Here is a 108,747-nt window from a genome sequence, read left to right as displayed (position 1 = left end):
TACCTAGGGGGTCCCAGTCACGGACCAGGATCCCATTGTGCTAGGTGTTGTACCAGCACAGAACAAAATGACAGTCCTTGCCCCAAAGAGCTCACAAATGTGGGTTACAATTATTTTATTTACAGAATTGATGGCTCAAATTGGGAACATGCCTTTCATATGTAATTATTGTAACTGTGCATGCAGCCAGAGTCAGTGCTCAGGTAAATGGCTGGCTAGACATCTAAGGGCCTTCTGTAGGTGCAACTATTTTGACTCTGATTACATTCACAGGATGTGGAGGTACAGACTGGTTGTGCATATTCACACATATTTTTGGCCACATGATAACGAACACAGAGGTCTGGAAATCAGGGCCTCGCTGCCTCACCATTTGGCTTCATATCTGGCAACGTTTTCTGACAGTGTGCTCTGTCATCTGTACCACTGAAACAGTCGCCCAAGAAAAGTGCTAGAAGCACCACTTAAGATTAGACTGATTCAAGTCTGGGAAAATAAAATAAATCCTGTATGGGCTGGGAGGATGAGCTCAGTCACTGAGGGGAACTAAATTTGTGCCCACGCAAGATGCACGTGCAAAATGTGCTGGTGCACGTTTGCACCTGTGAAAACTTTGTGACAAATCGTGTCTAGCTGCTGGTTTGTGTGTGCAAGGGCTGGGCTTGGAGTGCACGAAAGGACAGACATGCACATTTTGCTGGGGCATTTTCAGAGACTGGTCCCCACGGGTCTTTCCCATCTCCAGCTTCTTCTGATCCCCTGACTTTGCCCCTCATGCTACAGACGTAGAACTAACCCTGTGGGGTGAGGGGGGCTGGAGGGGGACTGAGACATTTGGTGAAATGTGCCCCTGTTTTAGACCATTTAACAGGAGCTCCCCACCTCATTCATTCCCCACAGGCATTGTCTATGGGGTGACGTGCAAGGCAGGTCTTAGGAAGGGCTATTGCTGCCCTTACTCCTTTCTCCTCTTCAGTCTCATGAAACAACCATGGAAGAGATTCACTGTCTATAGCGAGGGCTTGCAAAGTGCAGCCGGAGGCCTCAATGCAGCCTGTGAAGACTTAACAGAAACAGCTGTTCATCTCTAGCGTTTATGACAGGGGAACTCAAGCAGCAGGCAATTGCTACTCAACTGCCAAGAGAGATCCAGCTCGCAGCCTTGAGGCTGTGCACGCTGTATTACAGGTATATAAGTGCAAACGTGGGCCTGCCTTTAGGGGGCTGGCAAGTTGCTGATGTGGCCCTCTTTGTCACAAACTTTGTGCGCTCCTGATCTGCAGCTTACACAGAAGCACAGTATGAAGTGCAAAGAAAGGCAATGCCACCTTCCTCAGCTCATCCTAGTCTTGAATTTAGCATTTTCTATTCTCCAGGCACAATAATAAGAGGTGTTTTCATTGTCTATAAAGCATCTTTCCAGATCCCTTTATATTAATAACTCTCACTGACAATGTACATAATCAAATGGTGCCGCTATTTTGGGCTTAGAACAAGAGGAGAGCCACTCAGTATTAACCTATCAGACCAGATCATTGTCCACCAAGCACCATCTAGTGGACTATTTGATTTTATACTATATATTGTGCAGTCAGGAATAGAAATGACAGTCTCAGTATCTTTCTGAATCCTGCAGATATTCACATCCTTTGGGAGTGTGTACTTGGCTGGCAGTCAGACAGGGTGTGACCTAATAAACCAAGCAAAGGATTGAGAGGCAGGATTGCTAGGTTCTATTCCTGGCTCCGACGCTAACATTGTGTGACCTTGTGAAAGTTCTTTTCCCTCCCTCTCCTGTCATCAGTTTCCCCATCTGTAAAAACGGGGGTGAGACTGATCTCCCCTACCAGCTATTGTGAAGTGAATTTGTTAGTGTTTAAAAGTTGCTGACTAGAGATATGGAAAGCATCAAACTGAAGGCATGCTAAGGGTTAAAGTACTGTGGGCTTGCTAGCTAGGAGATTAGGAGTGAGATTGAAAAGTGGCTGAAAGGCTGAATCCAGGACTTCAGAAACACAGAAACGTGGCCCAACTTAAAAAGAATTGGTGAGTATCTGCTGCTTTGGTTTTTCCAGCTGGCCTGAAGCCAGGGAGTGCCAACATGTATCCTATAGAGTCATAAACATAGGGCTCAGGAGGTTGTCCAGTGAAGTCCAAGACCCCCAGGCCAGGACAGGATTAACTATACCTGCCAGATGTTATCTAACCTATTCTGAGAGTGGAATTCGTCCATGCCCCTTTGAGGAGAAAAATAATTCAGTAAACCTAGCTTCCCCACACTCAAACGGAGCCATTTCTGAGGCTGGCAAGAGTTAACTTATTTGATGTCTTTGTCTCGCAGCGCTCTAAGTTCTGTGAAAGTAACATGAAACAAATGAACATGGTGAAGAATTGGCCCAGCTTTGTTAACTCCTTGTTTTGTAATGATTTTGAGCTGTGGCTAGAGGAAGAGTGAGGAGCAGCAGGAATGGAGGAGCTCATGAGAATAAGGGAGCACAAAAGAGACAGAAGGGGAAGAGGGGCCGTCAGAACTCCTCACTTGCCTTGCCTAGCCACAACCAACCAACATGGTTTTGTAGGCACTACGGTTGAGGTGAGGCTTATTAATTTTACCCAAGAGTTTCCCCCCGGTAGCATGGAAGAAAGCAGGATGGTGTTTAATGAAAAAGTTGAATGTTGGGTAAGGAAGCCAGATCGAAGTCAGCGGTTGACACCACCATGAGTTATTATTTAGGCTGAAATGAAGAGGGAGCCAATGAAGGGACTGATGTGATCAGAGAGGCAAGCTATGACGATGATCTTAGCAGTAGTATTCTGGATGGACTTGAGGTGAGCCAGGCTGAAATAGTCAAGCTGTGAACACTTCCATCTAACTCAGGGCACACTGGAAACTTCATTGGAGAACCTGCTTTCGTGCTATTTCCACCTGTTTTGCAGAGCTAAGTTCCATAGTTCAAATGAGATTCCAAGAAGGTCCTAGTACTTTAGGGTGTTTCTTGGAATGGTTTGAGTTCCACTCTTTCCTACATTTCTCCCCCAGCCCGGATCAAATAGCACGAGGACTTGATCCATGCTCTGTGCTGAGAAATCTGCTACATGATTGGTGCCATCTGATGCATTTACAACATTTGAGCTTGATGCCAAATGATCATAATATCAGCCTGTTGGCCCAGGCTCCCCCCATTTCCTGTACATCTTTCACAGCAGCAAGGTCATTGCTCAATTGTAGTTGGTAAGATACAAGCACCACTGCAGTGCTTAGCAAGAGCCACTGCCCCACCGTGACCTGGGAGTCCCTTTCACCAAACACAGTAACAATGGAGATCTCATTTTCAGAGAATGTGGAATGGCTGGTCCAGTTTTCAGTGCTCCTGCCGGTACATGGAGAGTTGGGTTTTGTTTTATGTTTGCTGTGGGTCACAGACAATGAATACCAGTTTCAAATGGAATACAGGCATAGCCTAGAAGCAAAAACACATCACACAGATGCTTTATAATATGGATTTGTTAACATCTTGGGCACCCCTCTCAATAGCAGGCAGTCACCATTTTGTAAGAGGGTATCTTTGCTAAGGGCAGCGCTGTAGTCTTACTCCCCTTGAGAATAGGAAATGGCAGAGGGCATTTCTTCATGGAATTCTCTGCAGATGAACATTATCCATTGACCCCCTGCTGAGAAGAAATGTTCTTTTTTGAAGAATGGGTTAAAAATCATTAATCCTAAAAATCTGTTTTAAAAAACTACCACTTGTGACAGATTTACTCAAAAGGAAGAAAACAAAGGACAGATTGGGGAGGGTATGAGGGGGCAGGAACTGTGTGTGTGTGGTTAGGAGAAAGCCACAGGAAGGGGAAATTGAGTAGTTTGGCTTATAGGGGGATGTGGGAGGGAGAGAGTGAGAAAATGGGCGAGAATATGCGCAGAGAAATACACGGGACATGAGGGAAACTTGGGTGAGTGTACAGGGGAACATGGAGGCCAGGAGCTGGGTGAAAGTGCCTAGTACGCTCTGGCTGGTTTGTGCTGCTCCAGAGAAGGGTAAAAACAGAGACAGCCTACTGCTGGACTCTGGACCTAAACGTTAAATCTTTTTTTCTTTTAATGCTGATATTAGATATCTTCAGACCATTAGAAATATTACATGGTATCATTCTCTTTGCATTTCTTGAGTGTTCCTGTATGAAACTTCCTTTGTATTGCTATTTATTAATAATTCCCACATAAAAACATTGAGCTAGACTTAAAAGGTAACAACATTATAGGGATTTTGTAATTATCAGAAACAAGCATTACAAGCCCAAGCGATTCAGAGTTAAGGCTAAACTTAAAAGAAATCCAAACTGTGTTAAGGTATGGAATGCACAGGAAAGGTACCCAAATAACCTTAACTGTGCCTTCTAGCGGCATGATGAGGGAGAAAAGACAACAAAATTAAAGTGTCTAAAAATCAGTTTAATCTAATCTGCGACTACAAACACTATTACACATTAATAATAGTCATATAGTTATTACATGGCATCATTAGAGGTAGAACCTGTCGGTTCCAGCTGACGCTTGGAGCTGCGGCACAACACAGATGTGAGCAACACAGACGACAATGCACATTGTTGATGAATGCCTGCTAACTAGGTTCAGCGGTGGCCTAGAAGAACTGCATCATGCTACTGAAGATGCCATCGCTTGGCTAGACGACTATACACACGCTAAATAAAATAAAGTACTACAGGGAAAGTTATGGTTCTTTAGGTGCCTTAGCTGTGTTTCCAGACTTCAGCATGTTTGGATTTCTTTTAAAAGCTTAACTCTGAACTTCCTGGATTTGTAATGCTTGTTTTGGGGATAATTACAATATCCCTGTAATATATTTATCCATAAATTACTGATCTATACTCAACCTGAACTCCAGATGTGAAAAAAAGTAAATGAAAATGGAAGGGGGGCGGGATTTAAAAAAAAACCAAGTTTTTGATTTTTGACAAATGAAAAGTGACGGGTCAGTGTGTGTTTTTACAAGTGTGTTTTTTGGTGAAAATTTCAGTTTAGTCAAAGTGCCATTTTCTGCCAACAGAATGTTTTGACAGAAAATTTTCATCCAGCTTCAGTGTTATTGCCCTATACCATCTAGCTTGTATGATGTGTATATAGACTCTCTGCCTATGGCAACATTGGCCCAGAAACAACCAATGAGGAAAAACCCATAAATTGATGTATAAAGGAGCTGATTTTTTCCTACAAACGCAGTGTGGCCTAGTGGATGGGGCACTGGACTGGGATTCAGATCTGAGTTATTGCCAGCTCTGCTATGGGCCTGTGTTGTGACCTTGAGCAAGTCACTTCACTTTTCTCTGCCTCAATTTCCCCATCTATAAAATACACAATACTTACCTCCTTTGCAAAGCACTTTGACATGTACAGTTGAACAGTGCTATGAAAGAGCTAATATTATATTATATTATTATTATATAGGGTGCAGAAACATGCTCTACGACAGTCTGCACTTCTAAACATAGCTGTGAGGAAGAAACCTTCAAAATTTGCTTCAAGTGGAACCATCTATGCAATACTCAGATTCAACAATGAAAGACACCCTGCCCAAAACACAGAATATTTACTTATCCTTCCCACACAAGTGGGCTGGTTTAAGACAGATCCCTAACTACATATTGTTTCTTTAAGTTACTGGGCCTTACTTTGTCTTAAATATTTTGCAGTTAAAAAGAGAAAGGATCTCCCAAATACCACAAATCCCCAGATTCAATCATAAAAGGCTATTCTTCTAAGACATATAGTGAAAGCAGTACAGGCAGCTCAAATGTCCACAGCACAGACCAAAGAACAGAGGGAGTTTATTTGATCTACAATGAATTCTTTGAGCTTTGCAGAGTTTAATGCATTCTTTTAAAACACTAAGCTCAGAGGCTACTGTCTGTTTTTCACTTTATTAAAAAACTACACTGTATGGTGCAAAGAAACATTTGATCAAATACACAGCAATGAGAATGGCCAAATTCCCACTCATGGCTCTGAGGGAAGCACTTCATCCACTCATTACTACTGAATTTCCAGCCCATGATTCTCCATGGATTCCTTGTAGTCAAGTGTACATCATTTCTGCCATGTGGGACATTTTCTTGGGAATATATAAGTAATATTCCATGTATCCGGAAAGATCTTCAATTGTCACATCGTCCACGAAGGCTCGAGCTTGCTCAGAACAAGATCGGGGAGAACCTGATGAAGCCATACCAGAGGGTGATTTGTTCTGCAGAGACTGGGAATGGACTTCTAGCACTGCCTTTTCACATTCTGACAGGACATTCCGCAAGCCAGAAAAAGAGTACACTTCCACATCTTGCCACTGTTTGCACTGGCATTCCTTGTCCACGCAAGGACACTGCTTGCTATCGCTAAGCACAGATAATGACTGGAAATCTGAAGACTGTCTAGAATCCAGGCTGGGTTCAAAGGACGACGAAACAGCAGCAGAATTCTCTCTTGAATTCTCCAAAGGCTGTTCAGTTGTGGAAGCTCCCAAAGGTTCATTTCTGGCTCTTCTACAATCATTGGCATCAAAGCAGGAATCATACTTGTCCCCTGTACACAGTTCTTCTGCAACACAAATGTCTGAGCTGATAGTACTCTTTGCAGTGTCTGGCTGGCTTTTGTATTTCAACTGGCTGCGGGCAGAAGATGCTTTCATACTGCAGTAGGTAAACTTGGGAGGATGCAGGACAGGAGACTTGGAACGCCTACGACGCTGGGTTCTTGATGACCCCCTGGAGGACTTCCTCGCACACCTGTTAGTGAACAAAAAATGAACAATTAGGTTACTCAGAACTCAATTCTGGAGCCTAATGCTTTCCAAAACAGGACCTCACTTAAAGCAAGACAGTGTCAAGTATCAGATCTGAACAATGATTATCTGTACAGCTATAGAAAATCCCAGCACTCCACTGGTATCTGAAACCCTCAGCAGACCAAGTCACAGAAAAAAATTGACAAGAGATATTCTGAATGCACATTCACAATAGCTATAAATGCCAGTGTTGGTGATTAAACTCGTGTCTTTAAATAAAAGGGGATGGGGAGAGAGAACTGACCTTTCCTCCACCCTAGATTATGCTGGAAGCAGAAGAAAGTGGGAGAGTAGCATCTAGAGAGGATTGTAAGAAGGATTGTGAGGGAGCTGATACCCCAAAGGAAGGATGCTTTCCTGCTGTAGGATGGTTTTTGTAATTGAATACACCAAACTGAGGAAGTTTTGAAGTTGCTGTTGAGGGAAGTAGCAACAGACTCAGGAGAAAGGAACTGATGCTGAGTTTTATTTCATTTATACTAAATTACAAAATGATCATCCAGGACACCAGGATCTGGGTGGAAGAAAGGAGAGGAAAGGACTGAGATGACAATTGTCACAGATACTGATACTCAGGAGGATGTAATTGATATCATGACAGAAGAGGAGCAGATATGGAATATTGTTATAAATACTGTAGGAGCAGGAATGTATTGATGTGTAACCTAGTTATTGAGAGAGTATACACTTTTACTGGGATAATGGAATGTTTATTGCACACCATAATGCTTGGATTCAATAAGGGCTGTAGGAAGAACAAACAGGGAAGCAAAACAATGGCTTCCCAGATAAGAACATCTAGGTACATACTTGAAAGACAATGGTGTTAGGATCAGGGATCCTGTCTCCTCTGTTTCCATCAAGTTTCAAACCTCCCAGATCAAAGGGCTACAAACAGGAAGTATTTTGATTCCTGTGAAGATGGGAAGGAGTGTCTCTGGTCAGCAGCTGTTTAAGGAAACAGGCTGGCATGGACAAGCTCCGTGGAGGGGTATGAAGGAACTGGTCCTTCCCGGATCTAAGAGGTGGTAAGCCTTAAGGGGCAGAGCTAGAAATACATACAGTCTGTTCAATTGTTTTTAAGATTGTTTTCTATTAAACAGTCTGTCCTATTGTTTTCTATTAAACGCTTTTGTGCTAAATAACTAATACTTTGCTTTAAGGAGGCTGTTTGGTCACTGCTCACTTCTGTCATTGCCCCAGAGGGAACAGAATTCCAGGGTCTGGAAATAAATCAGATCTGCTGAGGTAATCAGTTAGTACCAGGGGACTGATACCCAAAGCCTGGTCTGAGAATGGAAGAATCACACAGTTCCATTCAGAGCCAGGTAGCAGCTAGTGGCCTGAGAGCTGAAGGAAGACATACTCAAAAACATGAGGAGTGATCAGAGGTGAAGTTAGCCCAGTAACTGTGACACATATGGATACTAGTATCTCTTGAAGGGAGACAAAAGGCTTTGTTAAAAGGCTATTAAAAAGAATCAAGATGAACTCTAAGTTAAGGTTTCTATAAACACAAAAGGGGAAAAATAACGTGGCTCAGCTGCTTAATTAAACAAGCAATCCCTGTTTGAAATGATGTTATGCATGTTTTCATCATCTCTAATTAACAAGGAATAAATATACAGTTCAGTTAACAATGTGTTTTACCCATGCCAAGTCTCTTTGGCACAGACAGGTTGAGGTTTGGTTCCGTCCATAGCTGTTCTTATCGGTGCTCTCAGACTTGTTCCCTCATCCACAGACAGAGATGCGGTAGATCTGAGTGAGAGGAAAAATGCTACATTAAGATAGTTCTGCAACATATGTTTCAAAGTGTCTCCACATTGATGTTGTGCCCTACCCCTCTCAGAAGGCTACTTTAATGGTACTAGAATGTAAATCCATGTTAAATTTCTGTTGTCACAGATTCATTGCTAACCAGAGACTTATGGTTTCACTGAAAACAGGATGACAGGATGTCTACAGCAGCAGATCAAGGAGCCAGTGGGAAGGAAGGGAGATGTGGGAACAGAAGTGAAGAGGCTACCATCGATTATTCCTCTCAGACAGAAATGAAATGCAAGGCAATTCCTGTATAGGACTCTAGGCCCTGTTTTTCAGAATTGCAAGCATACAACTGCATTATCAGAAATGCCTTGTTTGCCTAAACTCTCTCTCTCAACTGCAGTAAATGCAAATAGCCAGTCAGAAGTCTAATGAGCCATCTATACATACAACCCCTGCGATTAAACGTGTTTCCACCCCAGAGGTAACTACATTGCAGTGGTCATTCAAATGACTCCTTTATGTCCCTTACTTACCTGAGGGGAAATTAGAGGCTTAGGTAATGCCTCAAGTGTTTTTCATTTTATTAAAACTTGACAAACTGAGCTACTTTTCTACAAGCTCACTTACCCTGCTGCATCTACTCTTAGCTTTTTGAAAGCTGTCTGCAGACTCTCTTCCTCTCTGTCTTTATCTTCTGAGTCCATTGATGAGCTGTCAGAGTAACACTGATTGTGCCATGGAAGTGTGCACTGAAAAATATACAAATTGTGATTTGATATTGGGAACTGAAGACTTACCGGTTTCCAAATAAAACTCCACACAACTGAAATGAGCCACCATGTTGTGTTTCATTCCTCTAGTGTCAGTCCCATTGCCTTCAGATTGGAACCATTCCATTAATATTATTTGTTCACCAGGAACTGTGTACTCAGAGTTGTTCACAGTGCAGAGGAAGACAACCTAAGTTTTGCCACGTCCCTACACACTGTTTTAACACAAGATGTACTTTAACACTGTTTTAACACAGACTTGGCAGTTGGTATTAGTTTACAGAACAGTAATACTGGCATTTCAATTTCACTTAGGCACTTGTCACTGACAGAAGGGACACTGACCTCAATCAGCCCTACTGAGTAGTTTCTGGTCAGCACACTGAACCAACACACACTGAGGAACTTTTGTGTCAATAAGGTAAAGAGAACTGTACCGAGAAAGGTTTCAGAGTAGCAGCCGTGTTAGTCTGTATTCGCAAAAAGAAAAGGAGGACTTGTGGCACCTTAGAGACTAACCAATTTATTAGAGCATAAGCTTTCGTGAGCTACAGCTCACTTCCTCAGATGCATATCGTGGAAACTGCAGCAGGCTTTATATATACACAGAGAATATGAAACAATACCTATTCCCACCCCACTGTCCTGCTGGTAATAGCTTATCTAAAGTGATTTCCAGCACAAATCCAGGTTTTCTCACCCTCCACCCCCCCACACAAATTCACTCTCCTGCTGGTGATAGCCCATCCAAAGTGACAACTCTTTACACAATGTGCATGCACATTGTGTAAAGAGTTGTCACTTTGGATGGGCTATCACCAGCAGGAGAGTGAATTTGTGTGGGGGGGTGGAGGGTGAGAAAACCTGGATTTGTGCTGGAAATCACTTTAGATAAGCTATTACCAGCAGGACAGTGGGGTGGGAATAGGTATTGTTTCATATTCTCTGTGTATATATAAAGCCTGCTGCAGTTTCCACGATATGCATCTGAGGAAGTGAGCTGTAGCTCACGAAAGCTTATGCTCTAATAAATTGGTTAGTCTCTAAGGTGCCACAAGTCCTCCTTTTCTTTTTGTACCGAGAAAGAGTAAGAAAAGCGAAGCCTATGAAAAGTATATATATTATCTGCTTGAAATAATACAGAGAAGAGTTAATTTTAGCCTATAGGGCTACACTACAGACAGGAGTGTAGAATTTAGAGATTAAACAGTTAATTGAGTTGTACTGCTTTTGTAACCTGTTACTTTAGATAGGCCACACCTAGCCTAGACAAGGAGATACAAATAACAGGTAGGGTCCTACCAAATTTACACCTCACTTAGGTCAATTTCACAGCCACAGGGTCTTAAAATCGGTCAATTTCATGATTTCAGATGTTTACATCTGAAATTTCAGTGTTGTAACCCTGGGGGTCCTGATCCAAAAGGGGATGGGGCGGGGGGCAAACCTGCTGTAGAGGGGTTACAGAATTGCCATTCTCACTTCTGTGCTGTGGAGTTTCCTGCAGCTGGAGGAGGCTCCCAGAGGTGGTGGTAGGTCTGATCTCCACAGTGCTGCTGGGAGCTCCCCAACCGGGTGCTTCTAGTCAAGGCTACTGATGAATTAATGCATGGGCCCCAGACAATTTGAAAAATGGGTGCCCCAGCCCTGGCAGGAGCTACAGGGTGGAAGCCTGGAGCCCCAGCAGGTGATGCAGCCCTAAGCCCGGGCAGGAGCTAGGAGGGGGCAGCAGCCTTGAACCTGGGCACCCTGAGCCCAAGCCGGAGCCACTGGGGGCGGGGGGGTAGAGGGGTGGAGAGAGGGCAACAGCCCCGAGCCCGGGCAGGAGCCAGCGGGTGGGGAGGCTGAAGCCTGGAGCTCAGGCATGAGCTGGGAGGGCAAAAGCTCCAAGTCCTAGCTGGAGCCGCAGCGGTGGCAGACCCCATCCCAGGTCCCTGAGCCCAGGGAGCAGCCATGGTGGGGGGAAAGGCAGGGGAAGGGGAGCGGAGGCAGCCCTGACAGGAGCTGCAGGGGCTGGAACCGCAGGGGGTGGAAGCCCGATTCCTAGCTGGAGCCTGGGTGCCCCCAGCCCCGGCAGGAGCCACTGGGCGGGATAGCACCCCCGAGCTTGAGCGCCTAGAGCCTGGGCAGGAGCAATGGAGAGGGGGACAGCCCTAAGCTGGACTGGAGCTGTCCGGGGGTGGCAGCCCCCAGCCCAGGTCACTGAGCCCAGGCAAGAGCCACAGGGGGTCAAAGCCTCGAGCCCTGGCTGGAGCCTGGGCAGCCCCAGCAGGAGCTGCGGGGGGGTGCAGCAGCCCAGAGCAGCCCTCAGCTCAGCTACCTCAAGCCTGGGCAGGAGTCGCATGGGACAGCAGCCCCCAGCCTGGGTACCCTGAGCACTGGCAGGAGCCGTGGGGGGGCGGCAGCCCTCAGTCCGGGCACCCCGAGCCCCGGAAAGAGCCGCAGGGGGTGGAAGCCTGGAGCCCAGCTCTGGGGCTGCTGCAGTGCAGAAGTGAGGGTGGTACTCACTTCTGCACTGCCTGTGGAGGTGGGTCTGACCTCCCTCTGATAACAGCCATGCAGGGGAAGGACAAGCCCCAGCCCAGCTTATTTTGGGGAAATCAGATTTCATGGGGAAGGGCTTATTTCACAGTCCGTGACATGTTTTTCACGGCTGTGAAACTAGTTGGGCCTTAATAATAGGAACTGAAGTGTTGGGCATAAATAGCATAATTATATAGAAGGACAGAATGTAGAATATTTACCATTAAACAGTTAGTAGTGCTGTATATTGCTCTTGCAATTTGATCCTGACTTGAAGGCAGTTTTCCTCCCTGCCACACCTAGCTTGGACTAGAAGCAGAAGACAATAAAGCCCACATTGGAAGAAAGTCCTCTGTGCACATGTATCCAATTGGTCCTTGGCTACAAAGATTACATAGAACAAATGAAAGCATTTTCCTGTCTGAATCTTAAAGAAGTGGCTGAGCATAGTACTCACTATTGAGAAACTGGCTGATCATAATGCTTGCTATTAAGAATTCATTGCTATCTGTTGTTCTAGGTAGATTTTCTCTTCTGTATACTTCCCCACTGCTACTGAAGAACTCTCCCATAGGTCTAAGAGCTAATATCAAGGGATCACTTCCTTCCACTACAGCAGAAGGACCAGCACCTTGATCTGGGGCCTCAGACATCAGCAATGTTCTCCAATAGTCTATTCTTTCATGCACTATGTCAGTGGTTCCCAAACTTTTTACTCAAGTGACCCAGCAACTACCTTTGGTCTTTTTTTTTTTCTGCAACCAACTTAGGGGTCATATTGGGGGGGGTGGGGGGAGGGGCAAAATGAGAGGCCTCCGCACCCAGCTGGTGGGCACCAACCACCCACACCAGCACCCTCTGCCTTGGCACCACAACTCGAATCTTGGCCTAGTGTGGAGGGGAGGCCTGGAGACAGGAGGTTGGAGAGCAAGCACCCTGCACTCACATACTGGTAGCTGCTCCAGTCCCATGGGCATGGCCCAGTTACCCACTCTAGGTGCATGGGATTCCAGTGCCACTCAGGTTTGGCCCAGCCACCTGAGTGGCAATGTGACCCCATACATCAGGTCACAACGCCTGGAGCAAGGACCTGGGCCTAGCCCTGGGGGACAGCTTTGGGGTGAGTGCATGGTGGGTTCACTTTCCAACCTCTGCACCAGGTTCACAACCCATTTAGAACTTTGTTGGGACCCACCATTTGGGAAATGCTGCTCTATGTGCATCATAGGCTGCAAAGTGAAACTTCCAAATTACTTGAGTACATTTCCCTCTCTAATCCATAGTGCACATACAGAACTGGCTTCACGTGGCAACAAGACATGCAGGAAAAAGGAGAGACAACAAATCAGGGTGGAAGTAGAAAGATAAAATCAGTCACTCAGACAGGACAAAAATGCCTTAGTTGTACTCTCTGCTTATGAATTCCTGTCTTGGAGCAAGGTGCTACCACTCTCTGTTCTGATTCAACAGCATTCCAAAGGCTATTTAAGTGGGTAAGTATAAAGGTGTGCAATGTACCTTCAGATCTGGGACTAAACAGGAAGGTAGGTGACAACAACCTGACACTTTCTGTAGTGGAAGCTCAACTATTTTAATTTAATAAGCAGTTGTAAATGTATTAACAGATGCAATAAAACCTTGCATGCCATACAATGCTAACGACCATGCTTTTTGGGCAGCTGTGCTGTCCTTCAGCATGCCATTCCCAATGTATTCAAGGGGAGCGTTCTCAGCACGTGCACCTGTTGTGTTGCTGGGTTTCCATTGTATCTATCTAGGTTTTTTACAGTTTAATCACCATGGTATCTGAGCACCATTGTATCATGACGTAGACATCTGCAAAGTAGAAAGGCGTGATAAAAATATTCATAGCCAAAAAGAAAATAACACAATGTGAAGTGTGATTCTTCTCTAAACGATAACTCTATAAAATGCCATTTTCCTACCCTATAGATCTGTGTGTATTCAGTCACACGTCGTTTTCTATCAAAACCATATTTTTATTTCTGTTTACTTCAGTTAGTTCTGCACAGCTCTGGGAGGGAAATGAGATTCTATTCTGGGAGCTTCTGCATCAACAAATTGTTAACCACATTCCCATTGCTTGCTCAGTTTCTGTCCTCAGGGCATGTAAAAACCATGGAAGACAACTCAAGGTAATGATCCTACACTGATGCCCGTGAAGGCGTAATTTAATCTCCATAACCTGCAATCTGATTTGACTCAGTCTTGGATGAGTTTCTGGCACTGGCACGTAGGAAACATCCACCCCAACACTCAGTTTACAAGTACAAAAGGCCACACTTGACTTGGAGTCATTGAGACACAAACATCAAGCCCCACAATGACTCTTCCACACAGCCTTCTCTGAAAAGTGTGATTTTATTTCCCACCCACCTACACATACAAGTTTTGTTTCAAATTTGACTCAGGCCTTGCTACACACGAAAGCGGTTCCACTTTAACAAAGCCAGTATAGGTGAAGTAGTACAATCCTCCCTGCGGACACAGTTATATCTGTACAAACGTGCTTTTTGTGGTATACCTTAGCCACATATATGAAAGGGAATAACCTGTACCGGTATCAGGTACCATTATACTGGTATAGCGTTGTCTACACTAGGGCTTGTACCCACATAACTATTTTCACGAAAAGCCAGAGCCCTGGCCGAGGGTTATGCTGCAAAACCCCCGTGTGTAGCTCAGGCCTCACTTGCACAGACCCTTCGCTCCTGGCCCGGTGCGGCATGAGGAGCAGCAGCTCCCCGCTCCCCTTGTTCTCTGCATTTGTCCCTCCTTGCGCTGGAGAGGAATGAGCCGCACAGGCCTCAGAGGCACCTGGCTCGGGAGGGGGCGCGGGTGGGCACAGAGCGCGCTGCTGCTGCCAGGCTCACTACGCAAACCGAAGGGCAGAGCCGCTCTCCGCGGCAGCGGGCGGTCGCCGTGTAGCGGTGTGCGTACAGCGCCGAGCACATGGGGGGCCCTGGCTCGGCCAATCCAGGCAGGCCAGAGGAGCTGTGGACGCTCCCTGCCGCCCGCAGCCGAGGGGGCACCGTTCCCCAATCCCTCACGCGTGCGATGCTTGCCGGCTGGGAGACCCTGAGCGGCGGCGGCGCTCAGGCGGGCTCCCCTCACAGCCAGCGCGGCCCCATGCCCCGGACGAGCCCCCGCTGCGTCACCTCCCGGGCTCCTGGGGTTGCCCGCCCCAGACCCCCGCGCGCGGCCCCGATCCTTCTTCCACGAGAAGGGGCACGGAGACCGGGGAGGGGGAGGGGGGAGTGAGACAGGCCCTCCCCGCCCGGCTGCGTCACTCACCAGAGGGCCTCCGACTCGCTCTCCGAAAGGGGATAAAAACAACAGGAACTGACGACAGCGCACGCGAAAATCAGGACTCCCGAGACGCGCGCGCAACCGCGCCCCCTGCAGAACGATCGTGCGGGGGCCGCACATGCGCCCTTTGCGTTTCTGCCCCCAGCGCTCCCGGAAGGCGCATGCGTGCAACCAGCCAGCCACCCGTCCCCTTTCTGGCGCTAAGGGTTTTCCCATCCGGGTTACTCGACCGCTCCCGCCCCGCCCCGCCCCGGAAGAAGCCGCTGGGTCTCGGGGCGGCGGCGGGCTCCTTCCCTGCGGGGTTGAGCGCGGTAAGTGTGTTGGGCGGACCCCCCCCCTCCCCGCCCAGCTTTGTCTGGCCCGTCCTCCCCCTGGGTGCCCCCTTCTCGGGCGGCTGCTCTGCCCCTTCCCCCGGGCCAGCGCTCGCTGCGACTCCCGGCCAGCGGGCTGTGTCCGTGCGGCAGGACAGCCCAGTCCCCGGCCAGCCGGGAGCCGCCCTCGCACGGTTCCTCCCCGCCCGGCCCCAGCTCTCGGCTTCCTCCGGGTGACCGCGGCTCTTGGTGCTGAGTCACCCCGGCCGGGCAGCCCGGTCCCCGCTGCGGGGGGCGACGCATCGCTCCGGGCTGGGAGCCCAGGGCGAGGCCGGAGCTGGGGGGGTGGCTGGGAACTCAATCACCGAGCTCCCGTCGGGTGCTGCCGGCCAAGGGCGGTGAACGGGTCCGGTTTCAAAAGCGCTAAATTAAAAATTCCCGCTGGACTCTCTTGGCAGCTCCTGGCCCTATAGGTATCGCTGATGTTCCTAAGTGCCTGAGCCTCCTTCAGGCCGGGCTAGACTCTGTACCTCCGGGGACGGACGAACTGATGTCTCGTTTCCGTTTTATTCACTTACAAGCGCCTTACCTTTCCGCCTCCAGTGTCCCCTCAAGGCTTCTCAGAGCCTGGTCTCCACATGAAATAGAACAGTGGTTTTCAACCTCTGGTCCGCGGGCCCTGGGGGCCACAGACTATGCCGAAGCTTCCCAAAGAGGTCCCCGCAGCTCCATTTGAAATTTTGTAGGGATCCGCAAATGAAAAAGGGTCAGAAACCACTGAAATAGAATGAATGTGTTTGCACAGTGATGTTCATACAGCCCAGCCTTTTGCCTGGTGGGGAGTTCCCTGTGATTGCTATTTGCAAAAGAAGTAGGTTCTTAAAAATATTTAACAGTCTCTTTCTGAAGGTAATAGAATAGAAATCGATTGAGATTATATAGTATGAAGACAGGTAAAATAAGAACATAATTTCAGCCGGCATTAACTTGTTTTAAATCTCCAAAACTTTCTTCTCATGATTACAGTCTTCAGAAGCTACCCAGATTATTGAAGATCACTCAGAAGGATTTAAATTCATCCAACCAGTTTATCATAAAATGCATAAGTTCACAATCAGTTTAGTTTTGCCAGTGAATAAAAGTAACAGGACCACATATCATGTAAAAATTCCATCCAAACTAAAACTGTCACTGTGTTAAACATCTTTTACTAAGATTTTTAAAACATTTTTGCTCCATTCCCTTGCTACAGCCAACTTCTGCTATGCTTTTCAGGCTGCTGTGATAGGAAGTGTTCTGGCATCAAGCTTCAAGTTTAACTTGGTATCAGTCTAAAATTGGCAAAAAAGTATAAGCTGTTTTTAAGGATAACTTTTCTTTGGGGCAGAGAAGAATAATTTTATTGAGGCTAGTCCCCACACTGGATTTATGATAGAAATTTTCACCCAAACATCAACGTAAAGTGGTACCAGTACCCAATTAAGAGTGTACCCTAAGCCAGGCTGTTTTGTTAATCTTTGCTCATTTGTCTGCTCAGATGAGCATCACAGTGACCAGTATTGTATTCAACCACTTCCCCTTGTGTTTATTTGCTGCTTCAGTTCATAGTATGTGCGTCAAACACATTATGACACATCCATCTTTCTGGATGTGTCATAATGGCACCCAGCTAGCGGCTAAGGAATACATCTGAGTGAAGTCATTGCAGAGCAAGTAGCAGACACACCAGCTGGGAGATCTGAGGGGGGCCAGATAGAAATGAGATTCTCAGGTAGAGAATTTACCCTTCATATTTACTTGTTTCATTTTGTCTTTTGAGAATCTGTGTGACTATTTAGCTGCAGCTCTTTCATCTAAATTTATTCTCTCTTCCAGCATATCAAAGAGTTAAAATTAATTTAGCAAATGTATTATTCAAATACCAATATAAGTAGTATTGTACTGGTAGCTTGATTTAATAGCCCTTATTAATTAGCCTTCATTATGGTAGTTGATATCTGTTGCTCTTAGGCATCTATCTCTCTAGTGACTTGAGAACTCAACTCTGTAGTCAGTAATATTCCATTTATATCTGTCATATCAAAAGAGCAGCTGCATAAGGAGTTGAGAGACAATGTCTGTGTATGAGGACTTGCCTGTGGGAGTATATGGAGTTCTTACAAATTAAAAGAATCATTTTAACCATAGTGGTCTAGTACTCCTTTACCAATCAAGACCACTTCAGTTTAAACACCGGGTGTTAAAGACTTGTTCTAGTACTTTAATCACTCTAGAACAACTACTAATTTGATTTTGGGCAACTGATTACCAGTAAAATATTGACAAATTGGGAGGAGCTGGAGAAAAGCAACAGAGATTGTTAAAATAATTGAGAGACTGTAAGGATTGCTGTCCAGCTAGGCCAACTGACTGCTAGTTGCACGAGCAGTAAGGGACACAAGTCTAGAAATAGTTTTGGGGCCTTAAACATCCAAGAGGAGATAATTCGTATGAAATGCTTAATATAACAAAGGTCAAAAAACTGAAATTAAGAGAGGGTAAATTTGGGCTGAAAACCTGATAGAACTTTTTGAGGCTGGGATCTAGGCCTGGTCTACACTTAAAAATTAGATCAACCTATCTGTGTTGCACAGGGCTGTGAAAAGTTTTGTGCCCTGGGACTGTAGTTAGGTTGACCTAACCCCCAGTGTAGATGCAGCTTGGTCAATGGAAAAATTATATCGTCAACCTAGCTACTGTCTCTGCGGGATTATTTACTACATAAATGGAAAACTGCCTTCCATTGGGTGTAGGAAACATCTGTGTTATAGTGCTACACTGGCACAGCTGTAGCCCCATAGCTTCGTTGCTGTAACATAGACATACCCCTGGTTTGTGGAGTAGTCTTCAAAGGAAATAGTGGAAACCATATCACTTTACTTTTATAAAACAGGACAAAGCCCCAAAGACTGTACTGTAGGGCAGAGGTTCTCAAACTGTACCAACAGTGACCTACAGGAAGTTGATTGGTGTTGTGGTGCTGGCCCTCCTTGTTTGCTCTACTGCTTCTGGAGTGCAGTTTTGGTTACAGTGGAACTAAGTATAGGAATCTATAGAAAACTCCTGCATTGAAGAGATCTATCCCATCCCTTGCCCCCACTTGGCTCAGAATTGACACCAAATTATTTTACTGTAAAGGTTTTTATTTGCCTAAGCTGTTACACATGATGAAGACTCTATCATTCTTGCATATCTTTCTGCTCCTCTTTCTGAATCCTCTCCCAGAAGTGTCTTAATACAGTGACCAGGGCTATGTGTATGCTACAATTTGCTGCTCAGAATTTATTTCTTGAGTTATGATGATGATGGGAAATTATAGTAAAGTTTTGAACACAGTGCTGGTTGTCTCCATTTAATTTTCAAACAACTCACTTTCTGCTTTCAACACCATAGGGTAACTGTCAGCACCCACAGTGCCAAGGATGAAAACAGAAGCTAAGGATGGAGAAGAGGAAAGTCTTCAGACAGCTTTCAAAAAGCTAAGAGTTGATGCAGCAGGGTAAGCAAGCATATAATGATGTATTGAGGAACTATATGACCAGTGAATTGCTAGGGAACCACTCTACAAATCTGAAGCGATTGAGGTAGGTACCAAAGGATTAGGTAGTGGAAGGCTTAACTGTAGCACAACAAATTGAAGTCTTTTTAAAAAAAAAAAAAAAAAAGTTTGTAATCAGAGGGCTATTTAGCTGTGGGGATTGGTAAATGGGATACAGATCAATTCCTATCTAAATTGCTGGTTCAAGTCCAACCTGGGCTAACAGTGACCAAAAATGGTTACTATTTGATAGCTGTCATTTGGCTGCCCATATTAAATGAATTTGGGCTGAGCCCTGGTTATCAGAGGACATGTACACATTATTAGAACGCTGCTAATGTAACTAGTATTTACTGGCAATACCAGCAGCAAGACCAACCACTGAATTGAACCAGGGAGATGGATTCCCTTCCTACCCCTTTGAGTTAAGTGGTCTTGCCACATCAGTATTGAAGATACTGGTGAGGTCATGTAGGAATCCAGTATTGCCACCATTGGACTCTAGTCTCCAGGAATGACAATTTCTTTAACAAAAACACTGAAAGGGAGGATGTTGTGTATATCTTCTCCTTACTTGGGAGACATGATATGCAGTACTTGACTTACTGCTCCACGATACTAGAGCACAAAGAATCTGTCCATCTCACTTTTAATACTCAGAATGGCAACCCTTTCCTACTTAATAAAAGAACACTCAATACAATTATCAAGTCTCAACTCTCAAACCTGGCCTACATTGGAATTTCAGCCACTGGTGTAGCTGCACCAGTGCAAACTCCTAATGTAGGTACAGTTTACACCAGAGCAGCATGATTTGCAGTGATGCAGCCTTCCTTGGTTTGAAAACCCAGAGAAGAATTTTCTGTAGTATCTGGCTGGTGAACCTTGCCCATATGCTCAGGTTTTAGCTGATTGCCATATTTGGGATCGGGAAGGAATTTTCCTCCAGGGCAGATTGGAAGAGGCCCTGGAGGTTTTTCGCCTTCCTCTGTAGTATGGGGCACGGGTCACTTGCTGAAGGATTCTCTGCTCCTTGAAGTCTTTAAACCATGATTTGAGGACTTCAATAGCTCAGACATAGGTGAGAGGTTTTTCGCAAGAGTGGTGGGTGAAATTCTGTGGCCTGCATTGTGCAGGAGGTCAGACTAGATCATAATGGTCCCTTCTGACCTAAATATCTATGAAACAATGTAAACTGGGCTCATGTAAATAACTCCTGTATAAGCTATTTGCACCAAAGCAACTGAACAGGTGCTTACAATCCAAGTATAGACAAGGCCTCAGTTTCAAGCTGGTTAGGGTGCCACTGGAAGCCTCGCAGAGCCCCAGTATATTCAGGGTCTTTCAATACAATTGACCAGGCTCACTGGAAATCTGTGACACCTCCCTTCCCTGCACATGCCCCTATCTCCAATATGCTTCAACTCTTTTCCAGTAAAGAGAGCTCAAAGAACTGATATGATCTCTTCCCACCTTCAGTCTCCAGTCGATTGGTCTGTGTTTACAGCAGAAAGAGGAGCTTCTTTCTGAATATTAATATCTTGGTCTTTTCTGCATGTCAACTGTTCTGAGCCCAGGACAGGGAATAAGGACAGAATTTCATTTAACAGGAAACCTCCACCTCCAATCTGAACCAATTTAGTGCAAGTGTTGCAAAATAATTCCCTGTTTGGCTGAAATCCAAAGTGTCAACCTGAAAGGATACTCTGAACTATTACAACTCCCTGAAAATGGGGGTTTGGGATGGATTTGTGATGTCCTACTTTGACAGTTAAGGAGCATCATAAATAAATGAACACCCTGCACATATCAAACATATTTAATCCAATGATCTCTGATTTGATTTTTAACTATTTGGTTCTATCGCATTTAAAATCTGAAGTTGGGTTAATTGTTAATTAATTTGTTAATTAGATTCAATGATTCCTAATATCAAAGATCAAACATTGCAACTGACTAAAGAGCCTGAAAATAATCCTATGAGAAATGTCACACATCTAAATATTCTTATCTTGCATTCCAGTACTGACCGTGACACTCACTGTATTCCCCATCTGATTCACTTCAGCTCTCCATACCCAAGTTTTTCTGTCTGTACAAATGTAGGTATTACCCTTATTTCAAAGCACTTAGGAGTGAAGTATTATAACAATAGTTTACAAACATCATGTCCACACAGAGTTTTCTTTGCAGGTGCAATACAGTAAAACATAGCTTGTATTCTTATTTCCCATGTTTGGGAGAGGACCAAAATACGTAAGGATATTACAGTAAGGCCACTTTGGTAAACTTAAAATATCAACGTCCTTGTATAAATACTGCTGCTTGGAGCTGGTTGCTGTATAATACTTGGACTTTCCACCGAAATGCCTTATGAGTAAAGATGAATGATCCATGGATTGGATATATGGAAACTGGAGGACACAATAGTGGTGAATGACACGGGTCTTTTGAGTTAGTGGGAGAGGAGGGAGTATGCTTTCCTGACCTGTCTTGTCAGGACTTTCCAGAAGGTCGATAGACATGGGCCTAAACTGTCAGAATTTCAAGCCTAATTTTCACTTGCCCTTTGAGTAACTGCATACACAATTGTAGTTGTGTACAGACTGTGGGCAGCTTTCAAAATGTGGACTTGGGGGGCCCAGTAAATCTTCAAATTCTATTTAAGCCAAGGCTCTGAAAATGTAATGTACTGTAACCTTTCAGCTCTGTTGGCCAAACCTACAATAAGGAGAAGAGTTTCTTGTAGCAAACATTCTTCCTGTACACCGGGACTAGTGTGTTCCAGTTAAACAGTCTATTTATATCCAAGGAATGTTTATATTTAGGAAAGACTGGCTTTAAGACTTGGGTGGTGTTGGGTTTTTTTGTTTTTTTTGTGGCTCTAAAAATTGAGGCATTTTCTGGGGAAAATTCCATTTAAGGCTGTTGTGTATAGCTTAGAGTTGCAGTGTGAAGGTCTAATTTAAAAGCTAGTGTTTAAACAGCTGCCATTCTAATTATTTGTTAAAAATTTTATCCATATAATGCTCCTAAGCATTTAATCAAAATTCAGAGAAACTCCATGAACATCCTTTCCTCACTCCCCCACCCCAATTTTCACCTAAGTGTAATTGACACCAGCAGTTTTTGTCCTTTCAGCTACAGAATCTTCTTTCTACCCTGTTACTCAGGTTGATTTTTTTCTAACTGTTAAGATTTAGTTCAGTTATATTCATCATTCTTCCCACACCATCAAGTTCATAAGGCAGAAGTCAAACAGCCCCTCATCCCTATCCTGGACTTGTTTAGCCAGATTTTTTTATATTCAGATGTAATCATGCTTCTTCAGCCACTATCGTACTATGGAACATGCCTCTGTGTTTCTTGCCCTTAGAAATGCTATTTTAGGGCATTCTTGAAATTGACATATCTGAGACATCTTCTGTCTGTATTACTTGTAGGTGGTTGTGCCTATTCTGGGACCTGTTCTTTACTTGCTCTCAGTCCATTTTAGTTTGAATATTCTATGCAGGCACTTTCATTGAAAGCTGTTCAAATGTGCATTGGTCCTATTTTTCCAGGACCCTGCTCCCATATAATGACTAAAGATTTATTGCTTCTAAATATTTTAAGTTTGGTGTTTTTGCCAATCATATTGGACTTCCATACTTAAATTTTTTGAAGTACACTTGGCTTTCCTATTCTGGACTCTACATCAAGTTCTGTTGGATATGTTTTTTCAGCAGTTGGCTCTGCTTTTGTAGAGTATCAAGTGGAAGTCATCCAGCAAGAAAGGGTAATGGAGTAGACTTACTATTTCCATATACACCTCTACCCTGATATAAAGCGATCCAATATAACACGAATTCAGATATAACTCGGTAAAGCAAAAATGGTTTTCTGTCTCATCTACAACATTGGTTCTCAAACTGGGGGGTCATGACCATGTGGGGGTTGCGAGCCCCAACCACTGCACTGGGCTATGACCCCGACCGCGATGCATAGCTACGAGCATCGACCCCTGTGTGGAGCTGCGCAGCTGCGAGCCCTGACCCCGGGCTTGATGTGAAGGACGACATCAGATGTGTCTTTTCTAAAACAACACCAAGAATAAAACTTCTTATGTCAAATACTGTATTAACAGAAATGTTCGAGGCCAAAGCAAGTTTGATTTAACACGGTAAGATTTTTTGGCTCCCAAGGACCACATTCTATCTGGGTAGAGGTGTATTCCAAATCATACAGAGTCTTCAAATTTTACTTTGTGGAGAGATTTTTCCCTGCGCTTAAAGAAACTCTCATTCTTGCATTAGGGGCCTGAGTATTTTAGTAATATGCAAGTAATGGTGCTGAAGAAGACTTGAGTTAGAAAAAGCTCACAGACTGATGTAAGCTTTCTCATGTCTCCTACTAGTATAGTAGTGTTGTACGCCATTTGAGAGCTGATGCATTTCACCTTGGTGGTTGATCCACAATCAACTATCTGTAAAGTGCCTTGAGATTCTCCATACTAAAAACCTCTCTGTAGAAAACTCATCCATTTTTACATTTAGTGGATTCAGAAAACATGGGTTTTAAGCATTCATTCATTGGTCATGGGAGGTATGCTTTGGTTAAATCTAACCTTACTTCCTTCTGGTCTTCAGCAATGAGCAGCAACACATAGTCTTCAGACAGAAACTGGATTCTATAAGCCTCTGTCCATTCCACTGCTAGTAATTTGCTTTTAAAACAGTTTTCAAACCTGCCTGAACATAGTTGTAATGCTGTTTGCCCACACTTAACCCATTTTATAACTGTGTGATATCTGAGCATTATAGAATGTAGCTATAGAAAAGACTTACTGGCTCATATACATCATTCCCTATTGCATATTTGTTGGTGTTTTCTTGCCCCGTTAATGCGTAATTGCAGGTATCATTTTGGCTAACAGCTTGCAACAAGGTATGATTTGGTAAATAAGGCTGACTGGAACTGTTATCTTATTTCATATTTATTAATTTTAGTGCCAAAAGGTGTGGTAAGAACATTACAGGACAAATTAAAAACCATGATCCATGCCCGGCAAAGCTTAGACTTCAAAATTAAACATAATGTGATATAACAGATGAGCGTAACAAATAGTAGGGTGAGGAAGGACACAGGTTACTACAATAACATCATATGCTTGCTTAATTTATGTATGTTCACATATTGGTGGTTCACTATGAAAATTCACTGAATTTTTAACACTTCAGTTATAAACTAGCACACTGTGTGTCTTTCCTGGTTTGGTGCTTCAGTGAAGCTTTTAGGAGACTGTTTGTTTGTTTGCAAACAGTTTGCTTAAGGCATTTCTGATGACCGATTAAAGTGTTTTTTGGGAAAGAAAATTCATAGCCTCTCCACAGTATTTTGACATATATATCTTTCGCATTCTCTTCAGTTAATTGCAGTGTATTTATGTTCCTCTTTCAGGTCCACTGCTTCTCTTCCTGTGGGTGAGGGTACAATTCCAAGAGCACTGGTTAGAACAGCTACAGATGAAACCAAACCTAAGAATGTGTGCACATCTAAAGAAGCCTGGCATGGGTAAGCAGAGGGCAGCCTGGGACTGACTGACCTGGTTTTTTAAATGTAAATGAACTGGAATTATTTTAACTCTAATTACCCAATTCTGTTACTGGTTTTGGATTCTAAACGGACTTATTTACAAAAATTTTACCTTTTTTAGTTTCCCTTTTAAAACAAACATGCCTGTCATCCCTTCCCCCTCATTCCCATGCCATTTGTGTTCTGTTTCTAAATTTACAAAGTGAAACACCTCTGAGCTGTGGGTGTAGTTCTGAATGCTACAGCCGCACCAGCATTAGGAACAGGAGCAGAGTAAACATATTCAGCAAGCTGCTGTACTTGAAAATGAGTCATTTTAAGTCATGAATCCTTTCTTGCAGGATCACTTGGCATCATACAGTAGAGTAGTAGGTACCTCTAAGGCACTTCTATCTCTGAATCTTTTGCCTTTTGTTTCCTGAATGCTTAGTGCTTATGCAGCACTTTACATTTTCAAATGACTGTTGAAACAGTCTTGAATCGCTACTATTTTCATGTTTCAGAGTAACAGTCGTGTTAGTCTGTATTTGCAAAAAGAAAAGGAGTACTTGTGGCACCTTAGAAACTAACCAATTTATTTGAGCATAGTAGTATTGTACGCCATTTGAGAGCTGCTGCATTTCACCTTGGTAGTTGATTGTGGATCAACCAATCTGTAAAGTGCTTTGAGATTCTCCATGCTAAAAACCTCTCTGTAGAAAACTCATCCATTTTTACATTTAGTGGATTATACAGCTGTAGCTCACGAAAGCTTATGCTCAAATAAATGGTTTAGTCTCTAAGGTGCCACAAGTCCTCCTTTTCTTTTTACTATTTTCATGTGGCCCCTGTGTTCTTTCATCCCATGTGCTAAGTACCCTGCCTCGCCTCTTTCAGATTCCTCCTTAAAACCACCTTTATTCATTCTCTTACATTGATCTCTCAGGTGCTAGCTCCACACCTTTGTTTACCAGAACTGGTATCATGTCTGTCTGAGTTAGTTCATACAATCTTGTACACCTGTTCTGTAAAGCTCAGTGGATGCTACTGCACTCATTAAAATGTAATATAAATACAGTAGAACCTCAGAGTTATGAACTGACCGGTCAACCACACACCTCATTTGGAACCAGAAGTACACAATCAGGTAGCAGCAGAGACCCAAAAAAAGCAAATACAGTACAGTAGTGTATTAAACATAAACTACTAAAAAAAAAAAGGAAAGTTTTTAAGAGTTGACAAGGTAAGAAAACTGTTTTTCATTCAAATTAAGATGGTTAATAGCAGCATTTTTCTTCTGCATAGTAAAATTTTAAAGACGTATTAAGTCAATGTTCAGTTGTAAACTTTTGAAAGAGCCACCATAACGTTTTGTTCAGAATTACAAACATTTCAGAGTTACGAACATTCCCTACAAACAACTTTCATTCCTGAGAATTTTGTAACTCGGAGGTTCTACTGTACAGTGGAGGAGGTTGCTTTTTAAATACTTTTCCTACTGTGATTCACAGAAAGAAAATACTACTTGCATCTGGTTATAGAGTAAACACTCACTTGTGTATCTTCTGCTGCTAGGTCTATGAGGAAACCTTCAAGAGGGGCAGTGAGAACCCAGCGTCGGAGGCGTTCTAAGTCTCCAATCCTTCATCCTCCTAAGTTTATCCACTGCAGTTCAAAAACGCCTTCTGTGTGCAGCCATCTGGTACACAAGAGCCAGGTTGACACTCCAGACAACAGCACCGGGCTAGGGGTGCCAGTCCCAAAGGAATTCTGTGCAAATGAACGTTCCAGTCCTGTTCTAGATGGCGTTGGCCACAAGGGAGTTGTTGCTGAGTGTTCGGGCGCTTCTGTTGCAGAGCCAATGCCAGAGAACAAACAGGAAAACTCTTCTGTTGCTGTTTCTCTGATGTCCAAAGCAAGTCTAAAGACAACAGATCTTTCTGACTTCCAGTCGGTGTCCAAACAAAACAAGAGTAAGCCATGTGCATGCATGGACAAGGCCTGTCAGTGTAAGCGGTGGCAAGACATGGAAGTGTACAAATTCTCCGGCTTGCAGAACACCATCCCATTGTCACCAGAAAGAACAGTTGCTGAGGACCACTCCCAGCCTTTGCCATCAAGAACTCCCTCAAGTTCTCCACGATCTTGCTCTGAGCAAGCAAGGGCCTATGTGGATGATGTGACTATTGAAGACCTTTCAGGATACATGGAATATTACTTATATATTCCCAAGAAAATGTCTCACATGGCAGAAATGATGTACACCTGACATCAATGGGCTTTAGAGAAAGGGTTTGATTGAAATCTGCCCTCAGTCGTACTCTACATGAGAAGCAATCCACTCCCTGCTCACCATGCTTGCAATAAAAACACTTCATTGCATCTCAGCTAACTTTTGTTATTTAAACCAGACAGAACACCTTAATTTAGAAACGTGACAGCTCTAACCCTAGAATCGTGGTTGATTTGGTTAGAGAACAGTCTCTTCCCATATCTGCTTATGGAACTAATAACTTGGGAAATTCTGCATTGATTAAAGATCTTATTTAAAAAAAAAAATCCTGCAGTTCTGGGTTATTGCAGAGACCAGTCCATAGAAAGCGCTGTATGGGATCAGACCTCTTTATTTGGGAAGTCTGATGCTGTATCTTAGCTCATCTGAGGTCTCTTTTTGATGTTCAATTGCAACTCATAAACAGGCAGTTATGGATTCAGGGTTAGCTTTGGAAACTTGTCAAGTGGGGCTGTATAGCACCAAATTATGGGAACACTTTAAAAGTGGGGGTCATGCCCCATTTTTTTCCTTTATCTTTACATCCATTGCTCTAATTATTTCCAGATGCCTGAATTTGCTTTTCTGTGGGGGGTGGGAGGTGCAATCAGTGTTGCTTGTTTATGATTAAAGAGCAGCTTTGTTTCTAGTAGGATAAACTTTTTCTTCAGACTGACCTTTTCTTCCCTTTTCCTTTCTTCACAGCTCTCCTATTCTCCAAGTTAGTATATTATCAGATTCTAGTATTAACCTTGCAAGAGGTATTACCACATTAGGCTACCTAATCAGAGAAATAATTCAGGTAATCAGATCTTCTACCTTTGTCTGCTGCAGCAGAAATAGATGGCTTTGTATCTTGAATGTAATTGTTCCTCATCAATAGGCAAAGGAAAAACAGTTGATGAGGTGAGTTGACTCCTTTGCAGTTTGTTTTTTATAAAAATACATCAAAAGACCAAACAGCATTTGCCAACTTCTTCAGTGTGCTTTTGTCTGCACATCCTTCCCCCACTGTAATCCTGATTGTAGTTAGACAAAAATACCCAAATTTGTCCTCCCTGCAATTGCTCATTTCTGAGGGCTTGTCTACACTGGTATGCTAAATAGGCATTGCTGTGATTGATGCAGCAGTGTACATTTAGCAGATCTGGTAAAGACACAATAAATCAATGGCAGAGCGCTCTCCTGTCTACTTCAGTACTCCACTTTCCAAGAGGCAGAAGGTAAGTTGGCGGGAGAGCATCTCTCACCGACATAGTGTGGTGTAGACACCACGTTCGGTCAATGTAAGCTGTGTCATTTGGGGGTGATTTTTTTTTTTTTACCCCTGAGCAACGTAACTTACTTCGACTTAAGTGGCAGTGTAGACCAGCCGTTTGAGACATAGTTTTGACATAGTTTAAGCCTGCAGGTCTATTATGTCTCAATTTAATTAATGCTTGGTCAATTGCCAAGCCGGGACATCTTGGGCCTTCCTACTGCATCCATGTGTTCTCCTTTTCCCTTCCTTCTGGCAATCCATTTACTAAAACATAAAAATATTGGTAGTGTGATCCTTGTCTTGTCGTGAGGCAGAGTGCTGATGGATCCATGTACGGTTCTCCACTGCCTGTAGTGCGTATCTCCCTGCACAGAAGAGCAGCTGCAGCTCAAATCTGCATGTGATCATATCAAAGCAGCACCAACAGCTGTCTCCTGTTCTAGGTTTAGCAGTGGACAGGTACAAGGGAGTATACTGCCAGGTACTGAAACTAGCCCTTGGGGGGAAGGGTATGAACCAGTGTTATCATGTGCTGATGCTTTTACAGTTTTGTGCCTTGTGTGAGAGACAAGAAATAATTTAGGAGAAACCCTTCCATGCTAAATTCCATTAGCACCTCTGGTTATTAAGAATGTCATCCCTGCTCCATTATCTGCAGCTTGATATGGCTTAATGGCACAGGATAGTCATTGTCTATCAGTGTTATAATCTATCCTAGTGAAGTGGCCTCACAATTAAGACCGAATTGATGACCCCAAACTACCTAGCATTTCTTAATGTCAGAAGTCCTAAATAGGCAGGCTGTGCTGGGTCCATTTTCCCCTTCAATTTCCCTGCATTCAGATAACTTAATAAGATTAGTCACATGTATCTGAATGTGAAGTAACTCCATTTCCTTGTGTGTGGTTGTCTGCTGCAGGAATAGAACTAGAATTGTAAACTCTGAAAATTTCATTTTATCCCCAATTGCTCACTCTTTTGGATTTTTTCCTAATATATATATAATATGCCTGTGTGTGTATGTGTGTATATGTGTGTGTATATATATATATATATATATATATATATATATAATGCCAGTACCAACTCATTGCATTGCTCACTTCTAATTCATACAGTAGATATTACATCTGGGGAATGGGAGTAATACCTTTCATAGGGAGGAGGGCCCAGTTACCATTCCACTATTTTGTTTTCTCATGGGAGTCCCATAGACTTAGGGGTAAGGATTTATATTTTGTTTGCCCTGTTTTGCAATACATGAAGTGCAGTGTGGTGGACTTGGTACAGTCAATTACTTTGTTCTGAATTTTACGGAGAGTGAATCCTGGAGTACAAGTCAATATCTAGTAGGGACCCTAAAGGAAAATTGTACAATACTTGGGTATGTACTGTTGATGGTTAGGGAAGGAGAAGCATCCAAACAAGTTGGTAATCCATGTCTGGCCACTAGATGTCACCTTTACTCCATGTAAAGGTGACATCTTTACTCCCTGACAATATAGACCCACTGGCTGACTGATACTTACCTTAAACTTCCTAAGTCGTGCATCAGTTCAGTCATTTAGGAGTCCTATAGCCAAGTGGTGCTTAAAATATACATTTGAACATAATTTTCATTACAGTTTTGTTGTGGAACAGTGCTGCAGTTTGTAATAACTTTCATGGTCTTGAACTTGGCCTGTTTTTAAGACATTAACATCATTGGTGATGATAAACCAGATCAGAGTTTATTATTCCTGTCTTCTAGAACAGCATGAGATGTACTTGAAGACACTTCAGTGTTAATCTTTTCAGTTTTATCACAAGTCTTGCAATATTTTGTTTTAAAGTCCCAGCACCTTGAGTAAAGTGACTACATGAAATTCTCAGTTCTCATTTAAAAAATAAAAATAAAAAAATCTACCCCTCAGAGCAGAGTGAGTTGAGAATGTGACCTGTCTGTACCCTAAGGGCTCAAACCAGAAGATAGTGAAAGATCCCAACACTTAACTATTTTAGAATCTTCTTTTTAAGCCAATCTTATAACTTGAGGTCTAACTCATGATGTTTGAATGCTTGGGGTTGACAGTTCTGCACCTGGCATTTCTGAGCCTCAGATATGATGCTTAGATACTATGGTGATAAGTGCAATATAAGAAACTCTGTAGAATAGAATTTTGTCGCTAGTTCCCTTTTTGTTTGAATGACCTCTCTGAGAACCTGAGTGGCTGGGTAAGGGAAGAACACGGTTAGCCTAAGTGACTGTTGGGCTTAACTTTGTCGTGCGTGCATGCCCAATGGGTAGGTGTATTTGCATGTGGAGCTGCATTTAGGCACCATGTAGCATGTACTTTTGCAGTTCTAAAAACTGAAGCCCCTAATGATAGCATCAGTTGTAAAGCCCTGTACAACCATGCAATGGGTTGTCTTAATTTTACAGATGAGACAAGATTTTGCAGCGTGCCTGGACCCATACAACAAATCAGTGGCAGAGCTGGACTTGGAACTCCAGAGTTCCTATCTCAATACTTTACCTCTTACTAGGGGTGCATAATGTGCCAGCAGTAACACAGGTTAGCTCCGTAGCTGCCATTGTTTCCTTTGGGATAAGCACCTGCTCCTAGTAATATGGTGGTCACTAAATAGCACATCATACTTTTATGGCCTTGCTAAGCGTCGTCTTAGAGTATGGGACAGGTTGAAGGAGGGAAAGATTTGGATCAGTGGGACATGCTGGGGTAACGTCCCCCCTCTCTTTCCTGTGTACTCACCAGTCTTGTATTTGAAGGTGGGAGTTATGTGCCCGTACCACAGCATCTGTATGCGGCTCTGTAGTTTAGTTCTGTCTTTTCCAAGCACAATGCAAATAAGCAGTGCTCACGCCACCTACCAGGCAGAGCCACTGCTTGTAAAGCTTTTGGAGTAGCAAACCTGTTGACTGACTATAAAAATAAATAAATAAAAGCAGACCCTAAGGTGAAATACCTCCAGAGATTTGATTTTTTTTTTAAAGTAGGTCCTGTGGCCCCTCTGAAGTAGACAGGGAACATTGAAGCTGCCAGCAACCTCTCTTTGGAGATGAATGCATCTTCTGTGCAAACTTGGTCTCAGCTGACCAGGGAAGTGGATTTCAGCGGATGCTTTGCATGCATTTACAGTTGCTTGTTCATTGAGGGCTTGTCTATATTGGAAACATGTAGTGGCTAGCTAAAGCGATTTAAAATTGATCTAAAAATATGCAAATCCTCCCAGTCTAGATCCACCTCAATTGCTTTAAACTTTGCTTAAATCTGTTTAGTTTATTTCTGTAAATTACACATGTAAGCAAAACTGGTTTAAACACATCTACACTAGTGGCTTGAATAAACTAGATTGATTCAATGCAGACCAGGCTTAAGATAAGCCTGGCTCATACTACGCATCACAGCATGAAAATGGGAAAGTGCAGTGCTCAATTACACCTGTACTATTGGTGACAAGACCCTGGATTTTCAGCAGGGCAACTGATTCCTCTTGGCAGGAGTGATGGAGATGAGCATGATTTCAAATAATGTTTGTAACTCAAAACCTTTCTTGGGGTTTCACTTTAATGTGTATATTCTTGTCTTCCTTTCGCCCCCCTGTCCTTGATACTGCCTGTGAGTGAATAAATGGGCTTTAATTTAAAATTTTAGTGCTTCATGCAGCATACTTCATCTTATTCCCAAAAGTTTTTGTCACCTAAACACTAAACTGCCTGGTCAATGTGGCCTCTGCCGCATTCATGTAACGGTCAGAAATTTTGGTGAAAGGAATGGTGTTACTAGGGAACAAAGATTTTGCGGATGGGTGAAATTGTCAGGTAACAGAGACCTGAGCCACGTCCCTGCGGATGGTAAAGGTCCTACTGTGTCCAGCTTAGCAGGAGAGGCAGCCGGAAGTCGAGTAAGGCTGACTTCTATCCTAAGGCTTGTGGGACTGGTCTGAGTCTCTGATCTTGCTCTCTAACTGTGCTGGAAAGACGTAGTGGAGGGAAGTGGATACTTAGAAAGCTGTTATCCTTTCGCTTCAGTGAGCGGGGAAGGCGTGGGAGCAGTTTGCAGATGCATGGGGGGGACAGCGTTGCCTTAGAAACATTAGCTTTATATGAGCTTTTTGTCTTGGCTGGGTCGTTTCTGCTCCTCATAAGGCTGGAAGCAGGACAGCAGCAGCTGGGAACTCAGAACTGACTTTGGGGGGGACATCTTGGCCCTTTGCCATTCACCCTTTGCTTCCCCACCTCTGGTCCTAGCCATTGTTGTGGAATGACTGTGTTCTGAGAGCAGACCCCCAGTCATCTGTCCACTTTCTGCCTCTGGTTCCCCCTACTCTCCCCTCCCCTCCTCCCCCCATCAGGAAACATGCCCCAGCCACTGAGCAGATCTCTGTGCAATGGAGGAAAAATGCCAAAGTAACTGAGCAGGAGAAGCTCTCCCCCCTCACATGCACACCTCCCCTAGCTGCTTCCCAGGGTCTATTTTTAAGCAGGCACTTACTTACTTTCCCAGCTTCTCCCCTCCCCTCGTCTTTTCTGGATTCCTGCCCAGGCAGGGGGGTGTCTCGTTCCTCCTTCATAAAAGGCCCCTGGAGCAGGGGCTGGGCCTGTGGGGGTTTATTTTGGGAGCAGCTCCTGGGATCCGATGGCCTTGTTAGGGCAGCGCTGACCTTTCTACCGCAGGAGGAGGAGAGAGGGAAGAGGGAAGGGGCAGCAGAGGAGAGAGAGAGACACACATAATGGGACTCTGAGGAGGGAGGGACTCTGCAGGCAGCCGGAGCAGCAGCAGGAGCCGGGGGGCGGGTATGATCAAGAAAGGGGGACCCCCCCAGAGAAGCCCGGGGCCCCCCCGCCCTTTCCTGGAGAGCCTCTTAAAGGGGCCAGACGCTTCCCCAATGTACCGTCAGGGCAATGCAAAGGCTGCAGAGATACGAGTCAGGTCTTGCAACTGAGTTTTATCCCTCCCCTCCCAATCTGCCTCAGTCCCACAGCATGGCCCTTACTTGATTGTCCGGTCCCCTAGGTGGCAGGTGGGTGCTGGGTTGCAGAGAGGTCCCTGTGGTGTTCACGGTGCAATTTGCAGTGTCCTCACCCCCAATACTTCTCCAAGACAGGATCCCTTCCCAAATCCCTCCCTCCCTCTGTCCTCTGGCTGGGCAGCACAAGGCAATCATCTCCTTGGGTCAGCACCTTGCTTTGAGCATTTTTAATTTGGAAATGTGGCAACATTTTAAACTCCCCAAACTTTTGCTTATGAAAAACAGTCCAGCTAAGTAGGAAGGAAAGAGAAAGAAAGAGAGGAACGTAGGAGCAAAGTGGAGATCCTGGCTTGCTGAGCTTGGATGGCACCATGAGTGGAGGAAGGTTTGATTTTGATGATGGAGGAGCATATTGTGGGGGCTGGGAAGGGGGGAAAGCCCATGGCCATGGCATCTGCACTGGTCCCAAGGGCCAAGGGGAGTACTCAGGCTCGTGGAACTATGGTTTTGAAGTGGTGGGCATATACACGTGGCCCAGTGGCAACACCTATGAAGGCTACTGGTCTCAAGGCAAGAGGCACGGTTTGGGGATCGAGACTAAAGGACGGTGGCTTTACAAAGGCGAATGGACCCATGGCTTTAAAGGACGGTATGGGACAAGGCAGAGCATGAGCAGTGGAGCAAAGTATGAAGGCACCTGGAATAATGGGCTGCAGGATGGTTATGGCACCGAGACTTACGCAGATGGAGGTAAGGGTGACACCGGAGGGGCCAGTTGGGGTCAGGTCAGTGAGCAACATGATGTTTGACCTGTAAATCCAGAGGCTGTAAATCATCCCAGGAGCGAGGGAGTTCAATTGTGAGCTGTAGCTCACGAAAGCTCATGCTCAAATAAATTGGTTAGTCTCTAAGGTGCCACAAGTACTCCTTTTCTTTTTGCGAATACAGACTAACACGGCTGTTACTCTGAAACCGGAGTTCAATTCAGATCACCAACAGCAAAAGCTGGGGCAGAGAAATCAAGGCACTTTACTCGAACATTCTACCTCCACCATATAGTTTTATACATTTCTGTGTGTGAGCGAGCTTTGTGTGTGACACCTTTTTATCTACTCGCAGTTAGGTCCTAATTTCTGCAGTCTGGCTGCCCCTTGGAAAATTGCAACATTCAGTAATCTACATACATTTCCTTTTCCGTACACCAGAAAAGTGAGAGAGACCTCAAATAATTGTAAAGCTTCTGCATGACTATGCTTTCTATGTGAAAAACCTCCTCAAATGTCTTGATTATAGATGTTTCCTCCAAACTTTATTTTCTATAGCGTGAGGCTAGTGAAAGACTGGATTATATTATGGGACGTCTGATTGAAGAATTTTGGGCCCATGGCTACAGCAAATTATAAAGTGACAAGAATTAATTCTCATTGGGCAAAGAAAGTTGTGCTTGTTTTTGCCTTATACATCACTGTATAATCTACAGCATTTTAATGCTCTGTGTCTATTTACTAAATACCAAATTGCATGAATGCACTGAACTTGTGTATGACTAAAACTCAACCTGAATGTTTATCAAAGCTGTCTGGAGAATTGAGTCACCTATCTTCCACTAGTATAAATCCCCTAGACTTCTTTGAAAAATCTCAGCCCATGTTCATGCACAAAGGCACTCAGTATACAAGTATTTGTCAGACATTTTGCAAATGCTCTGAACGGTAAAGAAAAAATTTAATTAGACGAGGTGGGAAGCGTCTGAAACTAATAAATAATCGTAATGCAACATCACAGGAATCCTGTGCAAATAATTCTGCAACTCTTCAATAGTGTAACAGTGCGTGCTGCCATGTTTTGTATGGCTAATCAAGAGGGTGATTTGCGGGGAAGGGAGTATTCGCGGATATATTCCTGAGGATTGCACTTTATTATTATTCAGGACCCACAATGCCAATTATTTACAAAGAAAAATAATTTGAGAAATGTATCTCTTCATAATAAAAAAGCATATCACATTTACAGCGTTTCTCAGCTGCAGCCACAGCCTCCTGGGTGTTGACTGGGGGAGCGGCAAAGCAGCAATCCCTCCCCCAGTGTCGACAGCAGGTGCTGGTCCATGCCCCCTTCTGAAGCCACAACCACTGTAGGATCAGGTAACCTGTGTGAGTTCTCCATCTTCCCGGGGTGATGCTGGTTGAGCTTCAGCCCTGGCGTGGTGGGTGGTAGTCTCTGGTCGTGCGGCATAAGACTCCGGCCCCCAGCCGCAGGGCTTCGGGTTCCGGACCCAGAGATCCGGTCCCAGGCTCACCCCCCACATGTCACTCTAGCCTCTCCTGCCTCTTCCAGTCTCCAGCCATGCAGCGGGCTCACTCCCGCCCTCCATTGCCCCAACCCCTGCTGCCACCTCAAGCCCCCACATCACCCCTGGTCTCCCTCCCCACCTTCCCATTCTGGGCTTAATTTGTCACCCAGCTTGCTGGGGCTAAGTAAGTCTGCTGTGAAAATACTATTTACAAATATTACTTTTCACAGTAGCAGACTTACTTGCTAGCTAGTCTAAAAAAAAAAAAAAAAATCAACCAAAAAGCAAAACATGCGAAGCACCTTATTTGAGTTTCTATTCTGTTTCAGTCCAGTAAAGACTAGAGACAAGTGTCCATTATTTTTATTATTGAGTCTGCAAAAAACCCTACATAAATAAATTACAATTATTTGGACACATAAATGTGCATATTTATTTGTTTTTTACTAAAGTTAATTAAGCATTTTAGGAAAATTTGTCAGAGTGGCCACCAGCAAGAGTTTTGTTGGTGAGAAAAAAATTTTGTTGTGAGAACCCCTTCAAATAATAGGAGAGTTCAAGCTACAGTATTGGCTTTCCGGGGCTTTGCTTTAATGTGCCCTTATTCAGCAAGTTACTTAAGCACATGCCTAACTTTAAGCAAGTGCTGAGGTTCTTACACTTATGGCACATGAAGTTGCAGTTAAAGTTGCAGATTAGAGATGACCAATTTCATTTGTCCAGTTCTTTAAACTTCATTCTTCTTCTATCTTCAGGCTGTGTGATTTGTTAAATAGTCCAAAGCAGTTTACTATACCGTGATAATAGAGGATAGGGGCTAAACTATGTGTTTGTAATGAATGGAACGATTGACATGAGGATCTTTAGGTCATTTGTAAGGTATGTATATGTTTAGTGTTATGACACACTCAAACAGCTGTTATCCAGCTAATATCTTTCATTTCTATAACACCTTTAATTCTGAAGGATGTCAAACTGTCTTAAAGCATATGCAGCAGTTGCTTCATCCACCAGTAAAATGCAGCTACCTTTGGGATGTGATGGTGCAGATATTCAATAGCACACATTAGCACTACAGAAAAGGGACATCTGGGCAGGCAAAATATTGGCACAAAAATTGGAGTTTAACTGCCGCAGGGTGAACTCTTCCCCACTCCTGCCCCCAAAACAAAACAAAAATCCACCACTATAGTGGTTTCCTCTGCCATGAGTCAGAACTTGAATGTTGTGTGTCATCTAAACTGTGGCCCCTCTGTTGGCAATAGTGCTCACTTTTACTCCTGGGGGAGTTCTGAGCCAAAAAATTAATTCTGAGCACAATATTTTAAAATTCTGCATATTTTATTTGTCAAAATAACACAATGTAATCACGCCAGTTTCAATTATTTTGGTTATTTATTTCAAAATACCTGTCAGCAAGTATGTCTGTAACAGTACAGACAACAAAAAAGATTCAGGAAATGTTTTTTGACAAATAGATCCCTTACTGGGCATATTAATACAGATCTTTGAGTAATAATTCATGTATACTACAATACAGAAATGGATTTCCCCTCAGAAGCAGTTCAAAGGCTTGGGGGAGTCGGGGGTAATGGAGGAGCGGAGGGAGAGGCAAGTAATTGCTGGGAAGGATTCTGGGAGTGAACCTGGAGGGTTGTTGGGTGTGGGTGGGAGAAGTGTGGAACAGGGTTTTTTTGGGGAGCGGAGGGAGGCAAAGGGATTGTTAGGGAGTTGGTGGGGAGCCTCTCCCATGCAGATCCTGGCTGACCCCCTAGCGTCTCCCATTCAGTCAGGCACATCTGCTCCTATCCCTGCATCCCCACTCAGCCACCTCCTCCTCCCTGTCCCCATGTGGTCCTGCACCCCCACGCCTATTCAACCCCGGGGTCAATGCTATCACCCCATTAGCTCTTGTGTCCCCACACCAGTCTCCCCCCAGTAACCCTTCTGAACCGCAGTCTGTGTGACTCCCCAGGATCCCTGTGCAACCCATTCTGCCCATTCCCCCCATATCTGTGCCTCCTCACCTGGGCCCATGGGCAGGGTGCTTTGAGGCACACAGCCTCCGACCCCTCCCTTTCTGTAGCTGGCTGCTCCAGACCTGAGCCAATTGCCCTCTGCTAAATGAAAGGTGTAATTGCAGTGCCTCCCCAGCAGAATCCATTTTCTGCGGTGAAAAGACCTGCGGGGGACATGAATTCTGTGTGTGCACAGTAGCACAGAATTTCCCCAGGCGTAGTGTCACTTACACTCATTGGGTCTGGTACAACATTAAAGCAGAACCCAGACTCATTAGGGACCATGCTACCTAATGTATTGTAACACATTAGAACATGTATGTTTGGGTTTTTTTAAATGTGGTTAACTCAAAGCCTCATGATATAGTTCTGTTGATAAAGTGTGCGACTGGAGCCCTTTAAGAGAATAGTGCATTATAGGTAAAGGAGAAGGTGATCTAGGATTGGGAATGCCCCGTGTGTGAATGAGGTAAGCACGTTAGAGGATTGTGTAAATGATTGCTTGAGCTTCAGTCTTTGACCTTATTTGCAAGCCCCATCATTTTTTGTGCAAGAAAGACATGGGGGGTGTCTGGAGGGGCTCTGGGTGTTTGTTTGATCATACTAAACCACACAGAAAAAGCTGTAATGTAAACATCTGGTCTTCAATCCCTGTTTTGCAATACAATGATTGTATAACTTTTAAAAATGTCTTGTGTTCAAGCTGTGGCCTGAAAACAGTGTTAAATAGTGCAGGACTGTTTTTGGGGAGCTGGGAGAAAGCACTGGTGTAAATTCATCTCAGGGGGAAACAATTAAATTCAGTTGTCATAAGACCAGGGGGAGAGGTGAAAAGAAACAATGAGGCGAGTTTCAGGTGAGCTGTGAAATGAGCTGAAGACTCAAGTGAGGTGAAGAGGTACAGAAAGGCTGTTGCAGCTGATAGGAGCTGCAGAGAAGAAGGTTCTTGCACCAACAGTGGTGAAATAGAGCGCTTAGAGAAGTGATGGGAGGAGGCTGGAGAAGGAAAGAGAGAAGGTCCATGGGTTGGCCAAGGTGAGTCTGTGCAGAGTTTTAAAAACAGAGAAGGCAATTTTCTGGAACCTGGAAAGGGAACCAAGGAGAGGAGTGACGAAGCCATGCTTGTTTGTGTGTACCAGATGGTGAGCAGCAGCGGGGCTGTGCATATTCTGGAGTCTGAGCACCTGAGCCATGCAGAAGCCATCAAAGAGGGAATTAGCAGCAATAATCAAGCTGAGAGGGGACTGAAGCTTAGAGGAGGATTTCTGTAGAGCTGAGGCAGTAACCATGATTTTTCTGCTAGTTCTGCCTATTGCCAAGTGCAGACAACAGATAGCAAATGTATATGGAATTCTTCACACTTCCTACTGATTCTGAGCTGCAGTCCTCAGAGACCGCTAAGGGACTTGGAAGTTTGGGCAAAACTCAGCCCGAGTGTAACTTCATTGACCCCAAAATAACAATAACAGGGCTTATAAAGTACAGTTGCTCCATACATCTTAAAGTGCTTTACAAAGAAAGCATCACCATTTAACTGAGGATAAGTGATTCACCCAGGGTCATGCAGCAAGTCAGTAGCAGAGGTGGGAACAGACTTCCAGTCTCCCAATTCAGGGTCCAATTTCCTGTCCACTAGCCCATGTTGTCTTTCCAGTGGAGCTTTACCAACGCTGAATTTGGCCCTAACATTGATGCTTTTTAGTTATGCACTGTCTTAAATCAAACCTCCCTCAGGTGACTTTTGTTCTAACAGCAAGCACTAAGTTTTCATTAGTTTGTTTTACTTGTGGATCTATTTAATCTGTCTGTCCATGACACTAAGTACTTCCAATATGTCCATCATCATGGTATCTGTGCATGAAACTTTACGACTGTTAGAATTAAGGATACTATTTTGGCTGTTGCCAGTAAGCTGGCAAGTAAGCTCTTTAAAACTACAGTGAGAGTTTTTTTAACTTACACCTTATGCCCAGTGTGGAAAGGGAAGAGGGTGGTGTTTCCTGAAGAATGGACCCTGGTTCATGAAGTGAGATACACTATATGACACTCAAATTTCAGCACTGGCCTTTGAGCCCATTCAATGACCTGTGGATCATCCTGTCTCTGTATTAAATTGACCACAGCTACTTATGGAAGGTGTGATATATTATCTGACCTAAGCAGAGGGCACACACAATCCATTTGTGAATCAGAGTGATTGAGACTGAGGTCTTTAGAGACAATGATTAATCTGCTCTGCAACTTGATCCTTCCCATCTTGTGTGTATATAAATAGAAAGGGTCAACTCCATTTAGGAGCAGATCCAGAAATCTCTAGAAATCACAGCAAAAACACAGAAACCAGCCAGACTCCCATATGTGTCTAACAGGTGTTACTAAGAGCCAGGTATGGTATCTTTTGGGTAAGAGAGGAGGTGGGCATTTCATAGGATTTCTTGTCATTAAAAAAACAGCAAAGCTTTCCACTGATGATGACATAAAGGGGTATTTTTGGCTTTTTGTTGTTTTTCTTTCCAATCTACACATCTCCCCATCCACCCTGTTACTTCATCTATCAGCCCTCTGCCCTGGCCCTGCTAACGATTGAGTGACTCTGCAAATTAACATTTTGGCCTTTCACCTCTGCCGATCTGTGTGTTCCAGCTTTGACTTAAGTCGTGGGGGAAAGCGAGGCTGTGGTCCATCCTAGTCCTAAATACAGGGTTTTCCACATCACAAAACACACTGCATGTTGGCTGAGATTTTGGGGCCCAGGGCTGCAGTAGCTGGGGTAGCTGTGGGTCAGGGTGGTTCTGTGTGGGGCTCACGACTGGAGTAGCAGGAGTTACTGTATGTCAGGGTTAAGATGCATTGGTGAAGCTCTGCTGGTGGAGACTTCAGTAGCTGTCCACACCAGCTCTCATTCTGGCCAGTACCCTTATTTAGGTTCACAAGCTGTTAAGAAGAACTAAAGAAAATATGATTCTGTTTACCCACTCCCACTTGCCTCTGTACATTCCTTTCCCTGCTTTGCATCATTGGGCTTGTCCTGATGGGCCTTGGCAGGAGAGGGCCGTTGCTTTCTCTCCAGCTCAGTGTTGAGTGGGTGTTTTTAGCCAGGCTGGACAGAACACAGCTGTGTGTCTCCTTTAATTGCCCCTCTCCTGCAGCCACCCTTGGTCCTGTGAACAGTTGTATTTCTCAAGGGAGTAGTGGAGAGAGGAATGCCCATTCTGTGATGTGGAATGAGACAAACCACATTCACACAAATCTGTGGATCTGAGGAAAGAGGCCAGGCTGACTGCATCAGCCTTTATTCAGATGTAATTTCCAGCTCAGGTCTCTATTCCTTTCCCCTCTGCCCCTGAAGAAACTACTGTTCCAACTCTGGACAATTTTTCATACCAAGAAGATTGTGCCATTAAGCAGAATTTTTCAAAACTGCTTTGAAGACTTTTAGGGTTTTTTGAGCTGTTGCCGGCTCTAAATCCCTGGTTACCAGCACCAAGCTTCTGACTTTAATGAGATTACTCAAGGCTTTTGCCCCATCAGGGACAAGAGTCACATTTTCAGGGGTCTCCAAACTGCTGCAGTTTTCTTCTATTGTCTCTGATTTGGGGGGAAAGCAACTGGGAGATTTCAGAGGCCGGGACCTGTTGTTGTGACCATAAAAAAAAAAAGTGTATTTGATTATTTTTTTGCAAGGTGAAGGAAGAGGAGAGGAAGTTTTCCCATTAAAATGTCTAACCTGGTCGGCTCAGCCTGAGCCCAGGCAGGGGGGTCATATTGTGATTTCCTCGGAGGAAAGCTGTTGCTGTGGGGAGTGCAGACATATTGCTATTTCTGAATGTGGATGTCCACTAAAGCTGGCCAGAATAGGGGGAAAATATCTAGGAAAAAATGTACACACATTTTCCGCACCCCCACCACCAACCCACCCATATTTGGAGTTAATTTTTTAAACTTTTAAAAAGTCTGCAACCAGCTTTGATCTTCACAAAGTGGAAGATGGCAGATTTGCACTTGGTTCTAATCCCACATATATTAATGATGCAGAATAAATAGTTACACATTTCCATTTTACAGCTCCTTTTATCCAGGGAATTTAAAAGGCTTTACGCATACTAATTAGCTAAGGGCGTGGCTCTGTACAAATTTGCTGCAATTTAGTGCAAGGTATGTTTTTAAACCAATTTAGTTAAACCAGGACAAAACCCTGTCTGCACACTCTGCACATGTCTACACTAGGAAAATAAAAGATGGGTGCATTTTTAACCCAGAGTAGCTTATATGTGTTAAAATCCTAATGTTGACAAGGCAGTTGTAGTTCTGGCACATTAGCTTGTCAGCTTAAACCCTAAAGAGGAGCCCCACTAACATATGTTAAAACTATACTTATCTTGTCTACACTAAGATTTTTCCATGCTGGTTATCATGGGTTCAAATTACAAACTTTTCCCCCCTAGTTCAGACATTGCCTCTTTTTTAGGGCTTGTCTTCACTATAGTTTTATACCCTGTTAATTGATTGCCAGGCTCCAGGTGTTTGTGGCTTTTACCATAGGCTGACCCTAACGTTAGCCTGGAACACACATTTGGCGAATACCCAGACTGGCCTTTACATAGGTGTTAGGTAGGTCCATGTTGGCTTTGTTTTCACAGACACAAAGGTGGTTATTTACAGCGAGGTAAGTAACAAGGTCGCTAGGTGACTCAGTGCTGTATCCCTTTCACCCCTACTCGTGGTTGACCGCATCTCCTTTTCTGTGTGCCCTGGGCTAACTGCTGGGCATCCTCCTCCTATGACATTGCTTTTATGCCACTGTAATTCCATTAAATAGAAAAGGAGGACTTGTGGCACCTTAGAGACTAACAAATTTATTAGAGCATGAGCTTTCGTGAGCTACAGCTCACTTCATCGGATGCACCATTCCATTGACTACAATAAGAAAAGGAGTACTTGTGGCACCTTAGAGACTAACCAATTTATTTGAGCATGAGCTTTCGTGAGCTACAGCTCACTTCATTGGATGCATCCGATGAAGTGAGCTGTAGCTCGCGAAAGCTCATGCTCAAATAAATTGGTTAGTCTCTAAGGTGCCACAAGTACTCCTTTTCTTTTTGCGAATACAGACTAACACGGCTGTTACTCTGAAAATTGACTACAATGAAATCACTAGTGTAAATGCGAGGAGAATTGTGTCTCTGAGCAGGTTAGTGAGCTGTGAATAAAGGTTGACACTAACATTGATTCCATCTGGTCAACACTCCCGCCCCTGGCTTTTTCCTTGCCCCTCCTTGCTCCCTTTGCACTGATCGGGGATCTTGCTAGGAAGGGGCTAGGGGCATCCCTATCTCCTTGACTGTTTCCATATGCTGTCCTTTGCTGTGTGACAGGCAGGCTGGTGCAGGAATAAGTTGTCTTTCTGCTGCTCACTGACTTCATTATTCAGTGCTACACAGCGGTGGCCACCTCAGGCTTTCTAACTCCTCTCAGCAGCTGCCCAGCCAGGCCCTGGAGTTTGTTTTATGGCTTTTGCTGGGTAAGAGGGTGAAAGCTCTGAGAGAGGCTATAAATCATGGCTTGGGAAGTGACATGGAAAAACACAAAGCTGAGTCCGGGCACTTTACAGGGAATCCCTGTTTGTCCAGAAACGTGCTGTGAGCTCAGTCAAGGGCTTTCAGTGCCTCATCTTCTCTGCCTGCTCGGTCTGGGGTTTGTGCTCAGGCACCGTCTACGTGGGGCATTTAGCCGTGTGAGCTTAACTGTTTGAAACAAATTCGTTTTTAACAAGAGTGGGCTGGGAAGAGTGGTCAGTGTCAAAACCAGCTTAAACTGACTGTAGAATCACGGGCCGGCTGATCTATATGTAAATCGAGCAGGCTGAACCATTCTAAACCAGCTCTAAAGTGATTCAGTGAACACACTTAAAGACCCAGAGTGGGATTTTCAAAAGTGCCTATAGGAGTTAGGCACACATTGACAGTCAGTAGGAGATGGGCACCTAATTGGGTGCTTAAAAATCTCGCCCCTCCAGTGTGCACAGGTGCTTACAGAACATGGCTGGGAGGTGGCATTGCCTAGTGGTCAGAGCAAGTTGTAGACATCAGGGGATCTCGTCAGTGGCGTTCATGTTGTGCCTCTGCCACAGACTCACTGTGTGACCTTGGGTGAGTCGCTTAAACTCTCTGGGCCTCAGAGACTTGCTAGAATTCAGTTTTAAGTTAGTTAATATTGAACCAATATTGAATGGAGTCTTCTATCCTTAAGGCATTGAAAGAGGCTGAAGGTCACTAATGTCCTACAGAAAGGTCTCTAATGTCATTCCATATTATGTGTCAGCTCTGCTTTCAGGCTGCAACCCCAGCACAAGCAGAGACAAAGCAGTTGAGTTCCAGGGCCATCCATACACAGAATGTGAACTTATTTATAGATGAGTAATAAAACTTGATAAAGGATCATTGTCACCATTTTACAGAGGGTCAGAGAAGGGGTCAAATTATGTGCCCAAGCCCCGCAGCTGGTGAGTGGCCAAGCAGGGAATGGAAACCAGGTCTCTTGACTCCCAATCCATGCCGTACCCACTAGACCATGCTGTCTCTTTTCTAAAGCAGTTTCTCCAAACCATGAAGAGAATTTTGCCATGGTAGGTTGTTTCCATTCGGCAGGTGGCCACTTCACACCCCAACTCTTAGTTCTAACTGAACCCTTTGTTTAGCTGCCTCAACAGAGAAAGCAAATGCTAAGTGAAGATTAGATTCCCCTTTTCCCACCATCTGTAGTTCTCCTAGCTCAGGGTTGAGGTGTTCAGGCACTGTGCTGAGGAGTACAATGTGAGAACGTAGATAGCTGGAGAGAGGCACATGGTGGGGAGGGATTCGTGGCTGCTGCTGCACCTGGGCACGTCTTCTGTTCCCTGTTGGAGTGTGTAAGTTGACACCCTGCTGACCGATTTAAAGAGGATTTCAATGAAACCAGCATCTTGAGAGTAAAGATTATTTGGCAGAACTGGCCAGGGAGACTGTAAAATGTTCACTCCCATTATTGCCAAAGAAGGAATCAGAAACCATCTCCTGGGCAGGACCATCTTGGGTTTGACGACTAGATTGTGGAATTTAATTTCTTGGAACTTGGCTGATCCTTCCCTTTGGGTGAGAGCTGGAGAGGGGAGGGAGGGAAAGTTAATGGAATTGACACACATGCTGTCATCAGCCTCACCTGATGCTAGTTAATTAAGCACTGGTTCCATGGTCTGCAGAGGATCATGCAGTAACTGACGTTGTGGCAGGGAGGATGCTTTCTGTGTCCTTCTCTGCGTAGGGTTTGCTTCTCTAAGGGTGACCGTACTCTGCCACCTGCCAGTAAATCACTGACACTGTATCTTGTCCCAATTTAATAGAAAGCGGCCCATTTAGAACAGATGCCCATAAAAATGTCCCCTGCACAGCTGGCCATTTGCCCGTGAGAAACTGAGCCCTTAGGAGGGGCGAGTGGTCATGCTTTGCAATGGTATTTAACATCGGCACTGCATTAGCACCTTTCATCGGCTGACCGAGGGCAGCGTGGTGCAGGGGTCCGTGGTCTGCGCTGTGGTCTGCAGATTTCAGATGGGGATGGCCCATTCCGGACTCTCAGCAATGGCTGGAGGCAGAGCTGAATGCTGCTTTTGTCTTTGGTGGTTTGCCAGTTACTGAGGCAACCGTATCAACAGAGTAAGGGAAATCCAGGGAGAGAGGGATTCTGGTGTGAGTAGAATTAGCATTCTGGGGTATTGAGCGGGCAGGAAACAGGCTCCCCCTTGGGAAACCTCCAAAGCAGCCACAGCAGTGAAACTGCTTCTTTCCGATCGCTCTGTATTGAGGCTCCACAATGATATTCCTGCCCCAACACAAAAAGCAAAGGTTTTCCCTGTAGCCCATGCTACCCTTCTCTAGTGCCCTTCCGAGGGTGGATCTTGACATTAGGAAATTAAACTTCACTCACATCCCAGGGAACTGTGGCACAGGAGCTGAAGAGACTTCCCCAAAGTCTAGAGAAGAGAAGGTTGACTGGGGGACGTAACAGTCTTCAGATATAGAAAAGGTCTTTTCAAAGAGGATGGTGATCAGTTGTTCTTCATATCTGCCGAGGGCAGCCCGAGAAGTAAATTGGCTTAGTTCGCTGCAAGGGTGATTTAGGTTGGACGTTAGAAAAACGTTCTAACTATAAGGATAGGTAAGCTCTGGAACAGGATACCTAGACTGTGGAATCCCCAACCCTGGAGGTTTTGAAGAACAGGTTAGACAAACACCTGCCAACGAGGGGCTAGGTATACCCTGCCTCAGTGTGTGGGGATGGACTAGTGATCTCTTGAGATCACTTCCAGCCCTACATTCCTATGATTCGATGACAGTAGCTTGCCCAAGGGGCAGTTTGACTCCACACTGAGGTAATGAGTGAGGGGCGGCTGCAGTCCACACTGTGTTCCCACCACCGCAGACCCACCTGCTGATGAATTGCTAAGTCAGTTCTGCTCTGAATGGGTGGCTCACGGCAGCCTTTTGAACTCTGCACAGCAGAGGGCATCTTTTCAAATGGCTGGAGGCAAACTGGCGGGCAGGAGGGACATTTTAACTCCCCAGCGGAATCATTTTGGGTTGAATGTATCCAGACCTTTGTAAATGAAGGGACCACAAGTAAGGGCCTCCATGGTTGTCCAGTAAGAGCTCCTAGCAACTTGATCCAAAGCCCACTGAAACTAATGGGAGTGTGATTTCAATAAGCTTTGGGTCAGGCCTCTAATCACCTGGCACTGCCAAGCAGAGAGCTGCTTTTGGGAAGCTGGCCTCCCAGGCCAGTAGAAGCTGGGAGTGCTAGGGAGGCAGCCTGCTCACTCCTGACTGGGAAGGCAGCCCTTGGTGTAACTTTTGATGAGCCCCGTTCTGTCCCCTTCCACATGGGGATGCTGAGGGGGTCACCCTGAGCTCTCCTTAGCCAGAAGGAAGCTTAGTGTAATGCAAATCCTTCAAAGGGGTGAGGGGAAGGGAGAGGGTGTCCTGCAAACATCCCAAACTTGGGTCAGTGCTGGAGGGCCTCTGAGGTGTGGCTGCCTCTCTTTTCTACCTATCCCTAAAGCTCGGAGACAATAGGTTATGGGCTTTGTTCTGGGAACAGTGAAGGGCAGCGTATTCAAGTTTGCAGGAATTGCTCTCCAAGACAGACACTTTTAGACTTGTCTCCTAGAGTCTCTCTAGCGTTTTGAGGACAGCTTTGGTCTATCTAGATGCTTCTTTGGGCCCAGCCATATTAGTATCTGAGCACCTCACAATCTTTTAATGTATTTAGCCCCTCAACACCCCTGTGAAGTAGGAGGGTGTCGTTATCTCTGTTATTCAGATGAGGAACTCAGGCTGAGTGACTTGCCCAGGGACTCACAGGAGGAGCCGAAAATAGGCCACAAGATCATCCTTCTTCCCAATCTTCAGTTAACTTCCCATCTCTGCTAGACAGCCCAATGTGTGGATGGTCCCTGGGGAGATCACGTTCACTGTGTACAACATTAGCCATTTTCACCATATGCAGTATTAGTGGTGGACAATAATGTGAATCTCCAAGAGCGGAGCAAGGAAGTGGACTGGAAGGGGCTGTCATGATGCTAGAGAAGAACTGTTTACATCGCTGACTGTGCACACACAGAGAACAAATACCATGGCAATCAGCCATCAGGTGCAGAACACACAACCTAAAATTCCAGAAATGTTGGGGCCAGATTCTGTTCCCAGTCACGCTCATGTAAATCCAGAGTGTGTGCATTAGAGTGATTTTGGGTTTACAACTGGTGTAATTAGAGCAGAATTAGGTGAGCTAATGGAGAACACCCGCTGTGTGTCAGGGCAGGGAATATGGCTTGCATCTGTTCTCCAGGCCGCCTGCCTCTAGGGGCTGTGACATTTGCAAACTGATAATCACTTGTGCAGCTCTGAGCTTTCCCTCCCAGCAGAGGGCAGCAGCTGGTCCCCAGGCATGAGGCAGCCGTTATGTCATGCGGTGGTTTGATTTGCTGTGCTTGTTCTTTGTATTGAGGCATCGGTTTGAAAAATAAGTGCCGTGCTTAATGAGGTCCTTGTTCTTGCCTGTAGGAACGTACCAGGGCCAGTTCACCAATGGCATGCGCCATGGATACGGCGTCCGTCAGAGTGTCCCATACGGCATGGCGTCTGTGGTCCGCTCCCCTCTCCGAACCTCTCTGTCTTCCCTCCGTAGTGAGCACAGCAACGGCACCTTGCCACAGCAGGACTCGCCGGCGGGCAGCCCAGAAAGCATCCTCATGTCACCCACTATCACTCGGGGAGGCTTTGCCCTCAGTCTGTATGCGAATGCTGGAGCCAGCAAGCCGAAGAAAGGGGGCCTCTTCAGACGGGGCTCTCTGCTGGGGAAGCTAAAGAAATCGGAGTCCAAAACCTCCCTGGCCAGCCAGAAGAGCCGAGTCAGCTTCCTCAAGAGCGAGAGCGGCATCAGCTCTGCTGCCAGCGATGCCACCTCCACCGTCAGCTTGGGCGAAGGGGCGGAAGGGGAGGAGTTCCTGCCCTTCGAGTCCGACATCGACGCCACCACCACGGAGTCCTACATGGGCGAGTGGAAGAACGACAAGCGCTCGGGCTTCGGGGTGAGCGAGAGGTCAAGCGGCCTGAAGTACGAGGGCGAGTGGCTGGACAACGTGCGGCATGGCTATGGCTGCACCACCCTGCCAGATGGCAAGAAGGAGGAAGGCAAATACCGGCAGAACATCCTGATCAAAGGCATGAAGAAGAGGGTGATACCACTGAAGAGCTCCAAGATCAGGCAAAAAGTGGACAGGAGCATGGAAGGGGCTCAGAGGGCTGCAGCCATCGCCCGGCAGAAGGCTGAGATTGCAGCCTCCAGGTAGGAGCTCCAGCTCTAACAAAGGCACACCAGGTTTCATTACTGATTGTGTTGTTTGTTTGCAGTTTTATAGAAGAGTAGCTAGGAATCCTGCTTTTCACAGAGCAGAGCTCCCTGCAGCTGAGCGATATGTTGGAGCATGCAGCCAAGCTATCTTCGGCGTCTGTTTGGCTCCCATTACTGTAGGATCTAGCACCTCACTATCTGGGTATCTTCACTACACCCCTGTGGGTTAGGGGGCCGCTGTTATCCCCATTTCACAGATGAAGAGCTGAGACACTAAGTGGCTTGCCCAAGGTCACACAGGAAAGTCTGTGGTAGAGGAGGGACTTGAACCCATAACTCCAGGGTCTTGGACTAATGCTCTAACCGCTGAACCATGCTTCTTCTCTGCTGCATACAGTTGCTTGCACTGATCAGTTAAAACCCTTGCAGCTGATGGGACAGACTTGGGGGGCGAGGAAGAAAGATTGGCCATGGTCTGAGCATCTCGCAGCTCAGTTACTTAGGTCCCATGAGCCTTTCAGGTTTCTCTGTTCCCACCCCGCAAATCTAACAGAGGCCAGACCTAGGGGATTGGGAAAGGCTACCAAGCCACTAACACTAACCTCAACAGGACAGGAAAAGATGGGGTGGCTGGGCCAGCTCTTTAGCTGGTGTAAATTCGCATGGCTCTGTTGACATCCAGTGAGACAATGCCAGCTGAGAATCTGGTCCACTGTGTGAAACATCAACACCTTAATAGATGCCAATACTCTTAAGCATTTATAGAAATGTTTGGAGATAACAACGTAGGGAGGAACCTTTAGTCCCCAGTGAAACACATTGGAGCAGGTGGATTTTTTATTACTAGGGCAGAATGAAAAATAGTCTGTTCTGGCTACAATAAATCAGGACAGCCTTCTGCATAGGGACAGTATGGCATCTGGGTGACACCTCCTTCATTAAGAGAAAAACCCAACAACAAAACCACCACTACAGAAACATTCCGTCTTACAGTAGCGTCATTGCAGGATATGGGGTCTATAATGAACAATAGTGCAGCAGCTGCTGGTGGTCTTCTCATGAGGGCTTTCCATCTGCTGGGCACATAGTCGCATCTTGGTCACATTGGGCTACAAACAGAACATCGCAGCATTTCCTGAGAAGTGTGTGCTGTACCCTGGTTTCCACTCCTTCCCCTCACACAGTGCCACAAGGGTGCAGGGCATGTAGTGATTTGGGGGAACAAGGTTGTTGTCACAACCTAATTTTAGCAAGCAAAACAAAGTCAAGGGCTAAAGCCAGGTTCTGCCTGGATTTCACCACTCAGGAGGCAGGTCCCTGAGTTGGGAACCATACTGAATAGTGGGAGATGGCAGATTGGTGCAATGAGTTTCACTGCTAGTCCGTGCACCACTCCAGAGGCCGGGGACCTGCTCCAGTGACCTATTTGCATTCACTCAGGTTTTTGAATGATTTACTAGGATTCATGTGCCATGAGGCAGAAGTCAACTAGACTCTGCTACTGACAGCTTGGAAACTGTTCTCGCAGCTCAGACCGCTTTAAGATACTTTGGAAAGTAATGATATGAAATACTTTGGTTAGGTTCTCTCTGCTTTGCCTATGCACTAAGAATATTTTGTCAAATGGCTGCAGGTTGTCCGTCAATGCTTCTGACTCTTTGCTTAAAGCAACACTGGCTAGTAGCTCAGGCCGTAAACTTAGGTTTGTATTAAAAAAGAAAAAGATGGGGCTTGCAAAACCTCAGAGAATAGAAATATTGGCACACATTTAAAATAACTGGGGTTTTTTTAATTGATCTTTCTTCCTGTACTGTTAGAGACCCAAACATAACAGGATGCCACCAAAAGCAGAGAAGAGATGCAAAGTGAAATGGGCTATAAATAGAAGATGGAATTGACCCATCTAGTTTCACCTGACAAGCAGAGTGAAGTGCAAGGGAGCCAGCAGCAGTGGTGAAAAAGTGCATTTAGATTTTTGAAAGTTTGTTCAGCTTTAATGATCAAAAGAGTTATTGGCAATGTAGAATAGGAGGTTTTTATTAAAATATACAGGGCCAGGTGCTTAGGTCTTTACTGAGGGATAGGTTCTGCCACCCTTATGCTAAGTAGTAGCTTACTTTGGTGGTGTCCCTCTGATTTCAGCGTGAGTGATGGTGATGGAATCTAGCCATGAATAAGGACCAAAGGATTTGGCCTTATATATTTAAAAAACCCAAGCTGTTCCTTTTGTATGTTACCAGTTTGATTTCAGTGGCATGAGTAATGTACTATTCAGTGTGAGTGTGGGTGGCAGGATCTGGCACTAGATTTGCACTTACTCCTTACCCAGGCAAACGGCTATTGAAGTCAATGGGAGTTCGGCCTGGATGTGGCTTGTGGTTCTTTCTTGACTTGTCCCTTTTAACTTTGTTCAGTTTCTCAGGAGATGATTTTTTGAAGACTTTGCCTCATTGCCAGGCAGGTGCGGGGAATACCATCCACCTGGTGAAATACAGCATGATGCCTCCATTTAAAAACCATCAAAATCCCTTGGAAGCCAGGCAGATACTTTGCCCGATACTATTTCAGCTCAAAGTTTTGAACCAAGGCTCCTGAGCGAATGTTGAGTTTGGCTGCTTTTAGCGAGCTCAGTTAGTGCAGAGGCTGTCAGAAAAATATCGGCAAGTTTCAATAGAGTGTCTTGGTGGAGACAGTGATGATCAAAATAACAGATCCGTGCTGCTGCCTGAGTTCGCAAGCGGCACTGGGCCATGTTCGTCTTGGCACAAGGCGCTCCCTGTTACATCATCTGGACGGGCCTGGTGCTCTCTTTGTTCCTGCGTGACTTTGTAATGTACTGGAAAAGGCATATTCAAAGAGCAGCAAGGCCATAAATAATGCTGTTAGAGAAGCAAAGCTGATCCCCAAGCACTGGTCAGTTTATATAAGGCCCTTTTTAGTAGACACGATTTACACTTCAAATCCAAAGGAGACTCTGTAGTGTTTTCCATCAGGGGTTGGAATGCGTCCACTGCTCTCACAGGGGCCGGCATCCTCTCTAGTACAGCTTGGAAACCATTTCCTATTAAGGGAACTTTTGAGTCAGAGGAAATAAGGCATTACAACCCTTTTCCTTAATGAGTCCTCCTCTCTCGTGCATGGTGAGACAGTGGATAGGTTATCTCTGAGCATGCTTCACTGGTTCTCCAGCTGGGTGCCTACCTAAAACCAAATGTGTGTCAAGGTTCGTGTGCTGCCGTAGTCTGTGCCAGGCAGTGCCAGCCTCACTCCTGCAGTGCCTAGGTTTGCCCTTGTGACAGTCAGCTCAGGGAGCCTGACCCGATACTGAGAGCGCTGCTCTGGCTTCCAACGCCTGCCTGCAAGGAGTTCTGTTTGCAAATTTGTGTTCGAGCAGCTGCAAGGGGAGGACTGGCCCTGCAGGTGATCCAGCCAGGATGTGGGGGCGCAGACGAGGAGCGGGTAGTGACTTAGGAAAGGGGTGAGCAGAGCTTTGTCTTCTGTTCATTTCACAGTCAAGTCACAGTTTCAGTGAATTTTTACCTTTGGGGCCATAATTGCTGCCTTTGCTTCGTAAGGGGTTAGCATCCCTACTCACAGTGTCTTTTTTGTTAATGTGTCCCTTCCCCCTCCTTTAATCTCAGCTCTAAGGACTAGAGTAAATCTAATGCTCAGAGTGTTGACTGGAGAAACTCTTGAGCTCTAGCCCTGCCACTGACTTTCTCTGTGACATTGGGCAAGCCACTTGCTCCCTGCCTCAGTCTCCCCACCTGTAAAATGAGTCTAATATCTTTCTGAGGGCGTGAGAACTAGGTGACTAATATTTATAAAGTGCTAGATAATCATTCACCTTCTTCTAACCATAGCGTGTTTTCCCTCTCATCAGTTTTGCCACGGGGCTTCTGGGCACTCTCGCAGCTGGAGCTATCTCTCTAGCTAAGGTATTTATGGGTATGTCTACACTGCAGTTTGGCACCCATGGCTGGCCCATGCTAGCTGACTCAAGTTCGCGGGGCTTGGGCTAAGGGGCTGTTTAACTGATGTAGACATTCAGAAACGTGGGCTCAGGTTGCAGCCTGAGCTCTGGCACCCTCCCACCTCGCAGGGTTCAAGAGCCTGAGTCCGAATGTCTACACTACAGTTACACAGCCTCTTAGTCCAAGCTCCAGTCACCTGGCACAGGCCCGCTATGGGTTTTTAATTGCAGTGTAAACATAGCCTATGTGGCCCCCATCACCACAGCAGCTGAGCACCTCATAATTCCTAGTGTGTTTATCTTCACAGCATTCCTGTGAGGCAAGGCAGTGCTATGATCCCCATTTTACAGACGGGGAACTGGGGCCCAGAGAGACTAAGTGACTTGCCCAAAGTCACCCAGGAAGTCTGTGGGAGCAGGGACTTGAATGCAGGTCTGCCAAGTTCTAGGCTAGCTCCCTATCAACTGGACTATCCTCCCTCATTTGGAGACCTGTCAGGGCCAGGGCTAGTGCTGGCTTCTTGCTACAGCCCTGTCCCAACTCCCTTTCCCTTTCTGTGTCCCACTAGTGACTCCACACCACTGAAGGGACCTTACGCAGTGTTTGGGTGACCTAGACAATCCCCTCCTGGAGTGCATCCCTAAACCATTCTAGAGACAGGAATTGTTTTCAGTATTAAGAGAATTTCCAATCCCTCATCTCCAATCAGAGCTACCCAGAGACTCTCGGTCCCTGGGGAAACCTCCCTATACAGCCAGTAGTGACCTATAACACCCTGACCAAAATCCTCCATCCTAATGCCTACTGTGACCACCTGCTGAAGTAGGAGACCTTGGCATGTCCTGGGAAAAGAACATTCTCATGACTCTAACAGGATAGCTGCACTGACAACAAAGCTGCATGTGATGAAACGGGAGTTGGCCCCTTGCCTGTATAGGGAAGAAACCACCAGCAGCCACCTCATCTGGGTGTATGGCAGGGCATTTGCCAGTGAGGCAAACTGGGGGAAGCCTGGGTAAATGTGCTGATGTTATGAAGGGGGAACATATGGCTCTGCAAATTAAGGGATGAAATTTGTGGACTACGAAGGAAGTGACATTGGAATTTAGCAGAAATGGGAAGGTGGCTTCAGGGTGGTAAAATAGTTTCTTTAATGCACAAATTCTAGGGTAGTGAAGCTGGGGGATCAAAATACAGAATGAGCCTCTTGAATCACAATATGAAAGTGCATTGAAGTCAATGGAACTGCCTTGCTTACCCCGGGGCGGAATTTAACAGCATAAAACCCTGGTTCCAATTGATGAAAAGTGTCTTGGCTTTTTGGTCCCTATGGAAATGTCTTTAGCTGCATGGTAAGGCTACATGACTCCTCCATTTAGAGGATAGTGCTCATCTTTATATGGGAATGCGAGGGTATTGTTAGGGTTTGGTTTCTCAGGCCAAGCAGTCAGATGCTGCAGGAAATCTGAGCATCTGCGTACTTGTACATGATCATGATTTTTCACTGGCTTTTTATACCTCAGGGAGCCATTTAAGGATCGAGTTCTGGCCTCCTCTCGGCATTTCCACCATTCAGAAAGGGAAATATCACAAGAAGACCAGTGCTCACTTTTTTTTTGGCCCCGTAAAAGGTTCCTTGAGGCATGCTAAAACCAGTGAGAAATAAACCCAAAATGCTAAAACCTGCCCAAACCCCAGCTCTTTGCAGCTTTGGCGGCTCAGGCAAGCTGCAGAGGTGTGAAGAAAGAGAAACCCCAACCTATGCCTCACGGTCTGTGTACAAATGTACTTCCACATTCTGACCAAAACCCAAGCCTTTGTTTGGAACATGACAATCTACATGGAACAAGCATTGACAGATCAGGGGACATACATGTAATAGACCACTTTACCCCTGGGTCACACCTCTTCCACGTCTCTTGCTGTGAAATGGAGCAGCATCTGTGCAGTGTTTCAAAGGGAGCAGAAACTGGGAGCAGCCCCCTGCTGGCTGTGGATTTTCTCGTGTCTCTGAGCATCTCCAGCCAGAATATGGCACAGTTGAGTGTGTTTTCCTTCCAGAACTATATTGTTTTGGCCCTGACAGGTCCCATTATAGTTCTTTCTGTATTAAGAAAAGGAGTACTTGTGGCACCTTAGAGACTAATCAATTTATCTGAGCATGAGCTTTCGTGAGCTACAGCTCACTTCATCGGATGCATCCGATGAAGTGAGCTGTAGCTCACGAAAGCTCATGCTCAGATAAATTGGTTAGTCTCTAAGGTGCCACAAGTACTCCTTTTCTTTTTGCGAATACAGACTAACACGGCTGTTACTCTGAAACCTTTCTGTATTAGAAATCCAGAAGCATTCCCTGTTATGTCACCTCACATTCAGAAATTTTGATTTTTCTTTTCATGATTTTAGTGAAAAATTGTAGAGGTTATGTTCATGTAACCCTGAATGTACTGGCCAAGTGTGGGCAGGCTGTTTGCAGAGTTCTCTCTTGCAGCTTTGTCAGGACACTGCCCTCCCGCCTGCCTGCAACCCTGGCTGTTCCAGTCTGGGATCTGCCACACAGCTCTGCCAGTGTATCTCGTTCAAGACCTACAACAGCCAGTCTAATGAGCAGAGGCTCTCAGTTAAGCCCAGTTAATGTGTTTGTGATGTTGCCAAAGTGTCAAGTGCAAACTAGATTGCCCGTCAAGCTGGCTTGCAACCCAGATGTTTGGTGCAGTGAGGCACAGTATGAATTCACTAATTGCTGTGCACAAACCGACCCTCGTCATTCATCAGTTACTCTAGTCTGGGGGGCTCGTTAAGTGAAAATGTATGATGCAGTGCAGGTAATGTGGCTAAGGAAAGACGACAAATGAGGTCTTGAGATACCACATGGGAAGTTATTTGTCAGTTACCAGTGTACAATGGTTTGCTATAGGACAAGCATCATGTTAGGGGGAGTGAAAAGAAAATACCTTGTAGAGGCAAATGACCAGGTTGTATAACAACCAAGAAGGCACGGTCCTACATGACAAGAAGCTGTACTGGGATGTTTCATTCAAGTGGGAATCACAGTGCCAGGGAATGTTGCTCATTCTAAAGAGTGGCCTTTGATTTTCCATTCTTTGTTCTGTGGGTATGTTCCCCTGTGAACTGGCAGAGTGAGATCCTCTGTATGGGGCATAGTACTAAGGCGAGAGAAATAACTATGTTACACATGCATCTAAGGCCAGTATTTCAGTTTGGGGTGACCCTAGTCAAAGGTGCTCTCCAGGCTGCTAGGTTGCGATTGGAAATCTCCCTTTAGGCCAGCCCGAGATTTGTTGAGTCTGTGCAGTAGAGGCCCCCAAATACACGAGACATCGAGCAGCTGCTGACATGGCTTGTGTGTCAGGCTGGCATTCTGCTTCCCTGAGAAGCTCCTGTTGTTTCTGGTCAGCAGAAACAACTCAGAGCTACTGAGAGCTGTGCAATTAGGAAGGCTGGTGTCTGTGCGGTTACCTGATGGCATCTGTGCTAGAATGCAGGCTATGTGCTAACTTGTCAAGCAGAGGGTAAGTGATCCCTTTGAAAACAGGCAACTGAGGGACAGCTTTCATCTCCTTAAAAATAAAAATCCAAGATGAGGCACAGAGCCTGGCTGCTTTTTGAGGGCCCGAGCCTGGATCTAGGTAAGACTTGAGTGATTCAGCTTGGTTGGTTTTCTGGAGGCCTGAGACCCCCTCAAGTCATTAGCTACAAAGGAGTCCTTACAGTTGCTAACGAGAGTGAATTTCCTTCTTTGCCTAAGAAGACTTTTAAAAGGGCCAGATCTACAATGAAAATTCAGCAAACCCTTCTCACTCTGGGTCACGCTCAGCTCTTCGTGACCCCGTCAAGTCTCTGCAATTTGGTATCTGTGCCAAATGAAATCCTAGCACTTCTTAGCCAACTGGAATGAAAGCAGTGTTTTTTAAAGGGACACTTCCATGTGTTCTGTAATGTGTACACTGTAGCTTTGGCCCTGTCTTTTGAACACCTTGAAAGTTGTATATTGTGTTAACAAATATCCTCTGGAATATATCTGTCATGTGACAGATAGTATTTATTATCACCAGGAAAGCCACGTATGTGACAGCAGGAAGAAATCACTGCCACCCTTTACTGATTTATCCATAGCGCCTCACATGGAGGTATCTAAGCACCAGGATTTTTTACTGGAGACAAACACAAATCAAAATTAGCACAGGTTTATGGTTGGGCTATACAACATCTAAAATCAGTAGGGTATCTGCTATTTGAACATACATTTTTCCACGGCTTTATAACATAGATTCAAAGTGCTTCCACATTGTCCTTTTAATACATAATGGAAAAACTCTCAAGAATACACTGAAATAATTTAAGGAGAGGCCAGGCAGTGTCTAAATAGCATAACAGAAATGGGATGAAGTTGCGGGTACAGGAAAACACTCTGGGACTTTCTTTCCCAAAGGCTGGCCTCAATTAAAATTGTGTGTGAGACTCTCTTCTTGCCAGATAAATGGTTTACTCCAAGGTTTTGAATTCTAAATAGCCTTGCTGTCTGTGTTCTGTGGCAGGTTTCGGAGTAACAGCCGTGTTAGTCTGTATTTGCAAAAAGAAAAGGAGTACTCCTTTTCTTTTTGTGTTCTGTGGGGCACTTCTGAGCTCTCCCTTCGACAAACAGAGGCACTTGTCTGCGGAGACGTGAACTGAAACTCTCCTATCGTTTTTCTGAACTATTCTGCCCATTCACATTCTTAAGCAATGTTACTTATATCTCCCTGTGCTCAGCCTTTCAGACTTACATTACCTAGGCAGGAATGAGCATCTCCTTAGGGGACCGTGATGTATGGTGTAAATGACGCACTGAAAACACTGGAGTCAGCAGAGAGTCCCTGACTAAATAAGGGAATGCACAGCAATGGTTTATCAGAGCTACAGGAGAATGCAACAGCTGAGAGCCAAAGCCTGTGACTCTTAGTCAATAAAACTTGAGCCCACTCAGGTGGACCTTAGCTGCATGGGTTCCAGTAATAAAGTACTTGAACTGTCAAGACTTGCTTAAGCCGCATCCAAGAGCCATCATCCATTCTGTCCTGGGGTATTTGAAAGGGTTACACCAGCCACTAGAGAAATCAAACAGCAAAAGGAATGGCTCACAGCCTTTCACAAAGCAACTCCATACATAATGTTCAGAATATCTTTGAAAGAGCTGGACCCCCACCTGTGACGTTTGGAGCCAAACTGATGCCTAGTCCTGGAGTATGGACTTCCAATTCAGTCTATGATATAGGCAGCTGATAACTGCAAAGTCTGTACCTGTATGTAAACTTCCCCAAAGTTGGGGAGCATGTGGATCTGGGAGGTTCAGTATTGCCAGCCCCCAAGCATTCAAAACTTACTAGCTGGGCTTCAATATTGTGAGATTTGGCTTTAAAATAATGAGATTTTTAATAACAGTACATTTGGGGTTTATTTTCTTTCCCTTCTGGTTTGTGGGTGTTTAGCATGCAGTCAGGTCATGGTGTAAGCTCTTCTCCACAACGATGAGGGGTAGAAACATACTTTTTGATTATTATTGATGACAGCTAAGTATTCACATAGTGTGTGGTTCAGGCCCATCAGTACTAGGGAGGTTTCCCCAAGTTTAGACAAGGCTCCAGGCCCTTCTGCATTGTTCTGATTTTTGTTCTGATTAATGCTCTCTCCCAGCTTGGGTACCACATGATGGATGTGTAATGAATAGAATTGCGGTCTATCCATGTAACAAGCAGACAATATGGAGGAACTAAAGTGAGCCTGCTTACTAAGGAGAGAATCCCATGCGGAGTGCTACAGAATCCCATGCTGAGTTGCTAAAGTACCCCTCCCAGATAGGGTTGCAAGGGAGCTAGAATAGTTGGGAACAGCATTTACATAGTAACGTGATCAGACCCCGTAAGAAAAAAGAAAGAGTCAACCAAAATAAAGTTCTGTTGCCAGTTACAGTTCCACAGTCAGTGCTCACCGGTCCCCGCTGCTCCCATGAGAGGAGACACAGGTCATGTCACAGCGCACATTCTCATTCCAGTCCATTTCCACAGTATGAGCAAAGAAACATTGAGAAGGCAGGAGGGAGAGATCATTCCCGGTCCTTTACTTTGCTCCATTGAAGAACCCTTCTCCTTGCCAAGTTGGGTTATGCACAATCCCCGCTAGAGCCCGTTAAAGCTTCCCTGAGTATCCATCACTTGAAGCTTTACATTTTCTAAAAGATATCAGCTGGCTCAGCCGAAGTCATTGGGCTTGATGCAGGAATCACTTGGTGGAATTCCCTGGCCTGTGTTACATAGGGAGGTCAGACTCGATAATCATAATGGTTGCTTCTGGCTTTGAAGTCTATGAATTAGTAAGAGGGGGAGTCACTCCAGGTCTGCAAAAGGCACCCCAAGCTCATGCTGTGCGGGGGAGTAAGTGACTGAACCGTGGAGCCAAACTCAAATCCCTTGCGCAGCAATATGTTCAGCCTTCACTAATCAGCCAGGCTATCCACGCGTCCTTTGATCTGGAATCATATGAATGAACATCTCACCTGCTCAGTAGACACAAACACATGGGGAGTTACTGTACATATGGGCAGGGAGATATGAACATACCCGTGACCCACAGGCCTGTAGCCTGTGTGCTACTCCCCAGGACTCTGGGATCATGAATGCAGCGGTTAAGGGAAGCTGCTTGTTCTCTTTCCCAAGTGGGTGTGTGTCTACACGTCGAGCTAGAGGAAACATACCTGTGCTAATTGTGCTCAAGCTAAAATAGCAGCAAGGCTGCAGCAGCACAAGGGGTGGCAGAGGCTAGCTGCCCAAAGGACGATCCTGTCTGAGGCTCTAGGTATGTACCCAGGGCAGCTAACTGGTCCATGGCTACACTTTATTTTTAGGTAGGTCTCCTCACATTGGAGATTACACCTCCAGCTTGAAGTATCAATGTACCATGAGACAGCTCCGACACCATTAAAATTCCATGTATTTGAAAAGGGTGTGACACTAAATAAAGCCTATTAATTCATCATAAAGTCATAGATCCCTAAACCACCTGCCGTTATTTTAGCACCAGCTGAAGTCTGGGGCCTTAATACATTGGTTTGTGGCTTTTTATAGGCATGCTACAGCTGCACTAGCCCCAGAAATGTTTGTTTCTCTCACATGAAGCAAAACGAGTAATGCTCTTCCTTTTGCATCTGTGGAGCCCTGCACTGTGCATGACGCTATTTGTCTGCATGAGCTGGGCTGCTGAGCACACGTGATCCTATCTGTGCTGTTTGCCAGTGCAAACTCAAGCTCTATGCATATAAAGGAGGGAGCACAAGCACAAAAGGGAGAATTGCTGAAAATTTGGGCTTCAACAGTCAGGCTGCCAATTTTGGTTGGACATATTCCTGGAGGTTTCATCACATGACATAATCTTTAATTAAAGATTAAGCTTTAATGCCTGCAGACTCCAGGACAATCCCAGAGGGTTGGCAACCCTATTCAACAGCCACAGCATTGAGCTTATTGACCCATCACCAGCCTCCTATAACATATACCCTGAGGGAACCTTTGGCTGCGGAATCACCTGACAAGAGAGTCCTCAGAGATTTGACAGAATCTACTGCCTGAACCGTAGTGGGTTATTGTAGTTCACACTGTCTATTTTGGAGGAAGAGAGCATTTCCACGCTCCTGTTTGCTTTCCTTGACTCAGATTTTCACGTATCATAACTTCCTTTCCAGGCTGACTCATGTATGCACATAAAATGGGTCTGTCTGCAAAACACGAGGAAAGTCCATTAGCCTGCTAGCATGGATGGAGCCTGGTGCCAAGCACGGGAATGCCTAGAGGAATCAGTTCACTGGTTTTGTCACTAGAGCTGGGAAACAAGAATGGCTGCGGTGGTCATGGGTGGAGTAGCCTGGCCACCTTGGATGTTTTGACATAGATTAATGTGATCTGATAACCTTTGATGTGCATTGAAGAAACATTTTCCACCACTTCCTTGACAACTATCTATAGTAATTGGTCCCTTTCTTTAGAAAGTTCAGCAGAGAGGCCAAGCACTGAATAGGCCACGGAGACTCAGCTCCTTTCTCACCCTGCCTTACAGGTCGTTCCTCCAGGCCAGGGATGAAGAGCATCGGTGGGGAGGAGTGCAGGGGAAGCCTGTCCTGTCACTGCCTGAGACACACTGGACTGTAGTTCTTAGCTCTGGGGGGAGTGTGGGCGATAATACAGACACACACACGGATGGTGTGGTCTGAAATTTTCTGGTGCTGCTGGGACATTAGCCGCGTTGGCTGGAGTGGGTGTAGTCCTTACCTCTCGTATGTGATGGCTGCAGAAAGCTCCTGCCTCTGTTTTTCCCCACTGTTGTGTTGCTGAATGGATGTGAATGTCACACTCTCGGCTGAGGTCAACCTTGCTGGCATCGGGACAGCGCAGGCTGCAATGCTAGGCAGTACATGCTGCTGGGCTGCTTTTCTCTGGTGCTTCCTCTCACGTCTACTTTTCTATCTCCCCTCCCTGAAGTGACATTTCTCCTAGAGTTTGGGCCACAGTTTGCCTCAAATCGACTGGGAAAAAGACTTTGCAAGGCCATCATGAGTTAAGATTTGGCTGCGTCATTCGGGATTACTAGAGAAGGAAGAATATTTCGATTAGGATCTGTTGAACACCCTACTCCAGTTCTACTCCCTCAAAGTGGCAGATCAGCAATCTAGTGGCCCTTATGACACAGTTTGTGTCCTGGAGCTACTCAGCTGGTCACTTGAGCTTCATGAGCCTGAATTATAGGGGCTGGTTTGGGCTTTTTTTTTAAAACCAAAGAGCGTGGCCCTCCACCTAGCCAAGAACCGCAGGGAAACAATTCTTGTGTTTGCAGAGATGGCGCAGGGCAGTTGTCACTACAAGCATGCTGAAAATTAAATCAGAAGAAGGTTGTATTTCTTAAAGAAAAAATGACAAGAAATACTTTGGTATTTGGCAGTACCACTCCCAAACACCAATACCAAGCCCTTATAAAACGCTCCCCGTGTGTCAAAGCACTCTGTAAACTTCAACTGCTCTCTCCTCATCCCCTCACTGTGAAGGAGGTGTCAGGATCCCTGGGGAGACTGAGCCCACAGGTGTCAGAGGGATTCAGCATCAAAGATGAGATTAGAAGTCGGCAGTGTTTGTCTCCTCTCTCAACTGACAGGTTTCAGAGTAGCAGCTGTGTTAGTCTATATCCACAAAAAGAAAAGGAGTACTTATGGCACCTTAGAGACTAACAAATTTATTTGAGCATAAGCTTTCGTGAGCTACAGCTCACTTCATGGCATGCGTCCGATGAAGTGAGCTGTAGCTCACGAAAGCTTATGCTCAAATAAATGGGTTAGTCTCTAAGGTGCCACAAGTCCTCCTTTTTTCTCGACTGAGTGCACTTTCCTAGTCATTACCGAAGGGTTATTCAGTGCGGCTCTGAAGAAGGGCAGAATGTTTTAGTCAGGTTACAGTAGCGTCTGCTTCTTTCTTTTGAATCAGGTTTTGTAAGGAGGGACTGAGACCATCATGGGTTTCTATTCTCCTTTTTGAATCTCGCTTGTATTGGTAGGAGTGAAGAGTTTAAAAGTATTTAGGCACCAATAGATGTAAATAGGTGCCCAGTGGGATTTTCTAAAGCACCTAGGTACCTAATTCCCATTGAAATCAATGGGAGTTGGGCACCTAGGCACTGTTGTAAATCCCACCAGATGCCTGTCTGTATCTTTAGGCACTTCAGTGCCTTTGACAGTCTGGCCATAAGGGACTGCAGTGTTTCTGGAAGGTGCCAGTTGCTCTCAGAAAGTTGAGGTAGCTATGGTCTCACCTGTAGAATGCCTCTGATTCAGGGTTGGAAGGATGGATGGCTGCATGATGCTAACTCCCTTCTGGGTGTGTGGTAAATGATGCTGCAGGGAGCCTGGTGAATGGAGAGCAGCCCCTTTAAGGAAATCACATTCACCTCGTTTGTGGACTCTGCAGGCTCATATAAGCTTCACCTGGTGCACTAGTACTGTTTGTGCAGAAAGTAGGGTTGCCTGGGGTGAGGGTGGTTACTGCTGTGTTTGCTGCTATTTTACATCACTAGCTTAAGCTGACCTTAGGCAGGTTCTCTAACATGGGCAGGGGGCGAACATTATGCACCTGAGTGTAGCTGAAGGGGATTTTGTTCCTTGCAGTTTGGCTGGGTGATATTTTGCCACCGGTGCAGCTAAAACACTTTCCATTTGTGTCAACAGTTTCTGAGTGCTCATCCCTGGGCTCCCAGACTTTGGCTTCCTGGTGCCTAATGAGCACGGTCCTGACTCCCAGTGTGTGGGCTTCATTGCTCTTGGTGGCAGTAGTAAATATTCATAGAAGAGCTTTGATGTTCTGGGTGGACTGGGAGGGAAGCTGAGGTTTCCAGGCTCCTCTGATTTCAGACATTTGACGTGGGTGGGTGCGTTCAGAAAGGAAGACCCAGTGTCGTATCTTCCCATCCCTGCCCTTCTCTGTTCTATTGTAGCCCAGGGCCTGTAGAACCATTTTCACTGAATCCCTTGTATTCTACTGCAGGTTTACCATGTCAGTGGGGCTTCTCCTCCAACTGGGTTCTCATAGAGGTCGTCCTGGAATGACTTTACTTGTCTTTTAATTCTAAGGAAATGGAATATCAAAAAGTCCTTGCTGCTCTCACCTGTTTTCCTTTTCCTTTGGTAACCTAGCAGAGAAGTGAGATTCCCTTTGGTTATTTTCACTGACAGTTATTCTGGGAATAAAAGGGTGGAATTTGGGTTAACCTAACCATGCTTTCCAGTGCGCCTACACTGTGAGCCGAAGGACAGATGGTCTTGGGGTTAGGGTACAGGACTGGGGGTCAGGAGAACTGGGTCTACTGCTAGGTCTGCTGCATAGTTCCTGTGTGCCTCAGGTTTCCCATGTGTAAAATGGGGCTGATAATACAGGGGTTGTGTGAGGCTTCGTTCATTAATGTTTGACACGTGAGAAGATTCTATAATCATGAACACCAGAGAAATGCATGTAAGACACTTGATACAAATTGCCTTTTTCAGATCTTCCCCAGAACTGAGTCTTTATCTAAAACACAGACTAGCCGCTGCTTCTGTAGAATCAAAGCCACAGGTGTTGATATATTTTTGGCCTAGCACATTTTTAAACTGAGAAGGATTTCATCTTCCAAAGGCATTTGCACACAGCCCTGTCAGTTTTCCAGATCCCTCATCTCAAGAGGAAAAATACAGGGAAATCAAAGTGTGGCTTCACTCTGAAAAGTGACTGTAAAAATGTCAGCTGCTTGATGGACAGAACTGCTATGTGTGTGTACACAGCCACAGCCACTGCGCTTCTGACAAACAGGAGATTTTTCTTTTTTTATTCCAGTTAGCCCTGCCGAGCCTCTACACACAAGACAGGGAGCTGGATTCTATTCCTTCACGTGCACTGTCAACAGAATTGTGTACTGAGTTTCAATCAGTGACTCTTGGGCAAAACCACAGAAGACGATGCGGGGCAGAGGTGTCACTGAGGGGCTATATTTACTGCACAACCTTTCTGACTGGTGGTGATACTGTGAGGGAGATAACCCAGAACTGCACGAAATTCCACAGTCTGTGTTATGCAGGAGGTTGGACTAGCCGATCATAATGGTCCCTGCTGGACTTAAAATCTGTGAATTTTGACTCTTGAGGCCAAAAGGGCTGGTAGGAAAATTTTGTGTCAAAGCTTATTTGCAATGAATAATTGGCTTTTTGCTTTAATGGAACATTTTTCGCCGAAACTTTTTGTTTTCCTTGAAAATTTCCAATTTTTTCTGTTTGTTGGAAAATAGAAAAAACCCATACTGAAAATATTTTCATTTTTTTACCGTTTTAGGCCAAAAATATTTTTGGTTTATTGTTGCCAAAAACTGACCAATATGTGGTGGGGTTTTTGTTTTGTTTTTTAATGAAAAATCAACATTTACCTCAGGGAAACATACCCATGACTGATCAGCTCTTTAGCCCAAGTAGTTTGCAGGGCTGTCAGTCAGAAAAACATACCTTTACTAATAAATGCAACATATTTAATCTTGGTGCCACTGAGAAATTTGCTCCCTTCATCATTCATGGAATCTATATTTAGTCCTGTGACCCCACCTTTCTCCCTTTGCCACACTGCACTTGAAATGAACAAGAGGAGGCTGCTGGCAGGGTGTTCTCCATGTGGGATCCTTGACTTTGGAACTGATTTCCTCCCACCCCCCTTCACACACACACACACACGCATGCATGCATGCATGTGTGCACTTGGTATGGAATAGTCCACATTTGTCAACCTAAGGTGCATGCTGTTAGGCCCAAATGCATAACGGGGAGGGAGTGGGCTGAAGATTGGAAGAGCTTGATTGCTAAAGGGGTTATTGTCTTTAATGTATTTGTCCGTGGAATGCATCATCCAGTTTGACCTTACTGTGAAAGTTAATTATAAAAGGCGTGTCCTGAGCATGAGATGAGCTGTTTTTTATATAGTTTATAAATCTAAATCACTAGCATTGGCAGTGATTGTTCACTGCATGAGGTGCATCCGATGAAGTGAGCTGTAGCTCACGAAAGCTCATGCTCAAATAAATTGGTTAGTCTCTAAGATGCCACAAGTCCTCCTTTTCTTTTTGCGAATACAGACTAACATGGCTGTTACTCTGAAACCTACCATGAGGGCAGTGTGCCTTGGTGCATTACTGTGGGGCTGATCGCAGGCACTGGGCTGCACAGACTGATTTGTTATTGTAGGGCTGCTTGGCTGTGCACTCTGACTGGAAGAAGTTATATACTCATGCTCACCCTCCTGCTAACAGGCAAAGCAGCAGACAGAAGCCTGGGAGCAGGCCAAAAAAATGGGTGAAAGGAAGTGTAGCCTCTAATAGCGAGAGACTGAATCTACCCTTCTGTCTGCAGAGAACTGCACTGACTTTGTCATGACATACTTTCCAGCCAGGTTGGAGGGTGAATGGAAAAGCTTTTCATCAGCTGAAACTCTAGTTCAGGGCTCTGTGTTCTTCCTGGAGCAGGAGATGACAGCAGTAAGAGTTAAAGCATTTGTTACATTCCTTACACTGATATCTCTGAGGCCCTCCACTCTTGCAGGGCAAACAAGGCCCATGTAGTTGTTTAATACAGCCCGCTTTATCTCTGATAGGTGCGGCCTATGGAGACTGCAAGTCCCAGTAGGCAGCATTCCATCCTGAGCTGTCTCTGGGCACTGCATGTTGGGACCTGCAATGTGCATTAGCGGCATCTCCATAAGAAAGAGAACGGCAGCTGACTCCCAGCCAGTTGCTCGTGTTGGCCTCTCATCTAGGTCAATGGGGGCCAGAGCTGCAGTATTAAAGAACATGGTATATTAATGAAGCAGCAAGAAAGCAATACTGAGAATTAGAAAACCTCAGAATGTTTAGCTAACCAGTTTCCCTTGCTCAGAATGGGGCTCCTTTGGTAGATGTCTTGAGGAAGATAGCTGCCGATTCGTCTGCTGTAAGATTAATATCGCTTTAACTGTTCTGTGGGGAAGTATCATTCACTGAAGGATACAAATGGCTTTGAGCTATTTAGGGCTGAGGATAATATTTTAGTATTTTAAAAATTCGCCAGGTAATCATAAAGACTAATGCTCACTGAGCTTGTTAGTTTCAGTGAACTTTGACAACAATTCCTTGCTCCTAAAGCATTCCCTAAAAAAACGATACTTTTTTCTAAGACAAGATGGTCTGGGCATTACCCTTTATGCCAGAAGGAAGGAGAGAAGGTACTGTTTTGCTAGCTAGCTAGCATAGGTATTTACACAATGCCAATCACTTCAGTAGCTGAGTGCCGGTACAACAGAGTGAAAATACCAGTGCATCTCACAAATGGGTTGTTTGAGAAAGGAGATTGGAAATGAAAGTAATTTCAAGGTTATTATGTTTTATCTTTTTTTTAAAATACAGTGACATGCTGTAGAACAGTAAGTACATTTCCTGCATTAAGTAGTTGCTAGATTGTTTGTATTGTATTGTATTTATGACATACACCGCACCCTTGGTGTACATGAGCATTAACAACTATCAGTAAAAACCCTGCCCTAAGGAGCTTACAGTCTAGATTGGATGGATACGAAACATACAAGGTTGATATGCAAAGGAGGAGCGGGCAGTGAGGCCGCCATCTAGCCTCTAGAGCAGTCACTTCTGTTTGTAGAGGGGTGAAGGGTTGGGAGATGGAGATGGATGGGATAGATCCAGAGGTGAAAGTAAGCCGGTACACCCCGGTATGGCGTACCAGCAAGAGCCAGTGCACCGTACTGGCAGCCCGGCTTTCCCAGGGGGCAATTTAAAGGGCCTGGGGCTCCCAGCAGTGGCTGGAGCCCCAGGCCTTTTAAATTGCCTCCAGAGCCCCGCTGCTCTGGAGGGCCGGGGCGGTAGAAGCAGGGGAGCCGCGGGCCCTTTGAATAGCCCCCAGAGCCCTGGGGTAGCGGGGGCTCCAGGCGCTATTTAAAGGACTGGGACTCCAGCTGCCTCTGCTGCCCCGGTCCTTTAAATAGCCACTGGAGCCCCGCCGCTTCCCCAGGGCTCCGGTGGCTAATTAAAGGACCGGGGCAGTAGAAGCAGGGGAGCCCCGGGCCCTTTAAATAGCCCCTGGAGCCCTGGGCTGCTGCTGCTACCCCATTGGGGGAGGAAGAGAAGGAGGGGGGCACTTACCTTCCAGCCCCAGTCCACCCTGTCTCTGACCCCCCCCCCTTCCGCCCTAGGCCCTGCCCCTTCCGGGGGGCCAGAGCTGGCACCAGCGTACCTGTAAGTCACTCGACTTACTTTCACCCCTGGACAAATCTGAATAGAAGTATGGGCAGGGGAAGGAGGAGAAGAGATGATTAAAAGGGAGGAGATAGAGCAGAATGTTACAGTAGAGTTATGGGTGATCAGTGATGTAAGGCAAAAGATGTAGGCTTTGAAGAGATGGAAGGTGGCTTAACACATGAGAAGAGAAGGCTCCAAGCATAGAACTGAAAATGGAGAAGCAGTCAAAAGCATCTGTACTTTACACATATCGACCCTCCACCCGCACCTCCCCAAGAGTTGGCATCTTTCTGGTACCAAAATGAAAGTTCTGATTTTCCCTTAGGCAAAAATGTGCATGGAATATTCCCTGTTTTTTTCAGTGTTGTAAATGTTATCACTGAACCAAACTATTATATCTTAAATTTCCCAGGAAGGACAAAATGCAATATACTTCATATTTGAAATATACAATATCTTCCCCCTCCCCTCCATACGTTGCAGGAGTAGAGTACCAAGTATGGCATTTATTGATTAAATGGACAGCAGCGATCAAGACCTGGACTTTTAGAAGAGTTAGATGTGCACTTTGCAGGTGAAGTTAGAGTGATTGTACATGAAAAATCAGGTACTTGCACACTCAAAAATGAACATTATCAGCCATTTGTATACACAGTTATTGAGTCTGGACTTGCAAGTGCAGCAATTGTGCATTCGGTTAGATGTGCAATTCTGTCTTCATTTTGCATTTACGACTTTTCTGAAAATCTAAGGCCAACAAACATGTTACATGCATGATATGTAGGGCTATCTGACCTGTCAGATTAAAGCATGTAATATACAGGCAATTGTATTATTATTTGTATTATGGTAGCACTTAGGAATCCCAGACAGGACCAGGGTCCCACTGTGCTAGGCACTGTACAAACTAGTAACTAAGAAGACAGGCCTGCCCCAGGCTGATCACGAGACAGGACACAACAAGCTGATGAAACAAACGGGGTAGATGTGGGTCGGGAATAGACTGTAACAAAAGAACAAACAGGGTTTATCAGAGAAGCCAAGTTGCCTTTCATTTAACATGTTAATTAGTGAAAATTCATGTAACATTTTTGAACCAGTGGTAATTTGAATATCAGAAAAAAGGGGCTCAGTTAGTCATTCCTGATGGGGGTCTCTGACTCAGTCTGATAAGGCAAAACACTGAGTGGTAAGAGCTGTGATGAATGGGCTGTACTTTCTGGACCCTGCACAGAATAACACTCTCTGCCGAACGTGAAATAGTTGGGGCAGGCATCTGAGTTATTCCACTATTTCTAGCTACAAGGTCAACTCAGTACCTGTAGATTGTAAGTGGCTCTCAGGCTGTATCTGGCATTTGCAGTATTCTCTGCTCATTCTAATCTTATCTACAGTCCAACAAAATGTGGATGCGCAAAACACAAGAACAGTCCAAGAAGACAGGTTTATTGGCTTGGCTTATGGGCTCACCTGTTAGTGAGCGGGCCCAACTTTGGCTCCGATACCCTCAGAGGATTTTAGTAGCAATCAGAGGAATGGATTGGGCAGCAGCACTACTGGGAGTCAGCCAGAAAAGAGAGGAATGGTGCTGTATCCCTGCCCTTATACAAAAACTATTACAGCAGTAGAGCTTTTCTACTCTCTCCAATTGAGTGCGAGCTAAATCGTAAGCCATGCTGGTGGCTCAAGAGCAGCAAAAAGCATCACCATACGGGAAAGGGTGATTCTGGATCAATAGCAGGACGCCAGCTCCCCAAAGCACCATAAAGGGGAACTAAAACACAGGGCAATGCACTCCAGAGGCAATGGGCAGCGTGCAGTGTGCATCATCTGCACATCTCCTCCTGACCTCCGCTTTAGACGAGTGCTCCCCTTCCAAAGAATTCAAGCAACCTATTTTTAACCGAGCTGACTGGGGAGCTGAAATTAGGAAGAGAACTTCTCCACTGCAACAACCTGAAGTCTGTGCTCCCTAATGTGTAGGTTGCTGCTGGCTGTCCCTGGGAGCGCATTGCTAGATCACTGCCTTCCTAGTTGGGGTAGAGAGTTCTGTCATGATTTTTAAGGGGCCTTTTCCTTCCTTTCCATTTACTGTTACATATGAGATTTGGATTGTGTATTGTGTAGTTCCGTTTTGAAGAAGAGCTATTGACTTCCGCCACCAGTAAGTTTAGAGTGGAATTTTCAAAGGCGCCAGTCCCTGCAGCACCTTCCTTCCCACGCAAAGATTCTGCCCTGCTTGTCTGCCTGTTGAATTGCTTCTTGGTGTGGTGCTAGATGTTTGCGTAAAGCTGGTAGCAAAAACTCACCAGCTGGCTGAAAAAATTCAAATTTCTAAAAATTTTTGCAAAAAGTGTTCCTGTTTTTACCAGCTCTAGCCTTGGGGGAAATTGCTGGCTCTTAAGCTCTTTGAGGTCTATAGCTGAAAAGCTACTTCTTTGTCCTCCTTCAAATCCCTCCTTAAAACTCTCCTTGGCTGTGATGCCTACAAAAAAAGGAGTGATGGTTGGGCGGCTGGTGTGCTGAGTCCATTGCCCGTCATGCTGAATGAGCAGTATTGTCTGGTCATTTCCCAGTGCTTCCCTGTCTCTCTGTCTGTCTCTCCACTTGTTGCCTTTTGTCTTAGACTGGAAGCTCTCTGGAACATCTTTTTGTTCTGTGTTTGTACAGCCTCTAGCGCAATGAGGTCTGGTCATGTCTGGGGCTCCTAGGCATTATGGTAATACAAATAATTCATAATTTCAGAAGGGCTCTGTGAGAGCTAGGATTTGTTATTATTCAGAATCACTAATCAGCATCTGACTGGCCAACAAACACTATGATTGCATGCCTGTTCCTATCCTACTGCAGCTGGCTGAATACAAGCTCCTCTGCTGTAGAGTTGTGCCTTATCTCCCCCCCCCCCAGACCCCAATCCAGCATGTTAATAAATCCTTAGTGGTCCCCCTCAGATGGTAATGAACAGTGGCAATCTCCACTCATACCTTCCTGGCCGCTACAGTCCCAGTAACACCTGGCCATGAGCACACTGTCTGTGGAAGCTGAATGCAACATATTTATCTCCAAAGCCCGTCAAGGTGTGCAAAACACAGGCACTAATCACAGAACCTGTGCTATAATAAATTATCTAAATCACGGTAGCACACAAGCCCAGGGAGTCAGGGTCTGTGTGGGGCAATCAGACATTGAACCGGTTGACAAATGCCCGTGGGGAAGAGAGCACAGCTTTGAGAGCTGACTCAGCTGCTCAGGCTCTCAGCGCCTGGTAGATCCCAACACATGATGCGAGTAAGGTGCCAGTTTCTAAGCAGCAGCTCCAGAGCATGCAGCAGCTGTTGTAGCTGTAGGCCCCAAGTTCATGGTGTTAGAAGAATTGCAGGCAAATGCTATATCAGTGGGAGTGAGGCAAAGGCCAGCCTCACAAAGTGAGGGGAATCAGCTGCCATCATAACAATATCTCTTATTTACACAGCACCTGGAGGGCCCCAAATTCAAACTATGTCCTGGGGGGGGCACATCACCATCAGTTATGGTGGTGAGAATCCAGACTCACTCCATCATCTGCAATAACTGAGGTCAGGATTGGCCCCGCCCACATCCCAGTGTGGCAACTACAGGCTGCTACAGACCTGCTGCCTAGGGTGACCAGATGTCCCGATAAAATCAGGACTGTCCCGATATTTAGTTATTTGTCCCGTGTCTCGACTGATGTATGATCGTGACGCCATTTGTCCCGATATTTTGCTTCGGTGGCACTCTAGTTTGTTTGTTTGTTTGTTTTTTGCTTCAGTGGCATTCTTTTTTTTTTTTTTTTGCTTGGGGCGGCAAAAAACCTAGAGCCGGCCCTGGTGTGGGGGTGAGCCTGTGGCTGACCCCCCATGTGTCCCCATATTTTGTTCTTGTCATCTGGTCACCCTACTGCTGCCCTTTCAGTTGGGTAGTGTGCGCTCCTTCTCTTCCAGCCCTGAACTCCTGTGCAGTTCCCTGGGAGGAAGGAGCTAGGCTCTGATCTCACACCAGTGTAACTCCAGAGTTGCTCCATTGACTTCGGAGGAGTTGCACCCACTTATGCTCGGGTTAGGTCAGGATCGCCATCATCAGGCCCTGCAGCCTTCCTCATCCAAGCACAGAACTCAGCCGTGCTTAGCTTGGGAGGACTGACAGAATCATTGCCCCAGGTCACGTGGTTCACGCTTACTTTACTGTACTGTTCTTGCCTGGCCTGGGTCTGGGCCTGTAGGAACTGTATTACTTCAGAGGAAGCAGCCTGCTTGTCCCATCACTAGAGCCTCATGCAGCAGCCTGATAAGCACAAGATATAACAGCCTCTTAGGAGGAAGGGAAGCCTCTGTGTACCAAACCGGGACTGCCACGGGATTAGAGTAATCAGGAGTTGTCTTGTCTGGTGTAACCTCCAGGCCATGACGAAGCTGTGTTTCATCCTGGAACATTAAGGAATGAGCTGGGGTATCTGTACCGGCCGTTGTTAACATGTTAGCGTGTGCATTCCTCACGCACCAGTGAGGAGGGAAGCCCACTTTCTGTGTATCAGCGTGGCACCAGGTGTCCACTAGAGAGCCATATGTACCCGCTCCAAGTCCCTCGCCATCCTCTGCTTGAGTAGCTTGTTGTAATAACTGAGCCATGCAATGCCCCACTTGGGGTGTCTGTGCTGACCAAGCCTGAGCGAGACAGGAGTTCCAAAAGCTCTGACCTTCCACACCTCACCATAAATCAGTATGTGACATGACTGATGGCAACTGTGTCTCAGGCCTTGTCAATTTGCAGACTCTAGAAAGGGGATAAGAAAGCATCTCCTCACATGGCAAATCACTTCCTCTCTTTGCCCTTCAGGGAGAGACTGAGGTCATGTCTACACAGGGACATCCAGGAAAAATAATCTGATTTAACTAACAGTGTGAATTTGAAGTGGATTTATTAAACTGCATTGAATCCCTGTGTGGATGCAGTTATTCAGAATTAAAGTGGCCTTAATTCGATTTAGCATAATTCACTTGGGAAGTGAATTAAACTAAACTGAATTAAGGCTACTTTAATTTTAAATGAGGGTGTTCACACAGTGTTTTAATGCAGTTTAACTAATCCACTTCAAATTCAGATCTTTAGTTAATTTGGATTAATTATCCTCAATGTCCATGTGTAGACAAGCCCTAATACATCCAGAGTTGGTTCCTAGTCTTAGTTCTCTAAAAGTCCATTCAAGTTAATCACCTTAGAGCGAAGCCCCACTATCATGTTAGCCAAAACTGCAATATACTAAAAGCAAACAGGCTGATGCTGATAGGGAGGTGACCCTCCATCCAATTTAGCCCCCAGAATGGCAAGTTAAGGTGGCTGCAAATAGGAAGGTGCCTGCCTAATGTCTCCCAGTCTGGGAATGTTTCTTATTCTATCATGTCTCTCCCTTGGACATTTTGCTACTGAACATCCCAATACCCTATTCTTCACAAACCCTGGGCTTTGGTTTAGCAGCCAGATACCACAACAAGGGCTGGATCTGTGCATCCCTTCCTGGCTATGGCAAGCATGTGCTCCTGCAAGTGGTCCCACTGGGCCAGAGTCTGTGCTCTGCTCCAGCCTCTTCATGCCACTCCACCAGCAGTAAACCCTGCAGACGGCCCCTGGGGATCACAGTATGTCAGAATGGCTCTACACTGCCTCTCTCACAGCCCCCAGCATAGAGGGTGCATTGCGGGAGGAAGGGGACATGGCCACAGCATGATGAGTATAAGTTAAAGTGGCCATGAGGCAGCTCTGACTTAAAACAAGGGCCAAGAGAAGTTCAGAAATGCAGGAGTTGCAATGGTGGCTTAAAGCCCCTCTGTCCCTGTGCTGGAGGAACAGAGGATCTGGCCCTTCCTCTTCAATGGGACTACAAGGGAGTGAGCGCTCACCAACGCACACAAGGGTGGCCAGTTCTAGCCCTAAGCATGCAACTTCAATCACTTGATCAGTGGGACAGATAACGTCCTCAGACACTGTAGGGCAGGTTCTGAGATTCCCACCCTAATTTAGTAGCTAAAGCCTGGGCTTCTTTCTCTGGATTGCCCCCTCCGGGATCCAAGTGCGAGAGCGGCACTGTCAGTGTCTGTCAAGCTGCACTCCTTCCTGGAGCATTGCTTTGGAGAGTTAAAAGGAACACCTCTTGGCAAGGTGAAGGCTGCTTTCAGGCTCTGTGCTGAGCACTGGGAATCCACAGAGATTCCCCAGGCACAAAAAGCACATAAATATGCCACCAGCCCCTCCCCAGATTGTAGTGGAATTAATCACACTGATTATATGCTACCAAAAAAGGAGACACTTTCTCTGTTTACAGCTTCCCGTGATCTCCTGCATGCAGTCGAGGTTTAAAATTGCAGACTTCTGTCTCATCAGCTAGTGTCTCTGGATGTTTCAGGAGCTCTAACAATATTGGACAGAAAAACAAAAATTGTAGAAAACTATCCCAGACAGCTCAGCTTGCAAGCTAAGAAGGAAGATGATGAGTAAATGTTAGCAATAGGCTGACTCCTGTTTCCAACATAAAGGGAGATCATTCCAGATATAGGAATTCTGAAGTACAGGGGGGATGTGTATTATGGTCGTTTGCATGTTAAGAGTCAGAATGCCCTTCCAGTTCACAGGTATTTTACAGCATTGCTGAGCATGAAGATTTGGGAAATTGCTAGCCATTTAATTCTTTTCCATAATCTTTGTGACCAAGAATCATGGAAGTTTCTCTCGCTTTTTACCGTAAAGAAACTTGGGGGAAAAATTTCAGCAGCCTCTTTTATTGCATCTGCAATATTTGCATGCACCAACACCCTCCCCCCTCACACATATGTAAGTGGGTATTTGGTGCAAGAGAATTCATTCTGGTGTCCTGGCTAAATTTGAAACTCGGGTCATTACATTCTATCTAAAATTCCCTTTGCAGTCTCTATGGAATACAGTATCTTTCCTCAGTTCCAGTTCTAAGATGTTGCTGTACCATTGTGTGCCATCATACAGCATCCGTGTTTCACCCCAAAGGGATCTGTGTATCAGTGTGGGGGAAAAGGATCACTGGATGTCACTTAACTAGCTCACAGATTATTGCAAGGCTGAATTAATAGTATTCGAGTTTACACGTGCAGATCGATAATCATAAATCTAACTGTCCATATGCATACAAATGTGTGTGGTTTTGCATATGCACATTTACATATCCACAAATATGGATTGGCATGATTCTGGAAGCTGCTGAAAATCTGGTCATGATGACAGTGTTAGGAAAACAAGTATTCTTAGCCTTGGATGGAACAGGGTGGCTTGTGTGTGCACAGAATTGGTCTCTTCTGTTTTGAGGGTTGAGTTTCACTGTTGAAGTCAGTGTCATACTACACAGGGATCTTTGTTCCAAAGCTAGCTTAACTTCTCATGTAAAAATCATAGGAACCAAAATGCTAGGTATCCTAGCAATATCACACACAGACAGATAACTTAGTCACCCTTATGAAGCAAGCAGGAGACATTTCTCTACAGGACTCAAGAAGCCAAGGTATGCAAGAGGAGGCCACCGGTGGCTTTCATATTACAAGGGCAGCTCTGGAGGTTGGTATGGATAGGGGAATCTGCCTGGAAAACTGGACTCTTGTTTCTTTTATGGTCACTTGAGAGGCACTGAGGACAGAACTTGCCAAACTTTGCCCACTGTTGTATACTGGGATCTGCAGTTCCATAGGCCGCTCCTATGCAGGAAAGATGAAGCTGGCTGTGTAGCACACTCGAGACTTTTGACGCTGCACTTAGGCCATAATGTTGTTGTCATGTACATTGTATAAATGCCCAAACTGTGCAAGACACATATGAGGGCATGGTCCCTGCCCCAAGAACTTACAATTTTAAACACAAACAGACAAAAGGTGGGGGAAAGGAGTGGTCCTGGGTGTTCCCTGGCTATGGAAATGGAATCCTGCCCTACAAAATGCAAGGATGCCACATCTTGGAGGGAGCCTTTCCCTCCATGTCCCACTCCAGCAGGTGTGATTGGCTGGGGCACTCCTGCTGCAAGTCCCCAAGGTTGAATGTGTGGAAGCCATGCAATAGAGCTGTGCCATTTGTTAGCATAATTACTGGCTAATTAGGCACATTTGCAAGCACAGTTATCCTATTCTTATGCACGTGAACACACACTATGCTCAAGCAGTTGTGCACCTAACTTATTTGCCAGTCTGTCCCTTTTTGCTTTGCTGTCCATAGGCTGTGGATTTTAATTTCCATGGGGTGGCTTCTGTTTGCTGGCTGGTGGGGTTAGCTTAGTGTAGTGCTAGTTTGCCACCTGTCGATGGCAATAATCATGTCTGTTTTTAACTACGTCATGGTGCCCAGATCTATGGCAGTAGGGGTGGCAGTAAACATGCGAGAAAAATTACTAGTTGGCAGGTGGATAGGCTACACTTTTCACTGCTCCTTCAGCCCACTTGTCAAAGGGATTATTGGGAAATGAGGCGCCAGATTTTTAATTCTTCAGTGTTCTCTGTGTAGCCAATGTCATGTGCTTGGGCAATGCTGATCATAGCTTCGGAAGGTACTTAATGTCATGATGGTGTTCTCTTCACAGGACCTCCCATGCCAAAGCCAAGGCAGATGGAGCTGAGCAAGCAGCTCAGGCAGCTAACAATGAATCGAGTGTAGCCAGGACTATGGCCAGGGAACTATCTCCAGACTTCTATCAGCCAGGTAAGATGTGGGAGCTGCTTCTACTTAACCCTCAGCTGCTGTGCCCCAATCAGCAGGGAGCAAGAGGGTGCAAGAGGAACAGAGGGTGAGAAGGGCAGAGGAGTGTTTTGCAAGTTCCCAGTGGGTCGAACGCAGTCCATTGGTACAATGTGGGTTGGCCAGTTTAGTCAGTGATACTGACCCAAGGCACTTTCCCAAAAGCTTTTTGCTCCCCAGGTCAGCAAGGGCGAGAAATGACTTGGAGGAAAAGAAGCAAATAAATAATTAAATAAATTGGCGCTCGCACCCACCCTCCTCTATTCCCCCCTTTCTATAGGTCCAGCTGCAGATTTGCCTGGGCCCCAGTTGTGTTCCCATGATCCCCTGCTTGTGAATTGGGGTTGTAGCAGATCATCATGTGCAGGCCTGCACTTTTGAAGAGCTTTACCTTGATTTTTGTTGGTCCAGCTTTGCCAGAGGAATACATAGTTTTATGTGTGTCCACACTGGACATGTGGCTTGTCAGGTTTAGCTAATTAATGCCTGTAAAATGCTGTGAGAAAGTTACTACTGCAAAATATTATTATTATTTACTATTTAATTTCTTCCCACGGATGCTGATTATTCTGTTAGGAAAATACTTGGGAGGCTATTTCTTGAGATCCAGCATTAGGGAGTTCATAGATGTGATGTTTAGTACTAGAAGCTGATCATAAATGCCACAAACTTTCCCTAACTACAGCCCACTGGAAATGCATTCTTCTAAGTTTTGTAAACTTGACTTTCTCAAGCGGGGGGGGGGGGGGGGGGGGCAGATCTAGTGGCTAATGCAGACAACATGCAGTCCTAACTCTGACATCTTTCTCCTGACTTGTTTTGTTACCTCAAGCAAGTCACTCCATCTCTCAGTGCCTGAATTTACAAAGAGGCTCGGTGATTTGCCTAAGGTAATACAGGAAATCAGTAGCAGAGGTGGGAATAGAACCCAAGTGTCCAGACGCCCAATCCCCTTCATTAAACAGTAGGCTGTGATGTTTACTTCTCTTTTGATTTGAATATGTTATGGATTACAGTGATCTCTGGTATTAACATATGAAAACAGGACACACAGTAGGAAAGAAAAATTGCTCCTCTCCAACACAGAGAGAAATTCTGCTGGTTGAAGGAGAAAAATCCCCACAGATATTGGCCAAATTCCTTGCAGACTTCTGTTGTCCCTGGCTCTAATAGCCGAGATACATCATTCTGTGGGAGGACTTCCTGGGTACCCAAAGCATGAGCTGGCTTTAAGCTGGGAAGCACCATCACATGTTGGCATGTGTGTGAGCCAACATGTGACGACGCTTCAGTTAACAATAGCTCATTTGATCCCAGCATGAGACTGTCAGCTGTCACTTGTGTTCCACAATTCACCCAGCACACACCAGGGTATTTATAGCATGCATGTAAGAGGAAATTGGAATTCCCAGTGGGGGGGGGGGGGTTAAAGTATATATTTAGATTTTTTTTGCATCTGTGGTGGTTCCATAACGTAATTTGTGCAGCCTTTGCAAAATGGCCCCCCAGGCTGAAACAGCCTGTCATTCCTGTTTCAAGCCTCAAATGCTTGAATCATCTGAATGCCTTTTGAATTTAGAGTCACATCAGATTCTTGCATCTTCTACTATTTTGTTAGCATTCCTGTTTTCCTTCCTTTACTCTCTTTTTAATGCAAACTATGTTTTACTGAGAGAGTGGAGGACAGAAAAGCAAAATGATACAACAATACCAGGAAAACATGCATCTGTAAACAAAACTGTAATGGCCTGAATCTTCATTTACACTCAAATCCCTTTATACCACTTTGCCAGTCTAAAAGGGCGTAAACGTAGCGTAACTGAGAATCTGGCCCCCTAGCAATCAAATTCCAACCAAGTGTTGTACAAATGGAATTTCTTCATGTCAATCTTTCTTATGTCAGGATGTTCCTCTCTCTTTTACTGAATTTTATTTTAAGTACGTGATTTTTAAATAACCGCAACAACGTTTATCTGCAGACTTGAGTTTATGGGGATCAAATAAAGACCCAGAAATCACATGTACACAAAAGAGAAAATAAATGTCATTTATTCTCTTTTGTATGGTTTCAACCCATGGCAGTAACTCCCATGATTTCTCATCACGTGACACATCAGTCATTTCTATTCACAGTGCTGTCTCCTCCAGATTCAGGCCACGACTGGTTGCACACATCTGGCAGCGTAATGTCTCATCACAGATGCGTCCTTCTCCCTCTGTTATGGGTGCAAAGTAGAGCTGGGTAAAATTTTTTGGATGAAACATTTTGGCAACAGCAAAAGTTTCACAAATTCATATCGGTTTTGTCAGTTTGGTTCAGATGCAAAAAAATCTGATAAAGTCGTAACACTTTATGTCAACTTTTTCAAAATGATATGTTTTGATTTTTTAGGGTCAAAATGACTTTTTATTCCAACATTTCTGTCTTATTTTTTAAAAAATGCAAAAAGGTACAAACACTGCTCAGATTTGAAACCAAGTGTTTCATTTTGGGTCAACCAAAATATTTCTTTCAAGTCAAAATGATTTTTTTTTTTTTTTACTTTTTGCTTCACTGAAAACTCCAAAAATTTCATTTTTGGCTAGGCTTGAAACAATTTTTGTCCTGATTTTTTGGAACTGCTGGTGAACTGAAAAGTCCATTATTTGCCCAGCTCTTGTGAGAGGAGTCCTGGACTTACACAGCTAAGTTCCCAAGGGTACGTCTTCACTGCACAGTTAGCCTGGGGGACTGGAACGCAAGTCTCAGCACCCAGACTAGCCTAGCCTGGCTGTTAGTATCCCCACAGCAAAGCTACACCTATGTTACTGTGTCCTCACTGGTTCTGCACTTGACCATGCATCCCTGGGGGCATATCCCGTGGTTCTTCTTTGGGTGCTTGCTCATGTCGATTCCATTCTAGGAGTGTGCATGCCCATGCCTGTGGCCTTTGGAGATTTTTGCCTTAGCAGTACCTGTAGGACCGGCTGTAGTGCCCTCTAGAATGCCACACTCATGCCATGGTTATCAGGCATTGCCTGCCTGCACCCTCTCAGTTCCTTCTTACCACCCAGGGAGGTCAGCTGGAGCACCTCACTTGCTCGTCAAGAGCTAGCGGTTTCTCCGATTGGACTTCATGCCTTCGGGTCTTTGTTCGATTGTAGTTAGTGTTAAGTAATTGTTAAGTGCATAGTAGGTCCCAGCGGGGACTTCGCCCCAAGCGGGGCATGCCCTGAGCTCCCAGGTTTAAGCCCTGCTCGGTCTGTGGCAGGCCTATGCCTGTGAGTGACTCCCCTCCCCCCCCCGACAGCTGCCTTAAGTGCTTGGGGGAATCACACATCAAGGAGCATTGCCCGATCTGTAAGAACTTTCTACCTCGCACCCAGAAGGAGAGGGACATTCGCTCATCTGATGGAGTCCGCTGTCTGCCCAGCTTCTGAGCCCTCTGCACAGGCTACACTGAGTACTTTGGCCTCTGTGTGCAGTGCGCCACCAGCGCCCAGCTCCTCTCAGCACCGTTCACCGTCGCCGGTGCCGAAGAAGAAGGCAAGGAAGCGCCCGCCAGTGCCAAGCAAGAAGGCCCAGAGGTCATCCAGTAGAGAGACCAGGCCTGTCTGCCAACCTTCTCTGGAGCAGCACAAGCATGCCTCCGTGGCTGGGGCTCTTAGCCCTCTTAAGGGTCCATCACTGCCTCTGGTGAGCAGTATGGGACCCACCATCCTGCCGGCACCGTCATCATCCCAAACCCAGGCACAGAGAGAGCACAGGTCTCCACCTGCTCATATGGCATCTCCGGTGCCACAGGACCAGGCTAAGGCTCCCCGAGAATGCAAGCCAGCTGTTAAGTCCCCTCCAGGGGCAGGGGAGGCGCCGTAGGTCACTGGACAAGCAATCCCGTGGCAGGTCGTAACTGCACCGCCAATCGCCCAAACTCTCCCCCCCGGGTGCCGAGACATTCTTCCACAGTCCAGGGCTCCCCATATTATGACTGACACGATCACCCTCTTGCCGATCCGTGTCTAGACGTTGGTCTTGGTCACTGGCACCATGGGACCACTCCCCCTCGTGTTACCTGTGTCCGCAGCACCGTTCTCCCCAACGCCAGTTCTCCCCAGTATAGCCATCAGTCACTTACGCCTGGTCAGTGCTCACCGGTAGCCACAACCAGCAAGCAGACTCAGGAGTTGACGGCTCCTCCCTGGTCACTGGAGAGTGGTTCCCCTGGTGCGGAGGCCCAGTTCAGCCCATTGCCTCGGTCTCCACGACGGGATTGGGCACCAGAAAATGTTCTGCCATCCCCGGCACCACAGTGGCAGCAAGGCCAGTGGCCAACATAGTGGCCGTATTGGGGAGCATGGGGAGTTCTGGTGATGACAATGCCCCCTTCACAGCACGCATCAGTGGAGCAAAGATTGATGGCCCACTGGTGGAGGTGGGGGCCGGAGGTGGAGGATCCGGTACCCACCCCCAAACCTCCCTCTCCAGTGGCTGCCGAGCCCTCAGTGCCTCCACCGGTGGCCTGGGCCTCCTTGTCTTCTCCGGACGAGGAGGTCGTGGGACCTTCCAGGGCCAGGCCCCCAGATGACTTTAAACAACACCAAGCCTTTCTGAGGTGGTGGCTGAGAACTTGGGGCTGGAAGTGCAGGAGATGGTGGAGCAGGAGGACACCCTTTTCAATGTCTTCTCAGCTGCTATGTCTGCCCGGATTGCCCTATCTGTACATGATGGGGTCCTCAAGATTCATAGATTCATAGATATTTAGGTCAGAAGGGACCATTATGATCATCTAGTCTGACCTCCTGCACAATGCAGGCCACAGAATTTGCTAAGGCTCTGTGGCAGACCCCATCCTCTATCCCACCCACCTCGAAATGGGCTGAGAAAAAGTACTTTGTGCCAGCCAAAGATTTAGAGTAGTTGTATACCCACCCTCCCCAGGCCTCACTGGTGGTGTCAGTGGCCAACGAGAAGGACAAGCAGGTCCCCACCCCCTTTATCCCCAAGAACAAAGAAGCCAAGAGACTTGATTTTCTATTTGGCAGAAAAATTTATTCAACAGACAGCTTACAATTCCGGGTGGAGAACCATCAGGGCCTGCCGGGCCGATACAATTTTAACATTAGAGACAGCTTCCAGAAGTTCCAGGACTCCCTTCCTCAGGGTCAGGCTCAGGAGTTTGGTAGCTGGTAGAGGAAGGGACTGCTGTAGCCAGATGCTCCCTGCATATGGCATGGGATGCGGTAGACTTGGCAGCAAGGGTTGTCGCATTGGTGGTGGGTATGCAATGCAGCTCCTGGTTCCAAATGGCAGGCCTTTCCCAGGAGATGCAGGCATCAATTCAGGACCTCCCCTTTGATGGAGTTGGGCTCTTCTCTGATCAAATGGACACCAGGCTACATGGGTTGAAGGACACTAAGGCTACCCTTCGCTCATTGGGCATGCAAGGAGAAGGGACACTGGGTTTAGCCATCGCCGCCCTTCCTCCTCTCACTCGCTAGCCCAGCCCGGACCTGCTAAGCACCCGGGGGGCCAAAAGCGATTGTTTTGAGGGTGTGCTCGAGAGCAACGCCACAATCAGCTGGCCGGATCCTGCCCATCCTTTCCTCAACCACCTTTCTCCCTACCACTCGGCCTGGTCGCAGGTCACCTCATTCTTACCAGATCTTTCCGTACCCCGATGACTGGCTCATCAAGGGCAGGTCTCTGGGACAGGTGCAGAGAAGCCTCAATCTGGTGCGCTCCACCTGCAGCAACCTGGGCCTGTTGATAAAAACAGAAAAGTCCTTGTTAACACTGGTCCAGCACATAGAGTTTATCAGAGTGGATCTCGATTCCACGCGAGCCAGGGCCTTCCTTCTGGAAACACGCTTTCAGGCCATGGTGGATATCATTGCCCACGTGAGGAGACATCTGTGTCTGACGGGCCACATGGCAGTGTGCATGTACATGGTCAGGCACGCCTGGCTTCATCCGCGACCCCTGCAAACGTGGCTAGCAACGGTCTACGTTCCCAGCAGGCAGCCCCTAGACTGAGCGGTCACTGTGCCCGACTGTGCCCTCTCGCTCTTGAACTGGTGGCTAGACCCCAAATCAGTGCTGCGGGGGAGGGTGGGGGGGAAGGTGTTCCCTTTATGTCCCCATCACTGTTGCTCATCCTGGTCTCAGACGTGTCAAATCTGGGCTGGGGAGCCCACCTGGGCAAGCTCAGCACCCAGGGTCACTGGATGCAGCATGACTTAGCTCTTCATATCAACGTCAGGGAGGTCAAGGCGGTGTGCCTGGCCTCTCAGGTGTTTTTGACCCACCTGAAAGGCAAGGTGGTGCAGGTTCTCACGGACAACACGTCCACGATGTATTACATCAACAGGCAGGGCGGAGCCAGGTCCTCGGCCCTGTGTCAAGAGGAGCTCAGCCTCTGGGACCTTTGTGTGCAGAATGCCATCCACCTGGTGGCCGCTCACTTATCTGGAACCAGGAACATCCTGGCAGATCACCTCAGCAGGACCTTCTCCTCTCACCACAAGTGGTCACCCCATCCGGAGGTGGTCAACCTGATCTTCCGATGGTGGGGTACTCCCCAGGTGGAGCTGTTTGTGTCCAGGCAGAACAGCAAGTGCCATGTGTTCTGCTTCCTATATGGTGGGGACAAGGGTTCCCTGTTGGACACCTTCCTGATCCCATGGTGGGGAGCATGGATGTATGCCTTTCTGCCAGTGCTGCTTATCCACAGAGTCCTGCTAAAGGTGAAGCAAGACAGAGTGTGCGTCATTCTCATTGCCCCGGAGTGGCCTCACCAGCACTGGTTCAGCATGCTGCTGAGTCTTTCGGTGGCCAACCCGCTGCAGTTACCTCTCCGTCCGATCTGCGATCCCAGAACCACGGCAATCTGCTGCACCCGAACCTGGCGTGGCTGCACCTGATGGCGTGGCTGCTCTGTGGCTAAGCAAGGACGAGCAAGAGTGCTTCGTGGCAGTCCAACAGGTCCTGCTGGGCAACAGAAAGCCTTCTACCAGGGCGGCCTATGTGGCCAAGTGGAAGCACTTTGCATGTTGGACCTTGGACAAGCGCGTTTGTCCTGAGGAGGCTCTGTTGCAGGACATCCTGGACTGTCTGCTGCATCTAAAGCTCCAGGGCTTGTTGCTGTCTTCAGTCAGGGTGCACCTAACAGCCATTTCTGCATTCCATCCTCTGCTTCAGGGCAGATCTGTCTTCGCCCATCCCATGACAGCGCAATTCCTGAAAGGTCTAGAGCGCCTGTACCCACACGTCCAAGACCCGGTTCCCCTTGCGACCTGAATCTGGTGCTCTTGAAGCTCATGGGCCCTCCTTTTTAACCCCGAGCTTCCTGCTGCTTCCTGCTCCTTTCCTGGAAGGTGTCCTTCTTGGTCACTATAACGTCGGCATGGTGGGTGTCTGAGATCAGGGCGCTCACATCAGAGCCACCTTATACGGTCTTCTACAAGGACAAGGTCCAGCTGCACCCGCATCCGGCTTTTCTGCCCAAGGTTGTTTCCCAGATCCACATGGGCCAGGACATTTACTTACCAGTCCTCTGTCCAAAGCCTCACGCGTCGGACGAGGGGTGCAGGTTGCATACGCTGGACGTCAGATGGGTGCTGGCCTTCTACATCGATAGAATGCGGCTGTTCCACAAGTCAAAGCAGTTGTTCGTTGCTGTCGCGGACAGGATGAAGGGCTGCCTGGTGTCAGCCCAGAGAATTTAATCTTGGATCACGGCGTGCATCTGCCAGTGCTACGAGCTGGCGAAAGTGCCCCCGCCAGCGGTTGTGACGGCTCATTCCACTAGAGCACAGGCATCTTCGGTGGCCTTCCTGGCACAGGTGCCAATCCAGGAGATCTGTCGGGCCGCCACCTGGTCGTCGGTCCATACGTTCGCGTCGCACTACACGCTGACCCAGCAGGCGCAAGACGCCGCCGGCTTTGGCAGCGCTGTACTGCAAGCTGCACAACGGTGAACTCCGAGCCCCCCTCCATTGATCCTGCTTGTGAATCACCTAGCATGGAATTGACATAAGCAAGCACTCGAAGGAAAAAAGCCGATCGCCCACCTTTCGTAACTGTTGTTCTTTGAGCTGTGTTGCTCATGTCCGTTCCATTACCCGCCCTCCTGCCCCTCGGTCGGAGTTGTCGGCAAGAAGGAACTGAGAGGGCACAGGGCCGGCAGCACCTGATATACTGCGGCGTGAGCGCGGCGCTCTAGAGGGCGCAACAGCCGGCCTTACGGGTACCGCTAAGGCAGAAATCTCTGATGCCCATGCGTGGGGGGGTGCGCACACCTAGAATGGAATGGACATGAGCAACACATCTCGAAGAACAACTGTTACGAAAGGCAGGTAACCTTTTTTCCTTTGTGCTGAGAGGCTCTAGGAGTCATTCCCAGTTAATTGTGTCAACTGTGTGAGAACTTGTCTATCCCCTGGGTGGAATCGTGGGAAGGCATTGGAGGACTGTCATTACTTGGGTGGTTTTGCCTGCACCCTCGCTACAAAGTGAGCAGTTTCCAGTTTGAGTGAAGCACCCAGGTTCTAACCCACACGCTCAGCTGGGCCAACCAGCCCAGACTTAAAGCACCTCCAAATGCAGGTCAGAGGTTTATTTGTGTGGACGGTTGGAGGGGAGGGGGTTGGGCTAAAACCCAGATAGGGGCCTTGGTAACTGTGCAGTAAAGACATACCCCGGGAGGGCTGTCCCTCTTTTGTGGTTGCCACTCAAGTAGTTAGAAATACCAAGGGTTCATATTTGCACCTGCAGTTCATTTAGACGGGTGCAAAAATAGTGCCTACGTTGCCAGTGCAAATCGCACCAGCCCTTTAGTAAGCATTCTGCACACTGTCCCAGCCAGTATCACAGTGTAACAAACAGGGGCAAAAATCCTGCAGAGAAAGGGCCTCACTGAAATGTTGCACTTAGAGGCAGGCGACAAGGCACAGGCTGAACAAACGCTGGAGACTGAGAGAGGTGGGGAGTGACGGCATGTTTGTGAGATTGATTTTTCTTGTGTGAATTATTCAAGGGAGAAGACGGCACCAGCTGAGAGGCAAGGAACCCAAGGCGGGCGGGGAGGGTGCTGGGCGCTATTTTGAGGAGACTGAACAACTGGTGAAATGGCCTCCAAATAATCTAGTTGCAGCCAGAAATAAATGGCCCTGAATGGGTCTCTTCATGATTGACAGGAGCGTGCAGGCAGGGCAGGGTGGCTAAAATAAATCCTATACCTCTCCCCTGCCCCCACCTTTGGTAGGAGTCACCCTAGACAGGCCAGTGTTAGCAGCATACTGCTCACGCCGTTGATTTTTTAGCAGGAGTAGATCATCAAAGTCCAACTTCCAGGCCAGGCGCAAAACCTCAGTTAATACTTGGGGGAGGGGAGAAAAAGAGATTGAACGGCTACATAGTCCACTGTAGGGAGACTTACAGGCCCTGTTCCCTTTGTAGCACGTACTCGGCTACATTCATCTGTGTTCCCCAGAAGCTCTCAGGTTCAGCAGAACCATACAGGGGATGCTGTTTCCAAAGACAGTTGTAGGTGGCATGGCTTGAACAGGAGCCAAAAGCATAATTCAGAGCAAATGTTTAATGTGTGATGCCTCGGTCTGTTCCCAGACTGCACTTTAAGATTGGCTCAAATTATTATTTATCATTTGTATTACTGTAGCACCTGCGGAACTCCTGTTGTGGACTAGGACCCCCATTGTGCTCGTTGCTGGACAAACTCATTTTTCAAAATGATTCGCCAAGTAACTCCTGCCAGTGGTTCTTGCTCTGCTGATCAGTCACAGACAGCACGTTGCATTCAATGTTCAAAACACAAACTGGACACCTGGTGTATTTCTGTTTCCTGACCAGCTAAGCAGAGCTTTTGGAATCAGGTTTCTGGTCTGAATAGTCAGGATTACAAATGTAATATTTGCTTTACGTGAAGGATATGCTTGAATAGTCCCTAAAAATTCACTGTCTCTGCCAGCACACTTGTTTGCTGAAATACTGGCAGAAAGTGACCACAAAAGGGGCGTGAACTCAGACTGAATAGAGTCTTTTACTCAAATGAATAGCCACAGACATGTTTCTCTTAGGTACCCACCTCTAATTTAAATCTGGGTTGTTTGCTCTAGTGTAGGCAGGATTTTTTGGCAATTGTACTAGACAAAACAGACTCCATCTTCTCCACCACCTCTCAGAAGGATTCTTAGCAGGGGTGTTGGTTTGGGACCATGTGGAGTGGAAGGAAGCTGTACTGCAACCAGTGGGAACATGACATGGTCTCTACATAGGGCATTAGGGCTCTGCCACTAAAATGCTATGTGACCTTGGGCAAATCACTTCCTCTCTCTGTGCCTCTGTGACCTTTCCCACCCTTTGTCTGTCTTATCTATTTAGACTGCAAGTGCTTTGGGCAGTGGCTATCTCTTACAATGTGTATGTACAGCACCTAGCACAATGTGGCCCTGGTCTCAGTTGTGGCCTCTAGGCACCACTGTAATATCAATAACAATAACCACCCTTCTGTAGACCAGGGGCCAAAGTTCCATCCCTGCATCCTCACCTTTGCCTACTGCCCTTTGACAACCGGCATAGGCCAATGACTCTATCCTATTCTGTTCTGATTCCTGCACTCGCCCCCCTGGTATTGCTCCTTCCAGCAGTACTTTAAGCGATGTGACCACACATCTATTTGTTGTTTGTTTTTTCATCATCTCCCCACAGGGAGAAGCATGTGCAGGGCATGTTGGGTTGGTAGGGTTTTGTTGATTGTTTTAAAGAGGCCAGATTGTACTACTGTACTTCAAAATGTAAGCAGGTTTGTTTGGTGGGGATTTGCCATGCAGTCTTTGTGCAAGGTTACCGAGAAGCAAAGATTTACTGACAGGAAAACAATAATCTAAGCTGTGTTGACACCAGCAAGTCAGATGAGGTCAGACATCAGAGTGAAATCTAAATCCTGGAGTCACCTTGTGGAATTGGAATGGGTCTTTGCTCTGCTGTTCTGAACAGGATCTCCATGCCAGAGGTCACTTAGCTGGACATTGCACAGGTCTGTGGAGCTGCTTATAGTCAGGCTTCATCTACGCACTTGGCTGTCACAACAGGCCCTTTTGCCTGGATGACTCATCTGGCTTTCCCCATACAGGTGCAGGGAAATCCAATCAAGGAGTGACTTTTTATTCTGACCTATAGCTCCTTGTCTCAGTTTTCCCTTAGCTGCCTGTTTGAAGGGCTGTGTCAGAGATAGAAATAAGCATCTATTTCCAATGTGTGGTGAATCTCTTCTGAAAACATACTGTGATTTTAAGAGTTTAGATGTACTGTGGAAAATCCAACTTGGCTCTTTTCACATGAGATGGTTAGAAAGTCCTTTCTTCAGGCAAAGGGAAATCAACGCATGAAGCAAATTTCTAGGGCAAGTGACTAGAACAGAGAATATAAGAGTGAGAGACATTCACATTTGTTTCAGAAGGAGGGGAGCGAAGGAATGTGGAGAAAGACAGGAAGGTGAGCGTGAGGCTACGTCTACACTGATTTTCCTGCGCCAGTTCACATACTCGCACTTGCTGTCATCATGCTAGTAACAGCAGTCAAGGCACAGCTAAGCCGTGTCAAGTACAAACCAGTGGGTATGTACTCTGCACAGTCAGGACTCCGAGATCCTATTCCAGCTCTTCACATGACTGACTGGGTGACCTGGGAATACCACCTTGTGTCTCTATGCCTCAGCTTCTCCATCTGCGTAATGGAGAGAACAGCAGCTAACTCGCTGTGTTTTGACTGAGCTGTGATTGTGATACTGGTTGTTTGTAAAGCATATTCTGCTCCTTGGGTGAAAGGAGCTACAAAGATGTATGGGAGAATTTTTATTTCCTGCTCCCTAGAATAGCAAGGATTTTTCTTTAGTTGACAGGTTTATTAACAAAGAGGGAGAGAATCTTCTCTTGGGTTTTTCAGTGTATCCTTTAACCCGGACCAGGGTGTTATCTTCAGCAAAAGTCCCAGCTAGTTAAGTCACTCAGAGAAATGCAGCAGGACTGTTTAGCTGCTGGGAAATGCAACAAAAGGCCAGTTTGGGAGGAACTTGAATGCACTCAGAGGCAGGCGACAAGGTACAGGCTGAGCAAACGCCGGAGAGTGAGAGAGGTGGGGAGTGACGGGGAGTGGGAAGAACCTTCTTGTCTTTCTGCATATTATCTGTTTTTTCAGTGGAACTCTGCAGGGTCCAGTTTCAGATAGGAATGTGTTGAATCACCGACTGGTGCCTGTATCAGACTGGCCTTGCAGAGCACAGGATGAACCCATAAAATCAGGGCTTGTCCTTAAAATATAGTATGGGTGGTACACAATCTTCCTGCTGGGTCACATCCAAGCTATTGACCTAGACAGTCTCCCGTGGAATTAGACAGTCCCCATACGTGGGCTTCAGTATATTTTAAGGTAAAGGCTTACTTACTTGAACCAGGTGCTTTATATAGAGTCCATGTCAGAAACAGCACAGAGCTGGCATGACCGAGTTCAGGCAGGAGGCCTACAGGAACCAGCAAGCACACGCAGAGAGAGTTACGTTACCTTGACCTGAAGAAGAGCTCTGTGTAGTTCAAAAGCTTGTCTCTTCCACCAACATCAGTTGGTCCAATAAAAGATATTACCTCACCCACTTTGTCCCTCTCATTTACCTTATCCTAGGCTAGGATCTTGGCAAAGTGACAATGTAGGCATTACAGTCTGAGCAGGTCCTGCTTCTAACTGAAGGGAACAATCCTGGCCAATCCAACTAGGCTACAGGATCTTTCCCATCTATAGTGTCTATGATTCTGAAAACACCTTGTTCCTGATTTTCAGATATTTAGTTCTGGAGATGCAAAGTTGGGTCTGTGATGCATATGGTGGCGGACTAATGATTTTGCCCCCCTTAGGCCCTGAAATAATTGCCACCCCCTTTCTTTCTTTTGTATAGCATTTTTTTAAAGCTGAGAACCGCTTAATTTCTTCCTTCCGGTCATATTATTAACGTTTAGGATTGTCGTGAGTACGTTTACTAAATGGCGTTGTGCCATCATTGGTGGTTTCAGTACGTGCTATGGTTAGTGGAATCACGGCAGTTGGGTGCGCAGCTACAGTAGGAATAAACGATGATACAGGCATCTGACAGGCAGTGGACTTCTGCAAAAATGCCGCAATTACAAAAGCGCTGCTATTATAAATTTGCCGCCCCTGCAAATTTGCCACCCTAGGCCTAGGGCCTTGTCGGCCTAGGCGATAATACGCCATTGGATGCATATTACTAGAGAGGGTCTAACTTCCTGCTTGTAACTACAAATCAAGTCATTTGATGTGCAGTATTTGCACCTGCAATGAAGTGCAGACGCAAAAATGTAGGTGCAGTTTTTTGCAGCCACAAACTTGCACCCTCAAAACCAGTTGTCAGGTCATGGGGCACCAGAAAAGTAGGTTCCTGTGTTCTCACATGGTAACAAGGATCGTAAGGGGCCCTTGAGCATGTGTTCACTCAGACCCTTTAGCTCATGAGAACTAAGAGGCAGGCAGAGGGTGACCAACTACTCACAGAGGATGCTGAACATCTCTTCCTTTCCTCTCCTCCAGGCCCTGAGTACCAGAAGAGGAAGTTGCTCCAGGAGATCATTGAGAATGTAGAGAATGTGGGGAACATGGAAGCAGTAGCTCCGCCAACCAAAGCGCCACCACCGTCAACCCCTCCAGAAAGCCCTCAGCTCCATGAGAAAGACTCTGCCCCCTGCAAGGAAAATCCAGCCCGAATGCCATCTCCGAGTCCTGCTGGAACGCCGCCAGAGGCAAAGCGGGCAAAGCAGAGTTCACAGAGGGATGGCTTCCTCAGCCCTGGCAACTGGAACGGGGATCACAGCAGAGACGGGAGCCTCACAGGAAGTAGGCCCAGCACACCATCCAATCCACTGTTGGCACACGGGGAGAAGGCAGCAGCCAGTAGCAGACCTGCCTCACAGAACTCCATTCGGCTCAGCAATACCAGGACTTCAGCAGACCAGATGGAGATCAAGCCCCTTCAGAGGATAGTGCAAGAACCTGATGTTGAATTATACCAAGGCTATCACAGCTACGCAGTGAGGACATCCCCAATAACTCCCCCCTTGGACTTCGAGGAAGAACCATTCCCTGTCCCCAAATCACCTGCCAAGTCGGTCTCCCCAGAGCCAAAAACTGACATGAGGGCTATTGAACACAAAGCAGAACTTCAGAGGAGGGGAGGTACACCCATCACTCAGCAGGAACCAGCACTTGAAGAGAAACCAGTGCCCAAAACAGAATCTAAACCAGAGCAGCCCACGCCAGAGCCCAAACATAAACAAGAGCTGAAGCAACACCATACAGCCGAGCACAAGGCTGCTGTGAAAACAGAAGCTGCAACTGAAGCCAAGCCTGAGCAAAAGACTGAGATCAAGGCTCTGGTTAAACCTGAACCTACAGTGGTAGCTAAGAAGGAGCCTTCGCCTGAAGAAGTGACACAGGAAGTGGATGAATTTGAAGAGGTGATGTTGCATGATAGCCTTATTAGAATAGGAATTGTATGTGTGTGTGGCCACATTTTCACAGCAGCCTTTGAAATTGTGCGTTCACTTGGGGTGGTTGCACATCTCTCACCAATTTGCATGTGCAAGGGTACAAAATCTGCACATGCACTTTGGAAGGCTTGTTTCAGAGTTCAGCTTCTAGTGAAACATCTTGCCAGTATCTTGGTTAATTGAAGGTAATTTGAATTTAATATAACTTTAGGTGAGACCAGATGCTCCAAGGTTTCTTCTGGCCTTAAAATCTGTGAAACTATGAAAGATCTCTGGGATAGTTTTATCCATGCCTAGTGCAGGGTTTCCTGCTAGCGACAGGATAGCTCCAGGAGATTGGGAATTGACCTTTCACCTCAAGTTCACTGGTTTGTATCTGGAACAACTGGGCAGTAAATATTAATAGGTGAACCTCAAAAGGGTCTGAAAGTTTAGATACTTAGAATTTCAGAGGCTTCTTCAAACCTTTATGGCCAAGAAATTAGGCTGGAATCCTCATAAGAAGTGGCTTTCCCAGTGTCTGCTGGGTTAAGCTGGACCGGTAATACCACAAAGATGGTGTTTCTCATCTTATTTAAAGATAGTTCTGCTTCCAGTCTCAGGTGAAAGAGGTGCTTGGAATCTTTTGTTACAAATATTAATTGTTTTGACTGTCATATGAAGTTTGGGTTTGACTTTCTGCCTCAAGGTTTGGGTGATTGATAAGGTGGGTTCTTATTTTATCCTCATTGGCTTACCTCTTCCTAATTAAAAGCCCTTGTTACCACCAGAAGGGATGGTGGCCTATATCAGGCGAACCAGTGGTCTAAAGCCAGCATAGTGGCCTAGTGGACGGATGCCCACATCACAAAGCCCCTGTGCACATAATCTATCTAAGGTACTTTTATGGCCCTCGTTGCCATAGTACCTGAGCGCCTCACAACCTTTCTACTATATTGAACCCCACAATGTCTCTGTGTTTTTACAGATGGGGAGTTGAGGCACAGAGAGACCAACTGTGAGTTTCAGAAGTAACGGGTGATTTCACGTGCTTCAATTTGGGGTGCCGCAACCTGAGACACTGTAAAGGGCCCTCATTGTCAGAAAGAGCTGAAAATCAGGCCTATTTCCGGTTTCTCAAGCTAGGCTCCCCAAATTTTAGACACTCAGCATCCGATGAAGTGAGCTGTAGCTCACGAAAGCTTATGCTCAAATAAATTTGTTAGTCTCTAAGGTGCCACAAGTACTCCTTTTCTTTCAGCATCATTAGTTGCTTTTGAAAATCTTGGCCTAAGTGACTTGGCCACGGTCACACAGGAAGTCTGTGGCAGAGTGGGGAATTGAATGCAGGTTTCCTGTGCCCCAGGCTACCACTCTAACCACTGGACTGTCATTCCTCCCTGATAGTGGGACAGGCCCCTGCCCTGACATTGGAATCTGAATGTTCCCTGAAGCTCCTGGTTGTGTTCTGATGCCAGGTTTAAGTTTGCCCACTAGAGAGGAAGGGGCTGGCCAGCAGATCAGGATCCCAAGTCCTGGGGGCAGTTGAATCTGGGGTTGTGGTTTGGGCTCATGGCTTGAAAGCAGAATTCTGTTTAGAAGTTATTCTGATCCAGTCTGAGGCAGCCCTGATGACAAGCATGTGAAGGTGACTGATCGTTACAGCCTCAGGTTACTGTATAAAAGTGGCCCCCTGAGAAGGAATCCAGTTACTTTCAGCCTGAAAGTAATATGCATTCAGTTTGAAGACTTTTGTTAGCAGCTCATTTCTCCTGCCCCAGTTCAGGTAATGGCCTTCCTTTCCCCGGTCATTGTAACCCCAACTGCTGCTGCAGTCTAGCTATTCAATTCACACACATGACACAAAAGGGACCAAAATTGATCCACAACTTCTAGCTTTTGTGCAGTGTAATCATTTACATGCATCCAGTTCCCTTTTGGATCCCATAGCCATTTGTAAGAGGGGTTTGTTTGTTTTTTCTCCTAAAGTAACTTTCACAGCCAGTCCTGCCTCTGGATGAAAAATAAATTGTCATACAGAAAATTTTTGTCCAACGTTGTATTTAAAATGTCCCTTTGTCGCTCTCTTTTCCTGGAATAGTTTTCGTACATCAGATGTTGGTGTGTAAAATAACCCCGTGCTTCATCTATCTCTCCACCTATGAGGAAATTAAAATTTTCTCCCAGCCCCATGGCAGTGTTGGAACATCAAATAATACAATAAAACAACAACGTCGAAAAATCAATATCACAAGAAAATGGCTTTTCTTTTCTCAACATGCTATTTTCTCTTCTAGTCCCAAATTAAGACAACCTAACAAAAATAAAGTAAGTTTTTCTTCTTAAAAACAGCAACATTGCAAACATGGGCAATTTTTGGCAGAGGCAATGGAATTTTAAGAACAACTTGAAATGAAATGTACTAGTTGTTTGCACAAGCCCAGAGAGGCTGCCGTGGTTTTTGCAGCCTGGTCAGATAGCGAAGAAGATTTAATCAAAGAACAAGAGTGAGAGTTGCTGGATACTCAGCACTTTTTTGAAAATCAGGCCAGTTATTTAGGTGTCTAGATTTAAGCACCCATTTTTGAAAGAAATTGGTTTAAAAGTGTCTTTTGAATTGGGTGGTAGCTCAGAGAACTGTGTCTATGTCTGCATTTGAATCATGGTGGTTAATACTTTGCTTTGGCTTTTTTCCCTTAGGGACCTAACACAATCATGATCTGCATGGTCATCTTATTGAATATTGGTCTGGCCATCTTATTTGTACATTTTCTGACATGATGTGCCCCTCAGTCAAGGTAAGATTGACAAATGCATGGAAATGAAACAGTGAAATGAGTTCAGTGGGAGAAAATTCCCTGCTCCTGTTTTGAATATTTCCCTAAAGAAAGACTCCAACGTCTTCTTTTTTTAAATGGCCAACTTTGCCAGCTGGGCCAATAATTCACAGCCAATAATTTATTCAGTAAGTGTTGCCTCTTTTTGTGTTTGCAATTAGTTTGCAAACTGATAGGGATTCTCAAATGTATTCATTATCAAAAGTATTAGTTGAAGAATTCCTGGTCAATTGTTTTTTCTTGGGGGTGGGACTTCGTTTTTCAGCATTCAAATCTGAACTGTTTTGATTAAGAGTAAATCACATGATATACTTTTAACCTCCCTCCCCCACCCCAGTTAGATGAGCATGACTTACAGAGTAAGATTTCCAGCTGTAGCTGAGCTAGCCTGGTTCAGGTTAGGGTTAAACTGGGGTTCAGAGACTGGTCTGGACACTGAATGGGGATGAAGGTTTAGCTTAGGCTTGGTTGCATTAAAATCTTGCACACAGTCCCTGTGAGGCTACAGGCCCAAACAGTAAATCTCTCATAAGTTCACACAAGCTTTCTATCGTCTTGGGCTGAAAATGTGCAAGAAAACTATTGAATCTGCATCCTAACCTTAGTCCTGACTTGGCCTCAAATCTGAACCTAATGCTCACAGGCCCATGCCCATTCAAAGCCTGATTCATGCTCCTGTTCTGTTGGGATGACCAGTAGCTAAAACAGCTCAGCTAAACTCTGCTTTATTTAGCTTAATGTATTAATCATTATTCCAACAGTGTGAATGAAACCTGTGGGGGGAAATACATTAATAGCCTTTACTGCCTTTTGCAGTAGGATAAACAGCAGCTCTTAGTGGCCAGGTTTGGTAAAAGGCTCTTGAGCCTTTTGTTTACTGGAGAGAGATGTTTTTGAAAGTGGGGGATTCAAGTTCATTCCAAATCTGCCCACAGACAACTTGCAGAATGTGAAGCATGTGTTTCGGTCTCAAGGACTGAGCCTAGCTTCCTCCATTATAAAGGATCCAGGCAGAAAGGGAGATGCCATCCTTGCACACTCCCTCTGACCAGAAGCTCCTCATGCTCTCCTACAACATACCCAGGAATGGTTGTACATATTGCTCTTCACTAACCTTTCCATTGATCTTTGCCCAGAACAGGTGTTACCATTGATGTAGACCATGGACCTTGGCAGGGATTAAACTCTTGGACATATGGAAACATCAAAGAGGAGGATGTTAGAACCTAAAGTTGCACAACAAACATGAATCTTAAAATAAAGCTTTCTGATTATCTGGTGAGCATCACTGCTCCCAGTCGGTGGGTGACTCTCCAGTCCAACAAAAAGAAGCCTGGATTTTTGCAACCCTTCCTCGTTCTTTCCTTTGTAGGAACTAGCCGTTGCCTTAAAGTGTTCTCACCAAAGTCACTGATTGTGCCAGGGAAGAGGGATTTATCTGTAGTTGTAGAAGCATGTACACTTAAGTGCCCTGTGTTCTTTGGCTCCCTTGACTGACTCTGTTTCAGTGATTTTCCCAGAGAATGTCAATAAACACAATGAGATAATCCAATTCACACGTTAGCCAGGAACACTCATACTAGCCAAGCCAGAGTTGGGGATGTTCAACCACTCCACTAAGTCCAAGAGTATTATCAATCCACTGTTAACAAAAGCCTTAGGCTGCTTCCCCTGCTACTACTGAAATGGAGTTAGATTATTTACTAACAAGGCATAGCCTTGAGGGAACCCATACTTGGAAGTCAGTGAATCTAATATCATCCAAGATGAAGAAACCAAAAGCATTTCCTCTCCTGGCTCCCGTAGTAATTTCCTGCTAAGGGGCAACTGAAATTGGGCAGAGTGTAAAGCAAGCAAGCAGCCTCAAACCAGATAGCTGGATCACACATGCTGCTGCTGAAGAACCAGTAGGCAGGTTGCATTGCATTGTACATGCTTGACAGAATGGCTAATCAGAGGCTGTTTCGTTTGAATGGGCAAATACTAGCAGATGGAGACCATGTCCGCTTAAGGACTACGCAGCACCGACACACTGGGTCTTGTTGCTGAGAGTTGTCCATGTCACCAGCAGTTAGATAGGATCATTTTGCAGCAAATTACTCCACAGCTGTGATTTTTAAAGAAATATTTGGCCGGAATTCCTTTTTTTTTAAACACACACACACACACACACACACACACACACACAGTTAAAATGTTGCAATCAGAACCTGATGTAAGCTGCTATTAAACTAGGCAGACGCCATTATTGCGCATCTCCAGTGTCTTCTCTCTTTCATCCTTGGGCTGCAGGCATGGCCCTCTGACCTTGTTGGTCCAACAAAAGGGAATGGATTTTTCAAACAAACGTATGCAGCAGCATTAAAATGAAAGAGGTCAGGTTTTTTTGGTGAGAAAACAAAATAAGGGATCCAGACAGACTCCAGTGTACCTGGGCCTTCGGCTGAAAAAGACACAGCACGTAGGCTTTAACCAGCAATAATATAAAGAGGGGATAATTCTAGGCATTGTTCTGGTGTTCTAGACATAAAGGCCTTAGTGATATGTAATAATCCTTACAAAGAACTTCAAACTGACAGTCCAGCTGTGCTTTTGTAATGAGATACTTCCTTCACGATATGTTCTGACCCTTAGCAATACAAGTATATAAAGATGGCACAGATGAAGTTACAGTTTAGTGTGAGACTGAGTGCTTGGACAGTTCTTTCTTTTTAAAATCAATATGTATTTTGTATCAATTTCTAAGGTATTTTAAAAATGTATTTACAGTGGATCATGCACCTCATGTACCCTGAAGTCCCACAGCACAGTACCAGCTGGGAGAAAATGAGAGAGAGAAAAGAATGGCAGAAAACTGATGGTTAAAGGAAAAAACAAAACAAAACAGTTCCAAATGCCAATCTGTAAGGATTTCAGATACAATGTGGCAAATGTGCAGGGATTTGAAACACAGGGGTAAATCCTCTGTGCAGTTTAGGTATAATTTATCAGTTGTTGAAGATAAAATTCAGATAAACAGGAGTGATAGTTCTTTTCTTCCCCCCCCCCCCAACCAGGTTTATTTTGTGACTATATTTAGCTCAGGAATGTTGCCACAGTAGCACTTACATGGTATTAATTGTGGGAGGAGAAATTAATTTGATCCCTGTCTGGAAACCATGTGGCTGTTCCAGCCCTGAGAAAGCAGAGAAGTATCTCTTAGGAACTTTCACAGAGCATAGGGTGCTAGCAATTCATCTTTTTTGAACCTGTCTTCTTTTTCTAAATATAAATGTATTGTAAACACCAGGCTCAGTTGCTTTGAAATTTTATGAGCCATTTGCTGGCACTTTGTTGCCAGCTGTACAGTTTCAATATGCCTGTTGCTTTTTTTAACCACATATATGATTGAGAGATCGAAGAGATCTTTATTTATCTCTAAGCACAAAACCGGATCTTTTAAAAAATGCTAAGGCGATTTCTCTCCCAGTTTGTATGCATGTGATGTACACTCAGTAATGTGCTTTGTTCCCAGTAATGTTCTGAGAAAAGTCGGTAGATTTGCTTTTATAAACAAAAGCCCTAAAGGGGCTCCATGCATATATATATATATATATATATCTCACCTCTTAGGGCTTTTGTTTCTTTAGATGCAAAGTAACAGATTTACCTCAAACTGCATGCCTTCAAAAATGGATAGGATATTTTGATAAACTTTTCAGGTCTTACAAAGACAGAGATACATTTCATTCTTCACAAGGACTGCCTTCTTCACAGGTTTTGCAAGATGTGTACTGTCCATGATCGGTGTAATACCGGCCAGAATTTTAAGTCAGTTCTGCTGGATTACGTGCAATAATAAACAGTTATCTGCTCACAAATTTATTGTGTATTTTTAGAGTCAAAGGCCGGGGAGGGTGTGTTTAGGACATGGTAACATGGCATCCTTACCTCATTTTTTAAAGGAATGCTCAGGATTGTGTGCCCCAGAATTTGACTTATAACACCTAGCTTTGTTCCCTTACATCTGTGTGCAAAATTCATAGCTCTTTTAAGGAATGCTTTTTCAAAACACGTGTCAGTTCTGGTTTTTAAAAACTTTGATGCCAGCAGCCCAGTTCCCTCTTAGAACCCTACAATAAAAAACCATGCATGCTGCCCACTGCTCACGAGTGATCCTACAACACTGTAACAAATCAGTGCACGCAATTCAGCATTACGGGGGAGACCTTACAATAACAAAGCAGGGCATGCTGCCCATTGTTCACGAGTGACCCCACAACACTGTAACAAATCAGAGTACAACATTTCAGCACTCAGGGAAGAGACCCTTCAATAAATAACGAGCTAGTGTGTGCAGATCTGTGCTCATGAGCAACCTACAGAAACCAATTTATGAACACCTACAGGTACAGTAGAGGCGAAGTCATTCTACTTCCTGAACCAATTTTAATTTCAAGGAAGAACGTTTCAAAAAGTGGGCAACTTTGACTACAGTCCAGAACAGCAATGTCACTCGAAGGGCTGGGGACGGGGTGGATGGCGTGGGAGCACTACAGAGGCAGCCTACTCTGCCCTTTGGCCCACACAAGCCCCTCAGTTTCCCCTGCAGTGTTATTCCCGGGCTGCAGAACACTTGCTGCCTTCCTCAGTTGAAGGGTTGGTTCGGCCTAACGCGGGTTGTTGGTTTGGGAGGGGGACAGTTTTGGAGAAATAAAGGGGACTCTCACCCTCATCAAGGCATATCTGAAAGCTATGAGACGATATGCATGTTACTGCAAGGGAAAGATTCCAAACCTAATACCCCACAGAGATTCCAGCCCAGAAATACCAGCTGCAGTATAGAATGGAGAGGCTGTAAAATAACCCCCCGGGCAGAAAGTGCAGCAGTTGTCTTCCCTATTCCCTTATTTTTGGGGCTCTAGAACCCTCTGCTGGAAAAGTGATGCCATTACAGACTCAAGTGCGATAACACACACAGACAATGGATGTACACTGAGACGAGAGCAGGGTGTGACTATGGCTTTGGGTGTGGTTTCGCTATACAGAATTCTAATGGAAATGGTGAGGTCACCAGTAATGGGAACTGATCCTGGAAAGAGTGGGTGAGTGGGATTAAAACCCTACAGTCAGATTTTGAACAGCGCTCAGTATGCAGCAGCTCCCACCATTCTCAGATGGGGGACGGGGACCTGCACACTTTTGAAAACCTGGCCATCAGCTTCTATGCCTAGTCAAGGTGACAGATGATAGTGCAGCAGCCCTGGGAAGAGGCTGTGAGCTGGCACCTTGGTAGACTCCATACCTGGGTTCTGGTGCCTCGCCTCTCTCAGATGCTTTCACTAGCCCCTCCTGCTGCCTTTTCTGGATTCCTTACAAGTCCTGGCTATCCACATAATGTGCACAATGGGAGAACAAGTTATCTGCTCTCCAAATCCTGGCCACTAGTTGCTAGTCTTATGCATCCATACATAGAGACGCACCCACATACATATGCATATGTTTCGACAGCCGTGACACATAAAGTGGTCACCATTGAGAAGTTAGCATTTACCAACAACTGCCACACAGTGAGATGTGATATAGCTCAGTATTTTCCTACATTTAGAATGAGAAATACAGTAGTGACTAAATAAGAATAGAGCCAGTAAATATAATTAGAACACTCATATACTGTGGTGTGGAAATGCAATGAAGTTCAACTTTACAGTGGTGAGCACAAGACATTCACTCATACATGCAAACCTGTCCTGTGCATTGAGAGATACAGACAATGGGTGTACAGACACACAATTGTGCAAATATGTCACACACACACACACACTGCACAGAATCATAGCATTGTAGGGCAGGAAGGGATCTCAAGAAGTCCTCTAGTCCTGCCCGCCATGCTGAGGCAGAATAAAGTAAACCTAGTCCATCCCTGACAGGTGTTTGTCTAACTTGTTCTTAAAATCCTCCAGGGGCAGGGATCCCACAGCCTCCTTGGGTAACCTATTCCAGTGCAGAATTGTCCTTGGAGTTTCTCTTAATATCTAACATACACACATAGACACACATAGAAGCTTCTCTGATACTTATTTGTAGGACCAAAGTTTCAGAAGAGCTGATGCCCCGCCTCCCTTCTTGTGGGTGTAATTGGGGCCCACATTTTTGTATGTCAAGGAACAAATCTGGGCACTTGCTCCTTTCACAACATCGTTTCCAGTGAGATTAATTTGCTTTATTCGGTGGGACGGCTGCTATGTTGCTGGGTGATCATTCCAACTGGACTAGGAATTCTGCGCATTATCCTGATGCCCAGGGCTTGCCTAGAGGCTTTTAAATTAAATCGAAAGAGGCTATAAATACTGTACAGTGCAGGTGGTCTGATTGGCACCCACAATTCATTTTGTAGGCAGAAGAAGATGGGTGTGAATTCATTGCACCCCCATAACAGAAGGTGGTCAGGCTTCAGGCCTTTTGAAAAATCACCCCATACAACCACAAACAGGACACCACAGGGTAATGTTAACGGTGCAACTGGATGGTGACTTTTGAGGCTGACCTTCCATCCTTAACTCCCTGAAAAGGTGACCCCTCTTCGTCCCATACACACACTGGCTGCTGGCGGCTCCAGCCTTTCAGGGCGAACCCTGGGCTCACGGCTTGACTTTTAAAATCGTTGGGCTGAAAGCTGGATTCTTCTTCTTCCTTGCCACAGCGTGGCACAAAGGATGTTTTGCAGCCAAGATGTGCACAGACAGCACTCTCCAATGTATAGACCCTCGGTTTCTTACAGCTGATTCTAACCTACAGGTGTCTGGGCAGCAGCCCCTCATGTATAGGAGTAAGCATGTTTGCCCTGTGGCTTGCTCTCAGCAGCAGTTGTGACTGTGTATGTACATTCTCCAACCCAGATGCCTAGGTGGAATCAGAATCTTAGCAACACCTCCCTGGGACGAGCTCACCATAGCCTCAAGACTGGGTAAACTTACAGCTCTCCCTTGACCCAGGGTATTTTGCTCTGAAACAGGCCTGTAATTAGGTCATTAATCCCATTCCCTGTTACAGTTAATTGACTTTATTACTTGTCCATGTGCCTTTTTTCACAGGCGACTTGCAAATGCAAACAGTTTAAAGGTCTAATCACCCACCACATGCCCATGTGGCTGATTTGCACACGTAAGTAGGGTACCACTTAGCCCCCCTGACCCACCAGCCTGGGCTCCCTTTACACTGTACTGCTGGGACCAGCCTGCCACGCCCTCTCCCAGGCTCCAGCCTGCACTTTTACCAGCACACATACAAGTAGGGACACACCCAGCTGCAGTTACATATAGATGCTGTAATCAGCTCTGCATGGGGAAGCTTCAGCTAAGAAACCACCCAGCTACTCAGGCACGCACCCCCCTCTAGAGTGTAAACCCAAAATTATACCATCTTACACTGCACAGTGAACTGTACAGCGTGAGCTCATGAAATTCACCCCCTCCCTCAATGTGGAGAGGATATATACAACAGCTTTCTGCCCCGAGTTATGATTTCCCCACACACTGGTTTTAGACAAAGCAAAAACAAGTTTATTAACTACAAAAGATAGATTTTAAGTGATTATAAGGGATAGCAAACTGATCAACGCAGATTACCTAGCAAATAAAACCCGCAAACTAAGTTTAACATACTAAAGAGATTGGATATGAATAGCAGATTCTCACCCTAAGTGATGATAGCAGCAGGCTGCTGATTCTTAAGGGGCAAGCTGCACTAATTTACAGCTTAAAATCCCCAGGTGTTCCATTCACAGGCTAAAAATCCCTTTAGCCTGAGTCCAGCACTTCCCCCAGTTCAGTCTCTCTGTTCCTTAGGTGTTTTCAAGAGTCTCTTTGGGTGGGGAGTCAGTGAAGAACCTCGATGATGTCACTCCCCTGCCTTATACAGCTTTTGCATATGGCAAGAACCTTTTGTTTCAAGCTAGGTTCCCATGCCAGTCAGTGGAAAAACACTGGTGTCCCAAGATGGAGTCCGGCACCAGTTGATCTGGTAGTGTCACAGCGGCCATGAGTTGGAGGCTGTTTGCAGCATCCTCAGGAAGACTCCCCAGGTTCAGAAAGATAAGCTTCTTCTAAGGCCTATTGTTTTCCTAATGGCTCATTATCCTGCATGGGCCCTTCCCAGCCAGCCATCTAGATTGAGGGTATGTCTACATAGCTGACGTTAAAGCACTGCTGCGGCTATAATAAAACCACCTCCGCGAGGGGAATAGCTACCAGCGCTGTAGCACTGTCTACACAGCCACTTTACTGCGCTGAAACTTGCATCGCTCAGGGGGGTGGTTTTTCACACCCTGAGCAAAGAAAGTTTCAATGCTGTAAGTGGCAGTGCAGAAAAGACCAGAGAATCTTTTGCCTAGTGGGCATTCCCCAGGTGTAAACACATTTGTAATACAGCTATATAATCAATCTCCCTAAATTCAGATACAAAAATGATACATGCAAACAAATCCATGTCCAATAAATCATAACCTTTCCAATGATATCTCACATGGCCTATCTTGCTTAAAATACATCAGAATTATGCCATAATCATATCATATAATAATATCACTGTGAAGAATATGGGGTGTGGTGTCACACTCACAAATCTGTGTACATGTGTATATATATATTTGACAGCAATAATACACAGTGGAAATATTATATTGTGCTGTGTGTGCATAGCCACAACCACCCAGGTTCAGACTCATTTGCTGTAATTCTGGATACAGATGTACTAGAGCTGTGCAGAGGATGGTAATTCCATCTCATGAAGGATTCTGACGTTTCAAAATTTGGCTTCATTCCAAATCAGAACAAAACCTGAAAATTCTCTGCAAAGCAAAAGGGGTTTATTTTTACATTGTTTTGGGTCAACTGAAATGTTATAATAATATATAGTATCGTACAAAATGAAAAAAGAAACAAAAAGTCATTTTAAAATGAAATATTGAAATATCCTTCAGAACTCTTTTTTCCCCAATTTTTTTTCCAAAACAAAATTTCAGCTAAATTGACACAATTTCATGAACCATTCTAGTTTTGATGGCACCTTTGAAGTTTTTCTCACCAGCTTTACCATATACATCTTTCTCTTCAGCTATGTCATTCTCACTTCCCCTCCTCCATCATAACAGGAATATTTCAGCCATGCCAGCAATGCCCCAATACATTGGTCAAACTGGACAGTCTCTACGTAAAAGAATAAATCAAACGTCAAGAATTATAACATTCAAAAACCAGTCGGAGAACACTTCAATCTCTTTGGTCACTTGATTACGGACCTAAAAGTTGCAATTCTTCAACAAAAAAACTTCAAAAACAGACTCTAACGAGAGAATTGGAATTAATTTGCAAACTGGATACAATTAACTTAGGCTTGAATAAAGACTGGGAGTGGATGGGTCATTACACAAAGTAAAAGTATTTCTCCATGTTTATTCCCCCACCCTCCACTGTTCCTCAGACCTTCTTGTCAACTGCTGGAAATGGCCCACCTTGATTATCACTACAAAAGGTTCCCACACTGGCCTCACACGTTCAGTTGCATATTGTGAAGTCCCGATGCACTGCCTTTGGCACGGTTCAGATAATCTTGGTAATGATGGAGTCCTGTTGGTTTGTCTCCTTTTATTCTGCAATTGTTGCCATTCGGTCACTTCTGCCTGCTTGGTGAAGTGCCTGTATTAGGCCATTCCTTAGCTTCCTTCTTTGGTCTCTCTGATGAGTCTTTGGGAGGAATGTGTCCCAGGGAGAGGCTCATTGGAAGTATCTGGATATTACAAGTGCTGCCAGTCCCTAGGATCTTTCCACATCCTAAGAAGATGATGGTTACTTCACAGCCTCTCATTATTTAATGCAGCCACTTGCAGCTGTTAATTTATTATTCATTATTTGTAATGCTGGACACAGCGCAGACATTGATCGACGGAAGCTCATTCACCCCTGTGGACTGCATGGTAGCAATGCAGACAGTCATACATGTGGTGGAGAAGTGTACGATTAGAAGATTGAAGGTGTGAGGCAAACTTGCAGCCAGACCAGGGCTGCTCACTCAGCTTCAGTGACTCACCCCTCCTGCATCAGAGCCTGCAGTGGCTCATCCCTCAGACATGCTGCGGAAGCAGCCTATCCCTGGGCAGGGCCTGGGTCAGATGACCCCCCCAGGCACAGGTGTTTCATTCTCACCACCAGAGCCATGAGTTAGTCTCTGCAACAGCACCACTCAGCTAGGAACCTTCCTGCTGCCCTGTGGTGTTACAAACTTCCTAGGTTTCCAGCCTGCCCTCAGTCCTGTCCCTGATCCTGCCTCACTCTTGTTCCAGCCTGCTTCAGCCTTATCCATGCCCTGTTCCAACTCACTCCAGCCCTGCTCCTGAACCCCTCCAGCCTGGCACCCACCTCTTGACCCTGACACCCTTGGACTGACTCCAACCTGTTTTTGACCTTTGGCCTCCATCTGGACTCCAAACTATGATCCTGATTTGGCTTGTCTATCGATGGTGACCCTGGTTCTGACCCACAGCCTGTCCCCTGGCCTCAGTTTCAGCACAGCCCTTGTCCCAGTCCTGATACTACATCCAGTTTCAACCGTTGGTACCTATTCTGAACACGCAGAACCTGACAGACGGGTGGACTGCGCTCTCGTGCCACTCTCGATGTTCAGCCATCTGACTGCTGGATCAGTCTAGATAGCGACTTATGACACAGATGAAAGAAGAGGATTTGTATTATGGTAGCACCTAGGACCCTCAGTCATGGACCAAAGAGCCATTGTGCTAGGCACTGTACAAACACAACAAAATGATGGTTCCTGCCCCCAAAGAGCTTACAGTCTAAGTATAAAGTAAGAGACATCAGGTGCATATAGACAGGAGAGCACAAGGAAACAGACAATATTGGTCAGGAGAAAGGCAGTGGTCTCCGCACACCAGCTGTCTAACCATTACCAAATTTTTGTAGGCATCCCTGCATGGGAGAGCTTTTAGGAGGGTTTTATGAGCACAATGAGGTGGTTTTGCACATGTTCATAGGGAGACGTGACGGGAAGCATGCAAGAAAGCATGAAAGAGCCGGTTTAAAAATGTTTTAAGTGGGCAATGAAGGCCGGTACCATTGGCAGAACGGGTGGGAGTTGACATCTAAACTTGGTACTCATATTCACCGCTATTGGGCTCCTAGACTCCATTCAGCAAACCACTTATACATGTGCTTAAGTCTCAGTGGCTTTTATAGGATGTAAACTTATGCTTAAGTGCTTTGCTGAATTGGGAGGAATAAATGTGGGCCAAAGGCACGTATGTATAGTTCTGGGACAGTGACTGAAGAATGCCCTAAATATAGCAGGAATCCCTCTTTGCACCCCAGAGCCGGGGACTGAACAATCCCAAAGCTGATAAACCAGTTTCCTGAGTATCTTGCTCCCTGGCTTCCTGAGACAGTTTTGTGCTTTGGTTTCTATTGCACTGGAATTTACCATTGGCTCTCAGCTTACTCCTTCGTCTCTATAATCTCTCTGGATTTACAGAGAAAAGATAAAGTGGCACAGTAATTTTCTTTCTCTCTCTCTCTGAACAACTGCCTTAAAGCCAGTTTGTGGGTTGATTTAAGGGCTTTGTGATGTAGTCAATACCCTACAGTACTGACAACCAACTAGGCAGCTGTACTGGTCAAACTCAGATAGGAACAGAGATTTGATATTAGTTTAGAATTTAATTCAAGACTTGTTAGTGAAAGCACATGCTCTGGCTGCATTTCACCTGCAGTACTTGCAATTTAAAATTATAGCAGTTTATATATTTTCTTGTATAGCACCTTTCATTCTAAAGATCACAACGTGCTTTACACAAAATATAGATAGGGACTATTCACTCACCATTGAAATTCACAATCCTCTGGAGTGGAATATAGCAAGAATTCACCACACAGTTGTTGCTACAACAGGAAATGGAAAATAATCTCCTTGATAGTTTCAATCAGGGAGAAAGAAAGAATGTAGTTACCTGGTTAGAATTTAGCCTTGCTCACATCTCTCATTTCATGAAAAGCTCCTCAGTCTTGCATCTCATATGAAAGACAGACAGAGAGGTCGATTTTCAGTGGGGCCCTACCTGTACTCCATATCACAGCCCAATTTTGTATGCAGACATACTTGTTGCTAAACATCTACAACCCAGCATCTGCAAACACAGAAATATTAGCACTTGCATCTGCAAAGCCATCCCCTTCAATTCTAACACTTGCACATTTGCAAGATTAGACTACGGTGCACAAACAGATGTTAATGCACAAAAGCATATGTTATATACCTGCAAAGTACTGGTGGAAATGTGAGTGTTCACCAAAGGGAAACTGGACCTTGTGTGCAACACAAAGGGTATTCATACACTGAATCCTTTTGTTTCCTAGGTTACAAAGGAAGAGGAGGGAGTCTCTGTGACATACAGACTGAAGAGACTCCAGAGCTGTCAATGGGTTAATAACATTTTTTCTGCTACTTCCTTGCTGAATTGCATCTGGAAATGGTGTATAGCCCTGTCTTAAAACTAATGACTCAGGGAACTAATTAAACATTGCGTAAAACAACTGGGGAATGAATGAGAAGAAAAATGAACTATCCAGATGCCTTTCTGAAAGAGCTTATTGGAATCCACACCTGCACTCCCAGTGGTGAAGAGACCAGTTCATGGCAAACCCCTGCTCATCTGCTAGATTGACTAGGCCTAAAGTTGCAATCCATGGTCATCTGTTTTACAAGACAAAAGGCTGGTGTGTTCAATTCAGGGTACATCTACACTGAAAAAGCTACAACCGCACAGCTGCAGCTGTACCACTGTAGAGCTTCAGTGAAGACACTCACTACAGCAATGGGAAGGGGTCTCCCATTGCTGTAGTTAATTCACCTTCCCAAGGGGTGGCAACCAGGTTGATGGAAGAATTATTCCATTGACTTAATGCTGTCTACACTGAGGGTTATGTCGGCATAGCATCTCTCAGGGGTGTGGATTTTTCACACCTCTGAGAGACGTAGCTATGTCAGTGTAAGTTTCCAGTGTAGACCAGCCCTTGGTGTATTTAGTGTTGTGTGCTTATTACTCTTCTCAATTAATTATCAGTATAATCGAAGCAGATCTACCTATTATAATCATGCCGTTTGCAGTGGTGTTGTCTCAATGTTGGTCCCAGGCTATTAGAGAAACAAGGTAGGCAAGGTAATATCTTTTACTGGACCAATTTCTACTGGTGGCTGGGACAAGATTTCAAACTTCACGGAGCTCTTCTTCTGGTCTGGGGGGCTAAAGGAGAGCTCTGCAAAGCTCAAAAGCTTGTGCCTTCCACCAACAGAAGTTGGTTCAATAAAAAATATTCCCTCACCCACCTTGTTTCTCTATTATAATCATCAAAAAGAATGAGGAGTACTTGTGGCACCTTAGAGACAAATTTATTTGAGCATAAGCTTTCCTGGGCTAAAACCCACTTCATCAGATGTATGCAGTGGAAAATACAGTAGGAAGATGTATATATATACTGAGAACATGAAAAAAATGGGGGTTGCCATACCAACTCAAACGAGACTAATCGATAAAGATGGGCTATTATCAGCAGGAGAAAAAAAACTTTTGTAGTGATAATCAGGATGGCCCATTTCAAACAGTTGACAAGAAGGTGTGAGTAACAGTAAGGGAGAAAAAAATTAGCATGGGGAAATAGTTTTTACTTTGTGTAATGACCCATCCACTCCCAGGCTTTATTCAAGCCTAAGTTAATGGTGTCCAGTTTGCAAAATAATTCCAGTTCTGCAGTTTCTAGTTGGAGTCTGTTTTTGAAGTTTTTTTGTTGAAGAATTGCGACTTTTAGGTCCATAATTGAATGTCCAGGGAGGTTGAAGTGTTCTCCGACTGGTTTTTGAATGTTATAATTCTTGACGTCTGATTTGTGTCCATTTATTCTTTTGCATAGAGACTGTCCGGTTTGGCCAATGTACATGGCAGAGGGGCATTGCTGGCACATGATGGCATATATTACATTGGTAGATGTGTAGGTGAACGAGCCCCTGATAGTGTGGCTGATGTGATTAGGTCCTATGATGGTGTCTCTTGAATAGATATGTGGACAAAGTTGGCAACAGGAGATCTTGAGAGACAGGCCAGTCCTTGCTTACAGACAGCCCCCCAACCTGAAGCAAATACTCACCGACAGCCACACACCACACAACAAAAACACTAACCCAGGAAGCTATCCTTGCAACAAAGTCTCATTCGAGTTGGTATGGCAACCCCCATTTTTTCGTGTTCTCTGTATATATATAGATCTTCCTACTGTATTTTCCACTGCATACATCTGATGAAGTGGGTTTTAGCCCACTTATGCTCAAATAAATTTGTTAATCTCTAAGGTGCCACAAGTACTCCTCATTCTTTTTGCTGATTCAGACTAACATGGCTACCACTCTGAAACCTACTATAATCACGTTTATCAAGACAGAACCCCAGCAGTGACACAGGGCATTTCATTAATCAATACCAGACACGATGGAATGAGCAGATGGACTTACAAGCTCAATATGAAGAAGTCACCCCGTTGGAAAAATCTTTGAGGGATGATATCCCCAGTTGTTCAGAAACTCTCATGTTCATGTTGGCCTGTTCTTGCCACTCTGCATGGGGTGTTCAGCCAGCACAGCTGAAAAAACCAATGCTCTCACCCCCTCCTCTGGTACTTTCACAGCAGTTCGGAGCCAGTGGAATGTGCCGTGGTTATGCACTTAGGCATTGTGCACCAAGAGGAGTAACCACGTACACTCCTAACTTAAGACCAGCAATTAGTTGCTGCTTTTCTTGTATGCAAGATTTTCAAGTGTGCAGGTGGTAAATTAGTGGGATGCAAGACGCTCTGTGTGTGTGTGTGTTTTGGGTTCCCTCTAGGCTCATTCTTTTGAATAATCTTTCCCCTTCATGCTGTTCTTTCTGTAGGTTCTGAGTTTTCACCCAGGCTGAAGGGTAAGATGGTACATTACACATTACATGCAACCAGCCCATCTAGCTAGATCTGCACAGAAATAATCATTTATTATCAAATGTTCCGGGGAGTCATAGTTTCAAGAGTTTGAGGCCCCAGAAGGGACAATTAGAGCACCTAATCTGACCACCTGTAGAGCACAGACCATGTTGGGCCCAATTACTTCAGTTAAACCAAAGCTTTCTAATCCTCAGGAGGAGAATAAAATGTTGTGTGCCACAGGCAGAGGTGCCAACAACACCGTGCTCCTGCAACGGCAGGGAATTGATTAGGTGAGACAAACGTTTGCATAAAAGCAAAATGTTTCTTGTTTTTACTTTGAATGGTTTGGTGAAAGTGGCAGGCAGTTTCCCCAGGAGGGAAATGGTCATTTTTACCATGCATGTATTCATCAAGTGAAAACAGGTTGTTTTGCCAAGT

At 45.6% G+C, this 108,747-nt stretch overlaps 3 protein-coding genes across 8 annotated transcripts; 2 read left to right on the top strand and 1 right to left on the bottom strand.

Moving 5' to 3' along the window:
• Nucleotides 1–5,921: 5,921 nt before the first annotated feature.
• LOC311529688 (oxidative stress-responsive serine-rich protein 1-like) lies at nucleotides 5,922–15,372 on the bottom strand. 4 transcript variants are annotated; one of them, XM_084645852.1, is made up of 5 exons: nucleotides 15,236–15,255; nucleotides 12,142–12,229; nucleotides 9,255–9,376; nucleotides 8,508–8,618; nucleotides 5,922–6,798 (listed from the first exon to the last, which is right to left on the bottom strand). In XM_084645852.1, exons 2-5 carry the CDS (start codon nucleotides 12,142–12,144, stop codon nucleotides 6,096–6,098), a joined length of 939 nt encoding a protein of 312 aa, XP_084501978.1. In that variant the 5' UTR covers nucleotides 12,145–12,229; nucleotides 15,236–15,255; the 3' UTR covers nucleotides 5,922–6,095. The 4 variants fall into 4 exon arrangements, with proteins under 4 accessions (XP_084501978.1, XP_084501977.1, XP_084501975.1 ...); XM_084645851.1 differs by lacking the exon at nucleotides 15,236–15,255 and adding an exon at nucleotides 13,663–13,733; XM_084645849.1 differs by lacking the exon at nucleotides 12,142–12,229 and having other exon boundaries at nucleotides 15,236–15,372.
• Nucleotides 15,373–15,462: 90 nt separating this feature from the next.
• On the top strand, nucleotides 15,463–27,073 carry OSER1 (oxidative stress responsive serine rich 1). 2 transcript variants are annotated; one of them, XM_084645800.1, is made up of 4 exons: nucleotides 15,463–15,561; nucleotides 18,994–19,099; nucleotides 24,578–24,691; nucleotides 26,267–27,073. In XM_084645800.1, the coding sequence occupies exons 2-4, from the start codon at nucleotides 19,023–19,025 to the stop codon at nucleotides 26,958–26,960; spliced, it is 885 nt and encodes a 294-aa protein (XP_084501926.1). In that variant the 5' UTR covers nucleotides 15,463–15,561; nucleotides 18,994–19,022; the 3' UTR covers nucleotides 26,961–27,073. The 2 variants fall into 2 exon arrangements, with proteins under 2 accessions (XP_084501926.1, XP_084501927.1); XM_084645801.1 differs by lacking the exons at nucleotides 15,463–15,561; nucleotides 18,994–19,099 and adding an exon at nucleotides 21,163–21,240.
• Nucleotides 27,074–32,869: 5,796 nt separating this feature from the next.
• On the top strand, nucleotides 32,870–97,163 carry JPH2 (junctophilin 2). 2 transcript variants are annotated; one of them, XM_084645484.1, is made up of 6 exons: nucleotides 32,870–33,948; nucleotides 47,607–48,390; nucleotides 75,799–75,917; nucleotides 89,545–90,467; nucleotides 93,180–93,277; nucleotides 94,458–97,163. In XM_084645484.1, the coding sequence occupies exons 1-5, from the start codon at nucleotides 33,570–33,572 to the stop codon at nucleotides 93,258–93,260; spliced, it is 2,286 nt and encodes a 761-aa protein (XP_084501610.1). In that variant the 5' UTR covers nucleotides 32,870–33,569; the 3' UTR covers nucleotides 93,261–93,277; nucleotides 94,458–97,163. The 2 variants fall into 2 exon arrangements, with proteins under 2 accessions (XP_084501610.1, XP_084501611.1); XM_084645485.1 differs by having other exon boundaries at nucleotides 94,453–97,163.
• Nucleotides 97,164–108,747: the final 11,584 nt, after the last annotated feature.

The sequence above is a fragment of the Lepidochelys olivacea genome (genome assembly GCF_965140295.1).
Source record: "Lepidochelys olivacea isolate rLepOli2 genome assembly, chromosome: 13".
Lineage (NCBI taxonomy): Eukaryota > Metazoa > Chordata > Testudines > Cheloniidae > Lepidochelys > Lepidochelys olivacea.
Note: the sequence above shows the minus strand (reverse complement) of the source record. Positions and strands in the feature narration are given on the sequence as shown.

Coding starts and splice junctions, on each gene's coding strand:
- LOC311529688 (XM_084645849.1), bottom strand. CDS start 15,370: ATGTGCGGCCCCCGCACGATCGTTCTGCAGGGGGCGCGGTTGCGCGCG. Junction 9,377..15,235: donor AGCGAGTCGGAGGCCCTCTG/GTGAGTGACGCA, acceptor TATATTTTTCAG/TGCACACTTCCATGGCACAA. Junction 6,799..8,507: donor GCCAAAGAGACTTGGCATGG/GTAAAACACATT, acceptor GTTCACTAACAG/GTGTGCGAGGAAGTCCTCCA.
- OSER1 (XM_084645800.1), top strand. CDS start 19,023: ATGAAAACAGAAGCTAAGGATGGAGAAGAGGAAAGTCTTCAGACAGCT. Junction 19,100..24,577: donor CTAAGAGTTGATGCAGCAGG/GTAAGCAAGCAT, acceptor TTCCTCTTTCAG/GTCCACTGCTTCTCTTCCTG. Junction 24,692..26,266: donor TCTAAAGAAGCCTGGCATGG/GTAAGCAGAGGG, acceptor TTCTGCTGCTAG/GTCTATGAGGAAACCTTCAA.
- JPH2 (XM_084645484.1), top strand. CDS start 33,570: ATGAGTGGAGGAAGGTTTGATTTTGATGATGGAGGAGCATATTGTGGG. Junction 33,949..47,606: donor CGAGACTTACGCAGATGGAG/GTAAGGGTGACA, acceptor TCTTGCCTGTAG/GAACGTACCAGGGCCAGTTC. Junction 75,918..89,544: donor TCCAGACTTCTATCAGCCAG/GTAAGATGTGGG, acceptor CCTCTCCTCCAG/GCCCTGAGTACCAGAAGAGG.